Source organism: Chlamydotis macqueenii, chromosome 1 (genome assembly GCF_036417535.1).
Source record: "Chlamydotis macqueenii isolate bChlMac1 chromosome 1, bChlMac1.mat, whole genome shotgun sequence".
In the NCBI taxonomy this organism is placed as follows: Eukaryota; Metazoa; Chordata; class Aves; order Otidiformes; family Otididae; genus Chlamydotis; species Chlamydotis macqueenii.
Window position 1 is genome coordinate 179,756,907 of NC_141556.1, and position 144,179 is coordinate 179,901,085.

At 37.3% G+C, this 144,179-nt stretch overlaps 1 protein-coding gene across 2 annotated transcripts; it reads right to left on the reverse strand.

Moving 5' to 3' along the window:
* Positions 1–3,810: 3,810 nt before the first annotated feature.
* On the reverse strand, positions 3,811–95,252 carry PCDH17 (protocadherin 17). 2 transcript variants are annotated; one of them, XM_086771794.1, is made up of 6 exons: positions 94,765–95,252; positions 89,978–93,045; positions 65,054–65,112; positions 64,729–64,901; positions 16,105–16,179; positions 3,811–8,391 (listed from the first exon to the last, which is right to left on the reverse strand). In XM_086771794.1, the coding sequence occupies exons 2-6, from the start codon at positions 92,591–92,593 to the stop codon at positions 7,709–7,711; spliced, it is 3,606 nt and encodes a 1,201-aa protein (XP_086627920.1). In that variant the 5' UTR covers positions 92,594–93,045; positions 94,765–95,252; the 3' UTR covers positions 3,811–7,708. The 2 variants fall into 2 exon arrangements, with proteins under 2 accessions (XP_086627920.1, XP_086627921.1); XM_086771795.1 differs by having other exon boundaries at positions 8,084–8,391; positions 16,105–16,196.
* Between the last annotated feature and the right edge of the window lie 48,927 nt (positions 95,253–144,179).

The window sequence follows — 144,179 nt, forward strand, 5'->3', positions numbered from 1 at the left end:
TGTCCATGAACAAGGTTATATTTGCCTTTTTTTTTGTTTGTTTGTTTTTCTTTTGGATTCTGGAGACTACTTTTCAAACACTTACCTTTTCAAAAGCTAAGTATTCTTTTCCTTTTAAAGGATTGCTGTATCTTCTTTTGACATGTACAAAAAGATTAAATCAACTAAATAAATCCACTTTCTATCCATAGTGCATCCCTAAATGAGTCAACTAAACAGACTCTGCTAAGGTAGCACTGGAGTGCTGTGCCAGTGAGCTGGTATATACTAGGGAGCTTGGTTCACATACTTACACTGATACCGGAGTTGCATAAGTTATTATGGGAGCATAACTACCAATCTTTGGAGTCTCTTCCAGTAGAAGATAGCATGAAAGAAGCACAGAATCTGGACAGAACTTTTATTCTGGAGCTTTCCATCACTACAGACTTTGAACTAAGGCAAAGCCTCAATGTTTTTAAGCAGCTTATCTTGTGGTCAAAGATAAAAGCTTATTAACAGTTGTTAATCTCTATTCTAAATCTCATATAACACAATGCTACCATAACGTTATTAAAATAGTTTCACATGTATTATTTTCTGCTGTACTTACTATACTCACTTGGTGTTATACAAATCCTTATTAAATGGTATAGCAGTGGCTTATATTCATTTTTGTTCTCAGTTTAGAATGAGACACAAGGGAACAGAAAGTAATTCCTATAGCAAATATGGCTTTAAGTATAGAAACTCAAAGGGTATTCAGAATAAATACAATTACTCACCTGGTCTCAGACAGTCCCTAAACATGTAGTCATAATGAAATACATTGTTATGAATCACATTATAGTTAGAAGATATCAAATGCATTAGTTAATTGTCCAGAATATATATCTCAGATGATTTTTTCCCTCATAATTTCAGTAAAAAAAAAAAAAATCTAAAAATAAATAATTTTCACTAAAGATGAAATAGATGTATGTTTAGTTATCAAGGAAATATGCTGATTTAGAGCTGACTAGTTTACTAAATGTGACACTCCTCTTAAGAGGATCTCCCACTGAATTCACAATAATGAATGAAGAATTTGTTCTTGAAAAGATAAATGTTTTAATTGGAAAAGAAAAATATTGTTTTAGTATATTTTAGCAACTTTATTAGGATCACACTTTAAAACAGAGACATTTAAGAAATAAATTGAGGACTTATCTACAAATATTATTATTTTTTTTTAATTATATGGTATGAAGCGCAAAACATCTTTGAAGATAGATGAGGAATCTGCTCTAAATTCTCCACATGAGAATAAATCCACTGTCTAAAGTATTTTAGATGGACTCATGAAAAGGAAGGAGTAGTGACTAATAAAAGGGGCACTTACAGAAATCATTATATCATGTGGATCATAAAAGATGCCTGTTGTAAGGGTTAAAAAAAAGTAGATACATGGAACATTTTCCTAAAGACAGTAATAACAGAAATAGATAAATGTAATTTTCTTACGGTCAGACAGGTATCATGTTTCCATTTTAATGCCAGCACAGTGATCTATATTTTTTTTATTACTCTCAAATCAAACCACTGAAAAGAGTTCTGTATTTGATTGCCTCTAAAATGATGGAAAATGTGCAACTATTATAAAATGTAATAGTAAATTTGTTAAAAAGTATTTCTTCTTGCATAAAAACCAAGTTTTCTGTGCTGCACTAGGAATAAACTGATTTCCAGATGCAACTTCACTGTTGGTTTTAACTTGGAAAAAGTTGGGGAAAACTGACTGACCAATCCCCTAGTTCTCTGGCAGCAGTTCAGTAGGTGCACTTTAACAAGATTTCCATATAGCTAGTGTTCAAGGTAATAAATACAATATGTTTTCAGAAGCAGAATTTTAATTATTCCATGTCTCAGGAGGTTAAAATCTAAATCTTTTGTCCAATAATCTATGTTTCAAGCCATGTCTATACTCTTGCTTCTTATGGACATTTTGGAGTCTTGTCCGAATAAAAGTTATTATCTCTAGCCCAAAGAACCTAAAGTAGGAACTATGTCAGAAAACTATTTTCATTTTTAAAACTAACAAAGGGTCCACAATTTGACCAGCATATATTTAGGAAAAAAAAAATAAAAAACAAACTTAAAAAAATATTTAAAAAGAATTGGTCTTCCAATGAGAGAAAAATGTTTCCTCTAAACTTGAACTAAATGTTTTTTTGTGAGCCAGGCATTATCGGAAACCATCAGCAATAAATAAACAAAGATACTGTGCTCTCTTCCCTGAATCATAACATATGCATTATGGAATATACATCTCAGAAAACTCTTAGATGGCTCATTAATTCCCTGATCCATTTCTGCATGCACTACTGATACTAAGGTGACCTTTCACAAATCAGCTATACGTGCAGCAGAGAGCCATCCCTTCTTTCTGCTGGAGAAATTTCATTTTTAGGGAAACATTAGTAACTGAAGAAATAAGCTTTCAGCTGCTTTTATATCTTAGACTCAATAAAGGATAAGGATAGGGTATTTATCCCATGAGTGAACACCCTGGAGCATTTATATGTGGTTGGCTTAAAGGAGATCTAAGAATCTCTGACAGACTGGCCACTTTCCAAATGAGAAATCAATGACTCTGTATGCTGGGTAAAGAAAAGCCAGGATGGTTTATGACTTGTTCTACATATACTGTGGATCCAGCCAAGCTCTGAATTGCACATAGTTGAAGACAGTAAGACAGCAACATCCCATGTCCAGTGAGGCCTTCAGCAGCATAAGGTACATTCTGGCAGGGCTCTGCACAGACAATGGCTTGCTAGATTTTGGAATTCAGCCTGCAGAAAGACAAATATATGTAGCAAGAAAAAGGGAAGGGAAAAAAAGGGGATTTTCTGCGCCTAGGATAGCCAGCTAACTAGATGCAGGCAGTTTCGTTTCTGGCAAAGAGACTTGCAGAAATCACGCAATGGGTAAAAGATAATTCTGCCTGCAGGACTGGCGCATATCTTCATAATACCTGCAGTATCTGAACAAACTGAAATTCTATTTAACTGTCAAAAACCAATGCCTATTTACTTAATTATTGGTAAAAACCTCCAAATAAACAAACAAAAAAGCCCCAATCCAAACCCCCTAAGAAACAAAAAAAATCCAGCATGGAGGCTCTACACTATTTGGTATGTCATTGCTACAATCTCATAGGAGCAGACAGAAAGGGCCACATATTCTGAGGGATTTATCACGATACTGAAACAGAACAAAAAAAAAGCAAACAAAAAAAAAAGAGGTTAACGAAAATGTTAAATTGTAACAGCAAACTCAGACAACCAGGCATAGAACTTAGTCATATTTTTCCCAGCATTTTGCTATGTTGTTTAGAGCAACATGAATAAAATTATTTACCTCTATTACTCAGGCTCTTAAGAAAGACACGTTTTAAAAATCCCCAAAACCCCAACTTTGAGAACTTATACCCTCATTTATAACACTTTTGGTGAACTCATACCAGTGTACTAAACCAAACTATCCTTTCTTCAGCTCTATGTTTCTATAAGCAAATAACAGCCTGTACGGACTCAGCACATCAGCTGCTTAAAAGATAAACCTACCCAGCTTGATGAAAACTCTTCACCACCTTCCTGTTGAGAGAAAACAGTTATACATTTCTAATAAATGAAGCAGGAACTGTCATTTTTTTGGCAAACTGATAACTAGCTGTAACAGCCGCATTGCCACAAGTCGCTTTTCCAAAGTAATTACCATCAGGCTCCCTGTGGTATGCAGTGTTTAACACATTTCTACTGTGTTAATGAATGCAAAAGCAGGCAACACCACTATTAGTAATTGCTTTTTATTCGTAGTCCTCATTTTCCAGATAGGTCACATTAAACACAGCCATTAAACAATAGCGGTTGAGATAATCCATACAATGTATGCTGCTTTTATTTGTTTGTTGTGTCATTCACCAGTCATTGGTGCAACTTTGAGCCATATGGGGAGACAGGGGCTGATAAATGCGAATGCCAACCTGTATCACAATTGGGCCAGAGAAGTCAAAACCTTAATCAGGTTTCATTCAATCACACTTCAAATCAACAAATCTTGATAGCCAGAACTCCCATTTGAATTAATGCAATAATAATAATCACTGCCTGATGTCAAAAGAAAGTAATGAAGCAATAATGAGTATATTATGCTAGGCTTCAGACTCCTCCTTGACCTCAGCAATTTTCCTTCCATTGGACAGTAATAAGCAGCTTGAAAGTTTGTTTGAGTGGTGTATCCTGCTCCACTATGAGTAATGTTTGACTTCTAGGGGGTGACTTGAACTGGGAAACCTATATTTTCAAGCCTAAATCACAGTTCAGAAGAATTTCTTTCCTGACAAATATGTCAAGAAAAAAAAAAAAAAAAAGAAACAAAACAAAAAAGGTCTAATTTCTTAGTCCTGATTTGATTGGCCAGTTGTTCAAGGAACTCCCAGTTGCTGGCTTTCATTAATTAAAAAAAAGATATAGAATGCCTTATTCACTATTCACAGTGTACAGTACAATTTTATTAGTTACTTAACTTGCCTCCCTTAATTCAGCCATTCTCTTTATAAACATGTGGTAGATATTTTCTTTCAGTCTTATAAAACATGTATATAAGGAATGAGAGAAAACACTCATAAAGTTGATCTTTCATTGCTGCCTCTTTCTCCAGTGGTGACAGTAGGGATATCATGGAGAAAAAAAATACTTTTAAAATTCTTTTGTGTGTACTACTTCCTTCACAAACAATCATGTTAATTTTGACTGAACCAGCAAAACTCATATTGTTACAAGCTCTGCTGATTTAATGGTTTGTTATGTATCCATTTTAAATTTTGAAACAGATTCTTTTTTAACTGAGGAAATCCTTATTGGAAGCAGTATGCCAGAGATCTACAACACAAGGCAGTTGTCAGCCAAATTTAAAAAAAGCAAGATTTCCTAAACTGTTCTATAAAGCTATGAGTCATGAATTCTGAATTACCTCAGAGTGGTAAATAAATAATCACTACTAAATACAGATAATGTGTTAAACAGCTAAAGCTAGTAAATCACTAGTGACAGAGAGCCTTAAGGTAAATTCCTCTTACATTGGCACAGCCCTTTCTCAGAATGTTGTGGTTTTATGTCTTCAGAAACACACAATGAATTGTACAACTGGTTACTCAATGTTAAAATCATTTATAAAATACACAAATCTCCATCACTTGACTGCATTTACATACTGGCTTAGATTTTGCTGAATAATGGATCTCACTGGCAGAGCTAAAAACTTGGTGCACAGACACTGAAGTGATGGGCACCACAGAAATACGTATAAGAGACTGATCAAATAATAAGAAATCCTCTCCACTATGGAATTTGAAGCTATCAAGCTATCACGCAAAATCAGTCTTGGGTCTCCTGGCCAAAAAGAAAACAAAATTATATAACACAGACAACACCACATTTTAGATACATAAATTGTCCAAAACATGGAGAGTAGTTTGATAAAACATGTACAAGTTCCTTTTTTTTTGCATGTAATTGTAGACTTTTTTAATAGCAGGAGCTAAAAGCAAACTATAAGAATGGTTGTCTCCCAAATACAATTCACTGTAGGACTGATCAGCTAAAATCACCATTTAGCAGCAATCCCAACATCAAAATAGGGTGTTGGGGCAATTTTCTTTCTTGAACTGATGAAAACTATGGCTTTGTGGGATTAAAGATTGCCAGCCTCTTTTATATAAGTTTATATAGTACAGCTTAAACATAATAAACTAAACACACTGTTTTTAAACAAGCTGCCATAGTGGTATTTCCACCAGGGTATCTGAAGGGACAAGTCCTGAGCTAAACATTTTATTCTTCTGCTTCTTCTTGTTCTGTGCAAGTTCATTTTGAGTGTGGGTTGGTTTTCGATTTGCATCTGAAGACAATTTTGAATTTTTCAAGTGCAATAAAGACACCCTTAAAAAAAAATATAAAAGTAGAAACTATATCCCAAGTTATTCTGTAAATACTTTTCAGAACAAATGAAAATCAAACTAAAAACAATACCCCCAAATAAACAGTGTATATCTAAAACTGCAGTAAACAATTGCACATTCTCAAGAATCAAATAAAATATGGTCCATCCCACATTGGCACTGACATGTTTTTCAGCTCTATCAGCTTAACAGCAAAACTTTGAAAATGATGGCATTTCTTAAGAAGTGAATCAAATATCCTACATTAAACAGGCTGGCTGCTTGTGTTTGGAAAATAACCAAGAAGGTTCCAGATGTTGGTTCAAGTGTAATTTTTTGTTATTAAACATGGGTTTGCAATACAAGCTTCTACAAGGACTTGCACATAACCATGACTGATGGATGTATGTGTAGGCCGGTCAGTTAGCTCCATCAGCTCACTCAAACACATTTTGAACAGATTATGTACTGCAGTACTTTGTAGACCATACATTAAACAAGAGACTTTGCTCTGAGGCACTGCTTCCCACAATCCATGGGGAAAAGGAAGCAGGAAAAAACAAAACTCATAGAGTTCGACAGCTACCGAGGCAACACTTGCCATTTACAATATAAGCCCAAATATTTTTGCAACACAACTATATATTAATTTAATAAAATACACAATATAGCTCTTATACACTCAACAATTTGGCTCATATGCACTGAATCTGCAATAAATCAATAAAAATATGTCATTTGATGTAAACACACTGAATCTTCTTACATTTGCACATTTAAATGATCATGTGATTTGTGTGGATGCCTAAGACATTTTTCACTTTCCTGAGCTATTTTAGTGTCCACAAATGAATAAAAAAAAAGTGTTAATAATGTTAATTTCTTTTCTGTATTACCCTTAAAGGTAAGTATTTTTTTTTAACTTTCTTTTACTTCAGTTTTTTTTTAAACTTAGCACTAACTATTTATAGTTTTGTTGGACACTAAAATGCTAAATAGATATTAAAATCTTCTTTTCTTTTTTTTTTATCAAGTGAATTAGCTTATGTGTGTGCAGGACAAGATGGACTATATCATTTTACATTTAACCTTAATATGATATGAAGTGTTTTACTAATGATCAGGATATGTTTTGTTGAATAATGATCTGGAATGGTTATCTTTTTTTTGTTTTCTTGTTCTTTTTTTTTTTTTTTTTCGTATTTGTGGCAGATAGCTTTGTACATAAATGTTTACCACAAATGAATGTTAATGTTTGGTGTCGCTTGGACTACTACAAGAACTCTTTTTAGGATTTTCAGTAGAAGCCTGTGGTGACTGCTGGAAATCCACCACAGATCAGAATCTTTCAACCCTGTTTTTCTTGGGGTTTATACGTAAACAGTAAAGTCAGCATCAGCTATTGAGGACAGTCTTAAAGTATCAGACGTATTTCCATTCCACCTTTCTCACACCTTCCTATCAGATTGTCAAAATGGCACCGTCTTTCCTTCTTTCATTTTGTTCTTAGTGTACTTGACTCTGTCCTAATGAAAGTTTGGTCAAAATGAAACCAGTGTTATCTGTCAAAAAGAAAGAGCAGTGAAAAGAACATACTTGTGGGCACTTCAGATGTTCACTAAAAGCCTTAAAGCAGCATTGGTCTTCCTTCATTCATGTAAATCTGTTACAACCAGGGGATTTGTTTATTTATTTACTTTTAATCAGCAGAAGAGGAATGTAACTGCCAGCCTGTCCTTATTTTCCCCCTTACTTTCTGATAGCCACAGGGTCACTTCCCCGACAGTCCTGCAAGAGCTTGTCTATTTCTCTCACAACTTCCTCAGCATCCACCGACTCCCTGCCTAGATCCCGAGCTGAACGGTCTAACTGCTCCAGAACAGAGTCCATCTCACTCGAGTCTCGGCTCACTCGGGAATGCACATCTGCAAAGGCCCTAGCCATCTGATCTGATGCAATGAAGGGAGCGTCTTTTGACTGTTTACTAGGCGATAGATACTGACTGTCAGTTGACAAGTACTGGCTGCTTGGATCAGCCAAGGCTCCTGATTTCACTTCACAACCATCCAGTGGTCCTTTTGTTGAGGTGCAAGGCTCAATGCATGTCTTGGTTGGGCTGCTCGATGCTGAGGGAACCTCCTGAAGCAGAGGACTCAGGGCACGTTTGGCTTTTAAGTAAGGTTTAACATTGGCAATGAGAATAGTGTGCTCTCTCTTGTCTTTCCCAAATGTACAAAAAGTCTTTTTCCCAGTGGGATTCACAGTTTCATATGTCTCAGTCTCAACATTAGCTTCAACTGTGGGTACAAAGAGATTTGTGCGATAATCTGCATTCTCAGCCTGACTGGCTGCAGGGAACTGTGGCATCCAACACCTGTCAGAATGACCAAGCACTCTGCATTCATCTGTGCAGTTAACACATTCTTCTTGCTCTGTAAAACAAAGAAGAAAGAGAAAAAAATCTAATTATAAGTGGATTTCTTTAAACTAATGGATAGGCTATGATCGGCACGTGATGGGCTTACTTGACATCTGGTTTCTTAATTATGGAGAAAAAGAAGAAGCTATAATTAAAATCTTTCAGAAGGATTGCGTAAACCTGCTAGTTGAGAAAATAGATTTATTTAACTCTGTTCTCTAGGTATTAAAGCATTCACACAGCCCAATGGAAGTATATAGGGGTCATTAGAGAATCATTCTCAGTGGAACTGAGCTTCATCTGTAAACTAATCTGCTGTATAAATTCGTTAGGCTTTGTTCTGTAAAACTCATCCTAGAAAAGAGTGAACAGTACTTGAGGAATTAACTTTTCAAATCAAATAACTGAGCAATGACTGCCTTTCTGGAAATACAAACACTTCATAAAAACCAGAAAGCTGGCTTTTCATTTTTTTTGTCACCTCCATTTGGTTTATAATTGTTATGTTGTGTGACAGTACCAAAATAAGAAGGTTTTCTTAAAAACCCTGCTTTTCCTGCTGAGAACAGAGAACTAGAATTTTCCATCAATATGCATTAAATATCAGCTTTTTTAAAAAAAGCACATATTGCAATTTTATTAGACATAAGTATGGATTATGCAATCAGTTTTCCCCTTTTTTGTTTTGGTGCAAGTAACTGAAAATGGATTTGCTCAATACATACAATTTGGAACAATGACAAATGGTGACACACTATTTGAACTGATAACATTTCCAGATAGGATTTCTGTGTTCTTATTTCTTTCAAATTTCTTTCAAATAATATAGTTAAATAAGATCTTTTTATTCACTACATTTTTAGAACATAAATTTTGATACTTCCTGTTCTACAATTCAAAGACATAAAGAAAACATTCTGCTTTAAAAACTTAACTTGTCTGTCATTTTACATTAATAGAATATGTTTAGGCTAGCACTTTTTATTTTATAATTGTACACATTACTCTAACCCAATGTCAGGAATAAAGAAAATTCCAGAAATATCCCTTAAATCTCTTTTTTTTTTAGAAAAACACAACTCTGATCCAAGTTGCTTTCTTTTTTCGTAGTCTCAGTATTCTACAGTCAATACCGATAGACTGAATCCTTTTGTTGTTTCTAGGTTTCAGTCAGCTATGCACTGGTCTTTAGCTAGTAAGCATTTTCTTCCACAAAATGGGCATATGAGTTCAAATATTCTTTCTATTTGAGAATGTGGTATTTTAAAAATGCCTGGAATTTGAGATAGGCAAAAAAAAATATGAGTATACCTTTAAATGTAAGAATGAAACACACGCATACAGATACGCACAACAGGTTTTCAGAAAAGCAGAACAAACTTGTTGACTCAAAACCAGGGAAAATTTAAGTGATCATCATCTTTCTAAATTAGAAAATACATTCTTAGTAATCTTATAATACCACCACCAGACTCGTGGACAGTTGCACTGCATAAACAGAAAGAGGGTAGTTTTAGATTGTACATGAGGACGCAACTCTAATATGAGGGTGGTTAGAGACTGGAACAGGTTTTCCAGAGAAGTTGTGGATGGTCCATTATTGCAAGATGTCAGTCAGGTTCAACAGGGTTTTGAATAACCTGATCTAGTGAAATATGTCCCTGTCCATGGCAAAGGGATCTTTCAAGGTGCCTTCCAACCCACACCATTCTATGATTTTATGACTTCTAAGGAAAAGTAAGCTGCATGCTGGTTTTAGTGTACAACAAAACTATCATAATGAAAAGCAAAAACCCAACCCTGGGACTGTAACACAGTGACAGAACTGGGAAGAGTTTAAGCAAGAGATTTAAGTTTGTGGAGTTTCATTTTACTTCACTTGAAGAGACGGCATTGGGATGCATAACAGTAGACACAACATATGTGGTAACACTTGCTTAATGGAAAGGGAGTAATACAAGTAGAGGATGTTGCTATACATCTCATTCCCCTGATTAGTTCACCTCCACTATAGTTCTCTGTGTCTAGTTTTCCAGAGCTTCTACAGCATCAAACAGTTGCTGCTTAAAACAGCCAAGTGAAACTGCTACTCTCTCTCTCTCCCCCAAAAAAAAAAACAAAAAAAGGAAAACATAAAACTCCACAAACAAAACCAAATAAAAATATTTTAAAAGGCACATGGGGCAAGAGCATTGGAGAGGAATGTTCCAAGCTTCTGTGGGAAGGGCAATAGTTAATACTAGTCAGATTTGATTACGTTTTGTCACAGAAATTCAACAGAAATAAACAAACAAAAAAATGCCCCCCAGCACAACCATTTCAATGTTATTTCTAGAACTTTAGGTTTTGCACATGCTTGCTATTAATTATGTTTTTTCTTTTTCTCTTTCCCCTAATCCTACAGAGCAGATTTGTGGCAAGCTCAGCCTCTAGCTTTGGAAGTGGACCTATATAGTAAGGAGAAATAATAGGTGTTTTGTTTAGGATTTTTTTTAACCGTATCTAAAATGATTTTTCTCTTATATGGAATTTATGACAATGCTGAGTAAAAGTTTTCTGGCACTTTCAAAGGTTTCTCTAAGCAATTAATCAGCTTTCCAACTAACTGTTTTTTGTAAACTTAACTATCCTTTGTATGAATTTTTGAAAGCAGTTTTGATCCCTTTTTAACAAGAGATTAAAATAAAAACATGCTCCATGTTAGCTACCATAAAATGCTCAGAATTGCACAATTGATGGACCAACACTTATCTCTGCTGCTCTCTCTCTTTTCAATTATCCCATCAAAGCAGGACACTTCTTTGCTCCTTTCTTTCTCACAGAAAAAAAAGAAAAAAAAAGAAAAAAAGAAAAAAAGAAAGTAGCTCTTCCTGTAAAACTTTCTAACCATATTTAATGTGTAAAGAGCTCATAGTGTACCAGTTGGGAAGATCTCAATACATTACAGCCTATTTCATTAAACGACAGAAAAACCATCTGTAGAAGGGAAACTCTTCCTAACTTTCAGGTAGTGGTTTTGTGTCATGCTATCTTAAAATACATTAACTAAATGTTCATATATTTATATAAAATTGTCTGCTATCTACATTGACAACATATATATATGTATAGGAAATATACAACTGTGAAATTCTATTTTGACACTGTCTCTTATTCTAAAACTTGACTGAACGGTATTTTTTTTTTTTAAAAAAATAAAAATATTCCCTGAATGGAGATTGAAATTAACAAACTTTAAATGAAAAGTAAAGATCAGAGAAGTTCTCAGCCACTGGAAACTAGTGAACTACACTAGGTATTCAATACTGTGCCAAAAACTATATGTTGAGATTTTCAAGACTGATTGATTATGTTAATTTTCTTATAACCAAGTTACATTCTAAGATTTTAAATTCTTAGCTCCTATGAATGTGCATACACATACACTAGGTATGAGGATAACTCTTACACAGTACTTATATTATTCATTAATGTCAATAAAAATACAAAGTTTGCTGTCAATCTCTAAGTAAAAGAGATATATATTATATAGCATATATATGTTATATAGATTGCATGCCATATCTTCCTTCCACTTCTCATTTCCTGCATTTGCTAAAGCAGTTTTTATACTTGTATTCATACTCACAGTATCGACTAATTTTCCATTTCTGCTCCCTGGGCATCCTAGCAGTGACTGAATTAAATATGAAGCCGAAAAAGAAGAAGAAACAGATACTGAATGACCTTGAAGTGAAAACCACCTGCATTGCATGAGCTTTGGTGCGCTAGTCTTGAAAATCTGTGTCTTCTCACTTCACTCTTTTATGTCACATCATAGGAAACGGATTTTGAGTATTGATTATCATACATTATAAGCTGCTTGTCTCACCATTAGCCTGTAATTTTGACTGCTACAGCTAGCAGACAGTGAAGAAAATCGAACAGGCACTTTTGTACTAGCAGCAGAAACTGTAAACACAAAGTGAACTATCACCACTGAGGGCCAAGTTAGTATATATAAGAAAAGAGAATAAATTTAACCATAAATATATAAAAAATATATATGTAAAATAGCTCATATACTGTGCTGTACAGCAAGATGTGCTGGTAGAGTGATATGCACCATCAGTTTGTATCTCTATACTTGTCTCATTGTGGTTGAAAATAAACCCTTAACAGTGCAAGTGTGTACAATAAACAGAGGCAGCCTAGAGGTTTTCCTAACTCTCTGGAGCTTTAAGGGTAAACAGTTAGAAGTGTTTTATGCACTTAGGGGAAAACATACACTAAAATAGAACTGCTAAATTATCAGCCATACAAAGAAAAGGAAACAAGCTATCTGGAAATAACAGTCACCTAGATAGAAATGTATATTGGATAGAAATTTAGGATGGTGTAGGATGAAAGTTAGGTTGGCAACATATAAAATGCAATGCAAAGTATGTATTTTTGTGCACTGTAAGACATACCTTACTTATTTTATTCTATATTACCAGAGGAGCTAAATTTAACATCTGACTTCTGCAACAAGCTTAAGGCAAAAGATACTTTTATTGTGCTATCTTTAATTTCCTGTGCTTTTCTCATAAATATTGTGAACAGCATTAAATATGGGTACTGATTCCACTCTAAATATACAACACTATAAAGTTAATTAATTAATGCTTTAGATAGCAGGCTCCTTTCAATGGCCAAAACTGAGATATCTTATTTTGACTCACTAATTATATGAAATTTGCATAATGATAACAAAGAAGAAACTCAAGAATTCTTTTTTTAAGCAGCAACTTAATGTAGCCAAACTAAGTCAATAAATACAATATTTTTCTAATTTAATTAGACCTTAATTATTTAAATTACACATACATACATCAAGCAGAAAAGCAAATGAGAAGTAAACAGTCCATGTACATAAAACATCAGCATATAAACATTTTCAAGAAATAATTCATAGAGTAACTTTATAAGATTAAGAACACAAAACTCTGTATCAAAGTACTACATAGAACCATAGAATAGTTTGGGTTGGAAAGGTCCTTTAAAGGTCATCTAGTCCAACCCCCTGCAAGAAGCAGGGACATCTCCAACTAGATCAGGTTGCTCAGAGCCCCGTCCAACCTGGCCTTGAATGTTTCCAGGGATGGGGCATTTACCACCTCTCTGGACAACCTGTTCCCTCATTGTAAACAACTTCTTCCTTATATCTAGTCTAAATTTACCCTCCTTTACTTTAAAAAACATTAACCCTTTTCTTATCACAACAAGCCCTGCTAAAATATTTCTCCTCATCTTTCTTATAAGCCTCTTTTAAGTATTAAAAGGCTGCTATAAGGTCTCCCTGGAGCCTTCTGTTCTCAAGGCTGAGCAACCCCAACTCTCTCATATAATGTCACAGTAAATATATAGGCTTGTGTATAGGGGAAATCAGATTTAACTATAGTAGATATACACATATATATATATATATGCATTTATATATATGTGAGTATGTATATATTTATATATAAGTATATAAACATGTATTTAAAATCTTATTTCTCCTGTACACAAGTCTGGACATATAGCTAGACCTAGATCTAGACAATCATATTCCTCCCAAAACCTCTAAATGATGTTATAGAATTATATTTGAAGTTTAACAAGGCAAACAGAGTTCAGATCATTATAATTTATAAGATTTGACCTGGTAAATAGTCAAGTGCATTCTTTTCTAAGAACTTCCTACTTACAAAATGCAAAAAGAAGTGGCTTTATATTACCATATGCTCATAATATAGTTAGATTAGTAAGTGAATAACACTGAATATTTTAAAATATCAGTAGCTTTTGTTATTTTTTTTTATTGTCCCAGGAAATGCTGAACTATCTTTCAGATATCTTCGTTCTTTAGTCTTTTTTTTTTCTCTTTCCACAGGTGACATCTATTTTTTACTATCACATAAACACCTCAATCTAATTGACTTTTCTTTTTCTTCTTTTCTACAAATGTGGAAGCTAAGAAATAATCATTAATTGTCAGGGACGGCTCACTGGCTGACTCAGTTGCCTGCAATGGCTATCAAGTAACACCTCTAAATAAAAAATACCCTGGAGTACCCATTCCAAGTTGTGTATCTTCTTGTGGAAACATACAGTTTTGTACTGCTGATATGATCTACCTTCACTCTTGAAATGCTCTAGTCTTCATTGCCTTACAAAGTGAAGAGTAATGCACATGTTTTCTAACCCTTGTTTCACATTACAAAGAAAAAAATCTGCCTTTGAATGCATGCATGGAGTTCACACTGACTTCCCTAGGAAATAGATTCATTTCACCCTTGATGTTGTACATTTGTGTTCATTATTGAAAATATTTCCATTTAGAATTCACTCAATAATGAAACAAGGTGTGAAATCCTCTGTAGCTTGTATTTATCTGGTCTAACCACAAACACATTATGTAAAAAAAAAAAAAAAAACCAACAACAAACCACTGGTACTTGCTTTAGACTAATAAAATAAGCTATATTTTACATATTTTCATACCTTGAATAGATATGAAAGATCTGTATTTTCTGTACATATGTGTAAACAGGTGGACAATAACTGGTGTCTAATGTCTAATAAAGAATATAAATAACTCTTCCTTTCAGAACTTCAGTAATTCCTACAATGTGACCAGAAAATCTGCCAGAATTGATATGAAATGGTGTCTTAATTTTTTATTTGAGACAGGCAATTACCTTTACTAAAGAACTGAAAAGACAATAAGTAGGTATTTATTACAGGAGAAAAATAATGGGCTGCTTTGACATGTCCTAAACACTAGGGCTATATGACAATTCTGATGAGAACAATCAGCTGAAGTACTACTTCTCTGGTTGGATTCCTATTTAATTACCATTGATTTTGACATAAATGAGCAGAGGTAAACAAATACTTCTATATACATGCTTGCTGTTATTAAACAGAGCTGTCTCCAAGTATTGGAGTATTTATATTGGTTTGTCTGTTTAAAGGCTCCTTTCAGTTAGGCAAAACAATTACATAGCTCAGATTAGCAAAATGACTGGGAGTAAAATGAGAATGAACTGCCACTTTTTTAAAACCTCTTGGATCTTGTGGTCTTTTCCTGCTAAGAAGAGGTTTAGATTGGATATTAAGAAAAATTTCTTCTCCAAAAGAATTGTAAAGCATTGGAATAGGCTGCCCAGGGAGGTATTTGAATGGCTGAGTCACCATCCCTGGAGGTATTGAACAGATGTGTAGATATGGCACTTAAGGATATGGTTTAGTGGTGGACTTGGCAGTGCTAGGTTAATGGTTGCACTTGATGGTCTTAAAGGTCTTTTCGAACCTAAATGATTCTATGATTCTATGTTATAACTACAAACTTCTGAAGTCTCTAATCATTACACAGAGTGTCCCTCTTGTTGGTTGTTGGAGTTTTGTTTGGGTTTTTTTTTTGCTTTTTTGGTTGTTTTCTAGACACAGGATAAAGATAACATATCTTTTATATCGACATGGCAAAAAAAAAAACCCACTTCAAAAGCAACAAAAAGCTGGTAGGCTTAGAGATTTAATTCTAGTTCACCTTTGTCCCAAATCATAAGTATTGGAGGAATATTGCAGGATTACATGGAGCACTACAGAACATTTAACATTTTTCTTATGAAAGAAGGCTTTAAGTTCATGTTTTTGATTTAATGGCAAACACATATTTTTATTTAAAGACAGCATAAGAGCAAGAAAACATTTTTGTTACCTGAAAATTTTCCATCCTCACAGCGGGCTGGTCCACAAATCCCAACAATGGGTCTTTGGCCTCTGCCTTGCTGTTCTGGAGGCAAATCAGACCTGTGAGTCACAGACAGGGATAGGCTCTGCTTCCAAAATTCACAACACTGTCAAAACTTCCACAGCAGAAAAACAATTGCTATTTGTGGCCCAGGTACAGCTCATAGCTGTGTTTCTCAAATACTATACTATGTTTCTCAAATGTACAAACACAGAAGTTTATAGATGGCAGTGAACTGAAAATGTCTGACTAATAAAAAGACTGCCTCATTTCTTGCTATCAGAGGAGAAAGAGGAGAGGCTGAGAATGGACACTCAGTTTTGGTTTCCAGAGTTTGCCTGTAAGTCAGGCTGGCACTACTCTAATTTGCGGTAAAAAAGACCATATGACAGTCATGAAAAGCTATTTTGGCCTCTTCCCCATCCCACCATAAAAAACTCTTCCTAGCCCAGGGCTGCAGGCAGGAAATGTACAAGGGCTAGCTGTGTCAGCCCTCCATTTAGCTAAGAAGCTACAGGGAAACTTTAGTAGTCTGACATATTCATAGTTTAAAACAGTAAATCTTTGTTGTGCAGCCCAAAAGCTGTTTCCTAGAAAAGAAGAAAAACAAACCTGCAGTAATTAACAGAAGAGAACAGGCTTGTGGATCTGTTAGAAAGAACATTTTTAATATAACACATTTTCCTACTCTTGATCAAGGCAGTTCCACAAATTTTACAGTGGGATTGTTTCAATACTGGCACCTAAAAATGCAATGACTCTTAAATTTGAAGCATAACTGAATTTGCGTAATCATTTATAGAATTTGCATGATATTTACATTCTTTTTTACTGACTTTATTGTAAGCTAGTCATAATTATAATATCAATAATTTCCATATCTTAGTTGTAATATTTAGTAAATACTAACACTCCATTGCACTGGCAATGTTTAGAAATTCAGTCATTAACCAGGCCCATTGTGCAGCATCCTATACAAATATCAATAGATTTTACAGTTAGAGACAAGAGGTAAAAAGTGATTATGACTAACAAAAGTAATGAATGGGAAGGAAAGACAACATTAATGAAAATATAATCATGCTGTTGACATTTCTTGAAAATACCAATATAAAAGCTCCATAATTTAAAGAAGCTATCCCCATCTGTCACACCGTCAAGCCACCAACGATTAGCTATATATTACACCACTGAGCCTCCCTCACTGGTTGCCAATTATCACAGTATACAGATCTTTCATTAGAAGGAACCAAGCTTTTTGCTTTGTAATCTTGCCTCAAGTTTGAATATGCCAGCTTATTTACAGACATTGACTGATGAGGATGCCACTGAGGAGAGAGACATGACAAGCTTCTGAAGAAATCTGTTTTCTGTGTCCTTTTCATGTCTCTGTTTACATCCTGACTATATGTAGACTCTCTTGAATGGAAGTTTGTCAGGTTTTGTGAAGAACAATTTTGTCCAAACTAGAATCAAAGCAGTAAACCTTTTCAAATGTTATCTGTTTTCCTTTATAAAGTCTCACAAAAAATGTCTAAAGGCTATATGGATGATGAACCATTCAAAATCTGCCCACTTAGGTGAAAGAGAGTAGTTTCTTTCACATTCCTGCCAATGTGCCTGGATTTACATTCAAAATCTCCTTTACCAGATATAATGAGGCTGTGTCTGTTTTATACTGATAGATGGAAAAGCCCACCGGGTATCATTCTCTGCTTCAAAAGGTTGATGTTGTATATGGGTCATATACTTTGGACTTCATAGGAAGTACAATATGTCTGACAGAACAGAAGGAAGAATGCTTTTCATGATGCTGCTCTCAGAAAAACCCTTAAGTTGCCCAAGCATCTTAAGGAACTCTCACTTGGACATACAGATACAGAAATATCTTCTTAGGAAAAAAAGCCATTATTTAAGAGTTTCATATAGAGTCTTCCCTATGCTATAATAAGTAGCATATTCATTATTGTTTGATTACATGGTGCCCTAGACTATTGTTTAGTAGATTGGTGGTGATGTGTTTTATTACCACATTCAAAAGAGATTTGCAGAATGGGATTACCTTTATCCCAATTTATGAAGTACCCACATTCTCTTAGGAATTCAAGTTTCATAATGCTATCCTACTTAGCTTTCTCCCTGGATAATGCTCCAATTAGATCAGTCAGAAAGAATAATTAAGGATGCCTTTTAGTAACCTGACTCTTTAAATATAACTAGTTTGGCAAAAAAAAAAAAAAAAGAAAAGAAAAGAATTGTACATTTAAACAGGTTAAATACCATATTTTCAGGTTTTCCATGACCTGTAAATGAATTCTGAAAGACACTTACTGAAGATGACTTTGGAATATTCACATCTTCTTGTCCCCAGATCATTCATCAAGAACCTTAAGTTCCACATCACTTTCTTATATTTCAAGGATCAAGGAGATTATAGATATTAACAATACTAATACAGAAAAACTCTCCTGCTAGTTAGTTTCATTTGCAGCAGCTGAGTTGCTCAGCTGAGAGTCAGCTTTTTACTTGTCATCTTTGCATTTGTTATAGCTTCAACTCTTTCCTTGATGTCAGAGTACTGTGACAAAATATATCTCATAAGAAAAACTGGTCATTTGTGAACTATCTCCAAAGATTATGTCATTATGTGTTCATTGCTGCCACTAATATCTTCACTTTTTAAATTTCCTAACAGAAGCTATTTTTCTGATCTCTAGCAACCCCTCATCTGAGCCATGTTCTTACAAAAAAAAAAAAGTGTATTTTAATCCTGGAGAGAGACTTAAAGGCTAGTTACAATCATCACCACCAAGTAAGATACAGTCAGGTTAATTTCTCTTAGCTGTGCCCTCAGCTCACTTATCTGAGCACCCTGCAAAGGAAATCCAACAGTGAGGCATTAGATAAGTTAAACACTCTTCTGGTAAAGCAAGTAAAAGATGCAGCTGCTACCTTTAAAGCTGCTGACGGATTCAGAATATGTCAGTCAGTGTCAATCTGTTGAGTTCCTTTAAGAAAACCTTTACTCTGTAGAGATGATGAAGCTACTACACCCCTAGAAATGGGGCAGACATGCTATAAAATGCCATAAAACTTCTTCTAGGCATGGGTCATGATCAACTTTTTCAGGGTATTTAAGGAGACCTTTTCACTTACTGGAATTAATCAATATAATATTTACTTGATTTACAGTTTCATGTATGCTTTCAACCATTATTTGATTTTAATGGGTCTCTCTCCTCTCAGCTTTTTTTTTTGTTCTATTGGAAAGGAAAGGCAGGAGACCAGTACAGTTATTATTGGCTTGAATTGTTAGTATCACAGATAATGGGAAGCAGAGAAAACTGAGCCCCAATATCTACTGCATGTTTTTTTCAAAAACAGCCTCCGAGCTTCCTAATAAAAACGTTGCTGTTTTTCTTTGAAAAAAAAGAATTGCTTTAATTCCCAAAGAGACAGAAATTGTGTGTGAAGCACCATACCTGAAAGCAGTCTGACCTTGAGCAAATTCTGTAAAGAATTAAGGTAAGAAAAAATTGTCTTATGGAAAAGAAAAAAAAAAACAAACAACTTTTTTTTTTTTAATCCACTTGTTATGGCACATGCATGGTATGAATCTCACTCCTCAGGTATCTAAGAAGCAGTTTAGCACAGCTCTAAACTTATTTATAAGCTCTCAAGTGACTCTCTGCAGCTATAGCTGAAGATGGATACAAGGCAGCTAATTTGCTACCACCAAGGGAAAATGTTATAACATAAAAACATTCCCTCCCTTAGCTTCAAAACTGCCAAGTGCCTAGGGAGCCCGACTATTTGTCGAGTTGATACTACGCATATGCTTCCTCTGTAACTGTTACATGCGTACATCTGGCATCTGTCTCCATATTAAACAGACTTAATTGTCCCTAGTATTACTATGTAAAAACCCTCTAACCTAGATGGTTAATGCAAAAGAAATAAATGAAAGGATATATGTGATTTTGTAGAATTATTTTTGCATTATTGGCAAGATATGCAAAGAGCTCTGCACTACAGCTATTGGTGAAATATTTTTGCTCTGCCTTCTGAATAATTTTAAACAGAGATTTTACTCTTTTCTTAGCATGACAGTTGGTACTTTGTACAGACTCTTAATCAAATGGGGTTGTTTGAGCTGGAATTCCTTTTTCCATTTTTTCTCCTTTTTTTCCCCCGCCCCCCTCCTTTCTTGACTGTTGATCCTCTCTCTTTTGTCCACACCATACTTCAGAGATTTAATAATTTGCCAGATAGCTGGACCAATTCTGAAGATACGTAATTTCTTCTTTTTTTTAGGTGAAATTAGGAGGACTCTACATGTTAGTACATTATTCAGCTCACTGTTGCCAGCAAAGTTAAGATTCAGGCAAAGCACTGGATTTCAGATTTCAATATATTTTGAAAAGATCAAAGAGCATGGCAAATCCTGTTCTCTGATTAGGCAGACCACGCACAAAAGTAATACTCCAAAAGATGGAGGTAGCTGCATAGAACTAATACTAAACTGAAGGCCTTTTGAAGTTATTTTAACCTTTGTGTCAATGTTCATCTCAAAATACCCATCAAAGTAAAAAAAAAATCCTTCTAATTGGGAAAACATACAGAAATGAGTTCTTCCTGTAAAGTAAGATTACAAAATGCTGATGATTTGACATCTGACATAATTTATGACAGCAAAAATAAAATATGCTAAAGGTGCTTCTTTTACTAAGATTTATTTCTTTAAGCAAGACTATAAACCATATTCTTTCTTAAGGCAACTGTACCTGCCTAAGTCTGTTTAGGATTCAAGGAAAAGATATTCCTACAACTGAGGTCTTCTGAAAAGCCCAATTTCCTCCTAACATGTACACTAAATCCTAGTCAGCAGGAAGACAGGACATAGTTTTTTCACCTCTCCTGTTTAAGCTTTAGTATCATGTAACAGGGAAGCAAATCAGAGAGCGGTCTTCCATCTAATCTGCTATTTCAGGGAGAGTTCTTGTCAATCAAGGGACTGAAAAAAACCCACAGGAAGCAGACTCAGATGCTGAATATTAGTTTCATCAGATGCCTAACAGCAGCTTTAAGAGACAGAATAATCTCATTCAAGAAACAGGCACATAATCTAATTTCTGGCAATTAAAATTAGGCTAGAATTCTTATGCTGTCTCTAGAGGAAATGGAGAAGGATGGATCAAAGAGTCATTCAATACGCCAGTGATAGCCTCCAGACCTAAAACACTTCCCAGATAAGCCTGCCTATCTGTGCTGAATGTGCATGGAGTTGATGGCCTGAAGTTATCTACCTCTATTTTATTTATTTTATTTTATTTTATTTTATTTTATTTTATTTTATTTTATTTTATTTTATTTTATTTTTTTATTTCCAGAAATTTAGTAAGAGAAATCCAGATCAGCTGATCAACTATACTTTGTCTACAGAGCAAGTTGGCACATTAGGTATGACCAGGACATCCTCTCAACTCTTGCTGGAATTGAGAGTCAGAGGCAGATGAGAGACAACATTCTTCTCACTAACTCCTCTGTCCAGCCATACCTTGCTTTTGCAGCCCAGGCTCTGTTGGCTCACAGATCTAGCTGAATCCTAAACACAGCAGAGTACTGGACACCTTGCAAAGATGCTAAATTCAAATTTTCCCTTTTATCTACAGTTCACACCTATAGATCTTCTGGAAGTATTACCAAAGCATACATTTAGCTTTTGCTTAACTATGTAATTAAAAGGAAGGGAGCTTCACGAATCATAGCCCATACTTATACTTTCATGCCGACCTACCTGTCCTGAGAGTACAGAATTGCTAATCTTGGATTTTGGAGTTGGACTTTTAGTTATCTGAGATGCCCAAATGCAAATCATAGCATGTCACTTCTCTCCTTTCCAAGGACAAAATCAAATGTATCAGTATAGAGCAGCATACCTGGAATTCCCACCAGTCACAGATTCCATTCTCATAAATAATTCTAATCTCAATTTTTTTTTTAATTTAAAGGTTGAGGAGGACTAAGCTTTTCCATTCATTAAGTCTATGGCTTTCAAATATCAGATCAAATATTCCTTCTTTAAATAAATTCTCTATTTAAATTTGGCATGTGGTTTTTAATTCAATTATGTTGAATCAGTATTTCTCACAGAGTCAAACTGGGACAATAAACAAGGATCCTCATACTGTCAACAACTTTGTTCATAAAACATCAGTCACAATCCTCTGAAAAGCTGACACACTTATTTAGCATCTAATTTTTCTTTAAATGTGATTAAGTGGAAAACAAGTGATGGTAGTCCTGTAGAGTGCATTATCAAATGTTCCCATGATATTTATATCCCATGAACAGTTTGCCACATCCACATTTAGCCACTACAGCCTACTGGTCTGCATGATATACAAATAAATTCTGTCATAGACTGATGTTACAAACTTCTTCCAACATTTTAATCTGCAGTTCATTGCACCTGCGTAACTTCGAGAAGTATTTCAGAGCCATACTGGACAGAGTAGTAAGGCTAATATTCACAACACATATTGGGGTAGATATTTCCAGTTTGAGTATGCTTTTTGGTTTTTTTGGTAGAAAAAAAAGCTAAGGTCTATAAAAGGGAAAATGATCATAAGAAGAATTCTATTCAAAAATATAAAACTAGCACAGAAAAATAAAGGGCAATTCTTTAATAGGTTAACCACTCTGAATAAAAAAAAAAAAGTAAGTAATAATATAAGTCTGATTTCAAGTCAGAAAACAGAAGAAGAAATCATACATTAAATCTAAATGTTTACGTAAAAAAGTTTTCCCTAAAGTTTCCTAAGATTAACTAATTAGAAATTAATTTGTTTGCAATCTTTCTTTGAGAAAATCCGATCTAAAGTAATATATTTATTTTGCTTACTGTGAGAATCTGTTTTATAAAACAATCAGCACGTTATCCTTGAATATAATTGCCTATTTAATTTCAAACAGGAAATCAAAGTGGAGTAAAACTACAGAATAAAGCATTTCACACAGAGAGGGATTGGCATATTTCTGTCACTTTTAATTTTCTACCTTTGGAGAGGAAAATACAGCATTTTCTATAAGTTTTCAGTGTCACTATGATGACACATGCGTCCTTGACGACATGGATGAATACATCTAAAATTCAAATCTTCCTTCTAGCAAAATTGTAATCCTGTACAGAAGGTCAATGACAATCTGCCTATTAAGGCCAACTGTTTGTAAGTACTAAGCAGCATTTTCTTGTTAGGATTTTTCTCTCTACTTTGCTATCTGATTTCTGCAGGGACATGTTTAGTTATTTACCACACTAAATCCTGTTGTTCATCTTTTGCGTCTAACATATTCTTTGTTCATTTCCTAGAGGCAGACAAACAGAACTGGCATTATTGTTAGCATTCTCCAAAGACACAGTCAATGCAGATCTAGCTAATCCCCTCCTACTTATTATTCAGCAATCAGTGTCTGCCAATAGGACTTAGGAATCCCAAAAGAGAATGTGTAAAGGGAAGGGTTAAATTCAGCTTCTTTAATGACATTCTCTGTTCCTGGGATCATTCATCATATTAATCGAATCTGTTCCACGGAGGGACCTAAGGCTGCCAATTAAATTAAATTAAACTAGATGGACAGCCATCCAAGTGAATGAGATCGCTGTCATGATTCAAAGCGACTTTATTAATGGTGAGAAGCTATGTTGGTACAGATAGTTCTTTTAACTTGCTCTGAAGGCCCACACATTCCTTGCTGAAAGTTGTGTTTGGGAGGTATCACCTCTAGAGCTAAGCTCCCTGAGAAGTGATCATATTAAGGGAAACCTGCTGGGGTACTTGATTTAACATTAAAGTGAATTTATCAGCTACTCTCAACTTTTTGAGAGACTAATTGAATTATCAAAGGCTGCAATGTGAAATGTAAAGCCTTCTGAGAACAGATCTGTAATATAGATAAAATCCTTAACTTGTGCCATGTAGTTATCTTAAAATGTAGTAATAGCCTGGGTACTAAAACACACCTGAATTTAGGATTTCTTTTGCCTGTTTAAAGCCTCTCTCTACCCACCAAAATTACGGGAAATGGCCAGTGTTTAGGACAGGAAAAAGACAAAATTACTTTAAAACATCTTATTTATTCTGTGTCCTCCTTCAATGTCTTCAGGTGTGCTCGGTGCTCACTTGGTTAAGTTCTATCAAATTTGCTATTCAACTGTTTACAGTATATATTTTAATCTTTCACTTTCTGTAGTCCTTCAGAACGAATTCCTCTCATTTTCAGTGAGATCATATGTGATTAAAATCTGACAGGAATGCATTACCTTCCTCAACTAGGGCATATAACAGTGACACTTGGTTACACAGAAAAGCTGCTAGTAGTGCAGACATCAATTTCACCTGTGAAAAATTCAACCTTGCCCAAAATTTTACAAGATAATTATCTGATAATTTATTTTTACTTTTTTAATTATGTCTCTTTGATGTACATATAAGTTTGGCATTGTAGAACACATCCCAGCAAAAGAGATGAGTAGTTTGGGGATGGGTGAGTCTGGCAAGGTTACAGGACAAAGGCAATTGATTGTATCACACTGACACTTTGTCAGTGATCACGTTCATGTACATATATTAACACAAACATTCACAAGAATATTGTTGAATATATATTATAGAGACAAAAATGTGTCTACAAAACATCTTTTCATACATTTGTCTCACAAATGCATGAAAATTACATAATTGCCTTATTATTAATTATGAAAAGAATTATAAGAGTAAAAAAAAAGCCATGTTAAAATGCAAAGTATGAGAGTAAAGGTCGCAACATTCACATGACAGAAAAAAAAAGATACAAGACTAGCTTTGACCCTGTAAACCTCCTGTGCTTCAATGAAATGCAGTGACAACAGGCTGGAGGTGTTCACTGCAAGAAGAGGTGAAAAGAGGTGACTGTAAGAAGTGTGAAGACAAGTCTATGTCCATAATGCATTCATCCCAGAGTGCAAGAACATCTGTTAAAATGCTTTTTCTTAACAAGCAGCTTTAGAGATACTTGAGTAAAAGCAGGTAAAGAATCACAAATAGAGAATAATTTCACAAGATGCTACAAGATATTAGAAAGAACATAAACTGTTATCTTGTTCTATCATAGAAGTGCATCCTATCCCATGAATACAACTGGTGATAACTGTGAGTAATTAAGAATTCTACCAAGAACCACCTGCTTATCTCTCATGCACACAGCAAAATCCATAGCATTCTCAAAACATGCTGGTGGTGTTTGTATTTTCCTTTTTTTGTATGGAGACCTCCCAGAGCCATTCAGAATCCATTGCTCAGTGAAGTGAACCTGGGAGTAGATCAGGAGAAGCTGAGGAGCTACTAGTTTTCTCTAATTTATTCTTCTAAATAGAAATTATCTGCTTAAAGAATGGAAAGAAAAAGACAACTCCCCTTGCATTAAATGCATGTATACTCTTTCAGTATTTGCAAATCAAATGTCTTGCCAGTCTCAAGAGCCTTAGAAGCCAGATTGCTTCTCCCTGATTTTTGGAGTGTCATCTCAATGATAATTCCATCTTCTGACTTTCCATCTGCCACCAAAGGGAATTTAAACTTTTTCAAAACTCCAAATAGTTTTGCATGTCCACTGGCCTTCCATCATCTTTGTTCCACTAATATTCCTGGTCATGACAGTTTTGTCCTCGATCTTCTCCAAAGGGCTATTAGTCTCCCTATGCTTAATTCTGTTCACTAGACCTATTTCTGTTGTTCTGTCTACAAAGATAACATGCTGACAATAACACAGTTCCATGAATAGCTGAACTGACTTTTTTTCTACAATTTTTTTTTTGTATTACTATTAACTAATGTGTCTTGGAAGGCATAGTCTGCTTGAAGGGTTCTCAGTAACTGAGGCATTGTTAATGACTTTCTTCCATCAGGAGTCTTCAATGTCTAATAATCTGTGACCTCAGTTTTTCACTTACATTGGGTGCTTATGTGGTCTATCACAGCTATTTATATCCACAAAACTTGTGGAACCTTATTTCTGATGTCTATGTCCTTGGATTAGATACTAGTTCAGAAGTTACAGGCAATCAGGGAAACAGGCAGATATAGACTGCAATTTCCTGGAGAAAGAGAATTCTAAAAAAAAAAAAAAAAAGATTTTTTTTTTTCCATAACTGTTGTTGAAAGACTGATGTCCCTACGCAGGACTTTTTTTTTTCCTTGAATATCTGTAAAGCACCTAGGAGATCATGAATGCTACCATAAACTACTTTTTGGCTAGGTTGTTCAAATATCACTTTCTAGTCAAATTAATGTAAAATATGTCAAAATGGCTTCTCGTTGAGAGGCAAATCAATCTGATTAAAAAGACTCATTAATGTATCCGAACTGATCCTGATGCTGATCTAATTCAGACACTTCCACTCCGCATGCAGTACTACTTTGTGCAGGTCACACAGATAGGTATGTACTTTTACATCTAATTAAGGAATGTATGTGGGACATAGCCCCAGATTCTGACACTTGTGTGCCTCCAAGGAAGGAGTCCATATGGCAGTTAGACACCAGTTAGGTGTCTAACTTCCATTATAGTACATGGAGACCTACTTAAGAGAGTCAACAAAATGTGTACCCTAATGTAGATATTTACAGTTGAGCTGAATCCCATTGCTAATTAACTGTATGAATGTAGACCAAAATTGCACTCCAAATGTCTAAATATAGATGTAGGTTACCATCTTTAGGCAGAAATATTTGAAAATACTTGGTTGCCTACCCTAAATACAGCATTATTAGTCTTCTATAATGAGACACTTTGCACAGAATCTTGGCAGTGATTATGAGCAGAGCTGCAGAACTGACATCTAATTGGTTTCTTTTTTGTTTCCGTGTTAGGAAAGGACTATTTTGATTAATCAGTCTTGCTACAAAAAAAAAAAAAAGTGCTATTTCTTTCACAGCAGTTTTCAAAAAGCTGTTTTGAAATTTCTTGGAAGACAAGCTCCAGCTTGTTTTGCCCAGCTGTGTTACATCACACAACAACACACTCACACATGATTAATGAAAACCGTAACATCCTACACCAGTCAAGAAAAGAACTAATTTAAGTTAACTTGCTTCCTACTCCTTCCATAAGATCTCCTAGTGGTACTTTAAAATACTTAGCAGATTAGCTTCTTAAACTTTGAGCAAAGGACAAGAAAGGAGAATTTCAAGAGATAATAGAACAAAATTAACCATAGAAGGGCAACATACTTATATCAGATCAAAAATATAAATATTAGGGAGTGAAAAAAAAGCAAAAAGCTGAGGCAATACTTCTGCTGAGAACTGTTTCTCTAAATCATAATTATGAGTTTAGCATGCACTATATTGTAAACACTCAGCCCACAATAAATACCACTTACTTGTATACAGTTTGAAGTAGCATCCAAGATTAAGTCACACAAGAAAGGGAAGTTTATGAGTATAAACTTTCAGGTCAACAAACTTTAAACCTAGAAAGCTTAACCATGCCATTTTCTACAAGAGCAGAAAAAACCCCAAACCCTTTTAAAACCTAACACTCATCAATAGATCATTCTGAAGAATTTAACGCACAAACAAAACTTTACAAGTATTCATCTAACACATCTTGGCAAATATGCAGGGAATGTCTAACATATATCCGCTCTGTTTGAAGGCAAAATCCTATTAAAATCAAAATAAAATAAAAATAAAATCAGTGATTGTAAAAAAATCCAGTCTACCTTTTAAAATAGCTTCTTTTCTTCATTAAGTCACAAATCCCTTAAAACCTAACTTTTAGCTTTTTTTAGTGGTTGTGGTTAAGCTCAGCTGTATTAGATATGGCTTTGTTTTTTTTTTTCTTTGCTTTTTTTTTCCGCTTTAGCCCAGTATTAATCAAAATTGGAAAAAAAAAATGTTAGGTAACACAGAAGAAGCTTGGTGGGGTTTGTTTTTTTTTCCAGTAAGCTCTAAATCAGGATGCATTTCAGCACAACATTTTTACTTGAAGATTGTTTTACCAGTATTGCTTCTGTTATAAATTTGTAACAAAGATACGTAACTGTAGCCAGTTCCATAATCTAAAATTAACAGTTAATTTTTGCTATGAGGCAAAAAAGAAATGTAAGGAATTTTAAAAGATGTCCAGAACTGGACTGTAGCTAAGCTCTACCTTAAGTTGTTCCATGCCTCCAGAGTTTTATACAAAAAGAGGTGACCTGAAATGAAGAGTGGGACTTTTTATCCTACACATATCCAGCGGATCTCCATTTAGAAATATATATGTATATCTGTAGTGATGAACAGAAGAAGGACTTTCTGAAAAGTATATTTGCTTTCATGGAATATAAACTATTGCCAAATAAGTGAAAAGCAATATATTATTTAATTATTTTATTTTATTTTTTTAAATTTTTCAGTCTTTTGTTTCTTATCTTGTTTTTTTTTTGTTTATCTGTTCATGTTTCTTTTTCTCTGCTCCCCCTTCAAAACACTTAATACAATGCTCTTTTGATACTTGACATATGGTTTTCTGAAGTGTCCACAATTTTCCTTTTCCATTGAATAAAAATATCCAGAATTAAAAATAAGCCACAGAATTAATCTCCAAAGCTGAGAATGATTATCACCTTTGGTTATTTTAATTTGCATATTGTAATCAGTTCTATTTTTTCCTCGTGAAGTACAGATTTAACAAAGTCATAATTGTATAATGACTGCAGTTACATGACACCAAGTGAGACATGGAGTCAGTCACACGCACTCACCCAGGCAAAAAAAAAAAAAAGCAGAAATAGTATTACAAGCTTTGTATTTTTGGTCAGGTATAGAAATTCTAATAATATGGACAGGCAGATTGTAAATTAAAAACTTTTTCATTCTCAGCTGAAATTTGTGTCTTGCAGTGAAGCAGGTAATAATAAGACACAGTATTTAATGCTTTAGCAAAAACTGCCTTTTCAATAAATTTACACTTGGCAGTAATGAGCTATATTGTATGGTGTTTAATCTGCTCTAAAAAATTGGAAGAAATTCTTTTGCCCAGGTCTCAGGTATTAAGTCCGTACATTTTTTATGTTGACAGTTCAGCTTCAGGCTATAAAATAGAAGAACCTGTTCTACATCTACTGTTTAAAATAAGAGCAGAAAAACTAAACCTCCATCAATCTACTGTCTTCGTTTTATGGCTTATCTGTGGAAAAAAATGAATCGTAAGAAAGATTTGTTCTGATTCCACAGACAGCTTCATCAACCTGCTGGTACCCATGAACCATGCTTTCCTTAGACACTGGTGGTAACGGTGCAGTTGCAGTATTAAACTTACTAGAACATTGAGCTACTGCTATTCTCTTGCAATTATAGTAAGGATCCGTCATAACGTATTTGGAAAACGTGCATGCACACACTGCACATTCAAAGTGAATACAAGTTCATATGGTGGTTTTTTCACATCTTCCAAATGGCACACATTCTTTTAGAAGCTCTATCAGGACCAAAGCAAATAGAGTAAGACAGTGATATAATTTTGAATATTTTTTTCCAAAATTTTTGAAATTCCTGTCCAAATCCTTTGACTAAAAAATGCATACAAATATGCAGTTTCTTAAACAAATTACTCATAAGCTCTTCAAGAAATAGCACAGTCTAACAAGTTCTGAGCTGTGACTTTTTTAAGCTGCCACTTTTCAAAAAACAAATCCTACACAGCTTTATAATCTTACATGTAAATTTTGGATGACAAGAGAAGACAGCTAGCAGATGAAGTATTTGCTCACCTGAAAGAAGCAGTTCAACAGACTGAAGTCTACTTGTGATGGTATGTAGGGTGAGGATAGCAAAGGAAAGCAAAGTCGGGAATGCTTGAAAAATAAAATATTTTTAGTTAACAAGAAGACAATTAAAACGCTGGGGAAAGGATTCATTTCACATCTGAATCTCTCTCACAAATGGTCTCTGATTTTATCTTTACCTTGTGAATAGACATCTCTGAAAAAGTATGGTAGCAGTTGCATTAAAGTGCACGATTCTTTCAGTTAAGGACCATTGCAAGCATATTCAGGAATAACTCCCAGTCAGGTAAATATTCTGCTTAGCATAAAAGGGAGTATACAGCAGAGGGATGATGCACATGGTTTAACGTAGTAATTCTGCATGTAGTTTCAGCCCACGTTTTTAGATAGCTCTGTCCTGACAGCAATTTCATAATGCTTTCAAATCCAGTACCAGAAATTATGAACTAAGTGGAGAAAAAAAAATTGGGATATTCTTAAAAAATGGTAGTTCAGTTTGCTTTAAAGCATGATGCAAGTGCAACAAAAGCAGAGAGAAAAACACACAAGTATCATTTAGTGGCATTTATTCCATAAAGATTGTGAAAAATGTGTCTTCTATGGATTATTTGGATATTTGCAAAGCATGAAAAAACAGCTAATCACATAAGCTATCAACAGCTTCCCATGGAAGGAGCTTATAGGGTTTCTGACCTGATATCATATTCATTTAACCTAATTTATGAAACTGCTTGAGGAAACATTCAGCTGCTTTCTGAAAGACTGACTTGGGGATTATTGGAGTTGTATAATTGTTCAGCTGATTAGACTTAAAAAAAATATTTTGTTTTACATTAATCTTACAGAAATGGGCAATGAATTTGAGAAATAGATTGCCGTCTAAAAGTCTTGCCAAAAATATCTAGTTGAGAGCAAACACAACTACTTTTGTTTTAACAGTCTCATTTTCTTATTTTCAATCTTTATCCAATATCTTTTCTTTCCTCCCCCTCCTGTGTAACATAATTATGCAGAAATCCAGCATAAAACAGCTTGAGCAGTTTATAACAGGCAGCTTAAACATTTTCACACTGATGCCCTGCAGATGTTTCTTTCTTTTTCTTTTTTTTTTTTTTTTTCCTCTGGCTTCTCATTTAATTTGTATACATTTCTTTCTTGGTCTTGAAGTATGCTCTCACAACATATGGAAGCACCTGAAAATAAGTCTGGGAAATGCACATGTTTATAAGGCTCTTATTGTGATAGGTAGCACAGTCAAAGGGAGAGAGTGAAATTCAGTTTGTCCACTTAAAGCAGAAGGAATTCGATTGAGAGAAAGAGTCTCTCACCACACTCACTCCAGAAAGAATTCCAGACCCTTTGAAGACATTCTGTATAAAGGCTGACAGTCTTTCAGTATACGTCTATGTCTATGTTTTCTTTTCTCCAAAACAGGTTACCTTTGCTTCTTTATATTTGACATAAACTCACTACATGTCTCAAAAGTAATCATGACTCCACGATAAATACTCATTTTGCAATACTTCATTTCATTAATTAGCACTTGACATTTGGCCTAGAAGAGATGAAAAGATGTTATAATGACAGATGTTCAAAGGGTCCACTAAAATATAAGTGTTCCTCCATGCAGAAACGGTACAACGGTACATGGAAAAAAAATGTTTAAAGCAGTTTGGGTTAACAGAGAAAGAAGTACTAAAAGTCTAGTAAATCTTCACTTTAGTTCACACCAGGAAAAAAGGAAGATAAAAGTTACAAAAGACAATACTATGCAGAAATAGAATAGATTTTATTTTATGTGACACATGTAAACAAAAAAAAAGTGCAGTGAACGTAATTGAATGTACAACCTATTGTAATTAGAGGATTCTGTCTTCAGGTTTGCACAAACACCTCGACTGGAATTATTCCATGAATGTTGAATTGGTTTATAAAAGATGAAGCCAAACAAGCCTGATAAGGGTGAATGTTTTTCCCATGAGTTTAGTAATATGTAACTCCTCATGTCTGCATTCTGAGGATTGAATAACCTGGGATATTCTTCATGTTGTCACTGTTTTATTTTTATATTCTTGGTATTCGAGGCAACTATTGCATATTTTCCATGTTTTCTCGCAGACTTGTGTAAAAAATTTTGATTTTAATATTTTTTTCCAGCCTGCCTGCTACATTTATGTGGACTTTCACTCACATATTTATTATATTACAGTCAGGTGAGATACTACCCTTTATTAATGAGACACTACATAATCTGATGGTTTATGCTGGAGGAAAAATATTATCAGCTTTCATTTGTGTCTTAAGAGGTGACGAATAGTTAAAAATTAGCATAGAAGACACATGTAAATTCCCAGTTTATCTATGAAAATTTGTTCTTTAAGAGGGTCACAAAACTGCAGCTTCTAACCTGCAGTGTTTAAAGTAAAAGAAAAATTATGCCGTTGCAGTAGGTTTGACACAGAATAAAAGAAAGAATAAATTTGAATAAAAGAATGTTTCTTTACTAAACATGAATTTTAAAAAAAAATGTTAAAGATTAATATCTTTCTTTGGGCAAAATTACATATAGGATAGGTACAGATTATGAAATTATTTCATTTTAGTTTGTTCTTCTGAAAGATGCCTGGTTTTCCTCCCAGGCAGAAGGTTAAAAATAATTTTCAAATAAAAAAACCCACCAAAACCAAACTCCAATTTCAAATCCCTCTTTGTGATAAGGTAAGAAAAAGCATTTGATTTTTTGTTTTATTCAGTATCTAATGTTAAAAGCTGCTTTAATAATGAAAGATTACATGGATAGCTTTTTTTGTGTGCCCAGCCAAGTTAGCCATAAATATGTGCATAGAGAACAGAAAAATTATTTTGTAATGTAAAATATTACTTTCCAAAAAAATAATATTTCCATGAAGGAGTTTTTCAGCATATGGCTGAAAGGACTATCTTTATAGTTTCACTTTTAAATTATCAAAGTTGAAGAAAACTCTTTTTGTTCCACACCATCCTCACCTGCTACTAGCAAACGAATCAAAGCAGAAGAGGCAGTTTGGAAGCAGGCAGGAAATGCTGTAGAATGTGAGAAGAAACTGAAAAACACCCTGCATCTGGTATATCCTGAAATTGCCTTGGAATTCTGCTTAGAACTACCTGCCATGTAATGTGTTGCTACTTACTGTGCACTCATGTGTACCTAGAAAATTTGGATTCTTGGAACTGATCCAGCCAGACTGCAATTTAATGTGAAGTTTAGTAGATTATCAGTGTGAGGGGAAGGAAAAAAAGGGGGGCAGGGAAGGAAAAAAAAAACCAATAGAATACAACAGCTTCTTCAATACACATACAAAAATTCTCAATTATACAAGATTTATATAACTGTGCTATGGTTTATGGTAGAATTTTTCTGCATATCATCATAGTTTGTATGAACAAAAAAGTACTGCAATACTGTTTTGTTGCACTGCAAATTACAGCTTCCTCAGTCAGCTTCATATAACCTCTTCCAAGCATCATACAGCTTTCTTCAGATTCAGCATTTAATGATAGGAATTCTACTAAATACAGTACTATAGTAAGATACTACAATTATTTAATTTGCAGTTTCATTATATTGGGCCCACTGCTCACTATGCTGATCTGAAAAAGATACACAATTATATCTTCTTAAAATGACTGATATCACCAGAATCATGACTTCAAGATATAATGAGGACATAACTTCATGACATCAGGAGGAGCAATGCGCAATACTGCTACTGACAGCTGATATCAACATGTTAAACTTTACATACTCTTTGCATGTATGTTAGGGTAATTCTGGGGAATTAATATTATGCAAAACCAATTATTCTTAGATTTAAAGTACAAAAGCAGAGGACAATTATTTCTTGTTCTTAAACAATCACTTCTTACAATGAGAGTGGTAAGTCCCTTGCTGCGGTATAGGGATTGAACTAGGTGATCTTTAAAGGTCCCTTCCAACCCAAAACACTCTATGATTCAACAATTATATAAATCATGTATCTTAACTTTTGTGTTCTTTATTAGGATGAAGTTGTCACAAAACACAACCTGTAAATAGTATTTTCCCTTTTTTTGCTAGCTGGATACAAAACTGTCTCGGCCAAGCAGAAAGTGATCTGCCCTTGCTCAGGTCTTCACTTCTCAGATGAAATAGCGTATAATTTGATATGACATTTCATATTGGAATTCAACCAGAATTACAGATTTTAACCAGTAATGGAGTTCTTCAGGATGTTACCCTGGACATGGAGAAGGCTGAGGTACTCAACGAACTTTTTGCCTCAGTATTCACTGGCAAGGGTTCTAGCCACATCGCCCAAGTGACAAAAGGCAAAAGCAGGGACTGGGAGAACAAAGAACTGCCCACTGTAGCAGAAGAGCAGGTGAGGACCATCTAAGGAACCTGAAGGTGCACAAGTCCATGGAACAGGATGAGATGCATTCACGGGTCCTGAGGGAACTGGTGGATGAAGTTGACAAGCTGTTGCCCACTATATTTGAGAATTTGTGGTAGTCTGGTGAGGTTCCCACTGACTGAAAAAGGGGAAACATAAATCCCCATTTTTAAAAAGGGGAGCAAGGAAGACCTGGGGAACTACAGTCTCACCTCTCTGCCTGGCAAGGTCATGAAGCAGATTCTCCTGGAAACTATGCTAACACACATGGAAAATAAGGAGATGATTGGTGACAGTCAACATGGCTTCACTAAGAGCAAATCATGCCTGACCAGTTTGGTGGCCTTGTATGACAGGGTTACAGCATTGGTGGACAAGGAATGACCAACTGACATCATCTACCTGGACTTGTGAAAAGCATTTGACACTGTCTCACAGGACATCCTTGTCTTTAAACAAGAGAGACATGGATTTAATGGATGGATCACTTGGTGGATAAGGAATTGTCTGGATGGCTGCGCTCAGAGAATGGTGGTTAATGGCTCAATGTCCAAGTGGAGACCAGTGAAAAGTGGTGTTCCTCAGGGGTTCGTATTGGGACCGGTGCTGTTCAACATCTTTGTCGGCGACATGGACAGTGGAATAGAGTGCAAGTTCACCAACAACACCAAGTTGTGTGGTGCCATCAACACGTTGGAGGGAAGGGATGCCATGCAGAGGGATCTTGACAGTCTGGAGAGGTGGGCCTGTGCAAACCTCATGAAGTGCAAGGTCCTGCACATGGGTCAGGGCAATCCCAAGCACAAAGACAGACTGGGCAGAGAATGGATCAAGAGCAGCCCTGAGGAGAAGGGAGTGCTAGTGGACAAGAATCACAGAATCATAGAATGTTTAAGATTGGAAAAGTCCAACCGTCAACCTAACACCACCATGCCTACTAAACCATGTCTGGAAGTGCCACGTCTACACATTCCTTGAACACCTCCAGGGACGGTGACTCTACCATTTCCTTTGTCAGCCTGTTCCAATGCCTGATCACTCTTTCAGTAAAGAAGTGTTTCCTAATAACCAATCTAAACCTCTCCTGCTGCAACTTGAGGCCATTTCCTCTTGTCCTATCACAAGTTATTAAGGAGAAGAGACCAACATCTGCTTCGCTACAACCTCCTTTCAGGTAGTTGTAGAGAGCAATGAGGTCTCCCCTCAACCTCCTCTTCTCTAGACTAAACCATCCCAGTTCCCTCAGCTAGTCCTCATAAGACTTGTTCTCCAGACCCCTCACCAGCATCGTTGCTTCATTGAGAAGCTCAACATAAGCCAGCAATGTATGCCTGCAGTCCAGAAAGCCAACTGCATCCTGGGCTGCATCAAAAGAAGTGTGGCCAGCAGGTCAAGGGAAGTGATTCTGTCCCTCTACTCTGCTCTTGTGAGACCCCATCTGGAGTACTGCGTCCAGCTCTGGAGCCCCCAACGTAAGAAGGACAGGACACGTTGGAGCGGGTCCAGAGGAGGGCCATGAAGATGATCATAGGGCTGGAGTACCTCTGCTATGAGGACAGGCTGAGAGAATTGGGGCTGTTCAGCCTGGAGAAGAGAAGGCTCCAGGGAGACCTTACAGCAGCCTTCCAGTACCTAAAGGCCTTATAAGAAAGACGGGTAGAAATTGTTTAGCAGAGCCTGTTGTGATAAGACAAGGGGTAACAGTTTTAAAATAGGGAGAGGTAGATTCATACTTGATATAAGGAAAAAAAAAATTACAGTAAGGGTGGTGAAATGTTGGAACAGGCTGCCCAGAGAGGTGGTAGATGCTCCATCCCTGGAAACATTCAAGGCCAAGTTGACTGGGGCTCTGAGCAATCTCATCTAGCTGGCAATGTCCCTGCTCCTTGCAGGGTTTTGGACTAGATGACCTTTAAAGGTCCCTTCTAACGCAAACTATTATGTGATTCTATGATTCTATGAATTTAAAGTTGAGGTACTCAGCTGTTTTCTCCTTCTGGAGAAAAACTGAGAGATCTTAAGTCAAGAGCTTAATACACCACTGGGAGGTACTCAAATACTGCTGTGATGAGTATCAACAGAATGAATAGGAATATCTAATACATAATAAAAACAATGTGGAAAAGGGTTGACTTTCAGAGAACTACCTGCTGTTTTCATGAAAACTTGGCAGCATATGTGCAAGGCGTGCATATGTATTTATAATCTTTTTTTTTTCCTACTACACAGTGATGATAGCGATCTCCTCTTTTGCACTGTGGCCTTTTGAGAAGCCTAATTTCTTCAGAAAGAGATACATGCTTTTCACTTCCAAACTGAAAACATGGCTGAAAGGCCTGGACACTTTTAAGTTACTACATTTTGCCTGAACATACAAGAATACTAATCGTAAGCATGAAATAACTAACATGAGCAAAACTAGCAACAAAACATCCTGCTGGATAGTAGCACACTGGATTGAGTGCAGCATAAAGATTAATATACAAAAGATAAACAGTCAGGTGGATCACAGAGTGCAGTTACTATTACACTTTTTTTCCTGTTGGACTCTTGCTTTGAAGAGTAAATTTAAAAAATAATCTGAAAAAAAACCCCACAATAAAATATATTTAGAGCAGGAAGGATTTGGGACCATTAACCTTGAGAGAGCTCTCTTTGCCCTAAGCATTCTTTGTGCTTTCATAACATGAGCCAACAATGTTCATTTGGAGACTGAGATGAAAATACTGTATTTTACTCATGGACTAGTACTCATGTTTTGTTAAATGTACCCACTTAGTCACTGACATAGACTCACATTTTAAGAGAAAGTGCAATTGTTCAAACTTGAAAACTCCATATAATTTTGGTTTTGTGCTTATGTATTCCAGCAATTTAGGCTGGATGTCCAGGACGATTGTGGAATCACCTTTAAATGTATTACCCTAACCTATAGAGAACAGCCAGGAAGTTGCAAACTTAGACTTTAAAAAAAAAAAAATGCATAGCTTTTATCAAGGATAAAACAGTATACAAAATTCTTACTAGAAATGAAAAATAAGATTAGAAGAAGTATTTCTGATCAGAGGGACACTAACTAATAGAATGAGATTAGCCAGAAAAAAAAAGAACAAGAAAGGAAAAGCTGTGTATGGAAAAGTAGTGAAAAGATTAAAAAGACATGCTTTACATAAAATAGGAAAAAAGGTGATCAAAAGGTAAAAAGCTAATTATAAGATCAGAGATATAAGCAACATACCATAATTAAGAGGTAAAGAGAGGAAAAATCAAATAGCAAGTTGAAAACCAGTATGTGACTAGCAGAAATGATGTAAAATACTAAATAAAAAAAAAAATAGAAAAGGTGATAGTGCAAGAAAAAATATAGAAGAACACAAACACACATGAAACAGAAGAAATGTTAAAAGTGAAATGCTGGGAGAGAAATGTAATGTAATTATTGGATCAAAGGAGTATGGTAGAAGTCACACAACTGTTACTAAGAATGATTAAGAATATTAATATTAAGGATGAAGATGATGATTGAACTGATTTGTTTTTAAAAGAAAAGTCAGGAACTAAGAACCTTTATGACAAAGTGAGATAAAATTCACAAAGAGTACAATGAGTCACTTGAAAATATCACTAATATCTCTGCAGTCTGACTAAATGTATACTTTCTAATGCATATTTTAGTGCCCATCAACAGTACATAAAGTATTACACAGAAATGCATGCATAATAATAATACAAGCCTAAACCATTCAGCTGTATCACAAATAATAATTATCTGGGACACTAAAAGATCATGGCAAAAGCTAATCTAATAAGTCTTCCATTATCCTTTAATACTTTAAAACTGTGCCGTGAGCTAAACAGTTGTCAAAACTGAGTTCTGTTTACACCAAGCTGAGTATCAGTGAAATAAACAGAGATCAGTGCTGAACTCTAATTATAAAAACAAATTGTTCTTTCTGTAATTGAGCTGAAAAGGTTAGTCTCCTTCTTCTCCTGCCCCCACCCCGACACCGTCAGACTTTATGCTTATTGGAGGCACAAAGGCGGATGAAAGATCATATGTCATTTGTTGAGCAGATAGGAATTGTAAGAGAGGGGACATAATAGAAAGACCCCACCAGATAACGTTGATTAGCTGCTGCCTTGCAGGGATGAGGTCACAGAGAGTACAGTGACTACTTTATACCAGATATTGTATTTCATTTTAACTCGGCTAATGGCATACTCCCTTCTCTCCAAAGTGCAGTGGCTAAAGTGTGGTCTAGCAGATAAGTGCAATCCATAGCTATCCTTCTGAAGGGAGGTACAGACTGCTGAGGTAATGCAGACAGGCACAGAGGATCTGTTCTCTACTCAAGACTGAAGATCATATGGACTACCATTCCCCATATCGCGGATGTAAAATTTGCAGTTATATACACTCCACCTTACGCAAATATGATCTAGCATAAATATTTGTGGAAAGTTGATTGCATATGGATTCAGGGACTATACTATTAATAATCTTGCATCAGAAGACTGAGTTCAGATTTCATATCATGAAATACTCCCCATACGAATGTCCAACACGAATGGAAATAGAATAGCTCACTCCTTATCATGTCTTCTAAGTTCTTATTCATTCCTCCTGGGGAATGATCATGTGTTATTCATTTTGAAGCAATAAAGTCTTATGCTGATAGGCACTTTGATGTCCAGCTCCCCACTTCCCAGTCCTCTTGCCAATAGTTTTCTTCTATCACAATCACAGATTAGCTAGTGTCTGGCACCCATATAGATGTTCATGTTTGAATATAAAATGCCAACTGCATACTAGCAGCCGTGGTTGCCTGTACCATCACTTCTGTACAGATATGTAATTCATTTCCTGCAAGAAATGGTATTACAATGCAACTAAATGTAACACAGCTCCTCAGCAGGTATCACTGTGGTGAGAATAGCCCATCACAGTCAGACTGTGAAAATTTATTTTACACAAGCCAGTCTCTGCTTGTTCACTGTCAGAGACAATACATTTTGCATCATCACTTACGTTGTTTTCCTTATCCAGCATGATAGTTACAATCTATATTTCTCAGCTCTGTGCCCCAGGGACTAAAACTATCAAAGTACAAGGAAAGCAAATACGCTAATAAGAATGCGCTACCAACCCATCTCATGAACAGAACCAGAGTCACCTTTGATTCCCCATGTGCTTACAGCCCTATCCAAGACAGCTGCTAAATTACTACTTTAAAACACTGAAAGTCAGCATGAGAAAAGCTCTTATTTTATGCATAACTGGTACTTAATACACACAGCCTAGCTCGGGTAAGAATACTGATTCACTATAACTAGTACATAGTCTAGCATCTAGAACTCAAATTAAAGAAAAGAATACTGAGAAACTTTATTATAATGGCAAAGCATACTGTTCCTTCGAATGATGAATTACAAAAACAAAAACAAAAACAAAACCTGAAAAAAGGGCAATTAAATCTACTTAATTACCACTTCCTACAAAAATCACACCAGATCTAAAAATTTAAGGCTCATTTAAAGCAAATGGAGTGGATCATTAACAGCTTATTGAAGATGTCAATCAACTGGAGATGTGGGAAGAATTTAAACACATGTAAGTACTGGCAGTCCTCATGCCTGTTTTTTTTTCTTCTTGTGCTACTAAGGGGAAAATTTTGGTCTTGCACTCCTATTGGAACAAGAAATTCTTTCTAGTCTAGATTTCTTTTTATAATTCCTTCATAAAATATCTCCTCTCATACTAGAGATGTTAAGAAACCTCATGTTCTAGAAGTAGACTATATAGCTTCTTTATCTAGACTAATCAAATAAAAAAAATTTTAAAGTTTGCTATTAGCACTTTGGGATTTTCAACACATTTAACTAGGTGCATTGTATCTGCACTTATATTACATTTGCAAAATCTGACTGCTATAGATGTTGAAATCTTTAAATTTGTTTTTAAATTTGTTTTTCTGTAGTACAAGTCTGAACTTTCTTCTGGAAAAGGAATTATTTCACAGTAGCCACCCATGGTTTGCAAGAAAAAGACATTATTCTTTGATATCCTTCTTACAATTATGCAATTTAAGATGGGAAAACATAAAGTCCTTACTCTAAGCAGGACTAAAAACTGAACAGAAATCTGCACCATTTACTCAGTCCAGAATGATGAAAGCACACATTTGCTTGGGTAGTTACCAGCAAAATGGGACTTGTAATCTGATTAGGCCTGTAATAGAAACATAAAATAATAAAAAATGAATAATAGTAGAATTTTTAAGCTCCAGTTAAACTTTTAAGATTTCTTCTTTAAAGTTTGATGTAATATGAATGCATTCAGTTTAAGAGTTTGATGTCCCATACTTCACACAATGATAGTTTCCATCTTGCTCCAACTCTAGTTGGTAGTTTGAAAAGCTAAACTACTCCTTAAACTTTGAGACTTACCTTTTTTGCATACTCAGAACAGGCATTCATTTATGTTGCATGCAAAACAAGTAGCATACATTAAAAACACAAAATAAAATAGGACAAAATTGTAGGAACAGATACTTTAAATAGATTGAGACTATCATGCAACATCTTGGTTATATCTAGCAGGAACTCTTATTCAAAGGATGTGATTTTTTTTTAGAAGATTAATAAAGACCTTTTTTTTTTCTTCAGTTGCAGCATCTGTGAAAATATACATTAAAAAAATCATGTCCTAGGATGTGCCTAATTCCAGAAAACTGTATAAACTGCAACAGGCTAAAGTAACTGTCCACTTCTTAATTTGGTAAAAAATGAGATTTTTTAGCCAGAGGTGTAAAAAAAAACCGATGGCAGTTGCCATATTTTTGTTGTGCTTTAAGCAACTTTACAGTGGGAATTCCTGACCTTTTATGCTAGCAAACATCATTGGAAAAGCTCCTGTTGTGACAGAAACAAGCTTCTCCTTTCTTTAGGCTATGGTTCCACAGTATGTAAACCTAAACCAGATCAGTCCTGCCTGGCACCCACTCTGGATGTATTTCTACCTTGTTTTAATATTATGGTGAGTAGGTTCAAGTGCCTAAAAGAATAGCGGGGGGGGTGGGGCCGGCGGGGAGGGATGGCGCGGAGCAAACAGTTTTGGCAGTTCACTTCCTTCCTGAACTGGCTTGCTGCAGTATCATGTGAGCCCTCTCTTCTTGAAAATCTCCAGCTGGAGAAAGGGGAACATAACAAGTTGATGGAACCAGGACTATTTAACTGATTTAGACCAGTTAAAACCCAGTTAAAACCATGAAACTGTGCCTTCACAGAAAGTAACTTTTTAACATTGGAGAGACCATGGTGGACCACATGCTCATCAGGAGCTAACACTTCTTATGGACAATTGCTTACATTTTTATTCCTCCCTTTAACATTAAAAGTTTCCTTCTAATATTAAACACATTCCTAGGACATTCCTAGGAATTGTCCTTCCTGGGTGTCACCTGCTTCCACTGCCAAAGAAGGCTGGTCACAGAAGACATTTCTAGGATGTGAATTCTTCACAGTGGGGACACAAGGCTCCCCACGCAACCTGGGACCACAAGTTACATGCTTGCCACACGCATTACAAGGATGTATAGCTGCTGTGAGCCACAGACTGATGGATCCTACCCTTCCATCTGCTTCTGAAGCAATGTCATCACAAGGGTGTCACAAAATATAAAGGGTAAAAAAAAGCTGATTCAAGGTCAGTCCGCTAAAGAACGATGTGATGGTGGAAGAAAAAAGAACACTCAATGTCGAGATGTTTGCAGCGTCTTCTGTTTCTTTAAATTAGATATTGTATGCTTACTCAAGTAGTACAAAGTCTCAAGATCTCATTAGAATCATAGAATCTTAAGGTTGGAAGAGACTTCCAAGATCATCAAGTGCATAGACATACAGAGAAAGGAACAGGAATTCCTTGGTTTTACCTTAATAAATAGTTTTGTTTGGTTGGTTGGGTTTTTTTAAGTTGGATTTGGTAGCAACCATTAACGTGATAATCTCTTACTGTTCATACTATTGTAATTAGCATTATGTAGAAATGAGAGTTGAGGATATGTGCACATTATGCACAGAATAAGAAAAAAAATAATTGTTTAAAAGGAGAAGCTACCTCAACATATCATATCAATAATTCATATTTTCCACTGGTTCTCAGTTTACTTTCAATGCCAGTTCAAGAACCTGGCCATAATATTTAAGGCTTTTGCTGAGCAGGATGATCTGAGAATAATTCCCTGTTCACTGCACAATGAGACAGCTGTGTCCCTCTAGGCCACTCTTGCAAGTGTGAAGCTCTCAAGACTAGAAATAAAATGTTCTCAGTTGATGGCTGTCATTTGATGGAAAAGACACATCACAAGAAATAAACAGGGGCCCCAGTTAGATTCTCCTACACAGAGGAAGTAATCAAAGTCAAGAATAATAATGAAAGTAAACAAAACCAGAAGCTAAGCAGCAGTAAATAAAAACTGCCATATCTGTAAGCTAAGGGTTAGACAGCTGAGACTGTCATTAACAGCTCCATGGCGACATCAAACTTCCATGGTCTGGATCTACTGGGAGGTACATATTGCCTCTAGCTCCCCATCCACATATCTAATTCCCATTCTTCTAATGGAAACCAGGATGTAATAAGATATAAATGAATTCAACAGAGGTATGAGGTCCTATCCTTGATTTTGTCCCAGTAAGCAGTTGAGGACAAGCAGGTCTCTGAATGATTGAGGTTGTTGGTTCTCACAAGCTGTGGTGAGAGGCACCTGGAAATGTAATTAAAGGTATGTAAGATCTGAATCCTATGGACTTTAGTATACTGTATTTAAGAAAATGAATGTGCTCTCTCTTTCTTTGTCTTTTGCCTAGAAATATGACTTTAATATATTTAACATGTTTTACAGGGAAATGGGAGTAATTTTGTTTCCCTTCATGTAACACTATGTCCTGGTTTTGGCAGGGATGGAGTTAATTTTTCCTCTCAGTAGCTGGTATGTTTTGGATTTTGTGTGTGAAGAATGTTGATAAACACCCTGATGATACCAGTTGTTGTGAATGAGACCAAGGACACCGTCCTGCTTTCCAAGTCTCGGTAATTTGCAGATGCAGGAAGCTGGGAGAAAGACAGACAGAATAATTGACCCAAACTGGCCAAAGAGAGCATTCCATGCCATAAACGTCATGCTCAGTATATAAGTGGGGGCAGGCGAGGGTGGGTATCTGCCTTCCTGGCATCCATCCTTCCTGCTTGTTTTTGCTGGCATCGTTCCCCCTACCTTGCTGGCTCCCTTTTGCTCCTTTGCTTGCTGCTTGGGTTTGTTTCCGTGATCGCTGCTCGGGACGGGCTGTATCGGTCATTGGGACATCGGGTGGTGAGAAAACACATATTGTTCACTTTGTATATTTTTTAATATCCTTATATTCTGTTATTATTGTAGTTTTCCCTTTTATTTTAGTAAATTGTCTTCATCTCAACCCACGAGTTCTCCTTCCTTCCCAATTCTCTCCCCCATCCCCCTGGGGAGGGGGAGAGTGAGCGAGAAGCTGTGTGGTGATTTGGGCTAAACCATCACACACTACTGTCATTTTTTTTTTTTCCCCAAACTCACTCTCCTTGCACACTATTCCTATGAAATAGCTGTAAGAGCTACTTTGGAATCAAAACTATTTTTGCTGGATAGAACAAATGGCAGGATATGCTTGAAGAGTTATACGGCTGGCAGTCACCACTGATAATAAAGCATGCAATGCTAATTCTCAGCATGTATCAGGGTGGAATTCAACCTCAGCTGAACAGAGTTGCAGGTATCCTTGTCTACCTTTGAGCTGTTCAGTGTGACAGTGTAGTGAACTACAGCTTTACATTCAGAGCTGTTTTGTTCTTTTCAGTAAGGAAATCCTGAATATAGGATTGATGGTACAGTTTGTTTGAATCAGCAAGCAAGCTATTAGAAGGACATGACTGGGTCAAATACTCCACACGTTTTAGGTTTTATTGTAACTTCTTTTGAAAACAGAAATGGAAAGAAGTTTGCTTTTCCTAAGGTTCCAGATGAAGGAATTTAAAATAAATATATATTGTAATTGAATGAGAATCTAAGAAAAAAAATGTAAAACCTCTCAGATAAATTGGGAGACTCGTATCCTTGTCTAAGAAGATGCAAGCAACACTCTGTGGAACTCAAAATGTTGACTCTTTCTCTACAGATTCTTAGCTGGATCTGGGTTAGTAAATGTAAAAGTGCCACAACAGGAAAATGTATATACCAAGCAACTACTCTACCTTTAATGTCCATATGGCTGGAATGATACCTGGCATACCTTTGGCCTGAGCCAGCTATCATTCTGCCAGGCTGTTTCAGACATAATTCAGAATTCAGCATTGTCAAGAATCATGGGTGTGTGATCCTTCTTCTTAGTGTAATGCTCTTCTTGGCTTTTACCCTGGAGCTTCACAAAAATTCTGTGTGAAAAAAGAGCTTCAGTAATTACAAAAACAGGTGAATTTTCTGTGCTGGAGGGTAAAAAAGACTGCAAGTATGCCTGTGGCGAGACCATGGAGTCCAGTTTCCAGGTCAAAGAACCCTTGCAGTCAGAGTGCCTATGGTTTATTTGCACAAAGTAAGGTTATGAGGGTGTTATCTGACAGGATCTAAGCAGCAGTGAATAAAGATGTATTGCCAGTGTGCTTCTTTCACGTCTTCTGACTCTCCCTTTCCAGACCTAGCCATGAAGTTGCAGCAAACCTCATGAGTATATGGCAGCCTAGTTAGGAGACACAGCAACCCAAATGGATCCCACTGCAGTCCATAAAGCAGGAGTGGACATTGGGTGGACAAGCAGTCTAAGGTATTGCTTTGATGAAAGACTTCCACAGCACACTGGTGAACACCAGAACACGTAAGAGCGCATGTACTTCTGTCTGAGGCTACACTGAAACACTATGGAAAATTAATCCTTATCAATTAAACAGGCAAATTTAAAGAAGATTTGTTCAATCACATTAAACCACTATGTGGATATTCTTATATTCTTATTGCTATGCTCTTACTCTTCTCATTATTTTTATTCTTATTCCTATTCAGAACTAAAATGCTCTTGATTGACCTTACTCTCATCCACTTTGGAACTGATTTAAGCTCAGCCAAGGTAACTGTATTTTAAGCTCAAATAAAGATAACTATATAGAGATTTAAAGTAATTTGACTAATCCACCTGTAATGCTAATATAGACAAATTTTTCACAACTGCTTCAGTGTAGAAAAAGACAAAAAAAAACCATCAAGACTTTTGCTAGAATGACAAAAATAGTAATAATAACAGATGTTTTCATTCCTGAGTGGAATTCTGTAACAATAACTTGTGAAAGATCTCTGCAAGTATTTTTCCAAGGGTGAGGAAAGTCAAAATGACAAGTCTAAAATAGGGGTTTGGCAAATTGTGTAATAAGACAACAATAAAAATATCATTAAAATATTATTTGATCTGCATTATTACTAATACACCAAACAAAAATGGACACTGCCACTACATGTACTAAAATGTTACTCATATTTGCCAAAACTCCCAGGATGTGTGAAAATACAAATCAGAAGGAGCTGAAAATAGGAAATTAGTGGCAGTCAATGTCATATCAATATAATGTGGTTTTTCTTTCCAGAAAGAAGAAGAAGGAAAACATTGCATTTGCACTTGAACATTAGTAACATGTACAACTACCAAGTCACTCCTTCATAAAAATTCATTGTAGAGAGACAGAGTCAATTGAATCACAAGTGAAAGATAAAATTCAAGATGAAAATGAAAAAGCTATGGATCTCTCATAATTGATTAGGAATAAATGTGTGTCTCTTTTTTTTTTTTTCTGCCTTTGTGGCATGGCCTAAGAAATAATTGAAAATGACATCACAGTTCTGTAATATTTTCACATTTCTGCAGAGATTCTGTTTCTACTTTCTGATTTTAGATGCTAAAGTTCTTATACTTTTTAGGGTTGAAAATTGACTTAGGTAACAGGAGGGTAAATTTTAATTAGTAACCAAGTAAATGTTCGTAATGGATGGAACACAGCCAAGAAGGGTAGGTATCACGCAAGCCAGAACAGAAAAAAAGACTGGTGACATTTGAATCAGTTATAAGAAAGCATTTTTAAATTAAAGACAAGTGACAGGCATAGAAGAGCATGTAATCTCAGATAACATGTCATCTAGAGTGAAGTTACACACTGTACACTCCAAAAGGGGGGGGGGTGGGGAAGGCTGCAGTAAAAGTTAACCATATTTGGAGAGGGAATAGCCAAGGAAAATCTTCAGCAAATAAACTCCTAATTGAACATGGCATACAAAAATTGGTAACCAGAACAAAACCAAGTATTTACATGATTCTATACATTTTTAAAGTAAAAAAAAAAATAAGAACAGCAGCAGTTGGTTCTAAGTGAGGAATGGGATATAACAGATACCTCACATAAGCAGCAGAAAGAAAATATGCAGCAGAACCCAGTGTAATTATGATGCCAAGATACAAATTCTATAGGAATTATGAAGTACATTGCACTTAAGACAACTAGTAGAAGAGTTCATAAGAGGATAAACATCACTTACTTGATTTACTTTTTAGCATTCAACAGGCCAAGTTGAAAATATAATTATCTATGTGCTACATGGAAATGCTAGCCATAAAGCAGTCAAATTCAATGTCTTCGTAGAAAGAAAAAAGGAGAAAAAAAAAGGACTAAAAAGACTATAGTAACATTTAATTTAAAAATTCGTAACTACTTGAACATGCAAAGCTTTATAAAAAGAAATTGAAAAGGACAACTAAAAGACTAAATGCTTGCAGATAGCATGACAGACTATTTAAGGATACTATATTGGGAGTCCAGAGTAACTGTATATCACTTATCAAAAACACTTTTAAAGGACAAAAAAAAAAACCCAGCCAGCATGGTGAAACAGCAGAGTAAAGGAGGCCACTAGAAGCAAAAAAAAAAAGATACTAATATAACAGTGAAAGAAGACAAGATCACAAGTACCCACCTCTCAAAAAAAAAAAAAAACAGGAAAAGGAAAAGAACAAAAGGAAAGCAAATAAGGAAAAAAGGTTTGAAAAGTAGGAGCCTAGGGAAATTCCCACAATGCAGTTATTTTGGGGATGGAAATGAGTCACATAAACTGCCTGCAACTGAGAGATTAATAGACTAAATTGTAGAGAAAATGGGTAAAATGATTTCTAACAAATCAGCCGACCATATGGAACCCAAATATGAAACTGGAGCGTTGTAACACTATCACTTAAATTAGCTTTGGTACCAAACAAATGTGAGTAGTAAAATCTGAGAGTTATTATGAAGAGCTGTAGCTAGATGTCATGCTACTGAATGATTACAATAAAATAGCACATGAGATTCAGTGTCAACAAATGCACGTAATGTACATGATTAAAAACAGTTTCTAGTCTTAATACACAAACTATGGACTCTAAAACAGTTCTTCATATTATTTTGGACAGCTAAATGAAGATGTCAGCTCACAGCTCATCAAGAAATCATTCTGAAAAAGAAGAAATCTTGGAAGAGAAATAGAGATTAAAACACAGAACATTACTCTGTTTAAATCCACAGCTGCAGTGTCTAGAATTCCATATGCAGTTCTGCTCATGCCATGTTCAAAAGAATATAATAGAACTGAAATGATGAAATACGGCAGCAAAGATGATCAAAGTTATGAAAAGGCTTTTGTAAGAGAAGAGATTAAATAGACTAAGATTTTTTTTTAGGTTGGAGAAAACATAACAAAAGGGAAATATGAAAAGATTTTTGAATCGTGATTGTCACTGAGAATACTAATAGGAAACAATTATTTACTGTTTCTCTTAAAGCAGGAACTAGGCACTGCCAATGAAATTATCAGGTGGCAGGTTTCAATCAACAGCAGTATGTTTGTACACACACACACAAGTAAGTTGTGGAAATCATTGTGCAGAACATTGTGGATGCCAAGGGTCCTTAACACAACCCTACAAATTCATGGAACAAAAATCCACCCAGGTTTGATTGAAAAACGTCCCTTCTTTTTTAATTTTCTTGCATTCTTTTCTTTATAACCTTAATTGCACAGAGGTACAATTGTCCTAAAGCCTTTGTGCAATTACTGGAGAGTGACAGGAAATTCCACAAGGTGACTCAGGTGTTATATCTAGGTGGAGGATTGAATTACCTTCAGCTGGTATAAGTGAAGGGCATATATACAGGACAGTTGCCCTAGATTGCATGATGAGCTGTAGTTTGTCACCTCATAGTAACTTCCACCTCTCCGCCCTTACTAGACAGGGTTGTTTTCATACGTTTTATATCTTACATACTAAAGAAAATGTTTAAATCAGTGTGGTAGTCGCTGAATCAGTGCTTGCACTGCACCTTCCCAGCAATTTTTATTACACTTGCTTTCATATCCATTATTCTGAATGTCAGGGAGCTATTTTTAAGTGTTAGCTTAACTCAGTTTAATAAAAGACATTAAAATACCTGCACCAGAAAAATTAAAATAATTCCTTATTAAGAACTTAGTTTCATTAAATCAAACGTGTATGTCGCTAACTGCATGGCTGCTCCAGACAAGCTACATTATACAGGAGTAACATTTTACAGTCTACGCTAGAATAGTAATATAGAGAAAAAAAACAGATGGAAGTAGTATCATGAAAAGTTACAGAACGTATACAGTTAATTTTGAATGTACAATAGAAAATTTGGCCGACCTTTCAGTAGATTTTTAAGTATGATCATTATTATTACTATATTATTATTTTAAGCTGAACTTCCCTCCTTTTCAAGATCTGATTTGTTCTATTGTTTTCAGCAATAAAATAATAACAGTATTTAATTCATACATTTCTTATAATTTTCTATAGGAAGGAAATAAAAAACTTAATTAACTTTCAAAAAGCTGAAGGGTCTAAACCCCAAATCAGAAACAGTATTAAGGGACTAAATTGGTCATTATTGATGCTACTGATGTATAATGGTACAAGTCAACATACAGAGATATGAAAACTATATAAAGCTGTAAATTAAAGAAAGTTTGACACTACTTCCAGTAATGCACACTTTTGCCTTCCCATTCTGTAAACTAGACAAACTTTGAATGCTTTGTGAACTATAAATTTAACTGTGAATAGCAAAGCATACATTAGTATAATAGGATCTTAATCTGAATTACATTTCCCATAATTTCTGAAACAAAAATTTATAGTCATTAAAAATTGTCTACTTAAGCATTTCACAAAAATCTTGGAGTTTTCAAGTATAAAATGGGTAGAGTCTGTTTGTTTGTTTTTATTATAAATGTATTCTCCATCTTCTCTTTCTCTGTACAAGTAATTAAATATTTTATTTTTTTCTAAATTAAATGTTGTGTTGTGGATAAGAAAAAAATAAACTAAACTATCAGAAGAGAGTAGTCAAATTTCCCAAAGTAAATTCACTACCTTGAGAGAAAAAAAAAATTATCCAGATGAACTGTTTACTCCATTACTTATTTATTAGTTAACAAAGTTGCAAGATTAAACACAAAAGCAAAAGACAGTCAAAGGTAAGATTTACTCTCTGAGATAGTTCTGAGGGGCATATACAGAGTTAAATAGCTGTTATTAGGGTTACTCTGAACATGTAACACATTATTGACAATCCTGTTCAATTTGCCGAAAATGCAGTTCAATCTTAATCTGTGTGAGCCTTGTAAGAAAGCAGTTTATATTCACTATTAATAACACTGATGCTGAATAGCAACTTGTGAGACCAGATGTATATTGTGAAGTATTGCTGGCAAAGTGATGTCATCTAGAAGTGTGAAAAAAAAATTACAAGCCCAGTTCACACAGCAATTTGGCAGAAAACTCTGACATTCACATAGCTGTATGAATATATATTTAGTTTATCTCTTTCAGGGACAAAGTGCAGAAAGGTTAGAAGGAGACCTCTTTACCAGCATGTGCAACGTCTACAGCAGCTGACTGTGATGATGGACTTGAGGTGAGAGTGGCAGATGTACTCCTGCAGGTAAACCTCACCTTACCACCAGTAATGACACATATTACAGTGGGTGTGATACAACAGGGTAGACCTCAAGTATCTTAAATTAATATTTACTTAGATTTAATAGGACTGTTACTGTATGTTTATGAAATACCAGTTGATTCTTAAATGTATTTGCCAGGGATTAACAGCTATTCCAGAATCCACTGCTATTTAATGAACATACAAGAACTGCCTTAGATATAATAAGAAGTTACGTTTAATAAGATCATGAATTACTTTGACTCATCAAATTATAAAAATTTACTGAAGATTAACACTGTGTAAGGTACAGATATCTTATATAGAGGTTAATCCTTAAATTAATAAGTTTTTATTCATCTGTTGGTATTTAATTAACTTTAATTATAATAGTCCTAGTAGTCAGATAAATATGTTAATTTATTTTGATTTTAAGTAGAGGTCCAAATAATTTAAGACTCCTTTTCTGAGTCATTTCAGTAAAGCACTTCAGCATATAGGGCTTTTTAGAAGCCAAAGTATAGGTTGATCTAAGATTCTAATTTTAAACTCCAGCACACAACTGTATTGCTTCTGGTGCCAGCAATTTGACCGTAAGAAATCAAAAGAAAAGCCAAATAGATGACTATTTAAGCAAAGCATCAAAACCTACAAACCTTACACATACACTCAATTTTGTGAGTGAATAAACAGCTCCCAACTGCAAACACATGGAAGAGGAAACAACGGCTGTGCAAACAGAAATCATATTTCTTACACAGAAGACAGATTCACCACCTCCACATCATCACTTTGATGAACTGGGAAATATTTGCTGAATAAATTAATGATGATGATTCCTTTGGAAATAAATAAATAAATAAATAAATAAATTTCTTCCTCTGGAATAAATTTGGTCTGGAACCATTAACACCTATAACATAAGAGACATGGAAGCCAAAAAGTTGGGATAAACTATGATCAGTGTGCAAAAAGCTGGTTCATGAAGAAACACCAAATTGCAATTCATCTTTCATAATTTTAAATATCTACAATTATTGAACTACATCTGAGTTAGTCATCTTTTCCTGACAGTAGAGAGGAATTATCATTTTAGGGTGTGATTCATCTAAAAGAGGTCAAATTAATCACGCTCCAGAAGTACCTATCGCTCCTTGTTAATTCAAAAGTGCTTGTCAACTAATTAACTATAAAGAATCAGGGTAACTAGCTTAAAGGTGAGTAGGATGGTGGGTGAAATAGTAGGGGCAAGGTTTTTAAGAACTTGTGGATTGTTTTTTTTCCCTTCAACATGGTTGAAAATTCAGAGATTTGGGCTATTATATTTCTTTTTCTTTTCTTAAATAACAAAACCTTGAGGTCTAGGTTTTCAGTTTCCTTGTACTATAAAGGGCTAAATTGCTAGGAGAAAATCTGAGTCTTAGTTTCGAATCTCTTTTGGAAAGGTAAGATTCACTTTAAATTAAGATGCCATAAACTTGTATTTCCTGGATTTCATTAAGATTGTGAAAAGTATTTTTAACTGTCTTGAGCTTAACAAGCTTTCACTTTTGTTTCATTTTCCAGAGTACTCTGTTCCCAAATCTTGCCAGTAAACTGAACAAAGGCACTAAAACCCTAAGTAAAAATATCATCATCTATATCTTGAGGAATTATTTTATTTTTATTCAGCTATAAAAGCTTATGCAAAAGAACAATGTTACCTGGCATTGGATTAAAAATAAAAAGTTATGTTGTGTTGACTTATAACAATAAATAAATATCATACTGTGTTGGTTCAGAACAGGTAAGGTAGTACAACTGTGATGAACCTCTGCTGCAAGACTGCAAGCACCTGTCCAATAAAGAATGTATTCCAGTTTAGGATTATGTACTTGCAGCACATATCTAGGAAAAACAAAAATTTTGATCACTTTTAGCAGAGAATTAATTTTTTAAAAAGTACACTATCTCTAACAGTAGGGCAGCTTCTTGTTTCTTAAGAAATCTCAATGTGTTTTGATTACTTGTTTTTTTTTTCTCTTCTGTGTTGCATGTTATCTTCCCACATGTTACACTTCTAATTTTTTTTTCCTCTTTCTTCTGCCTGTGACTCTTTCTCTCACTGTCTTTCCATACTTCTGCAAATCAGAAAAAGAATGTATTTTAATAATAATAAGTTATAATAAGGAAAGGAGCTTTATGGTACTTATCTTTCAAATGTGCTAGTAAAAAGTTAAAATGAGTCTTCTTTTTAATAAGCGATGACCCAGCTACTGTTGTCATGTATACCTGTGAAAAGCTGCAGAAATTTAATAAATTAACTATGCTCTGTAATTCTATTGACATCTGAAGCTATGTCTTTAAAGAATTTAAAGAAATCTTTAAGTAAGTTCAACATAGTAAATAAATGTTTAGGCTTTAAGTAGTAGCTTATTTTGTCTTATTTAAAGAGGTTACACATCTCCTGAGATCACTGTAAAATAATAGTGAATTAGTGATAGGATAAGACTTCTTAAAAAACAAGGTTAGGATGGGTTCCAAACTTTCATTGAACATCTATCTTGTCTTTAAGAGACTCTTTTTTTCTTGTGTCAAAATTCTAGCAACATATATATTAATTATATTCTCCATATACAAAGAAAATATGTGAATGTACACAAAATTAAACATAAAATGAAAAATAAATGAATAAAATTAAACATCAAGATTAATGAAATAAAGAATTAATAAACAGACTATGAAAGTAACAAAAATATGGATATTATACATAGTTGTGTATAAAGAAAAGGTATCCATAAGCAAATTCAAAACTTTTATAGCTATATATCAAGAACTAGGCTTCAACATCTGATAGAATTTCATTTTCACAATAAATATCATGAAGCCAGAGAATTTTAAGATTTGTTTTTATAGTGTTTGAAAATTGTAATAAATGTTAATTGTAAGTGTCCTGAGTTAATATAATAGTGCTTCCTTTGGGGACAGTTATATATTTAGGGACTGTAACATATTTTACGATACTGTGGACTTGCCACTGTGATTTCATCCAAGTATACATTTTGAAGATATCCTTATTTGTTTATTATAAGCCTGAATGCCAAACAAAAAATACCACACTGGCAAGTTAAGCTGAGTTTAAAGCTTTCCTCACAGTAGCAGCTGTAGTGTTCAATGACAGTTTCTTTCTCCTTCCCTCTCTACTCAGTGCACTTTTCATCAAAAATGCCTGCCTGTCCTGTGCACCCAGATATTATAGAATCATTGAATGGTTAGAGTTGGAAGGGACCTTCAAAGGTCATCAAGTCCAACCCCCCTGCAAGGAGCAGGGACATCCCCGACTAGATCAGGTTGCTCAGAGCCTCATCCAGCCTGCCCTTTTAATATTCCTACCTGGGTATCAACTGTTGGGTCATAAAACTTTGAAGCACAAAAAGAGTGTTACCTGACATAACTTAGGGTCAACTTTCTGTGTGCTATAATATAGACACAAATTTTACAAATATTTTAGTCAAACTATTTCAATTTGCCTTTTTATATATATATATATATTATTTGCCTATGGGCAAATACTAAGTCTTTAAAAGAAATCAGGTTAAGAATTTGACAGAAATAATTTCATAAACTATTTTGCAGTTGGTTGTTTTTTTAATAGAGAAAAAATATTGATCATTTTTAGGAGTAGCCACCCATATTTGTTAGGGCCACATAATGTTATTTCCCACAATACATGTGCAAAATTTCTGCACTAAATAAAATATTCCTGTAAAAGAGATGAGAGGTTGATACTTTCTGAATTTGTTATAAAAGTGCAGTATGAATATTGTATACTTCAGGGAAGAAAAAAAAAAAAGAAAAAATAAAAGTTATGTCTTCTTGAAATTAAAAGTAATTTTGGATAAATACAGACCTACATTGTCTTTATATGAACTTTTTTTACAATAACAAAATACAACAGGGATAACGGACAGAATCCTCACTTCAAATCAAAGTGGTAAAGTAGAAAAGAAATACTACATGCTAAAACTAATCACACACACGAAGTGTAGAACTACACATATTCAGTAGTGCACATAGACCCAATCTCTGCTTCCCTAGGCCATGCACATTACAGATGTGCTGCAAAAAAAGCCTCTTCACAGTAGCAGAACAGACAAAATTCCAGTTGTGTTTCTGTTGTTTGAAGTCTGTAAGTTTGACTCAGAGCTTGGAAGGTTGTTTGGACTACTTAATTGCCTAGAGATCGTGTCCAATGTGCAACCTAAATTGCATTTTTTTAATGTAAGAACTATATATTCATTTGTTCAAACAGAAGTTGAATTAGATAATAAAATTCACTATGAAGAATTTAATTCAAAACTGAGAAACAGTTGATAGACTACCCTCTAAAAAAAGCCAAGAGGCACATCCCTATAATACTTGAACAGACTTTGAAAATCTATTATTAAATATATAATGCTATACATGTATATACACAAATATATGTACATTAATGTACACTACAATAAATTATTAATGATATATAAAAAACTTCATTTTCAAATACTCTGTTTTCAACTGTATACTCTATTTTAGATTGAGAGCTTTCACTTCAGTATTATACTTTCCCAAAACAAGATTTATTAAGAAAATACAATGTTTTATGTAAAAAATTTGTGATTTTTTTTTTCCTTCACATTTGCAGTTTTAAAATAAGCATGCTGTGTTTTAAAGCTTTCCATTTTCCCTACTGTTAAGGTTTATATAGATTACAAAATTTTCAGGGGTATCAGTTAACAATGTTTTGTTTCTGTATTTGTGCATAGGTATGTGTACTTACATATACTACATATAAACTACTAAGAGATTAAGGATTTTTCACACATAGCCACATGAACACTGATTTATATGAGACTGTTTATGTTTAAAAAGTTCGAATAATATGGTCCTAAATTTTAAAAAAAGCATTTACTTGTCTTAAAGGGTGTTTTTCTGTGCCACAGTATGACTTGGTTATACTGGGCATATGCTCCTCTCCATTTCATGCTGCAGAAGGGAGCAGATGGAATTAAATATAGCTTGGCGTGCAGCACAGGGGCAGCCATGGAACAGTGTTTTTTAGTACCACACAAGCGCTACCAGTTCCATATACATTAGAAATGAAACACAAAAAAAGGGCATGTCACCTTCAGGAAAGGGTAGTAGTCAGGGAACATCTGTTATACATGCAGTATTCCCTGTAGAAAGAACTGAAACATAATGAAATATGCATCAAAAGTTCCCTATGCACTGAGGAACATTAAGTCCCTTTCAAACCATATGAAGCCCACTTGGGGAAGGGAGGTTATTTGAGTACAGCAGCTGGAATAGGAGAAAGCAGCAGCAGGCAATGGAAACCAACTGTTCTCCCTTTCTGGAAATTGGGATGGTCAGTAGATGCACAGAGGCTGATACACAGCCTGCGTGTGTCACTGATGTACAGAGACCAGACAAAGTTTCACTAGGCAGCTATTAGTTAACCATACTGCAGCTCTGTCTCTGAGCAAAGTCCATGTTAAATGCTTAGTACTATTACATCAGGCACTCTTATTGTGAAACACATTCCCTACAATTCTCTGACACTGGGAGCTCATCCCATAATCTAATATGTTCAGAGGAAAGTCTGCAGAACAGGTCAGTGCAAGTATTCCTTTTCAGTACATTTTACTCAGGACTAGACAATATATCACATCCTCATGTTTAATCATGGCATCATAAAAAGCAGGGCTAGAGTGGATTCTCTGGCCCTGGGTAGATTAAAATAAATTTAGATCATCGCTGACAAATGTGTGTTTAACTAGTTTTAAAAACCACCAGGAAGGGGATTCTTTAACTTAGGTGGGCAACCTGCTTCGGTGTCTAGTTACCTTTATAGCAAAGTTCTCCCTCACATGTAACCTAAATAGCTCTCCCAGCAAATGAAACAAAAATAAAAGGCAATCACCATCCCATTTATAAAAACTTTATATGTACAAATACTTTTATTACGTTTCACCCCACAAGTTGTTCATTTAAACAAATACAAATTCTAAACAAACACTACTTTCAAACTTCATCCACCATGTTTCATAAACTTCTGTCTTCTGCTGTTATTCTGCCTCTTTGTTGATACTGAATTTGTCCAGATCTTCCTTAAACATATGCCTACAAACTGAGTATGGTGGCTCTGTCACTAATTAGAGTGTGCTGCAACCCTGCTCCAAATTAAATGATACCACTTTTCTCCCTTTGGAAAACAGGGCATAGGAGAAGAGTAGCATGTACACAGAAAAAAAAAAAAAGGGCTAGGAAGAGGACAGACCCAATTACTGTATACAGAAATCGGGAGATACTCTTTATTCCAGAAGAACAACAACAACAAAAAAAGCATTATTCCAACTGAGACATTACTGAATGGAATAATTCCTATCTCTTATTTAAGACACTTATGTTATGTCTTCCTCAGCTGGACATAAAACTATTGATAACTACAGTCCAAGTTCAGGTTTCCAATTAATACGCATTAGCTTTACAGTAAGTCCATCTGCAGAATATTCCTTCTTTTTTTGCTAACAACAATGTGGCTGGAATACACAGCGGCATTGTGTCAAAACTTTACTGTTATCACTGTATATTATATCTGTATTTTCTGCTAACTTAATAAAAGGAGACACAATCATACAGTGATGATTTAAAATGAGAAAGAGAAGAGATGTATTTATTTTAAGTCTCCTTTCTATAACTGAGTAAACACACATACACGTGCACACGCACACTCTCACGTATGTTTTTTTAAACTATAATTCTGTACAAGCTTAATGAAAAGAAAACTGTAAATATACCATACAAGGATGTTTTCAGACACAGATTAAGAGGCAGCAATAGACTTTCTAGTCACGTTACAATAGTTTCCATCATATTAAGTATCCATCCAACATACGAATTTATGCCCTAAAATTTTCATTAACAAAAGTAAGCACAGGCAGAGAACATCCATTTACCACCCAGGGAAATGCATAAAGCCTGAAACAATGAAAACTACCTATTTTCCGGTTACCTTGTTTCAAAAGTTGTTGATCTTTCTATGCCCCCACTTTTCTTTCAATTTATAAAAAGAATGTGAAAAGAAGAAATGTTAGAGGAAGATAATGATTTTGACATAGAAGGGCCTCATATTACTGAGAACTGCAAATTCTTCTCTTGCTCTTCTAGTGGGAATAAAACAAAAAGATAACTTATGGCTTCTAAGCTTTCCAAGCAGTACAATGACTGTGCTCAGTCCTGGAAAAGGTGGTGTCAAAAAAGAAAGTATATAAAGGAAGTCATGAGATTTACACTAGTGACAGAGGAGGGATATTCTGCTTTGTTGTCTCTAAAGTAAAACACAAAGAAATGCGCACCAACAGTTACAGCACCCAAAAGTTAGAATTTGCACTCACATCTCAAACATGAGACTTATGGAAGCAGACTTGTGATCTTAAAGTGCATGTTATGCATTAATTTGCAAATAAACTCACCAAAGAAAACTTTTAAAATATATTAATGTTTTTATTGGAACAATCTCAACCTTTTAAGGTGTTAGCAATGATATATCTAAATCGACTCAGTGGTGAAGCTTCCAATGAAAACAAAATATAGGGAAAAAATATAGATAACTTTCAACCACTGAATTAATTTGTAGTTATAAAATAAGTAGAAAGAATGAGGGGGAAGATTAAATTTCCTGAAAAATGTAGCATAATATACCAAATGGTGTATAGATGAAGCTGTGCTGGATGACTATCATCTCTTTGTGTGACAAAACGTCCAGCAACACATTTTGTGTGTGTACAGATGCAGAAAGTTCTTTCTGCATGTTTTGAAAGTCGGTTATAGAAATTCCCCTCCCTGATTTGTGGCCATATATATTAATTAAATGTGGGATACACTAGTAACAAAACTTCACTGCTATTAGATACATGATGATAATAATCTGCCAGATGCTGAAACATGCACCTGATTAAAAACCTGGTTTGGCAGAACTCAACTCCAGTTGAAAAGCAGGATAACAGGCAATAATAGATGGCAATAATAGGCTAAGATACTCTGATGCAAAGTGTATTCCCTGTCACTTCAGCTGCCAGACTGTTTGCACTGCTTTTCTATTTTGTAACAATGAAGGCAGATAAGTAAGTAGGCGAAGTATTAAGGTAATCCATCCCTTCTCCATTAGGATGCCACTTCACTTTCTTTTCTGACTTCTTTTAGGACAAACAACTACTTCCTCAGACTCATTCTTTACTTGGATAGTTTTGCCTGAAATTCAAAGCTGCTCATATATTGACAAGAAGAGCACACTACAGAGAGAAGCTCTATGCCTGGAAACACTCCCATCTCTAACGAGGAAACACCAAACAAACTGGACTGTGCTTAAACAGGTTGAACGACCTGATTATCATTCAACCTGATGTCACATCACTCACAAATCTAGACTCAGTATTGAAATAACTGAAATGTAAAAAATTAACTGAAATTTACTGGTAGACTAGTAGATGGTCTAAAAATAAATCCTAAAACCAGAAAGACATTCAACACAACTGCAAATGAGGGAAAGAAATCTTTAATACTCTGAGAAAATTTAAGTTGGTAGATACAAGATATTTGTATTTATTTTGCCCAAATCCATCATATAATTTGCTCATTACATAATACAACAACAGATATGTCATAGATTACTGGGTATTAACATGAAAATGGTTATGACAATCATCTGTACAGCAAAGTCAACCCACCTATATTCCTCTTTCTAGTACATTAACTTAAGTTCAAAGGGAGAATATTATTCTGATCTCACAAAAAAAAGGGCATTGGAGAACATTTGCATAGTCTAGACCAACCTAGGTAAGGAAGTCTTGGAAAAGTGGTACCTAGATCATCTTTGAACAAGTGTTTGAGGTAAGGCATTTAGAACATTTGAATCTTTTACGAGTACTCCTCTGACTAATTAATTTTAAAGTCTAATACCAACAGAAATTTCAATATTAACATTCAACAAGGACTTCATAAGAAGGATGAGACCAATAATGATGCTGCTGATTCTCTTAAATTTAGAAGTACCGTTCCACTGAACAAGGTACTCACAGTACAAAAGTAGGAAGAAACTACTGGCAGTGGCTTAAATGACATAATGAATTTGTTAAACACATTGGAGTGGATATCAAACAAATATAAATATGGTTTTATTCATCATAGAAGTCTGTAATTCTACATACATTTTTTAATCTTAAATAAAATATCCCACTATTAGAATGAGACCAAAATAAAGTATCTCCAAGGTGTTGATAACCAATTTGGTCAATTAGAAGCAGTTACAGAATAGATAGTTTAGTCTTTGACTTACACTAGTCTTCATCTAGGTTTACACATGTGCTTGCATAAAGCACAGAAGCCAAAAAAAAAGGAGAGATAAAAATATGTGGAAAAGAACAAATGAAAGGGAAAAAAAATTTAATTTTGTGTGGGTTTCACCTAACTGTTTCCAGAATTTACAGTTCTAGAAATAGATACTACTAAGTCATACTAAGAAAAGGAGAGAGACTTTCAATACAATTAAGTTGCTCTTGTAGCTTGTCTGGATAACAATTAATCAGATGAAAGAGAAGAACAGTTATTACGTGCAAGTCCTGATATACAACAGCACCTTACCTAACCATGTTAGAGGTAAGTGAGTGGGAAGGGACGACAGTCCTAGACATAAAGACTCTTAGATGGCATCAGAAAGAGTAGTGTAGTCTGACAGCTATTCACATTCTGAGCACAGACAGAATGTGACAGAAGATGTTCTGTCCAGGGGAAAGAAAACTACAGGATGAAGCAATGTTGAACAAAATATTTCACAGGTTGTGTCAGCTCTGAGGGGACTCCCAGCCTCCATAAGTTTCTCAGAAGAGGCCATTACAAGCTCTGAGAACTTTGAAAGTAAGTATTTCTCCACAATTTTCTTTTTTCCATTATCTCATTAAGCTGATGTACTCATAAAAGAACCCATCATACCCAATGGCATGGAAAGCATGGGTGATGATGTCAGTCAGTAGAAATTTGCTTGTTGAACTTTCTGCACTTATCAGTCTAGACTGATTCTCACTTAGTTAAACAGAATGGATTTTCATTATTCTACAGACTCAAACAAGACTACGGCAAGAAAATCAATGGATAGTCCAGAAAAAATGTTGGTAAAAATTCTGATAATTTCGGCTCTGCTGCAGATGGGTAATGCAGGATACTAATTTTCAGGGATCACTCTTGTTTAGAAATTGAGAATATAAATGTACAAGTTACTACAGACTCATTCTGTGAATGTGTTCTGTGAACAAACTCAAGAGTTAACAGTATTCATAAAGATTCTATAACACTGGTATAGGTTTTATTCCTAAAACTGTTGCATGTAGGACTGTATCAGTTGTGATGCAAAGGTATTTTTGTTGTGCTGATGAAGAAAGAAGTATTATATCTTTATGTTTTATTTAACAGATTTTTTGTTGTTGTTGTTCTGAAGATACATTTATACTAGTCATCTAGCACTCTTCTACAGAGAAACCTGCTGAGCAATACAGGTCCTCAGACACCAATGCTGAAGAGTTTCCTTTTACCGTTTCTCCAAGGAGGTGCCTCGGGATTTCGTTTATTCTCAGGATCCGTGCTACTGTTAACGAGGCAACAGCACATGAAGAAATGCCCCCTCTATGGGGTGCAGGTGTGAACGGCAAGCAAACGTGTTGAAAGATGCAATGCACAGTGATAAAGCAAAAATTCAGCAACAAAGCTATCGAATTTGGAGATACTTAATCCTTTAGATATTTTTTTTGACAATGACATGAAAAATGTAGATTTATGTTAAAGCAAGAAAATACAGACAGTAAAAACTGAAATAAGAAGGAAGGAAAATTCCTAGGAAAATCTAACAAAATTATTTACGAGCAACTACAGAAAAGTCCATAACTCTATACTGTTTTACTGATTATAAGGTAAATATACCCAGGATTAATTAAGAAAAGTATAAAATGTACATTGTGCTGTTGTACTGCTTCCTTGTAGATATAATTTATGGTTTATGATATAATTTTCAGCTTTGAGTAACTTTTAAAGAAATGCAGATTATTGCTGTTATGCTTAAACCGCACCAAACAAAATTATTATTCTGTTATTTAAATATAAAATGTGAATAATACATGCTGCTTCAAGCGAAATAAACAGGTAACTTGACAAATGTATTCAAAACTATTAATTCCTGTAAGGCTTCTAAGTAAGGTGATCTCAAACTGTCCAAACTAATGATAAGGTTTAAAGTCTCAGCAACAGAAGTGAAAAAAGAAAAGTAAACAAAACAAATCTATCTAAAACCATTCTATTGAAAGAGTAGCAGGCATATGGAACAAGCTGCTTAGTAAGACAGCTGATTTAGAAAGCATAAGTAAGCTTAAGAGATAGCTAGATATTTTTATGCAGAAAGTGGCTTGGAATTCACAGCAAGAGGATATATGATTGAGATTACTAAAATGAGACATGCTTATTTTAACACAAAAGTTTTACTGTTCTGATAACTTTCATAGGGTTGGGGGGTTTTTCCCCCTTTTTTTCCATTAAGGCCAAGCCGTGAGCTTTCATAAGCACTTCATAAAAATATCTAATTTGCAATATATTTCTCATTTGTGTGAATGTTTACAATCACCACCAGACAAAACCTGCAGTCTAGAAATATTTTTTGTGAAATAAAGCATTTTTATAGTAAACTTACTGAGGCTTTACAATTCACTCTTTTCACTATTTTAATGCAAATGTAATGTAAGCTTGATTGCTTCCTCTCCCATGCTGAAATCAGATGTCTTGACTACAAAAAATATTTTTTCATAAAATTTCCTATTTCTCTGTTACTGATAGAAGTGCAATTGCGCAGTGCTACTGACACAATTTTTGTCTCAATATGACCATTTAATTTTCAAACTGTCTAGGCTAGAGTTGCTCAAAATCGTAGTTAAATTACTAGTACCACTAGCATTCTTACTACTGTCATGGGTAGAATTGGACCCTTGACAATAGTGTTTGGAATTACATACAGAGGGTGTCAAGATCAAACTTAATTCATTTAAAATTAGGAATTTCAAGTCAAGGTCTTGAACTCACAGTTAATACTGATATTTTTTAAAAAATGTCAGAAGATCTAATAATTAGCACTGTTCTAATAGCAGAAATTAAGCTATTTTAAGTATCTTTAAACAAAAAAAAAAAATCAAGTCTGAACCTTTGTTACAAAGTATTGAATTCCCATCCTTGCGTACAACCCAGAATGATGACAGAACCACAACTTCTGATACTGCTTCAGGTGCTGCTGAAGACAGTTGTTTCTAGCAAGCTGTCCATCTCCATTCCCCAGAAAAGAACTTTTCTCTAAAGAAAATGCAGTCCTTTTTTTTTTTTTTTTCTATTGTAAACACATATATTTTATTAATCACTCTCCTTCAACTTGGCTTATGATCAGAGGAAGTAATTTTGTTTACCTTCTTACAAAAGGGAAAAGTTACTTTGGATTAAGAACCCTAATTGTGCTAAGCTCAATGACAAGTGATCATTGATTTCATTGGAAACACCACTTTGTAACACATTTGTTACTGCAATGATCTGTAACCCCATAAGGTGTTCACTTGCAGGTTCAGTTTTCATCATATGCAAATGATTTTATTACATTACACTTGAGATGGAAGAATTCGTACAAGTAAACAAATTGATATCATTACCATCTCTAGGAAAAAAAAAAAAGAAAAAGAAGTAGAAAAAAAAAATAGTAGTGTAACTTTGTGAACTCTAGCCATACAGTCCTTTTCTAAAAACTCACACATTTTTAATTTGAGTAGTAAATCCTTTCCTAATGAAACTTTTAAAATTTTAGAACTCTTTCATGGCTGTATTTGATAGATAGAAATCCAGCTATTTTCTCTTTTTCTTACACAAAACTGAGAAAATTAGACAAACACTCAGCTTCTTAAAAAAAATCAAGTCCAGTACTTCATCTTTATACAGATCAATGTCCAATTATAAGTAAAGAGTTGTTGTGGCAAAAGGTCAGGAAAAAAATAATCTTTCTGGAATTTATTACTTGGAAAATAAGGTCATATATGAGGTCAACATTGAAATACATACAGAATAAATTATACTGCAGCATTCTAAATATTCTACACAGCAAAAATTATATTGGAATCGCAACATAATAAAAAAAAATGAAGTTAAACATGTATTTTCTGATGACTGTACTACTGATGAGACCAGGATAAGAGGTAAAAACCCCCTAGGTCTAATTAATCAGCTTTTAATAAAAAGCTTATAATATATTTCTGCTTAATTATAAATACAGATTCTTATTAAGGCTGACTTATTTAACTGTCTTTAACAGTGAATCATCTTCCCTACAACAAACTAAAATAATAGCAAACATACAAAACATTTTAAAATAATTCAGTGGTGCACTTCCTTATTGCTTATAGCCTAGAAGCAAAATACAAACACATACAATGCTGCAGTACTCAGTCTATCTGGTGCTTTTGAAAAAAAAAAAAAAAATGTTTCTTTTGCAATAAAAGACCTCATAATTAGATAAAACACATCTGGAAAAAATGAATTTGACACAGAGTTTGAGGAAATAAACATGCTTATTCGTCAGAACGAATGCATGCAGAGAGCACTGTCATTGTCCTGATAGAAATCATTTTAGCTGCTTCACAGACACTCATCTTTGGTACCTTCACAGGATACCAATGAAATTATACTGAAAATCAGATTATATTAATATTTGACACTTCTCACACTACTATTAATTGTGAAATCAAAATTACAAACAGGAAAATACATCCATGAAATGAAAACATCTTCTGATCCATTTTTATTCTTGTCTGATATCCCAAGCCTCTTTTCTTCTTCTCCAAACTACGTGAGGAATGTAAATGACTGGTGTTCTTTTATCTGTTGCAGTCATGTCTAGTCTGATTTTCCAAATTGCATTTTGGTAGAAGGACTGTATGTAATATATCACAGGCCATGCCAGTGGAGATAAAGTATATTCTAATCATTTTTTAAAAGTACTGATTTTTTTTCTTTTAATCTACTTTGGATACATGTGGTTTCATTTCATGTTCATTCTGAAAGACACTGAGCATTCTTTGCTCTGGGCTAGCTACAAGATTTATTGTTTTCTCTGATAGTATTATCAGTAGGGTATTCCACCCTGATAAACCGCAACTGCAATACTAATAGGTTTATAATGACAGCTTAAACTTTACGCTTTTGTAAGCATTGGAGGCTTTACTCACCTTGTTCAAGTGGCTGGCTTTTAGTTGAAGTAGTTTTCATCTTGAGTGCCTCCCTAACAGACATGTCACAGCAGGAGCCTTTGTTAGTGTCTTGGTCGCTGTCAGCCTGATCACTGTCCCCATGCCCGCTGTCCCTCAAGCTGGCTCTTTCTGGATCCTTGAACGTGGAGCTACTGAAATACATATTTAAAAAAAAAAAAGAAAGAAAGAAAAAAGAGAGATAGAGTTATATTTACTTGTTCTAAGTTTAACTGTACTCTCTGGCAAAGCAATTTTGACAAGAATGCAAATGGGTAAGCCGAGAAAGTTATTTAATAGGCCTTACCTTTGAACAAACTGCTGCCTGCTGCCCATGTAATTGGGCTCTGCGGGAAAATTGTCTGTCTGTGAAAGAGAAGGAAAAAAATACGTATAGTTGTACACTGGACAAATCTCCTGCAGAGCAACAAGATTTCCTAGAGGAGAAATGATTAATAATTCAAAAATTCCCTTAATCTTCAGATTTGTACATTTTAATTAAATTGGAAAATGCTGGCGTGTAATTATGTGCTCAGAACAATTAAATGATTCCGGTCCACAAATTACCTGCTAAAGTAAACAATGAGGCTCCAATAAGTGGCATTCTCTGTTAGTAACCTGACAGATGACACTGTTTATGTTTTTTCATTAGTTAGATATTAAGACTGATGGTTATTGAAAATGAGAGAAAAAAAATTACTTTTGCATATTACAAAAGTGAATTATTCAATAATACTAATTTTTAATCATAATTACACCATCTACTGGGATTCTGAAGTCCTTACTGCTGTAATACAATTTCATATATTGCTATATTACTCTTGAATTTAAAAAAAATAAACCAACAAAATCAAGAAAATTTGCAGCTGATTAGCTGTGGGGTTTATTAAATGCTACCGGAAAAGTGCAAATATGAAAATATTTGGATTTTCTCTCTTTAATTTTCATCAGTATTAATAGCTACATCATAATAATGAGAACCACACATGCAAACAAGAATATTAAATGATTGTTGTAGACAAGTAGTTTTAAAAGAAGGTACTTTCATTAAGTCTGTCATGAGTATATTTTTAGCAGCATGAGCTAAGTAACTGTAGAAGCAGAAGTATTTACAACATCCAGATCAACATGGAGTCCTGCCAAAGGGAACTGAATTCCCCTTGTATCATCAGCTGAAGTTCTTTGGGAGAAAGAGAGACTGCATCTTTCACAAAACTCCATATACTGTACATTCACACACGTCACTTCTTCTTGCAGCTGACCTGGTGACAGAGCTTCTACTGTTTTCGGCATCACTTCATATCACACCACTATGCTTCACAGCAGCTATGAGTTTTGCAACAACATCTAGTATATCAGTATGGGTAACACAGGCAGTGCTCAATTAATGGAGCAGAAGGCCTAAGGTAAGGTTTAGTGTCACACAACAAGTGTTTACACCAGTGACTGGTCTCTTATTACTTGAGTTTCCCCACCACTCCCCAACTCAATTATTTTAGCTCTGGTTTGATTTTATAGGTAGGTGGTAATTAGAAATATTTGCTACTTCTTAACAGTCACTGCTGTTTGCAACAGAAAATAGGTAGCCTCTTGCCACTTTCAAGGTACACATGAAATACATGTGCTTATGTACCATGGATATCTAATGTGATTTAGAGAGGGATGGAAGATGAAGATTTATCTTGTGTTCAGTGTGTATTAAGTCAATTTACAATGTACTTTCTTCTTGTTTCTAGTTAAATCCTTTGGTTTAAAAATTAGGATTATAACATACATTGTGTTCACACTTTGAAGTTGTTTCTAATTTAAGTTATGGCGTACATCATATTGTAAATATCATTACAAAAATAATTTGATGTTTTATCAGTGAATTGTCTTTTTTTTATAAACTATATGACATAATCAGTTTTACTCATCTGTTTTCAAAATATAGCATAAAGCACCTATACTTATAATTCTAAATGAAAAAATTCTTAATTTTTATCATATCAAAATTGCACATAATTTGGAAATCTGAGTGTTTATGTCCAACTAGAGGCTTGTTCTTCAGCAGCATCACTAAAAGACGGGCTTATGAAAGTTCTTAAATACTGCCTAAGAAATGCAAACAAGTAGGGAAGGAGAATTCTGAAGATCTGGGACATCAAACAGTGTTGTGCCACTGCTTTTACAAGTCATCGTTTCAGAAGCTGATTATTTCAGCTACAGGAATTCAAACTTTTTAAAATCTGGCCATTTCAGTTAGGGGACAGTTTAGTGCTCTGCACAACATCTTGGTTTTAATACATGCAATTAGAATAAGAGCTTGTCTTAATTTTTAACATGTTTTAAGTTATAAAAGCAAATACTGAAAACCAAAAAAAAAAAAAGAGAAAGAAATGAAGGGGTGAAGATAAGTATTTCAGCATTCTTATATGTAGTCTCTCAAATGTATCACATCATATTTTGGATGCAGCCTTAATTCTGCCAGTTTTCTTTTCTTGACACAAATTGTAAGCGAGTATCTCTCTGTGTGCCTCAAATCTACCTCATTTTATATATATATATATAGACATGTAATCATTATGACACTTACATTGCCCAATACTTCTCAACTCAAATAAACTTTTACAATTGCAGAACTCATGTTTACTTTCTAGATCTAGTATCTCAACTATAGATGCATAGGAAAACTGGCCTTATGCATTTACTTACGTAAGTGGGATGGTTTTGTGTAGCGGGATAGCGGGGGGGCAGGCTACTATGGCAGCTTGTGCAAGAAGCTGCTAGAAGTTTCCCCCGGTGGACTCAGCCAGGCCTTGGGCGGACCTGCTGCTGGCCAGGACTGAGCTCATTGGCAACAGTGATAACACCTCAGTATTAACATATTTAAGAAGGGGAAAATAAAACAGAAGCAGGGGCAGAGGGAGGGACGCATGAGCTTTGTGGGCCTTGCAGCCCTCATCCTCTGGCCTCCCGCAGGGTGGCCATCTAGGCCCGACTCGACCCGGCCCAGACGAGAGAAGAGAAGAGAGGAGGTGTGAAGAGAACCTGAGAGGCGTCTGCCTGAGCCTAATTGTAAAGAATTTATTGTGAGAGGAATGGCTGCAGATGCCAAGGTCAGTGAAGAAGGAGGGGAAGGAGTAATGTTGCCCCTGACAAGATTCCCCTGCAGCCCATGCTGCAGCCCATAGATGCCCAGGGAGGAGCAGAGATCCACCTGCAGCCCGTGGAGGACCCCATACTGGGCCAGGCAGATGCCTGAAGAAGGCTGTGGCCCATGGAGGGCCTGCGCTGGGGCAGCCAGTTCCTGAGGGACTGCACCCTTTAGAAAAGGACCCCATGCTGGAGCAGTTCATGAAGGACTGTAGCCCGTCGGAAGGATCTCACACTGGAGCAAGGGAAGAATGCAAGGAGTTCTTCCCCCGAGGAGGAAGGAGCAGTGGAAAATGACATGCAATGAACTGATCATAACCCCCATTCCCTATTCTTCCTGTGCCAGTCGGGGAGGGGAGGAGGTAGAAATAATCTGAAATGAAGTTAAGCCTGGGAAGAGGGGAGGGGGAGTTGCTTTTGTTCTCTCTTATTATCCTGCTTTGGTTTTATTATTAATAAACTGAAATAGTTTTCCCTAAGTTGAATCTGTTTTGCCCACAACAGTAACTTGAATGATCTCTCCCTGTCCTTATCTCAAAGCTCGAGCTTTTTGTTTTATTATCTGTCCCCCATTCCCTTGGATGGTGGGGAGAGTGAGTGAGAGACTGCATACCTTGGTCCCAAGCAGGGCTAAACTACGACAGTAAGACATCTACCTCCTCCTAAATACAGCAGCTACTAGAATCAATATTTCTATTTTTTTTGTGTCATTGTCAGGCAAAATGTTTTCTGTAAACTGCTTTTTCATCAATTCTTTGCCATTAGAAAAATCAGACCTTTGCCCTGACATTAATTATAGCACCTCCTTAAGGATGGTGCTAAGAACTTACCTATAAGCTGAACCACAGTAAGAACTGGCCATACTTTTTATTTCTGCTTTTTCATAGCAAAAAAAAAAAGCATTTCACACACCCTGGACTAGCCAAGATACAAATTTTATAATAGAATTTATGACCACAACTTAACTGCCATCCTAAAAATGGGAACTGCTTCTGATAAATTCTGTATTTATGGTAATCATTAATGACCTTTAACTCTATAATAATTTAACTTATTTCCTTCATGTTGTATTTTGCAGCAATACAAACACTTGGGTAGCATCTTACAGTGAGTTCATTACTGCAAAAGAACAAATGTAAATGCTTGATAACCATATACAGCCACTGAACTCAGAACTGAATTATTTTCCTTCTGCTCTAAAAGCATTAGACCTTCTCCTACGAACTATGAAAGTATGATGCTTGTGTTAAGCATACAAGATACAGGCAGTAAAGAGAGAATTGCTTCATATATGATAATATCTATACAAAAACTGAGATAACAAACAAACATTTAATTTTAAGGCTACGCAGTTTAGAGGAATCTTAGAAAGGTAAGCATTTGCTTCACTATGGATTACAAAGAGATACGGATGTCTAATGCTCATAGACACTTTTTTTTTTAATCCCAGTTGAAGTGAGAGGACATATACTTAAAATTTTTACACTTTAGCATGGAAGTGCTATTATACATTTCAGCTCATGCATTAAGCATACCTCTTTACAGTGCATAGCTGTAACTCTAAGAAATGAGTGCTACTTTGAAAAATCTATCAACAGCAAATAAACTCTTTGTTCTTCTCTGGATATATAGCCCTTTCTAGGAAATCAGAACCACGTGCCTCTCTGTTTGCCTCCATTTTCAGTTCATCTGCAGATAACCATCTAAACCAGATAACCACGGTCACCTACTCTAAGCTAATTAGCTAAGATCTGTCTACAAGCATTAGAGACATACAAGATAATTCATCCCATTTTGGGCATCTAGCTTTAGGTATGTACTGCTCCTGGAAATTACTGTCACCAGTAACTATAGAGGAATCTAGATGACCAGCAAGATGTTCAGTGCAATAGCTACAGCTAAGTTAGATGCATTGTATCAGAAGTTAATTACATGGAATTACAGTCTCCTGATAAATAAACAAAAATTACTCAAATGCCAGCACTGTTAACCTCCTGAAGAACAAAATAAAACAAGCTCCACCCTCATCCTTCTCCAAAAAAATCCCCAGAAACAATCCATCTCTAAAAGTTACCAGAGCTAAATAGAAAAGAAATGTTTTCTGTCTCTATGATTCAAGGTTGAGGGTTGGAGTATCAGTTAGGTCACCAACTACTAAGACACAAGTTCTCCAGTAGGAAGAAAACATACTGGGTCAAATGGTCTCTAAAACAAGAGCAAAAGCAGAACTATGCACTGTCCTGGTTAAATACTGGAGAATGAAAGTCTATGATGTCAGCCTGTCTATAGCTCCCCTAGAGAAGAGATGCTGTTTTTATGGCTCATTTTCACAGATTATGGAACTAGTTAATTTCCAAATGAGAGTATGCCATTCAGCAATTATACTTTTTCACAGTTTCTACAATGACCCCTTAAAAATACTTTCTTCTGTCTATCTGACCTAATATGTGATCCTAGAGTAAATTTGAAATTTTAGGAACACTGCCACTCCTGCAATGTTGCAGAAAAATTCCTTGAGGATTTCTGTACGTACGCTTAATACAGCTTTCTCAAAAGGCTCATAAAAATTGTCATTTTGAAAGAGATCAGAATGCATATAAACCTTTGAAAAGCTGTTAAAATAAAATAAAAAAAAGAGTTACTATGTTTCAGAAAATATCTTACAGTTTGATTATGTTACCTTTTTCATTGAGGAGTTGAGGAGGAGGAAAGTGAAAGAACAGGTACATTAAACCTTTGCAAAATATACCTTTACTGGTATGGAGTTTCAGATGTGACAATATAATTGCCACAGACTAATAGCATGACTTGAAGAATTACTTACTGGCCAGTGTTCGCATGAAGACCACATAGAGCATCCTTCAAGTGCTATCATCAACTGCCTATAAAATGATTTGTTCTGTTGTGCATGTTAGTGCTTGCTTATTAAGAACACACAGGAGCCTAGATAAACAATATTGTTGCCAAGTATTATTCTCATATGGTGAATTTGGAATACTGAATTTTATAAATTCAAAATAAAACCATTCAGAAGTTTGAAAGTGCACTGTTAGGGTTTTACTAATTAATTTTAGAATGGCTATTATTTCCAAAAGTATCATTTAGAGAAAGGAAAATGAAAAATTATGGCCAAGAACAGAGTATCAGAAACCTATTCCTCATAGGATCCATTAACCTTAAATAGTCTTATAAGGAGAAAAAAAAAAAAGAAAAAAAGTGAAAGCTTCATCACTGGAAACAGTTTGAATCAGCCTGGACAAAGCATTACACAATTAATTACAGGAAATATTTTTAGCAATGGGATACATTAATCTCTTTTATTTTTTTTTTCATATATTCATGTTCACAACGTATATGTGTTTAGTCCTGTTGAAATATTTTGATATTATTATAAATAAAAAGGAGGTCCACTGTGGCTCTGTACGCAGATATATTTTTCAAAAAAAAAGTCAAGATTAAAATTACAGCCCCATATTAATTGATCAGATCTCACAGATTCTACTATTCCTCAGTAAAACAACAGTAGAGGACATCACAAGGCTTCTGCTTTCAAGAATTCCTATAAAAAGCAGGTTATCTATTAAAAATTAGGTTATATATTAAATATTATTTTTTTCTTTTTTAATAAAAATATTTGTTACACCACAGTTCTGAAGATTCTAGCAATCTTTTCTGTATTCCATACTGGTTGAATAAAATCAGATAAGAATAAAATAAAACGTTTTCTGTTCGACAGGTCTCTCTCCTAAAAAAAAAAAAATCTTAAAATCAACATGAGTACAAAGAAAAAGACGGAGAAATTGAAAGAGATGAAGAAGGGACAAGGGAGAGAAATGCAATATTTAAGTATTCTTGGCAAATTATGCCCAGAAATAATTGTCATATTAGGGAAAGATGTATTCTAAAATGTAAAAAAAAAGGACTTAAACATTAATCAGATTTATGAATATTAGACTACTAGAATATTCATAATTTTTTTCTCAGAATTACAAGAACAAGTATCACATTTTCAGAAATGATTCAATGCAGCTGCATTTTATGTAGGTGTTCATACCTGGAACTATAATAAAGCAAAATGTCTTTGCTGACTCTAACTTCTTTTTAAACATTAAAAGCTAAAATGAAATGAAACATCTCTCCCCTTTATCAGACTGCCACTTAATATCTAACTCAAGCATCTTCTGTGTCTTTTCTTGAAAAGCTTAATTCCAAGTATTCCCCCTACCCTCATAAAACAAAGATCTTCTTATATAATGGCAGTTGCTTTTGAAGACAAAGGAGTGGTATTCTGCCAAATCAAGTATTGAAAGAGCAGACAATTGTCTTCATTTTGTTAGGAACAGTTTGGGTTCAACCCAGTACAGTTTTTTCACAAAGACGCCTCAGTATATGACTGCCAGTGAGTGTATATACTTAGCCTGAAGTAGCAGTTTTTGATTTCACAAAGCTTACTTTATTAAGAAAACATATTAGCCCAATTAAAAAAAAAAAATTAAAAAATGAACTGGGCCTAAACTTCTGATAAGTTATTATACTTTTTTGAAGGATAAAATTAAATACACTGTTTTAACAAACCTTGTCCTAACATGTGCTCTTCACTCTCTTTCTTTTGAAAATGTTTTTGAGACATAATTTATATGACATGTACATATTTGGGAAGTTTCACACTTGGTGCAGAATGTGTATTTTGGTGTTAAAAGACCTATAGTGTGTTTATGTGAATTTCTGACATATGCAACATTCTGCAGAAGCACATTAAATACATAGGGCAACAGAAACAGTCAGATGCACAAGGCAATATTGTTCACCAGGCTGCTGTACTCTTTATTAAAGAGTCTGGGTGGCTTGTGTTTTCTCTTTCTCTTGAATGAGAAAAGCAAAACTGTGAGGGAAACACGGCCTGAGCTATTCAGTCAAATGCAGAGTGACTTCTGAAACATCAAAGTCTGGGGACAGACACTAACATCCTTTCCTGTTAGTCAATAAATGCAGATTCTCCCCATATAATTGCCTAGTCCATGTACTATTTTCGCTTAGCAAGTACTATATTTGTTACAAAAAAAAAAAAAATTCCTCTTGGTTTATTGCTTAAGCTTTCGTATTAAAGTATCATGGGTATTTCAGTTCTATTTTTATGACTGACTTAATGAAAACAATTATTTCTTAAATTTTTACAAGACTTAACTCTGCAATGCACAGGACACAAAAGAAGACAGAAGCCTAGACTGTAGGGATTTAAGACAGTGCAAAGATTAGAAGTTACAAGGCCCAATCAAGCTTCCTCTCACCTCATTGATGGCTGCACTGAGCCTGAAGACTGAAGAAGCTAAAAAGGTCACTACAGAGAGACATATTTTAAAGTGACCCTGCTAAAAAAGTAGACTTGAAAGACACTTAAAAGATGGGGTAAGACCAGACTCAGATCAGATTTTTTGATGTGAAATAAAACATTGAAACCTTTCAGGAACAAGCGGGGAAGTCAGCTTAACAAAAGCCTTCAACTCCTCTGTCAGAGCAGATACAGGATATATGTTTAAGGGCAGATTTCTCTCCTTAACAAAGATGAGACTAGGAAAAAGTGTGGAAGTTGAACACAAAACCTCCTTCTATTGCAAAGGGAATCAAGAAGATTTTATGGACCAAACTCAAATTGCTGTTTGTTTCACAATGGTTTGAGGTTTTGGAGACTCATTTTATTTTGCACTGGAGAAATATGAAATTTAAGCATCTGATGAAATTAGCAAGGTCTGGGAAGAGAATGTGGAAAGTTGTCAAATGGGAAAAAGTAATTATAATATGAGGTCTTAAGATTAACTACTTTTTGGAGAAGGTGCAAGAGCAGAATGTAGGAACATCACAACACATACAGAGCTCAAGCTGAAAGTACAATAGCTCTGCTTCTGCTATCACAGCGTCAATAAATAAGTATAATGAAATTCATGACACATTATTGCATTGCTCTGTATTGCTTCTATTAATTTAAAAATGATGAACACATTTAAAATTATTTACAACTTGTCAAATGCCTGTGAGCAGTGCAGTTAGAATGGCGCTTTAAGAGGCATTTGTGAAGATCTTATGAGAGAGCTTGATACGAGTTATATCAAAGAAAAGGTGGACGTATGGGAAAACAGAACAATAACTACTTCACCTGAATCTGCTAGTACAGTTGCATCCAATATATTTACACTGTTCACCAATGATACATACTTACTGAAGATACTCTGTCAATAAAAATCACATTAAGACCCTTTTGAAAGAGCTTCCCTGTCAATTAGGCTGCAGATACATTCTATTGCTCCAGTTTTCCTGTCAATTTAATATACTGGATCATATTAACAGTACTGGCTTGTCAATAAGGCAAATCCGAATCCTATTAATGGAGTTATACTGCCAATATAATCGGCTTCCTGTTTATCGAGCTCCTCAGTATTTGGGAAAGCTGTGAAATGGGATTATAAGGTTAGGTTACATACATCTGTCTCTATATTACATAAATATTTCAGGAATTGTACCCTGTTGTGTAAAGAAAGACGTATAATCGCTTTTTTCCGTTACATAAACTTCAGATAACAGAATAGTATAATTGTTTACCATTGCTGAGAAAACATTAAATCATCCTCATTTATCACATTAAGTTTCCTGCTTGCTCTTAATAATGTTGTTACTTTATAAGACAGTCTACTTGTGTGGCACATATATAGAGCTGCTAAGAGATGTATGCAGTCCACCCCACTCGCACAAGATGCTATCTGCTCCAGAAAATAAAAGCAAGGAGATAAAACACATTCTAGAATAAAATATGAAGCACTCTACAATTTCAATGCTTATTTAGCCTTTGTACTGTGCTGTATAATATTGGTGGAACGGAAGCTTGTAAGTATAATTCTAGTGTAACAGAAACCCCTGGAAGGAATTAATAAGAGGTAGTAGTTCGTGCATAAAAAACCAGTAGAAGTTCAGTAAGCCTTCTATTTAATATAAGCCTTAATGAAGTTGAACATTAGTTGCTTTTAACCGCATTCAATATTAAATAACTACTTTGACTGGATTAGCAGAATATACAACAGACCATTAAACTTGATTATATTAAAAAAAAAATCTTTTGCTTAAAAAAAAAGAAAAAAGAAAAAAGTAATTGCATTAAAATGTACTGAGCATTCTCTTATCAGATTAACTCCTTAGGTCTAGCTTGAAAATACGGATTTAAAAAAACCTGGTCCAAAATGACAGTTAAAGGTCAATGAATCAAGTTGCCAATTATATTTTCTGGTAGCAGATGGGTGCAATGAAACCTAATGATTGAATTTGAAACGCTTTAATGCACCTTTTATCTATGGCTCCCACCATGTTGAGTCTACCTTAGTATTCCTAACAGATACTATGTTTACTGCATACCAGACTCAACTACAATTAGTTAACTAGAATGAAATCTGCACCTATCACGATATCCATCTTATTCTAAGAATATCATACCACAAACTCAAAATAACAATACATTTGGGAGTGTGTCTTTGACAGCATTTGTTTTTTTTTTTTACTAACAATCTACGTGTTAAATATGAAGTCTAGAAATGAAGACATTAAAATAGAAAGGAAACTTTAAAAAAAATAGTGCCTTGAAATTTATGGAGACCAAAGTATTTTTTAATAAGTTAAAAAAAATATTTTTCTGTCCTTGTGTTTAAAACCTTTTTTTTCTGTATGAAAACAACCTTATCTTTTCTTTATTTCTTTCACGCACACAGATTTTACAGGGCAATTGAGAGCTCCTGGCATTTTATTTTTAATTTTGAGACATATCTGAACGCTTTTACTCAGCAGGAACTCCCAGTGAAGCCAGTAAGTGTTGTAGAATTTGTCCTATTCTTACCACTGCTGTTTTCCTGTTTCTAAGAGCAACATATCACAAATGTTTTCTGAACAGATAAAAGCTTATAAACACTGCAGTACTATATGGTGAAGAAGGAGATCAAATTATGGCCTTTTAACACTGACAAACTGTTTTGTACTCATAATATTTAGCAAGGGGAAACAGAGACACTGGATATTTTAAATCTGTTAAGTTTGTGTTAACATCTATCCGCTATGTTTACCTTCTTCTGTCCAACTCCTACTCTCACTAAAGGCAACAATAAAACTCCCACAAGCCATGACCTGAGGTCCACTGAAATCAATGGATGTTTTCAAATTGGTTTCAATAGCCCTTGGATCAGTCTGCTTACTTCAATTATGGGATAAGCAAGTCTTTACATAGTGTGCTACATTCCCACAGATACATATGTTGTATGCTGAAGAAAGCTACAAAGGAACAGGAAGAAGATTACAATAGTGATAGAAAATGAGAAGAAACTCTTAAACGTAATATTCCTTTATCCCAGCATATGGTCTTCTCTGTGGACGGCATTTAAACAGATTTGTAATGACAGTGACAGGGAAAGGTGATTAGCCAGGCAGCAAACACTATAGGTGGCACAAGACTCCAGTTTTATGTTTCTTCCCTACACAGTGAAAAAAAAATTAGCAATGGAGATAAAGCAGGACTTGGTTCTGAAGCCACACTGCCTGGACAGAAAACACACATAAAGTGGAACACTGAAACTTTCTTGCTAGGTGATGGTCAGAAGAACCGGGGTAAATCTAGATCGCCTCCTTTCCTTTAAGTCTGCAACCTTGTCCCCTTTCTCTTCCTAAAATCCTTCCCCATAAAAGCAATTATTTCCTTAAATTCCTTAGTAATTAGGAAGAAAATAACAGATGTTAAAACTTACGTTATTACCTTCTGTCTAATTTCTTATTTAGGTCATGCAACTCTGTTTCAATGTTTTGTTAAAAATCCCCAACAAAGTACTCTATAAACATTTTCTAATGGGATACAAAGCCCTACTTTCACACAAATACTTTGGCATAATTATTTCCTCTTAGGACTAGAAAAAGACACACCACTAAATATGCTGTCAAAATAATAGCTGAATTTATGACAGAATAGTAGATTATCAAACTTTACAGCCTCACATACCAGTGCAAGGAGATTTTCAACTGTAAAATGGCGATGAGTTGATTTATTGTTTTTGACATAACAAATAATTTAGGCTTGCACAAATTTAGCAAGAGGTTCTGTCCCTAAATATATTTTGCAGACGTAACAGTTGAGTGCCTATGAAGTTTGATCGAACACACCATGAATATAGTAGCAGTGGTCAAGTAGGCTTGGACAGAAAATATAAGACCTTTTGACTGTAGGGCTTTGTATAACCATCCACAACTGTCATTTCAACATTAACCTACTTCAATGTCTTCATGCAGGACTCTATATAAAGTTGATTCTGAAAAAGCAAAAAAAAATATTTTTCTTGATAGAATCACCTCATCTAGAATACAACAGTCGGCTATGTAGGGATTGCCACAGATAATCTATAAATTCATAAGTATTTAAGGGGTGACTTTGATCTGTAAGTTTTTAACAGCCTGGGAAAAAAAAAATGTTCTGGGTTACCCCTTTCATTACAGCTTGCTGTATCAAGACTCTGAAATCTTGCTGCTAAAATAAAGAAGATCCAGATAATAAATGTTCTCTATAAACACTCCAGGATTAGGAAAAGTCTTCTTTCTGTTCCAAACCAGTGTTGGTTTGTCAACATCTAGGACACTGCTCCAAGTTTCACCAGGGGTAAAGAGACTGAACATGAATGCTAATATTTGACTGAGGGGCTAGTTAGAATACAGTTATTAAATTACAGATTTGCCTCTGTATCTAATTAGTAGGATGCTCACACAGCATGTGAGCACTTTTTTCAAAAGAGAATGCATGCAACAGCAATTGAAGGATGCATGTAAATTTTTTCTTTTTTTTTCAGTCATGAACTTTCAAAGAAGATAGTTGATGCAAATAATGTCCGCATCACGAAAGTCCCCAAGCCAACATTCAAAAGAAGTGTGTGTGGGAAATCTCTTTCAAAATGGGAAAAGAAATTAAAATATGACAGGTACAGCACAAGAAATTCCAATCAGAAACTCATGAAAAGGGGGAAAAAATAACTTAAGATTGCTCATACCGTTCTTCCTGAATATTCAAAATGGATAATGTGTAAAACAGACTAATGCTGCTCCCTGCAGGTGGATCATGAGCCCACATGAAGCCACACCAACTTCTGACCTCACTGGAATTCAACATGGAATTAGATGCTTAGCTGCAGAGAGTGATCTCCAGGAGCAGAGCCTTTGCATGCAATTCTTCTACACATATGCCCTCAAAACCTGCTTTCAGGTAGAAAAGCTCATTAGGCGATGAATTAGATTATTTCCACGGAAAGTTATTAATTTACTTTTTTAGAGCCATCTTAACTTACTGGTGCTTCTTTCTAAATAAACATGCCATTGTGCCATTGGGAATAAAACAAAAGGTATACAATACTAAGTGAGTACTATATGGTCTTCATTTCATGTGCAACTTTATTAACTTCACTGTAAATTCCTGAGAATTAGTAAATTTGGGCTTGTTGGTTGTTTTTGTTTAAATTTTCTCAGGCATAAAGTCGTAAAATACAAAATGCCCTTCTGAAATATGCTAGGATCAAGAGCAAACTCATTCAGTTTCCATTAAAACAGAATTAAGATCTTACTCCTAGGACTTTGTCTATCAACTTCAGCATAGAGACTTTCCAAGGTAATGGTATAGGACCGTATTCCTAAAGATTTATAATAGGATTGCTGCTTTAACCTTAACCACAGCATAACAAACAGCACCAATATAATGATAATCCAAGCTACCAGCAACCTTAAGAATGTGCAAGGAATAGACAGATACTGGCAGAAATTAATCTGCCATTTTCACACATCTGCCCAAGGGAGGTATTGTAATTGCAAAAATTTACTCTTAGACTGCTGAGACTCATAGTAATTATGTTTCTTTTTTAATAGAAATAGCCACAGGTAGTAATAAATTGGGTTTTGAGATGGGGAACTGGGCATGCATTCTAACCCAAATTACTACGTAATTGTCTTTATTATAAAATACTATAGAAAATCTATGACTCAAAATTTAAATCAGAACAAAATATTTCCTTCAAATAAACCCTTGTCCTCCCACAGCTACTCAACATGTATGTCATTTACCAGTATCAGCAAGACCAGTATGACTGCAAGCTATTCATTTTTATCTAGAGATCTTTGTCAATACTAACCAAAATTCCTGGAGCTTACATTTGCTTAATAGAAACATCTTTCTCTTGCTTTATTTTCATGTAAGTAAAGTAGACTAACAAGTAGGTCAAAATCTGGAAATCTAGCTACTCGTTCCTAAGGTTCCTTTGGTAGTATCAGGGGATGAAGAACAGCGCATGTGTGTGTGGTCTACATATATTTTAAATGAACTGAAATGAAAGTTCTCTTTAAAATTCTCAAAGCCTCTTGGAAAAAAAATGAGCACAGAAAAGTACTTAAAATGAGTTCTTTCACACTTGAAGGAATTATTATTTAAGTATTGTCATATTATTGTGATAATGAGGCATATATGGTTGGGAGAGATTATATATATGGTGGCCAATTAATAAATAATAAAATTAATTCAGCCAGTTACTTTTGCCCCTTACAATATTATACCTTGTTAGGCCTGAAAAGAAGCTACATGTGGTTTAAACAGACAAAATACATTTAAAGATTTAGACAATATGAAGACTATGCATTGAAAGAATAACATAAGTCATTCTGTTTTCTCCTCTTTTTTCACCTGATGGCTACTAGAGCTGAGACGTTTCTTGCCTCAGAGCTACAAGATGCAAATTATCATGTGACTTTAAGACCTAACACAAATGATGGAAGCAATTGAGTGCTGATTATTCTCACATGTCACATGACTTATGCCTCCTTTTCATCGTAACTCTCAAGCTCGAAGTCTGATGGCAGGACATACAGTTTTAAGCAAGATGTATAACTGCCACCACTAAGTGGAAAATGAGGTCTTTCCTTATTTATACTCTTGCCTCAGGAAAAAAAATGACAACAGCATTTGTCTCTAAACTTGATGCTGTCTTGTTTGCAGCAAAAGGTGAGGATTGACAGCATCTTCCAAAACACTGTTACTCAGCTATGTACAGATCATGCACAGTATTAAAAAAAATAATAATAACAATTTATGCACATTGGTCATTAATAATGCCTTTTATCCAGCTAGATAGTTCTTTTGAATTCATGCTGGTCTTACATCTATGTATCTCTACATATGCATTCATACACATATTATCTGACCTATAGTCTAGAAATTTGAATAGTTTCTAAGGTTTTGTGACTGCCATTTTTAAAAGGCTTTTAAATTCATTATTTCCCAAAGACTCTAAATTCCACTATATTCTTATTGTCATTTGATCCACTGAAATGATTAAGAGATCAGAGAAGAACACACTTGGTACTTTACAGCTGTGGCTGCATAATCTTGCTCATGATCATCAAAGCAAGATTGTTTTTATGATCTTCAAATCTGCATATCAAATTACGCAAGTCTATGCGAAAAAGCAAAAATATCAAATATTCAGACATTGGGACTATCTCAATAGAGTACTAGAGAATGCAGTTGGAGGCTAAGTGAAACAAATAGCTTTTGCAGCTTTGCAATGTTTTTAAAGCAAAGGAGAGAAGCAACAGGGAGCAGCTCAGCTAAGGCAGATTCACACATTCTGGGCTGAATTCTGCAGATGCTTGCGCACACCAGCAACTCCATTCCTGTAAGTGATCTCTTTAGTTCAATGGTTCTATTGACCTAAATTAAAATATTCACTGAACAAGGGTTTTAAGGATCATGTCTTGAAAGACGTAATACTAATGTAATTATACATATATAAGTTAGTTTTCATAGGCCTCAAGATTACATATGCACTGATTAAGGACGTGATCCTGCTCTTTCTAGATTTGTGGAAAAACAATGTTTTCCTCAATACTAGTAGGAACAAAGCCCAAGTGCTGAATCTGAGGTGCGCTATTGAAACAATGTTATTTTCTTTGTTACCTTTAAAATTTTATAGAATTTAAATATTTTCATTAAGAATTAATGAAAATTTGTGTAGCCCACTTTAGCTCACCTTTTTTTTTAAACTGAGTTGTAGTGAAACAGTCTTAACCATAAGTGGTTGCTTAGCAATCAGAAAGAACGAGACAGAAATATAGTAAGTAAAGAAACTGACTGACATGTTCTGTGTTTGAATCGTGGCATTTATTAAAAACAACAGAACAACAACAACGGAAGTTTAAAACAAAATTCTATTAATAAAAGAATACATATATTTTCTTTAGTTATGCACTTAAAAGCTACAAATTGTGATTCACATGTCTGTTCTATAAAAAAAAAAATCCTTTAGCGATTATTAAAAATACATTAAAATCCTTCAAATGTTGATGAAGCCATTATTTACCTTTTGTTTTTAATTCAATTGTCAAGTGTGCTTCCAATGATTTTAAAAACAGTATATATCTCCAAAGCAAGGAAGAGTTTATAGCTTTGAAGACTTGAAATTGATTTTTAATGCAGTGGCTTTCAAACACTACAAAGGCTGCTCTCTGCTGATAAAGACAGTAAACAAGAAATTGTCCTTTAAGTGTTCTCTTTAATGTTTTTCTTTAATTAAAAATCAATCAAAAAAAACATTGCAACATTAAAAATTTTAAAATTAAGGCATTAAAAAAATGTTTCAGGTTTTTGACACCCAACGCATTCAAACTAGAATGAAAACTTGTGATGTTACTTTTGTTTACTTATGTTAGTTTAGACTTTCCTTGCACTGTAAACATTGTTTATCAAGAAATAAAAATACATAAAAGTAGTTTATCACTGAACAGTTATTTTTATTGAGTAGAAATGTTAAAAATATGATGAAATAAAACTAGATGTTATAAAAGTACTGAAGCAAAATGCTGTTTAAATACCTTTAGATTGTTGTAATATATTCCTTTCCTCTAATCAGAACAAAGCCTATTTATGTAGATTAGTTACATCTAGAGTCTCATTTATTCAACCTGTATTTATCCTTTGATCACAAAGCTTGTTAACTTAAATGGTCTTTTATTGTTATGATTCGTTTTCCCATAATTATGCAGTTTAACTGCCTGATTTTTTTTTTTTAATAAATATATGCAAACGCGCCAATCATATTCAGCAGTGTTATGCTGGATGCTCAATGAACTGTAAGAGCCATTTCAATACAATAAAACTGCCTGGAAGTGTTCCAGGGCAAGGACTGCAAATACCAGTAATCATAGTGTCACTAGAACTAGTACAGGCAAATACAAGCGTGTCACACATATATCAATAGATGGTCTGAAACACTGCCTGAAACTCATTTTGCATGTCTGTCACTGCAAGAACTTACAATGCATCGATCAGAGGTCCCACCCACACAGCTGAAATCATGCACTTGTGTCTTGTAACAAGACTTTTCCTTTCCCCTTTGGAGTCCTCCTTTAGCATGCCATGGAGACTGCGGCACGCAACCACCCAGCAGGGAACAGGATGTGATTAGAAACTTTTCTATTATGGGTAAAAGTATCCTGTGAACTAGAGGAACTCTGATCTGATACATACATCACAAAGCCAGTAGAAAGGTCTGTGACTAATACTGTTCATTTGAAGGATTTTACTTGCCTAGATTGCTTACAGAGTACTAAATTGAAAATAGACCAGCATGGGACTGATGATCTTGAGGGCTGAAAGAGGAGATATCCCCTCACTGCACAAAAGTGAGATGCAAATTGATCTTTATGCTGTCCCTTTGTACATGTAACACTAATAACTAGCTGAAACTATGGAGTTACATCTTTATATGGAGAGGGACTCCTCAGTTTTGAGGACGCATAACCAGATGAAAAAAAAGGCGCTGTCTTCTCATCTCAAGCAAGCGAGATGATCTTATTTTCTGCTATACTTTCTGTACAGGTAACACCACTAACTAGTGGAAGCAATTCAGTAGAAGAAAGAGATGGTTCTCGCATGATGTTAATAAGCAGGAATTTTATCAGCAGCCTTTGGGATTCAGCTAGAAAATATACAACTGCTCAAGGAGGTTATTTAAAGCTCTGCCTAATATCCTAATTAACAGGGACATTCATATGAATTTGCTTGTTCTTGAATGTACTACTTAATACTGAGTATTTTATCTAAAATGCTTAACAATTTATCTTTTTTTTTTCTTTGTTTCTCATAGGATATATAGTAATTAATCCGGAATCTTCTTCTGTTTAAAAAAAAATAAATTTCTACAGCAGACTGAAAAACAAGGGTTGCACTAAAAAGACTATGACAAATATATTACTAGGCCTTAGAACACATCCTGGCTAAGATTTATGGCAGGCTGTACACTATTCCGTTTCATCTCATGATATCAGGAAAAGCAGCACGTAGTTAATCTCCATGTTACCCCTTTAAAAACATAACAAATGAAACACTTACTTAAACTCAAGGAACTTTTTTCCACAATCATTTTGCCATTCTCTTCCTAGTACTTTTTTTCTTTTTTTTTTTTTTTATTCTGTTTAGGTAAGAGCCTGTAGTCCCCTGAGAGTTTCACTTGTTTCCTATATTCTTGAACCCTTTAGTATTAATTTCACCACTTCTCTTCTTACAGCTGAAGTAGAGATACAATTGAAAGTATAAAGCTCTCAGGCTATCTACTACAAAAATTTGTCCCAACTGCTCTACTCTGACCTCTTGACATCAAAGGATTGCTCCTATGCTTTTAAAGATAAGAACAGAGCTGCGTTCCTGCTCTGGTCAACAAATCATTGTTTAAGTTCTTTTCACAGAAAAATCTGATCTGTTGGAAAATACTAGCACCAGTGTCAAAATGTCTTTTCTTTATACGTGCAGGTACTCCTCAGTCTTGAAGAGGTGTCTCCAGACCTCTGCCATGTGTCCTATATGTTTTCTTCAGAAATAAAACAACAACACATATATATACCCTTTTTATAAGTAGAATGAGTGTCTTGCATAGTGAAACCTAAAACTAATTTGACGAGGCATTTTAACTTTTGTAGAAACAAAGAAAAAGAAATCCAAATGTCTGTGTAAATATTACCCAGTGTGGTAATGTCTCCTAGAGAGGAAAATAGTGAAAAGGAAGAAAAAATGCTGATGGAAAAAAAAAAAAAACAACTTTTTTTTTTTTATTTAAAAACAAAACTCAGCTGGTTTACAGCCAAATGTAACTCAGGAATAAATTTTTTTTTAATTAGATTTTTTGCCTTATTGGAGAAGCCAGGTTGCATCTATGCTCTCTTAATACCAAGTGATATTTGCAAATATTTTATATGTATCTAATGATAATTTTTCCATGAAACAATACTTGCTGAATTTTAAGAATAAGGCTATATTATGCACACTTTCAAAAATACATGAAAACATATAAAAATGTCTGTTCAGCAATATTTTCAATGGAGTCTAATTTCTTCTTTCAGCTGCACACCTGATTATGTTACAGTTCACATCATCGTTACAAAATCTTCTAAATTTCAGTTTCCTTAATTATTTGTAAAGAAGCTATAAGAAAAATACCACAAAAGGAAAAAATCTAAAAATAAAGAGTCCAATCATACTATTCTTAGCTGCACTCTGTAAGGCTCTTAGTCACAATTTACTCTTGAACCACTGAAATCATTGATGAAAATTACACTATTGACTGAAATATGAATAAGAGCAAGCCTTTTCATCAATGTGGGTAAGGATAATAGAAACCTGACCAAACCTATTGTTAAAAAGTAACTCTCCAAAGGATCAGTCATCAAGATTGCACTGGTAATCACAATTTTTTTCTGGATTTTCCCGTTTAAGATTAGGCAGTGACAATAAGCACCAAGATGAGGAAAGCTCAGACAACTTTAAGAGCCATTCATAGCTGTTATCCAGTAAATCCTGTGTGATTTGCTTCACGTATTTTATTTTAACTGCACTAACTTTCTTCAACTCTTACACTTCATAAAACAGCAAGTTCTGCAGATATAATATTATTCTTAATTTATTGATTAATAAAAACTTCTGTTCTGGCAATGTAATTTTCTTTCTCATTATATCAATATTCTACTTCGGACGCTTAAATTGTCTTTTTCTCTATTACTTTAATTGTTCTATATTATAGCATTTCCTATTGTAAAGTTCTTTAGACTGCATATGGACCTATGTATCAAGAACGATCCTTTTGAAATTACCGGTAAGGAGCTCAAGATCAAGACCAGAGCAGATGTAACACAAAACAGGAGCCCAATTCTATTCTGCTTCCTCTGCCTATTTCAGCAGCCAGGGCAGATGCCATAGTAAGCAGTATGTTGCCAGATCTGGCTCTAAAATATATGTTCTTTGTGTTACAGTGCTACACAGTGTATCTTAATGAAAAAAAAAATAATGCTCCATGAAAATATATAAAAGATCCTGTCTTGAAATTGTTACACAGTCGACGCTGGTATTGACTTCATAGAATAAGTAGGTACTACTAGACACCTGGCGATGAAGCCGCACTGGGACTTGACAGTAATCTATTGACACAACATAAACATCAGGTGCCTGAAGTATTAAGAATGATCCATACTTTATCTTAAAATGCTACAGGACTTCCTAGTACTGCAGCTATGGTGATTCCCAGCTTGACAGCTTCTTGCAATGCTGTCATTCTTTTTTAGCTGTTGTTTAGTAAAAGCTGTGACCACCATTTTCTTTATTCACGCCTGTCTCATTCCTGATATATTTACAACCTTTTCAAGTTGCACCACAAGTATAACAATAAATAATCTCTAGGATAATCAATGCTACTTGCATATGTAGATAATTTTCTACACTACCATTACGTCACTGAGGAACCTATTTGTTTAAAGAAACTATTTGTTTCCTTTTATCCATCCACTCTTTTACACATTGGAAACCTGCAAGAAGAAATTGCAACTTGTTGACCCAGGGAAAGGTAAACTGATTTACTCAGAACTTTTTGGTAGGAGGGATATAGATATATAAGTGTATCTTTGTACATGATATTTCTTTTTCTGATGTCTGCTCTTCAAAGTAAAGAAAAATTCTGTTTCTCTTAGTCAAGTGAGTACGTCAGCTTGATTTACTCACTAGAACAAGACAAACAGAATTTGCCCAGTAGTCTTTAAGGTCTAGAGTGAACACAAATCTTCTTTCAGTCATACAGACCTTCCATTTTCTCCTGCTTTCCTCTCTTTTCTTTCCCATAAAAATGAATAGTTTGCACCTTAGGCGATTCAAAAGTTGCATGGAACTCTGAATCTGGCAATAAGAATTGTATAGCACTGGCCTATATTTAAATATTATTAGCAGACTTGTGTTTAAAAGCACTATTTTTAAAGTGTGTTTAGAATATGAGTACTGAAATTAAAAGCAATGGAACATGCCAAAGTGCAGCTGCTTTAACTTCCCAGGATGTTACTAAACACTGTTCTTCACACACATGAACTTCACATTTTCAGAGGCCCTAACCACTTGCAAGTCTCTGAACTGAAGGCACACAGCATCCTTGGCTGTCCATCCAAATTTTTATACATACGTGCATGTATGCACGTTTAAATTATTAAATTTTATGATAGTGAAAAAGTTCATTGATTCATATAAGTAACCCATGTAACCATGGCACATAGCTGGATACGACAAAGTAGTGAGTAAACACAAGTTGTTAAACCCTGTGACTAATATATAACAGAAGTCACTTACAGAGAGGCAAGATTACGCCGCTCTTGCACATATAAGGCAGTATTTTATTTAACTGCTGGTCATTTTGGGTCAGTCTGAAACCCGTAGTCGCTAAGTAACACTCTACTCCACAAGTATTCAATGACACAAATTGGACTATCTGTAGAATAAAATACTATTCATGAGAAATAAGGGAATCATAAAGCCTACTGACTTTACTAGCTCTTACTAGTAAGCAAAGCAAAAAATGTTTATGTACTCCTAATGAGTAAGAAAATTTTGATCTTACTAAGAAAGAAATTATTTATTTGATTTTAAATATTTATAGAGTCATTTGGATGTACCAAGTAATAATATAATATTTATCGTGTGTATGTATATCCATAGATATATAAGCATGTACATATATATACAGATAGATAGATAAAAAAATATAAAGTTTCAATAACAGGCTCCTGCTAGAGAATTCTGTCATTAAACACTTGCCAAGAAAATGAGAGTGAAGAAAAGCAGTTCCATTGTATAAATTACATAGTGTGAGATTATCGTGACTCAGTAATGTATCTGGAAAAACTAAAGTGAATAGTCACTAGAAAACATGTACACAATTTTTATCTTTCCCTTACTGAGGTAATAAAGAAAACTGTTTTTCTGACTTGACTAATGAAAGGAGTTGATAAAGCACCTGTTTGGATTCTGTATTTTTTTTCCACTGGATATGCCTTTGATTCCTAACTGTGCAATTTACTTTTCCAGACACAGGTTTCCTGGGGTGATTAAGGATATAGTAGACCCAGAGAGAGGGATGATCCTTTACTATTTCTCCCTAGGTTTGCATTTTGAATTTTACATGAGGCAGAAGTACAAAACAGACACAAAGTAGTGTCTGCATTCTAAATGCAAATTTTATATAAAATTTACTCCAGGGATGTGGAGATAGAGAATACAAAATATATTTTCGTAATGTAAAAATACAGTGAAGAGGATCAGATTTTCTGATCTAGCTACTTTAATTCTGGGCCTTTCCTAGATAGAAGCCAACTCCTCTGTTTCATTCTGTGTAATTGTTTTGTCAAAAAACCTACAAAATACAGTATCAATAAGTATGTTTAAGCAGGTTGTTTACTAGGGAAATGTGAATGTTTCCTAATCTACTGGCTGGACCATTTAAGCATCCAAAGCACTCTGTGTAGATATTCAGGGAAAATTAAAACTACATTAGATATACCAGTACGTCCTATGAGGAGTTACGCTTAACATTTCCCATTTGTCGTAACGAAAACTCTTACAGAAACCACAGCACACCTTTTTAAGGGAGGAAATTCCTCTTTCAGCTTTATATAGATCTCAGGAAAAGAAAAAAAAAAATCATTACTAATGTTATACAGTGAACACTGTAAAAAAAAAGGAATCATATTTTCCATAGGGATTTTACACTACAGTTGAATCTTTACTACTCAGTAGCATCAATACATGAATTAATTGCTTTATATAGACATTACATGGTTGTAGGAAAGTATAATTTTCTGTCTTTCAGTAACTATTACACTTGTCAGTAGGAAAAAAAAAAGAAGTGTTTTTTTTAGCATTCTGATAACTCCATTTTACAGTAAAAAAAAGTTTACATTACTTAAACAAGTGTCATTGAAAGTTATTTGTTTTTTAAAGCATGGATTATAAATCACATTATCTCCGGTTATGCTCTAACCTAAACTCTTTCCTGAAGTGTCACTTTTTGTTAAAATCAATTTCAGATTTTAAGTATTGCTCCACTCGTTTAATTGATAGCAACACAAATTCATGATAGGCATAAAATGAAATTGTTTCTGTGACACAACTCAATAGTGGGTTGAGGATTAGTTCACAGTGACCTTGTACAGACAGCTTCTTTTCTTTTCTTTTCTTTTTTTTATTCCAGTTTTAAGTATTCAATTTACAGGCCATCGGTTACTGGAATTTTGGTTACTTAACCTGCCAATTACCGATGGCCACTTCTATTTATTTTAAAACATTAGATGCAGCTGGCAACTAGAACATTCGGTGTTCACAGATGGCAGGGTATGATAACTTGAAGGTATTATGAATTTTCTTTTGATACACCAAGTGTCTGCAGTGCAACTTCTTTCCCACTAGCTGCAGACACAAAATGAGTCTGTGTCACTTCTGATACACTCAGCTCATTCCCCTATGACTCAGAACAGCATATTAGGAGAACCACAGGATAAAACAGATATGACATTTCAAATATATTTAATAGTCATTATCCAGAGCCTGCTTTCAATCCAAAAGTTAAAAATCACTTTGGAACATACCTGTAGTATTTGAACATTAAGCTGCATTAATCATGAAGTAATACTTGAAATGAAAGCAACTGGAGCCAAATTCTGCCCTCACCTTCCTCTGCGAGTTCACTGCTCTGGAATATATCTTCTGAGTTTGGACTTTAAACTACCTGCTAAAAATTAAGTCATTCTTTGATTAGCACCCTACATGCAATCGTCCAAATTCTGCCATTTCTCACATTCACAAAAGTCAGTAGAGGACAGTGTGGGTATAACTGGCAGGAGAATGCAGCCCAGCTGTAATTTCTAAATAAGCTTTGGTAGAAGACAGAGCATGTAAGTCTTTTGCTATAAAGCAATCATCAATATTGACTCAGGCTACTGGAAATCTGACTAGTTGTTTTGCTGCTTTATGACAGGATGTGAGTTTTGTTAACATTTAGGGGTAGGAGGGAATCACCACATACATTTTCTTTCTATTTGACTAAGCAGATTTTTCAACACTGAGGGTTTGGTTGTTTATGGGGAGAGGAGGAGGCAATGGGGCCCCAATGATACTGTTCTGCATTAAAAAAAAAAATATCTTTATGTATATATACTCTAAAGAAGGAAATTTTAAAAATTAAAAACACACGTCTTGGAAAGATAACTCATATTTACATAGAGGATTGGAGGGCTATAACACACTGTTGCAATAGATGTCCTCAGTGTGTAGAGTTTCTCCCACGTTCTGTTAGTTACTGAAGACGATTTGACTGCTTCCCCCTTCCCCACTCTGAGCCAAAGCAAAGTGAAACCCATGGAAATGCCCACCTCTGTCTGGCAATCTTCTGGAGAAATACCCCAGCGTGCCCCAAACGTACTAACTGCCTGCCTGCACTCTCAGATGCACCTCTTCTGCACTGCCATAACTCTGTTTCAGCAGGCATTTACTTTCGAATCAAAGGGGAAACACCAGTGTGACAGCAGGACCAGACCCACCAGATGCGGTCTGGTTCCACTTTCATTAAGTCCACCTCTCTTTAGTGACTTGGGTTGGTCCCTTCAGTGGTTCCTTACAGTAGATTTCACTGCAGACAAAAGGTAAAGTTAAACCAGCGTCTAAAGTGAGGTCCAGGGTATTCTAAAAGTCTCCTACCTGAATTATGGACATCCGGCTCGGGGGAGCCTCGCTGGCGTTAGTCCCTTGCCCTGTGAAGCTGGTGTGGCAGCCCACATGTCCCTGGGGTACAGTCAGGTTGTTGGAGGCGGGCTTCAGGTACATTACCTCTGATCTGGGAGAGCTGAGGGGTAGGCGGGTCTGGTAGTCAAAGTACATGGGTGAGGTGGCCAGGGATGGGCTGCTCACCACGTTCATGACATTGAGGGGGCCTCGGCTGTCCTCGCCCTCACTGGGCACCAGCATAATGTCATTCTTGCTGATCTTCTTCTTCTTGCCCTTGCCCCCTCCACTGCCATTGCCTCCTCCTCCCCCGCCACCGCCTCCCCCTCCTCCCAGCTGAGGGTGGCTATACTCGGCAATGCGACAATTATAGGTGCGAATCTCCTTGTTCTCTCGCTTGCACTTCACGGCAATAGTGATCATGGCAGCCAGCAAGATGATGGAGACAGTGCTCAGTGTCACGATCAAGGGCAGCGACAAGTCCCAGTGTGGTCGCCGATGCTGCTCACCATTCACCTGTGGCTCGCCAGCCTCGGGCAACGGCCCCGCCAAGGCCCTGACAATGAGCTTGGCCACTGCGGAGAGGCTGGGCTTGCCATGGTCACTGACTTTTACTACCAGTTCAGCCACAGGGCTGAGCTCCTCCCAGTATGGATGCAAGGTGCGTATCTCACCGCTAGTGGGGTCCATCTCAAAGAGGTGCTCCTCATTGCCTTCCACAATCTCATACGTGAGGCGCCCACTCTCCCCAAAGTCACTGTCCAGGGCGCGGACGGTGCCCACAGGGTAGCCCACCCCAGCATTGCGTGGCACCTGCAGCTCGGCTGTGTCATTGATGAGGGCGGGCAGGACAATGAGGGGTGCGTTGTCGTTGACATCGAGCACAGTGACGCGCACTGTGGCATTGCTTTCGCGGTGGGGTGAACCTGAGTCTTTGGCCAGCACGCGAAACTCAAAGTGCTTTGTCTGCTCATAGTTGAAGCTTCTCAGGGCGTAGATAGCACCATTGGTTGGGTTAACGGAGACATAGGTGTAGATGGAGACATCACCCACGTGTCCAGGCAGAATGGAGTAAGAGACTGTCCCATTTTGGCCCAGGTCAGGGTCCTGGGCCAAGACAGAGCCCAGGTACTCTCCAGGGATGTTGTTCTCGGGCACCTGTAACACATAGAGATTCTTGCTGAAGCGGGGCGGGTTGTCATTCTCATCGAGGATCCGGACAGAAAATGATTTGGTGGAGTTGAGTGGAGGGTTGCCCCCATCACGTGCCACAATGGTCACATTGTACTCATCCTGTGCCTCGCGGTCCAGGGGCCGGTCAGTGACCACAGTGTAGAAGTTGTCATAGTTCTCCTCCAGGGTGAAAGGGATGGCTCCAGGCCCACCGCCACCACCCAGCACCCGGCACTGCAGCTGCCCGTTCTTGCCTGAGTCACGGTCGGTAACCCGCACCAGGGCAATGACGGTGCCTGGTGGGGCAGCTTCACTCAGTGCTCCCTGGCGAACGGAGACAAAGCCAATGGTGGGAGCATTGTCATTGCGGTCGATGAGGCGAACAGTGACCTTGCAGTGAGCCGGGATGGGATTGGGCCCCAGGTCCCGAGCCTGGACATCGATCTCAATGAGGCCACTCTCCTCATAGTCCAGGTTGCCCTTGACACGGATGAGGCCACTCTGCGGGTCGATGCTGAACAAGTCACGGACGCGCTCGGGTGCGTAGCCACTGAAGGAGTAGAGCACCTCTCCATTAGTACCCTCGTCGGCATCAGTGGCATTAAGGTCGATGACGGCAGTGCCCAGTGGTGCATTCTCTGGCAGCTCTACCACGTAGGAGGCCGCCTCAAAGACAGGGCTGTTGTCATTGGAGTCAATGAGGCGCACGTTGATCTGCACTGTGCCTGAGCGTGGCGGGTCACCACCGTCCAGTGCTGTCAGCACCAGCGTGTGGTGACTCTGCTCCTCACGGTCTAACGGCTTCTGGATGACCAGCTCCGGAAACTTCGTGCCATCACCGCGGGACTTCACATCGAGGGAGAAGAGGCCGTAGTCATCACGGGTGAGCAGGTAGGTGCGCAGCCCGTTGTCCCCAGCGTCCGGGTCGTGGGCGCTGGTGAGGGGGAAGCGGGTGCCCGGTGCAGCATTTTCCGAGATGTCCATGTCCACCTGGTCAGAGGGGAACGCTGGTGCGTTGTCGTTCAGGTCCTGGATCTCCACTTTGATCATGCAGATCTCCTGGTCGTTGGCGAACACCTCGAGGGACAGCTGGCACTTGGCGCTGCGCCGGCACAGCGCTTCACGGTCAATGCGCTGCTTGGTGTAGAGCAGCCCGCTTTCCCCATCCACGTCCAGGAGGTGCGGGGCCGAGTTCTCCAGCACCCGGAAAGTGGACTTGGGGCCACGGCCACCGCCAGGAGCTCCGCGCTCCGCGGGCAGCATTCCGCCCCCCGCCGCCCCCGCCGCCAGCCGCGCATCGCGGCCGATGTTCCCGATGACCGTGCCCGCTCCCTGCTCCTCCGGCACTGAGTAATTCAGGTTCTTCAGCGACAGGGCGGGAGCCCAGCAGAGGAAGAAGCAACAAATGGGAAGGTACATCCCCGGGCAGGGGTGGGGGCGGCAGCAGCTGCAGCGGCGACCAGGGTTGTCCCCGTCTTCTCTGCCTCTTGCGCTGGGTTTGATCTTCCTCCTCCTCCTCCCTCGGCTCGCTCTCTTATTTTCTTTTTTTTTTTTTTTCCTTCTCTCTCCCCACCCCTATATTTTAAGTTCCTGAACCTGTTGCTCTAAAACATCTGCAGAGACACAGGATGAGAGGCAGCAAATGAACCATGTAGCTCAGAGGGAGGGAGCGATCGCGGGGCGGGGGGGAGTTGGAGGAGGAGAGGTGGTGGGGGGAGCAGCTTCGGCAGCGTTTCAGCAAGCGCTTGCCGTGCTTGCAGTCCCCTTCGCAGTTACTTCGGCTGTCCAAGTTCGGCAGCGGGAGGATTTTAAAAAAAATCAGAACATTTGCAAAGGGTCTTCTCCTCCGGGCAGGCGAAGCGTTCCCGATCCTTGATTCCCCGCAGATGTACAAAGGATAATAAAAATAACAACAATAATAAAAAATCGGCGGCAGTGGTTGTTTTTCTAAAAACGATCAAAAAGATTTTTTTTTAATATATATTTATATATACATAGGAAAGGAGGGTGGCCACAGGTCTGTAAGTAGGGGTAGAAAAGCTTATTTGCTACTCATCGCTTGTGATGCGACTGATGGAGTGGAGTGGAGGGGTGGGAGCGAGACTGAAGGAAAAAAAAAAAAAAGTCTCAGCTTGTTGTTGGAGCCCTCTTCGTGTGCAGTGAGAGGCAGTGAAATGTCTGATCGCACCGCGGGGTTGTTGGTTTTCAGGGAGTGTTTTGCTGCATTTAGAGATCTAATCTTGCATTGCTTGCGGCGGAGAGCTGCATCTCGCTGCCATCGGTATTTCCCCCCCTCCTCTGTCTCGTACACACCCTCACTCTTTCCTTCCCGAATCAGAAGGCGAGCGAATGGGGATTGCAGGGCAAGAGGGGAAAACAAAACACACACACACACAAAAAAAAACCCCACTGGCAAAAACTACTGTCCGGATTTGTAGTTTCCTTTCTCTCCCTCTACCAGCCTCCCACTCGTCCTTTTGGCGGGGGGGGGGGAATTAAGAAACCCACCAGCTGACCTTCATCATTAGCAGCAAATATATATATATATATATTTACAGAGAAATCACAGGCTGTGCTCAATTAGATGCACACTTGGGTTTCTTTAAGACAGGCCAGTAGCCGCCGCCACCACCACATCCTTTCTCTCCGTCTATATCTATGCCTGTGTGCGTATGCGTGTCTGAGGAGCTGCACTTTTCTCGATGCAGTTTAATTCCAGTTTGCTTTTCTTGCCAGCCGAGGGGAAATCAACAGGCAACCCGTGGCTGGACGCATAGATTTAAAAAAAAAAAAAAAAAAAAAAAAAAAAAAAGGGCAGAAAAAGAGAGAGCGAGAGAGAGAGAAAGGAAAGCGGAGGGGAGGGGGGGCAGAAAGAAAAGCCACCACACACACACACTCTCTCTCTCTCTCTCTTAGTCTCTCACTAAAAGGGAAACAGTCTCTGTATTCACAGAGCTGTGCTGTCAAGTGCCTCTCTTTTCTTTCTATTCAGCGTCTCCTTCCAATGACACTGCCGCCTCGTCCTCTTCATTTAGGGGAGGGGAGAAGAAGAGGAAAAACAATCCTGGCGACGAACAAAGTGGGGGACCTTTTAATCGACTAATTCGCTTATATTAAAATCTATGCAGTTCCGCGATTGGTGCGATGCATTTTTTTTGCAGCCCTTTCAAGCTGTAACAGCCTCTCTGAACATCTTGGCACAGGGGAGAAAAGCGGCGGCAACGCCAGATGCTCCCCCCGTCTCTGATACACCTTTCTCAGCAATACGGTGTACAGGTCAATATCGGCAAAGGGGGACCAAATTTTATTTCAGGTTATTTTAACAACCAGAAATAAAAGAATGGCACATCCAGAAATGCAGGTGTTTCAATCTGCTGGATGAGTCAGATCCAGTGGAACAAATCACATTCACTATAGCCTCATGTTCCTCCCTTCACAGACATTAGTTGCAGCTTCTTCCTAACGCTTCTCTGACTCACTCTAGAGACAGGAAAAATAAATTAATCAGATTTATATTTTGGAGAAGAGGGGGAAGAAAAATAAAAAAAAGAGAAGGGGGGGTGTTGGATTCAGCTACACTTTTACTATACCTCTTTCTCCGGGAGACTGAGGATCAGGAAAACAAGGCTGTTATCCACTCACTGGCACAGAGGCGCGTCTGTCTCCTGCTTTGCTGAGTGTTTTTAACCACCTTTCCTCAGTGTAATGTGTGAAATAAGTCAGAAATCTTTCATATTAAAAGAAAAAAAAAAAAACACGACAAAAACATAGGTTCCCAATACATAGCTCACAGATCTAGTTCCGAGTCTCAGTTCTGCACTGTTTTTTTCTCCTTTATTTGAGTCCAGACCCAAAGTACACAGTTAATTCGGCAACGTGTGGTAGAGAGGCTTTCAAAAGAAAAAGAAGAAGAAGAAAAAAAATATATATATTCTTCTCTGCCTCATTGATGGGTGGTCCCTTTCAAACAGACGGTCGCCAGTCTTAGCCAGACAGCAGGCGAAGGGAACGCCGATCCCCGATAAACCAGATCCATTCCACCAGCCGCCCGCGGGTGAGTGGAGAATTCAGCGAAAAATTCAACAGTTGGAGCCGCTCTCTCTGTCTCTCCCGCTCTCCTTCCCCTCCACCCCCCGCTCCTCCTCCTCGCCTCCCTCACTGCAGCACCGGCGGGGCCGCCGCGCCGCGCTCGCCCAGCGCCGCTCGCCGACTGCCTCGATTCACCTCACGCCGCGGCTTAAACATTGATACGGATTCCCCGCCGGCCAATCGGAGGCGGCGGAGGCGACCGGCCCCGGAGCCGACCCGCCAATGGGAAGGGGCGAGGGGGGGCGGCGGGGGGCGGGGCCGCGCCGGGCGCTGGGTGTCATTGATGAGAGCGGTTCGGTGGGAGACGCGCAACGTGCGAGGGGCTCGGCCGGGCGGGTTGCGGTGTCTGGGCGCCCCGCACCGCAGCGCCGCGGCCCCGGCTGCTCCCGGCTTCGCCTTATTTATTTATTTACGCCCCCCATCCCCTTATTTATTTATTTTTAAGATGTATTAGCAAATTTTCCGCGATGACGGGGGTTGGTGGGGGGAGGAGAAGGGGACGCGACACCCCCGCGCTCCCCCAAAGCACTTGCGAGGACTGGACTCCGTGGCACGGCCCCCGAGTCCCCCACCACCACCCTGCACCGCCCCGGGAATCGAGTGGATGGTGGGGACACACACCCCCCTCCCCGCGGGAGCCGCCCCGAGCGGGTCTCACCCTCCCTGCGGAGCATCCCCTCTGCCCGCGGTGCGGGGGAGCGGGAGTCGGGGCCGCCGCAGAGCCCTCCCCTCCCTTCGCTGCCACCGCCCCCGCCGCGGCGGGAGGCCCTGGGCCGGGGGCGTTTGGCACGGGGAGGGGAGGTAGGGGAGGACCCAGGCTGGAGAGGCGAGCCTTGGGATTGCCGGAGCGCCGGTCTCGACCCGGCGCGTACCGACATGAAGCTGCCATTTGTGAGCTGTGAGTGACGAGCGTGTAAGTAGCATGAATCATTTAGGGGGAAAAGAGGAAAAAAAAATTAAAAGAAAAAAAAAATTAAAACGGAAAAACAGCTCTGGAGCAGTTATAAGACGCTCCTGACAGTTATTTTAGGAGCGGCTCTTAAAATATTCAGCTAAGGAAGCTGCTCTTTCGCCTTGCTCGGTAGGATAACCTTCAGCCCTTTCCGAGTTATTACGCCCGTAAGTATCATTTGACTTGGAGAAAGTCTTACAAATTTATCAGTTCAAATAAGTGTTCTTGCTAGACCCATCTTCCCGTCCTGAGGACCGCTTTGTAGCTTTGAAACAGATAGTTTGTCGTGCAGAACGGGTCTGTTAGCAACCATTATAAACCATACGCTGTGTTAAAACGGGGTATATAAATAAACTATATATACATCAGTGGCAGCATAAGATCGCTGCTCCCAGCCGTGCCAACTTTCTGTGCGAGAGCGACAGACAGACGAAATAAAGGACGTGTTTACAAAATGGGCTTTGCTTTCTGAATGAGGGCTTCAGATTGGCTGAGGGAAATCGGCGTATTCGGCTAAGTCACTTGTTTGCAGAAGTCCCCTATAAAAGCAGCGCAGTTTTTTAAAATGGAACAAACGCCCGACGAAGCCCCTGAGCTACTGGGAGACCTTATTTCATTGTAACTTGAGTCCTGTGCTATCTTCTCCTTATTCCACAGCCTGTGCCAAACCTGCAGTATGTCTCAGGATGTCCGGAGATTTTCTATGCAAGTTCTGCTAATTGGGGAAAATAAATAAATAAATAAAAAAAATAAAAGGGCCATAGCAATTATGTAATGGCTCCCTCTAGCGTGCTAGAGATCCTGCTGCATTTGGGGCATATACTGTGTGTGCCTAAGTGTGTATACACGGGGTAACTCTAGTTTCCTTTCTGAGTAAAAAGGAGAGCACCAGCAGAATAAGAAAATAATTTCACTATTAAGGTGGTATATACTATGTAACATATTTCTGCCAATGTTCCTCATGGTTTACTTATGTTAAGAAAAACTCCACAAAACCCATTTGATTTCTTTTTTGCAGGAGGCTAGCGTCTCCATCACTTTTTTCCTCCAGCCTGGTGAATGCCTTTCTTTCTTTTTTATGTGACTCAGCATTACACAATAAATACTCTGACTCCATAATGAAGTCAATACATTTGAGGGCACTCTGCAGTTTGTAAAACAAGTACTTGGGAGTCTGAATTAAGGGGAAAACTATATAACCCTTTATCCAAGTAACTGGAGTCTTTGCTTGTAAAATCTGCCTTTTTTTTTTTTATTAAACATCTTACAGCTTACAACATCCCATTGATATCAATGACATGCATGGAATACTTACAGGAAAAATAAAATCTGAATCCCTAGCACTAGATCCTCAAACCTACGACTGAGTACCAGGTGGTGGCCATAAATGAAATGCTTGCCCCTTGCCCTACAAGTCACTGTGGTTTTTAGTGTTAACTTCCACAGAGCTACTTTTTAACACTCATTTTCAGGTGTGGCTGATTATTAGTAATTTCTAATGATTTATTGGAAATCGTATCATCTTGACATCTTTAAAAATGGTGGCTCTTGAAGCCAGTAGAGACTTAAGTGGAAAAAGCTAGATAAAAAATTATACCTGCATATGAATATATGCCTCTGCTAGGCTGATGTTTGTTACATCAGACAGTTTATAACAACAAAATGGCATTTATTGATTTTAATCCACCTGTGCAAATAATGAATATTTTATTTGTTTGATGATTTTACAGTATATCCAAAATGCTTTTTCTGTCAAATTTGTAGCACACACTACATATTTGATAGCTTGGATTGGCGTCATAACTTTCTATACATTCATCGGGAAATTGCTGTATTTTTTTACATAGAAAATCATAAATAAAATGTATGAAGGTAATGCCAATGAGTGCCAATAATACTTATATGATGTGCCATGTCACTGTGTATTTAATATGTAGTGTGTATTTATTGGGGAAAAAAAAAAGCAACTTTTAAAAAAAATTAAAAATGCTTATTAACAGCTTGGTGAAGAAAGCTGCTCTGTGGAGAAGCTAATAAACAGACAAAATGCAAATCCTTAATGATAGGAATACACATACAGAAGGCTTACACCATCTGACAGATCAAGAAAAACACATTAAGTGCACTGTATAGGAGAAGCTCAACAAAGAAGGCAACTCCAGTAAAACAACCCTAACAATAAACTATGTACAGAGGGGTTAAATCAATGTTTGTTTATTGGAAGCTGTAGACTGACATCAACCAAAATAACAGATAGTAGCAGGACACATCTCAAACCCAACTTTTAAAAAAAATGCTGATTAATCATGAACGTAACACAACAGTATTCAGACTTTTTTTGGGGAAATATTCATAAAAAGATCTAGTAGTTTATTATTCTGTCCTCAGCAAAGACAGGTAAACCTTTCTACTTTCAAAAGAAGGAAATAAATAAGAAATAGCCTCAATCAGAAGTGTTGAAATGAAAATCTTTAGTCTCAGTGTGGAGGGTACTTAAGCATAGCACAAAAGTCTCAGAACAAATATCCCTAAACAAATAAAAGAAAATAGGAAGGCAAGGAAAAGATCAATATAGTTAAATGTCAAGGTTCAATATTTAAGTTATTTGAGCCTAAAATGTATCATTGGGAAAGCCCAAATCCAATCATCTTGAAAGCAATAGAAAGAAGTAAAATTAGAAAGGCCAAGGAGGGAATTTGAAGAACAAAGAATCCATATATAAGAGAATGAATTACCTGCTAACAAACATATGCTTTATCAATACGAGGAAGCTGTGATAGAACTGGTGGGCCTATTAGTTGGGTGGCTATAAAAGAAAAAGTATTGCAGAGAAATTAAATTTCTGTTCTCTGGTACTCATAACAAATGAAGACATTTCCTCAGGTCATCTTTTTTAGTAACAAAGATGAGATGTGGGTGTGTACTGAGGTGTCAGCAGAGAGATTCTTAAAGAGCAAAAAGCATCTAACTAAATGGTAGCCATCAAGCATTCTTATATAATCTGAAAATGAAGTAAATGAACTGTTAAAAATATGCAGTCATTAAGATCAGTTACTACGTGTAAGGATTAAAAGGTACAAAATCTGTTTGTCTTTTAAAAGGATGATCAATGAATTATGGTGTGGCAAGCTTTACTTTTAGTAAAGGAAAATTAGTTAAAATGACCATTAAAAATATAAATCTTATAGCATCTGGAGAAATGTAAGAGAAGTGCTGTCCAGAAACTCAGTGAAATCAATAGAAACCTTTCCACTGATTTGATTGATCCCATGACAGCAAAGTAGCACAACTTACATAGATTAAAAGGACATTTCTTCCATTAATTTGTATTGCTTCAAAGTAGTAACAGAACAATAGATAAAATTACTTTTGTCACTCTGTTTGCAAGCAGTCTTATGTAAATTTAAATGTGAGTCCACATCAGCAAGACATGAGGAAGAGAGGATAGTTGCTGAGAAAGGGAACAAGAAATGACAGTTTGGTAGGCAAAGGCAAGAGAAGGGAAGTGTCTGCAAATGATGTTAATGGACTAACGGTGGGACAGGAGCTGAGAAGAGAAAGAAATAGGAAAAGGATGCTGAAGGGGGCCATAGGGCTTTTTAAAAAGACTTCAGGCAAAGGGAATTAGCAAGTAGGAGATAAGTCTGAGATTGTCACTGAAACAGTTGAGACCTACTTCTTCTACCTGGCTGGGAAGTATTGCATTTACAGGTGTACTGGTGTCATTTTGGAAACAAACAAAAACCAAACAAACAAACAAACAAACAAACACAAAGATTCATTAGGCTTACAGAAAGGATGACTTGTTAGGCCACAGATAAGTGGATTCTCATGCCACTTTTCAGGTGTGTTATCTAATGACTGTTCAGCACAGAATACAGAAACTTTTTTCTTTTTCTTTTTTTTTTTTTTTTTAATTCCAGTGAAAACAGGACACACTTTGAGATCAAATCCGGTGTGTTTCAAACAGATTAAGTAGAAGTTTCCTTAATGATTTTTAAAAAATAGAGCAATCTGTTCAAGAGCAATTGAGCTAATGAAAAACAGTTTCCTACAGGTGTGTGTTTTAATTTTCCCACTACCACTACTACCAGCTCCTTCCTTTGTCTTTAGCGATGGTTGCCCTGCAGATGTGAGTGGCTGACTGAGAGGGACGTGCTGCTGGGCTAGCCAGCAGCTGCCTGGAAAGGTAAAACGGCTACTTTTCTTTCTTTCAGGGATAGCATCAATTTATCTCCCATGCATACCCACCAAATGAAACAAAATTTAAACTTTGATGGCCTTTGAAATGTCTATCCCACTTGCAAATTTGACAGAAATTGGTGAGTAGGTCACAAAGTTACTGGGCAGAATGACACTCAGGTAATGGTTAAGTGGGCTGTTTGTTTCCTTACATAGCCTCCTTTAAAAACCCTAGAACATTAAAAATTAAAGCATTTTAGCCAGTTTATTATAATGTGATGCTAATCCTGGGGGTACGATATGGCACAGTAATATGACCAATATGATATGACTTGGCATGTTGTCATAATACATGCACTGATACTACCAGTGAGTTAGGAATATACTGTGTAAATATAGACACTAGATTTTTGTAATATACAATAGAAAATTTGCATTTTCAAATAGAAGATATGCTCTGAAGCATTTAGAAACTTTTCTGAAGCACATATTTTAGGGATTTTTCTTAAACCTGGCAAGTTTTGTTTTCATGGTAAGTTGCATTAAGACCTATGGAGTTCAGCAATTTATTTTGTTTCACTGAATAATGAAGTACTTTACAGATTAAAATCTATTTTGTGAATTATTTGTGACAAGTTTGTTGAGATTGAGTACATACACCCTTTATTATTATAATAATTTTTGTTTAGTAATTTATAAACATCACTAAAATTTATTGAGTACTTGGTTTACTAGAGGGTGTTTAGTTTATCTGCGGTTATTGTAGGTAAATGTCTCCTGCGTCATTTAAAGATTACATGGCACGACAGGGCAGATGTTTGTCTTGTTCCCAACTGGGTTAGGCTGCGCTCTGGAAAGGGGGAAGATTGTGCCTTCCCTGCGATTGCACAAGTGGAGAAACTGGTGGAAGCACAGATTAAAAAAGGAGAAGGAGGAAGAAAAAAAAAAAAAAGACAAGAGTGAGCAGAAACTGCAGAAAGTGCTGAGAAAAGCAGGGAACAGAACTGCTATTCCAGTCTCAAAGGGGAAGGAATAAAATGTTCTCTTTGGGCTTGGGGAGGGGATGGTGCATAATCTTCTACAAACCTGCAGAGCTGCTATACTGAGACCGTCTACGGACGAGCGGACCTGCCGTGACACAGAACCGAGCGGACGACAGGATGTTCATCTACACCTTTTCTATTCTGTCTCACTTTGGATGTTTTACAAAGCTTTGCTTTGGAATAAAATCTGATCTTTGGGATTTTAAGCTTTTCTGGGAGCGCTAGTAGTTCTCACTTTATAGAAAAGGTAGAAGCCTATCCAGCTCAAAGTGGCTAAGTGACATACGTTGTGCAGATAGAAGTACTGGTAGAGTACTGATAGAGGACAAAGCTGGACAAGCCAAAATTAAAGTAACATTTCAAGAAGAACATATTTGATGATACGAAAGGTCAGGAAAGTCAAATAAAATGGGAATGCAGTTTGGGCCCTGATGAAAGTCTTGACAAATGTATTTCATGAGAGGAGTCTAAGGGTAAAACAGTGTGCTGCATGGAACTGTAAGAAAGTTGCTCTACCAAGTAGACTTTATGGTCAGTGGGGCTAGGTATGGAACAAATCTTTTTTCCTTCTCTAAATTGAAGACACAACCAAACAAAAAAACTAAACAAACAACATTTCTGACCCAACAGAGTCTGAGGAAGCTGCTGGATAGTTCTCATGTTTCTTACGCAGGAGTGTCCCTAATTATATTAATATATTAATAATATTGCTAGTAACAATAACAATGCAAGTTATCATTTGGAACTCACTGAAATTTCGGTATAGTGTGTCACTACACTTCCTTTTAAGAAGAAAATAACTGCACCTTCTAAGTTACAATATTATTGAGAGCAAGCTGATGTTGTTGAGTCAAGCTGAATCTCTGGCTAGTACAGCAGAGCCAGTAAGTTTCTCAACTTGAACATCACAGGCTTCCCACCTTTCACACCTTAAAGCTACAGGAGATTTGAGTAACTTACTCAAAACATTTTCCCAAATTTTAGGCATCAGAGTATTGCTTCTTATGGAAAGGTAAGTTTTTATTCTTCACTCTCTTTTAGTATTTCAGTATCATAGTTGCTTCAGAGCTAAGGTTTACTGGCAGTAGCCAAGGAATTGTGGTAGAGTTCTGTCCTGGTTTCAGCAGGGATGGAGTTAATTTTCTTCTCAGTAGCTGGTGTGTTTTGGATTTTGTGTGTGAAGAATGTTGATAAAAACATTCTGATGATACGAGTTGTTGTGAATGAGACCAAGGACACTGTCTGGCTTTCCAAGTCTCGTTAAGGTCTCGTTAACGTGCAGATGCAGGAAGCTGGGCAAAAGACAGACAGAATAATTGATCCAAACTGGCCAAAGAGAGTATTCCATGCCATAAACGTCATGCTCAGTATATAAGTGGGGGTTGCCCATGGGAGGGGGCATCATTTTTCAGTTATTCCTTTTCTTGTCGGGTATCCGTTTGGGCACCCTTGGCATTCTTTTCTTCTCTCTTGCTTGCTGGCATCGTTCCCTCTACCTTGCTAGCTTGCTCTCCCCCTTTGCTTGCTGCTCAGTGTTGTTCCTGTGATCACTGCTCAGGACGGGCTGCGTCGGTCATTCGGACATCGGGTGGTGAGAAATTGTACATTGTTCATTTTGTATATTTTGTATATATTTATATCCTTATATCCTGTTAGCTTTGTAGTTTTTAGTATTTTTAGTAAACTGTTTTTATCTCAACCCACGAGTTTTCCTTTCTTCCCAATTTCTCTCCCCTGTCCCACTAGGTAGGGGCAGGGTGAATAAGAAACTGTGTGGTGATCCGGGCTAAACCACCACAGTCTTTTTGGCGCCCAACGTGGGGCTGGAAGGGGCCTCACTAGATCAGTCGTGAGATCATCGGACCTTAGTCTGAGGATCCAAGGTTCAAGCCCCGGTCAGTCCCGAAGGGTTGAGATAAGGACAGGTTTGAACACAGTGTGTTGAAAACAGATTTGTTACAAGTGTTCATTAAGCCGGTTTGGTCATCACTGGGCACAATGTTATTTTATTTGTTCTCGCAGTTGTTTTTAGAGCTGTACTGGATAGCACCCTACTTGCCGTATTTTCTGTTTGTCGGTGTTTGTGCACGCTTTATCAATGATGTGTGTTGGATCAAAGGTATCGTTCTGCTGTGCTATGCGGCACTGATTTGTCTAGTGAGATTGCTGGTAACGGGACCATTTTCATATCTGTACTCAATGGCGGCGGGCAGTGTGCAGAGCGAGGAGGCAGAGGCAGCTCCACCCGGGTATTTCGGGAGCCATCTTGTGGGTGTTGTTTGGAACTATACCTGTTGTTTTGTTCCGGGAAGCCAGGCCGTGGGGGGAACATCTGTTTACAGCTTTCCCCACCTCACCAAGCTAATTTCAACAGCTTTTGAGAATTTTGAATACCCTTTTTATACCCCTACCACCATGTTCATGGTGACAAGTCTCTTGCAGCTATCTCAGATCTTGATATTGATGAAGTTTAAACAGTTTTTTAAAAGTATTATGGCTCCTCCAATCCCTGCAACAGACACTGTGGCTACTCAAACTGCTGCTACAAATACTGCAGCTACTTCAGCCGCTACGGCAGGTGCTGCAGCTACCCCAGCCCCTGCTACGGGCACTGCGATTGCTTCAGACCCCACGCCAGACACTGTGGCTACTCAAACCTCAGCAAGCAGTACCAAAGAGAAACCGAAAAACCAATCATCTACACCAGTATCAGTTGCCCCTGTACATAAGAAATACACCAAAAAATCAGTTCGCATAGTGAAAGATGATGATGAACCAGGCCCATCACATGATCAGGGAGACACAGAAGGGGAGGTGGTCACCCGATCCCTATCCCTGAGTGAGCTGCGAGATATGCGAAAAGATTTCAGCCGTAATCAAGGTGAGCAACTTGTCACCTGGTTGCTCCGATGCTGGGACAGAGGGGCCAGTAGCCTGGAATTAGAAGGCAGGGAAGCCAGGCAGCTGGGATCTCTGTCTAGGGAAGCAGCCATTGACAGGGCAATTGGAAGAGAGTCAGCAGCCTGCAGCCTCTGGAGGCGACTCCTGTCAGGTGTGAGGGACAGGTATTTCTTTAAGGAAGATATTGTATGCCACCCAAGCAAGTGGACCACCATGGAGAGAGGTATCCAGTTTCTGAGAGAATTAGCTGTTCGGGAGCTGATTTATCATAACCTGGATGACCCACGGACATCCGTAGATCCAGATGAAATTGAATGTACCCGACCCATGTGGCGGAAATTCGTACAGAGTGCACCATCATCGTATGCCAACTCATTGGCAGCAATGAGTTGGAAAGATGATGAGATGCCACCAGTACGTGCAGTAGCTAACCAGCTCCGACAATATGAAGACAATCTCTCTTCCCCGATGCGGGCCTGTGTCTCAGCTATAGAAAGACTGACTGAGAAATCTGAAAGCCAGTTTGAAAAACTGTTCGAAAAACTATCTGAGGTGTGTGAGAAACTTGAAGATTCTTGCTCCCCACCTGCACGGACTAATATCTCAGCTATTAGAAGAAGACCTCATCCTCCTCCTGCTCAAGGGAGACGGTACACCCGACGAGATGACCTATGGTTTACCTTGCGTGACCAAGGAGAGGATATGAGGAAGTGGGATGGAAAGCCTACCTCGGCCCTAGAGGCACGTGTACGTGAGTTGCGAGGTAAAACAATCACAAAGGGAGGTTCTTCCAGGCAATTTGCTGCTCCAGTCTCCAGTGGGCAGTTCCCCAGACAGCGTAGAAGGGCTGATCTTACTTCTGATCCTATGGAAGGAACTTCTGATTCATATTCACAGAAAGTGAATAGAAAATATTACAAACAGGACTAGAGGGGCCCTGCCTCCAGCCAGGCGGAGGAGAGGGACAACAGAGTTTATTGGACTGTATGGATTAAATGGCCTGGCACATCAGACCCACAAAGGTATAAAGCTCTAGTAGACACTGGTGCACAGTGTACCCTAATGCCATCAAGCTATAAAGGGGCACAACCCATTTGTATTTCTGGAGTGACAGGAGGATCCCAAGAGCTGACTGTATTGGAGGCTGAAGTAAGTTTGACTGGGAATGAGTGGCAAAAGCACCCCATAGTGACTGGCCCAGATGCTCCATGCATTCTTGGCATAGATTACCTCAGGAGTGGGTATTTCAAAGACCCAAAAGGGTACCGGTGGGCTTTTGGTATAGCCACCGTGGAGACAAATAAACAGCTGTCCATCTTGCCCAGACTTTCAAAGGACCCTTCCGTTGTGGGAAAGCTGAAGGTTGAAGAACAAAAGGTACCAATTGCTACTACCACGGTGCACCGGCGGCAATATCGCACCAACCGAGACTCCATAATCCCCATCCTCAAGCTGATTCGTCGACTGGAGAGCCAGGGAGTGATCAGCAAGTCCCACTCACCCTTTAACAGTCCCATATGGCCAGTGAGAAAATCTAATGGAGAATGGAGACTAACAGTGGACTATCGTGGCCTAAATGAGGTTACACCACCAATGAGTGCTGCCGTGCCAGACATGCTAGAACTTCAGTATGAACTGGAGTCAAAAGCAGCCAAGTGGTATGCCACCATCGATATTGCCAATGCGTTCTTCTCCATTCCTCTGGCACCAGAATGCAGGCCACAGTTTGCTTTCACTTGGAGGGGTGTCCAGTACACCTGGAATCGACTGCCCCAGGGGTGGAAACACAGCCCCACCATTTGCCATGGACTGATCCAGACTGTATTAGAAAAGGGTGGAGCTCCAGAACATCTGCAATACATTGATGACATCATTGTATGGGGCAACACAGCAGAAGAAGTTTTTGAGAAAGGGGAGAAAATAATCCAAATCCTTCTGAAAGCCGGTTTTGCAATAAAACAAAGCAAAGTCAAGGGGCCTGCACAAGAGATCCAGTTTTTAGGAGTAAAGTGGCAAGATGGACGTCGTCACATTCCAATGGATGTGGTCAACAAAATAACAGCTATGGCTCCACCAGCTAACAAAAAGGAAACACAAGCCTTTTTAGGTGTTGTGGGTTTCTGGAGAATGCATATTCCAAATTACAGTATGATTGTAAGCCCTCTCTATGAAGTGACTCGAAAGAAGAATGATTTTAAATGGGGCCCTGAACAACGACAAGCCTTTGAACAAATTAAACAGGAGATTGTTCATGCAGTAGCCCTTGGGCCAGTCCGGACAGGACAAGATGTGAAAAACATCCTCTACACCGCAGCTGGGGAGAATGGCCCTACCTGGAGTCTTTGGCAGAGAACATCAGGAGAGACTCGAGGTCGACCCCTAGGCTTTTGGAGCCGGGGATATAGAGGATCTGAGGCTCGCTATACTCCAACTGAAAAAGAGATACTGGCAGCATACGAAGGAGTTCGAGCTGCTTCAGAAGTGATTGGTACTGAAGCACAGCTCCTCCTGGCACCCCGATTGCCAGTGCTGGGCTGGATGTTCAAAGGGAAGGTCCCCTCTACACATCATGCAACTGATGCCACGTGGAGTAAATGGGTCGCACTGATCACACAGCGAGCCCGAATAGGAAACCCCAATCGCCCAGGAATCTTAGAAGTGATCACAGATTGGCCAGAAGGCAAAGATTTTGGAATGCCGCCAGAGGAAGAGGTGACACGTGCTGAAGAAGCCCCACCATACAACAACCTCCCAGAAAATGAGAGGCGATATGCTTTGTTCACTGATGGATCCTGTCGTATTGTAGGAAAACATCGAAAGTGGAAAGCTGCTGTGTGGAGTCCTACACGACGAGTGGCAGAAGCCACTGAAGGCCAAGGTGAATCAAGTCAGTTTGCAGAGGTGAAAGCCATCCAGCTGGCTTTAGACATTGCTGAACGGGAAAAATGGCCAAAGCTCTATCTCTACACTGACTCATGGATGGTGGCAAATGCCCTGTGGGGGTGGTTAAAGCAATGGAAACAGAGCAACTGGCAGCGCAGAGGCAAACCCATCTGGGCTGCCGCACTGTGGCAAGATATTGCTGCCCGGTTAGAGAAGCTTGTTGTAAAAGTACGTCACGTAGATGCTCACATACCCAAGAGTCGAGCCACTGAAGAACATCAAAACAACCAGCAAGTGGATCAGGCTGCTAAGATTAAAGTTTCCCAAGTGGACTTAGACTGGCAACACAGAGGTGAACTATTTTTAGCTCGGTGGGCCCATGACACCTCAGGTCATCAAGGAAGAGACGCAACATACAAATGGGCTCGTGATCGAGGGGTGGATTTAACCATGGACACTATTGCACAGGTTATCCACGACTGTGAGACATGCGCTGCAATTAAGCAAGCCAAGCGGCTAAAGCCTCTTTGGTATGGAGGACGATGGCTGAAATACAAATATGGAGAGGCCTGGCAGATTGATTACATCACACTCCCACAAACTCGCCAAGGCAAGCGCTATGTGCTTACAATGGTAGAAGCAACCACTGGGTGGCTAGAGACATATTCTGTACCCCATGCCACCGCCCGAAACACCATCTTGGGCCTTGAGAAGCAAGTTCTCTGGCGACATGGCACTCCAGACAGAATAGAGTCAGACAATGGGACTCATTTCCGAAACAACCTCATAGATACCTGGGCCAAAGAGCATGGCATTGAGTGGGTATATCACATCCCCTATCATGCACCAGCCTCTGGAAAGATTGAACGGTACAATGGACTGCTGAAAACTACACTGAAAGCAATGGGTGGTGGAACCTTCAAAAACTGGGACAAACATTTAGCAAAAGCCACTTGGTTAGTCAACACTCGGGGATCCATCAATCGAGCTGGCCCTGCCCAATCTGAACTTTTACATACTGTAGATGGTGATAAAGTTCCTGTGGTGCATGTAAGGAATATGTTGGGGAAAACAGTCTGGGTTATTCCTCCTCTGGGCAAAGGCAAACCCATTCGTGGGATTGCTTTCGCTCAAGGACCTGGATGTACTTGGTGGGTGATGCGGGAGGATGGGGAAGTCCGATGTGTACCTCAAGGAGATTTGATTCTAGGTGAAAACAGCCAATAATTTGAACTGTATATAATCATGTCTGTAGTTCTTTTATGTTCTATCAGAGGTAGTGCAGCAAGAATCACACTCAACAGTGAAGAACAAGCTTTGATGAAACCGAGCGATGTGCAGCAGTGATGGAGTCAGAACTGGTGACCAACAACTTCCTCGAGATCAACATCTTCAACTCGCAGACCATGGACGTGATACACCAGCCGCGCCAGAGGTACCAGCTACGAGTTCCAGATGCAGTATGTAACAACTTCACACTACATACCATCTCTCCTGCCCTGAGAGACTGCTATCACAGATGGGGCCCAAAGTCATGGACTAAATTAACTCAACAGACTTTGGAGGGATAGCTCATAGATTGAGATAGTGATATCTGTGTGTATATCTATAAGCATGACGTAAATGGTATGGAATAAGGGGTGGATACTGTCCTGGTTTCAGCAGGGATGGAGTTAATTTTCTTCTCAGTAGCTGGTGTGTTTTGGATTTTGTGTGTGAAGAATGTTGATAAAAACATTCTGATGATACGAGTTGTTGTGAATGAGACCAAGGACACTGTCTGGCTTTCCAAGTCTCGTTAAGGTCTCGTTAACGTGCAGATGCAGGAAGCTGGGCAAAAGACAGACAGAATAATTGATCCAAACTGGCCAAAGAGAGTATTCCATGCCATAAACGTCATGCTCAGTATATAAGTGGGGGTTGCCCATGGGAGGGGGCATCATTTTTCAGTTATTCCTTTTCTTGTCGGGTATCCGTTTGGGCACCCTTGGCATTCTTTTCTTCTCTCTTGCTTGCTGGCATCGTTCCCTCTACCTTGCTAGCTTGCTCTCCCCCTTTGCTTGCTGCTCAGTGTTGTTCCTGTGATCACTGCTCAGGACGGGCTGCGTCGGTCATTCGGACATCGGGTGGTGAGAAATTGTACATTGTTCATTTTGTATATTTTGTATATATTTATATCCTTATATCCTGTTAGCTTTGTAGTTTTTAGTATTTTTAGTAAACTGTTTTTATCTCAACCCACGAGTTTTCCTTTCTTCCCAATTTCTCTCCCCTGTCCCACTAGGTAGGGGCAGGGTGAATAAGAAACTGTGTGGTGATCCGGGCTAAACCACCACAAGTTCAATGCATCAGTTTTTCCTCTCAAAGCACTAGTTAGAGTTTGAAGGCTGTAACATCAGTCAGACAGGACACCGATTTGCTTGTGAAGGCAACATCAGTGTCTTTGTGAAAATTCAGAGCTGGTGCTGCCATCGCCAAGTAGTGGCAGGAAGCAGAGGATTGAGGAAGACTCTGAAATTATTTAGATGTAAAATACTAGGTATTCCTGAGCCACAAAAATTAACTTCTGCCAGCATTCTTACATTTACACCCCAGGTGGGATGTAGATACCATGGTCTTTTGGGACTTCTGGTTTCCAACTGCAGTGCTTAATTTCCTGAAGAGAATAAGCCTGAACAGTAAGTGCAAAGTGTATATAAATTTGAAGGAGATAAAGTTCCTACTGGAAACAAAAAATAACAAATAAAGTAATTAAGACAGGTTTTTGATTGTCAGTTATTTCCATATTTTTGTCATTTTCGTTTTTCTAAGTTAACATTTTGCACCCACTGATAAAACTGCAAACTCTCCCTAGGGTTTATGAAATTTCTTATACATTGCATACTAAAGATTCTACAAGCTAAATTTGCTTGTTATGCAACCCTTTTGTTTCCAAAGTGTTCCCTTATTCAGTTATGCAGTTAGTAGCTCTACTTTAAACATGACTGATTGCAACACTGTAAACAATTCTGTTGCTAAATCTCGCAGAGAAATGGAATCCCATTTCCCTCTCCTAGCTGCAATTTTATGAGATTAGAAACAAAGAAAGAAAAAACAAACCAAACCAAACCTCCCCACTCCCCCCCCCAAAAAAAAACCAATCCGGGTAATTAAACTGTCTTTACTTTCCACCCCAAAAGTCCAGGGACAAAACTAGGAATAACTAATGATAATAAAAAAAAAAATCTGTTGAGTCAAATCCCATATTTATATGGTTGAATTTTAAAAGGGAGAAACATCTTTAGACTTTCTGTGGGTGAAAACCATTCTTCTCTAGTTTACACATCTATTTGAAGCCAACCATTCAGTTTTGTTCTTGCTAACTCTTTTCATTTGTATACTCCTCTGTGGGCTCCAACATAAACAAGACCTGTAAACAGCAGACTGCAGAGAAGCTTTCAAAATGTTATCTGGCATTTTACCCACATATCTGTCAAGTAAAAGGTTAGAATCTTCACTTTTTAAAGGAAAACATAGCAATTAGCAGCAATGCAAGGCTATCTAGAGCACGAGGTTTTCAAAGTTTGACACGTCTGTAGATGCAATGCAACCCATTTATTCATATGAAGCTCCCTTCCGTTTTCCGATGGCGAGTGAGGATCCAGGGAGGGCCTCACCTCCATTGAATTTGCAAGTGCTCCCAGGAATTACAAGGTGAGGTTCTTTGCCTGATGTGTCCACTATAGCTACAACTGGACAATGGGGCAGGAGATGATTGCTTTGCCTTCTTTGCCTACCAAACCGAGGCCTCAATACTGGTTTCAGCGGTGTGATCACCAAACACAGTGGTCAAACAATCTTAGCCCCAGCGTGCAGGAAAATAAGGGAGACTTGAGGGCTTGCTTCCTGGCGTGGGCTAGTGGGTCTGCAGGTCATAGTAAAAGCTGGGGAGTGATGACAGCAGCCTGTGTGGGGCCACCCGCACCCGTTTCTGTCCTGACAGAGCATTGGCAGTTGACGCTTGGGGACATGCAGGGCTTTGGCTTCATCCCCTCAACACATCAGCCCTCTGAGATGAGCTGACCTGACAGTTGGCTGCCAACACAAAGCAGTGGGAGTTTGTTCTCTCTTAGAGCCAGGGGCAAGCAAGAGAGGAAATTATGCTTCTAAAAGTTGTAATTCTTTTCTCTGTTTGCTCCTGGGATGGTGCTGCTATGCATACCTCTTTCTGCAGGCAAACTGTCATCTTACAGTCTTGTCATAAGTGATTAGTCAGAATCCAGCACTATAAAAAAACCCAGAACCAAATGCAATAACCAAGGTGCAAAACAAACATTTAAAAAATCCTATAACCTGCTGCAAAAACAGATCTTAAAATTAAAATAGCAAATACTTTATCCTTGAGACCACAAAAATGGTTAGTGAATTTATCTTTCTTTATGAAAGACATTTTAAAGAGGCTTGATTTTTTTTTTTTTTTTAATGTTGTGAAGTGTCCATGTCCTGGAAATTAGATACTTTAAGGGATCTTATTGATGAGTATATAAAATCACTTGTTACTCTGAAAGTTTTGCTTTTTTTTTAAAAGCACATGTTGTTGGATTACCTATGTAAAAAATAGAGAAAGAAAAACAGAAAAAAAAAATCCATGCTAATATAAATCCTAGTTAGTATTTCTGTTGTTAAGTTTTATCTGTCAGGTATGAAAATAGTTTTCAGTTTTATTTAGGAAAGTATGTTCATAGCGGCTACCCTGAGGAATTTATAGTATCAACACATTAACATAAATGAATTGCTACAATTTTCTGTTTTATTACAATATTTTAAATTGTTAGCAGACTTAATGGCTTTAAATACATCTAGAAATAACTTCTGAATTGCAAATAAATCACTACAAAATATAAGTTGCAGACAGTTTTTATTTAATATGTACAATCATTAAGTTTTTTTTAAACGACTAACTTCCGCCATTTACGTGTTCCACTAAATGTGTCCACCGTAATGTGTAAAGGGGGGGTGTACTACATTAGGATGGGTAATATTTTAAATTCAGATTCGGTTTACGCTACAGGTGTTTAATGTGGATTGAATGAGTCAGTTACATTACTAAAACAAGATAGTTATTTGAAATATATTTATTCAGATGTAGAGTCTATATACTTGATTTTAATCCTTTTTTTTTTACTTCTATCTCTTAATAACTAGTTCCTCTTCAAGATGTAGTAACTCCTATTAAACCTAAATTAAATACTTTTTTTTTTGAAAGATTGCTATTTAAAGTTTTACTGAAGAAGTAAAATTTACTTTTTAATTAACTCCTTAATTTACATGCCAAATTAAGGATATATAAACACCTCTGGGGCACAAGAGCATGCCATTTTGTAACTGTGAATGATGACCCGGCATCAGTTATATCCTCGTTTCCACAGTGGCGAGGCCATACACTCTCATGGCATGAGAAACTTCAGCTGACAGAGTGCTGCACTGCAACTCCTCCGTAGCACTGTTTGCTGCCTAATATGTGAGAGCATGAAGCCTGTCTCAGGGTGTATCAGTCAAATTCAACATCTCACGCTTATTTGAAGGTACATAATGATTCAGGGTATTGAAAAGATTGAGTTCTTAGTGAAGACTGTCATTGACAATTTTGCTTTTTTTTTTTTTCCTGCCCTAGTAGAACAGTCTACTATAAATATAATTTATCTGGAGAAGGACCTGATACCTTTGGTGGACAGACCCAATACAGTGACATGAAATCCCACAAGAACAATGACCATTTTATACCTCAGCAATTTTCTGCTTTAGGCGCAAGGCATTTCTCTCCACTTAACTTGCTTTAATGGAAATATATAGGAAAATTTATATGTAGGTAACTTTAATTTATTAAAACAAAACAACTCACACTTTTATCTTTGAAACACGGATGGCAGAACAAAATTGAAGTATATTAATTTGGACTGCTTGGTACACTAAGATTAGATTAGAAGGACATTACAGTGATGAATGTCTTTCAAAAATCTGTATATTGGAGAAGGGAAGACCATATATGACCAAAAGAAAAGTAAAATCTCTGCTAATAGGTGGTGTCAGGGACTTAAGCTGTATGAAATATATTAGGTCACCAAAATGTCAGAATTTAGACATTACTGAGCTCTTATTACAAGACGTAATCATATAGAAAATTGCTGAAGAAGTGCATTTTAAATTGCTTTCCTGTTCTCTTCACTAAGAGAAAGTGGCATTCCTGATCATTGTCTTTGATCTTTAAAGGCTGTAGTCGTGTTAGTATAGCATTCACTTTTTCAGTAGACATAAACTGTCTCTACAATATTACTACTGTAATCCCGATACTACTTGCAGAACTTTACAAAGTAACTACTTGCTGAGTTTTCCTACTAAGGGCTCATCAAAGCACAGTCAGATTTAAGCCTTCACCTACATGATCATCTTTGGCCTGTGTGATGCAAAAATCAAATAAGTTCCCAATCAACTGAAGTTATTCAGAAACACATTTAATTAATTAATGAACTTTGAATCACAACTTCTTTCATTTTTTTTTTTTTGTGTCTGGTTTTTAACCAATGAGTGAAAAGAATTCTAAATTTTAGCTTTTTACTATACTTAAGTGTTTCATATAGCAAGCTCTTTCATTTACAGACTTTATGGGAAAGAGTTCACAAACAAGGATGATTGTTTATTGTTTTGTAGTAAACAGCAACTTTCTCAGACAACTAGCTACAGTACTCTGGGAATTGGGCCCAAACCTTTGAAAAGTCACTTATCATACAGTAAGTGCATAAAAGAAAAACTGTAAAAAGTATAGATTTGCAGGACGATTTTGAAAGACCTCAAAGAGACCAAATTGTTGTCTATGCTGTCGAGCTCAAAGAATCTAAAATAAGAAATAATAAAAAGTTACAGCTGACAGACCTAAGCAATACATCGCTAAATGTCCACATGCACAAAGAATATAGCCTCTGCTAAGAAACTAAAGTTAATTTGCAGATTAATATTTAATCTCTTTATTCTGTTTGGTGAAAGTATTAATTTTCAGTATGCTCATTTAGTGTTGAAGCTGTGGATACTCTCTGGCAGATAATAATACATGTGTTCTCTTTGCAGTCAGTGGACCAAAAAAAAAGAGAAACAATAATACTTAATGTTCACATCTGATCACATAAAGGGAACAAAGATCGCTAATAAACAGAGTTAGGCAAATACTAATACTTTGAGGGATTTTTTTGTTGTGTATGACTGTCATGAATTTAAAATTATTAAATCACTTCATAATTGGCTATAGTATAACTGAGGCCTAATTCTTACCCTACTGAATAGAAGAACAAGTTCTCATCAGGTTTAACAGGCCTTTTCTGACATTAAGCATATTTATGCAGTTAATTAGGAAGAAAAAGATGATAAAAATACGTGTCAAGTGTCAAGTCTAACAGTAATGCAGCTAACTTTTCTAATGTATCAGAGCAATTATTTGGAATATTGACCTGCAGAATAAACAAGTATCGAGATGTTTGTCATCCTTTCTAAATGCCAGAGCACTTAAAATCACGCAGGGATAAAATTGCAATTTTAAATGAAAAGATGCTGTGTTCTATAACAATAAGGAAATTGAGACCCATGAGCTAAAAAGCAGTGATGACTATTCACAGATCCAAAGTAAATGTGTATACCTTTTTTGGGTATATAATTGGTTCTGTCCATACAACACTTTGCAAAAGCATAAATGAAAATTAACTTCCAATTATACGTTGCTTACTTGAAGTCAAATAAACATCTTTGAGTAATTTGCATTGAATAAAGGTGTTCGATTCACTAGAAAGGAAAGCCTAGGAGACATGATTTAAACATGGAGAATCATCTTTATCCTTCTGAAGTCAGATAGAATTTTGCCATTGATTACCATGGTAGCAAAAGTACACACTGTGATACTGAAAATAGGGTTTTTAATCTTAGTACAGATGAGCACAACAATGATTCTGCTGGCTATCAATCAATAATTTGTAAGATTTCTACCATACCAACCAGAGTAAAACTATCCCAGTAACAGATAATGCAAATTATTTAAAATTAAGTATGTAAATACGCTAGGCTGCCACACTGAAATATTGCTTTAATTTGTTTCAGAGATATGCTGAGAAAGAAAAAGTAGTCTGTTCCAGTGGATTTTGTTGTTTGCTTTTTTTTTTTTTTTAAATAAGATAATTTCAATTAAAATATTTTGACTGACTCATTATCAACACTGACTCACTAGCACCACAAAGTGGAGAGTAGAGTCTCTGGTACATTTTTACTAGGACGAGTGCAAACACCTGACATTAACAGATGTGGTTGAATTTAACAAGATGTGTTTTAATTATAGACATCAATGTTTCTAGCATTGTTGCTCTATTTCAAAGAAAGAATAATAAGTAAACCTCTACCAATGTTGTTAGAGCAGATAGATGAAGAGTTGGTATGCATTATAGTCTGTATCTCCAGATGTGTGGAGTATATGTCACAAATAATGTTAACGCATGTTTGAATTCAGACAGTTAGTGATCAGCGTAACATGTTGAGCTCTCTAGCAGATTAATTTCTATATCACTTTGTGATGATACATTTTTGTCTCTTTTGTTGTTTCAATTACTTCAATAAATTAGGGAAGGGGATTGCTTTCCCACAGTAGCATCAGATACAGAAATTTCTAGTGGATTTTTTTTTTCTCACTTAACTCATCTACATTTTATGGCTTAAGAAGCATACTGCTAAGTAATCAAGTTAATTACATATCAAGATGCAAATTTTGTGTGGCCAGGCTTTTTTTTTTTCCTTGCTTCTATTAGTTCTTTTCATAGCTAAGCTAAAAGAAATGGATCACACACACCACAATTGCTTTAGAAAGAGTTGCTGATTTGCTGCTGCAAGTTTTTGCTTCCAATTCCCACTGCTTCTGTCAATAAAACTGAAAGCAATTGGCCTTAGATGCTTCTGATATTATAATATCATCAGCAGTAAAGATTTACAGATATTAATTTGACTGACAATAGATTACAGAATCTCCTTGCCTAATAACTGAATTATGGGAAAGATTTGTATGATAAACAAGCTGAAATGCCCCTTGCCTGAGGGAACTCCTGGGAATAAAAGGTTCTGTTGTATCTGTGGCTTTTTTTTTCTTTCCCAACTTTTCTTTTCTTTTTTTTTTTTTTTTTTGAGAGAGAGAATAGAGATCAAATTGCTTCCATAAACTTTCTCCCAACATTTTTAATTGACATAAGCCTTGACTATTATATATTTCCACAATCCACTTTCCTCTTATACTGTTTTGCAGATTTAGGTGTACCTGCCTTTTTGCAGTGGGAGCTGTTTAATGGAAAAGCAGTATATTTATTTCAGAATTAGCTATGGCTCGAGCCTTTTTTTTTGAGAAAGTCGCAGAACTCATAGCATGCTGTCAGGGTTATTGTTTTAATGAGAAGTAAAAGTATGCTTTCATTCATGATAAAGTCTAAGCTGTGGTTTAAATATGTATCAGCTGATTGTGGCCAGCCCTCAAAGGAAGGGAAATCTCGTGAGTGAATAAAATTTGTCAAGTATATCTGACTCATGCATAGTAACTACTATTCCTTTTCCTTTGCTTGAGTATAGATCTGGAGTAAAAGAGAATTGGAGATATTCCTGTAGTTTACTTAGTCTGAATACATTTAAATGGTACTTTCTATGTTTATTTACAGTATAGTGCAAGATAACAAAGTAAATTTCATAATTATTATTTCCTCAACATCATTGTTATACCTGTAACTTCACAAATGACTCATATTTTCAAAAGCAAGACTGTTGCCCAAAGCACTTGTAATCAAATTTACACAGAATGTGTAAAGAGACTTGAAAGAGGAAAATTAGGTTGGTTAGCACAATAGAGCAGATAGGATATTTTAGGCCCTGAAAAAAGTTTTGGGAATAGAAATCATAGAATCATAGAATCATAGAATGGTTAGGGTTGGAAGGGACCTTCAAAGGTCATCTAGTCCAACCCCCCTGCAAGGAGCAGGGACACCCCCAACTAGATCAGGTTGCTCGGAGCCTCATCCAGCCTGGCCTTGAACGTTGCCAGGGATGGGGCCTCCACCACCTTTCTGGGCAACCTGTTCCAGTGTTCCAGTGTTTACTCGCATCGTAAAAAATTTTTTCCTAATTTCTAATCTAAATCTACCCCCCTCTATTTTAAAACCATTACCTCTCGTCCTATCGCAACAGGCCCTACTAAACAGCCTTTCCCCATCTTTCTTGTAGGCCCCCTTGAGGTACTGGAAGACCGCTATCAGGTCTCCTCGGAGCCTCCTCTTCTCCAGGCTGAACAGCCCCAACTCTCTCAGCCTGTCCTCATAAGAGAGGTGCTCCAGCCCTTTTATCATCTTCGTGGCCCTCCTCTGGACCTTCTCCAACTGGTCCATGTCCTTCTTGTGTTGGGGGCTCCAGAACTGGACACAGTACTCCAGGTGGGGTCTCACCAGGGCAGAGTAGAGGGGCAGAATCACCTCCCTCGACCTGCTGGCCACGCTGCTCTTGATGCAGCCCAGGATGCTGTTGGCCTTCTGGGCCGCAAGGGCGCATTGCCTGCTCATGTTAAGCTTCTCATCCACCAGCACTCCCAAGTCCTTCTCCTCAGAGCTGCTCTCAATCCATTCCCCGCCCAGCCTGTATTTGTGCCTGGGATTGCCGTGACCCAGGTGCAGGACCTTGCACTTGGCCTGGTTGAACTTCATGAGCTTGGCATAGGCCCACCTCTCCAGCCTGTCAAGGTCCCTCTGGATGGTATCCCTCCCTTCCAGCGTGTCGACGGCACCACACAACTTGGTGTCGTCGGCGAACTTGCTGAAGGTGCACTCTATCCCACTGTCCATGTCGCCAACAAAGATGTTGAACAGGGTCGGGCCCAGCACGGACCCCTGAGGGACGCCACTCCTGACTGGTCTCCACATGGACATTGAGCCGTTAACCACCACTCTCTGAGTGCGGCCATCCAGCCAACTCCTTATCCACCGAGTGGTCCGTCCATCAAACCCATGTCTCTCCAGACAGAAGGATGTCATGCAGGACAGTGTCAAAAGCTTTGCACAAGTCCAGGTAGATGATGTCAGTTGCTCGTCCCTTGTCCACCCATGCCGTCACCCCGTCATAGAAGGCCACCAAATTGGTCAGGCACGATCTGCCCTTGGTGAAGCCATGTTGGCTGTCACCAACCACCTCCTTGCTCTCCATGTGCCTTAGCATGCTTTCCAGGAGAATCTGCTCCATGACCTTGCCAGGCACAGAGGTGAGGCTGACTGGCCTGTAGTTAGCCGGGTCTTCCTTATTCCCCTTTTTAAAAATTGGGGTTATGTTCCCTTTCTTCCAGTCATCGGGGACCTCACCAGACTGCCACGACTTCTCAAATACGATAGCCAGTGGCTTGGCAGCTTCATCCAATAGGAAGTAATGCATGAGATATGGATATGGATTCACCCAGGAGGCAGGACTGTATCTGAGCCAGGAAAGAGTAAGGACTTAGTCCAGTTGTAGGCTAAGACAGACTCTTGCAATGTCTTGAAACTGCAGAGGAGAAATTAGACCTTGTACTGTAGTGAGACGGAAAACCACCTGAGGGACTGAGACATAACTTGACATGATCAGAGTGGTGAACAAGAAAGATAACTTCGGATGCAGTATTTGGAGTGGACTGGAAGAGGGAGATTAGAGGGAAGAAAGTTACAGTGGCTAAAAGATCACAGCAAGTGAGAGATAATGAAGGCATGGAGCAGGGAGGAAAAAAAAGATTAATAACTGAAGATACGGTAGGTGGAGAAAAGATATGATTTGGTCAAGGAGCCCAAATTTGGGGATTTGCAAGTCAATGGTTATGTGAAAAAAAAATGTATTCTAGGCTTCTACTGTGTTTGTTTACTATTCTATTGGCGTGCTGTAGTAAAAGTCACAACGGTATCTAGATCATCTATATCTTTGTCTCTACAAATTCACATGTATTGATAGATAGCTATTTTTATATTTTGATTGTAGAGCAGTAATATGGAAATCAGGTGACACAGGTTTATTTTGCTGTCTCTACCACTGATGTGCCTTGTGATCTGTTATTTCTGCTGTGCTACTATTCTTCAGCTGTAAAACAGTGAAAGCAGCTCTTTACTTTTTTTTTTGTGTGTGGGTGTTTATGAACAAAAAAGGTTAGATACTGTTCCTTGGACTTTTAGAATTCTCTGTAGAGCTCAGTTAGAAGATGCCCCTGATGTCACTCCGCAGGGACACCTTCACAACAACCACTGGGAGGAGATGGTCCCTTTATAGTGGCAGCATACCAATTCCAGATACTGGGGTAGGTCCAGATGTGTTTGAGGTTGCAAGAAAGTTGAAAATTACTGTGCCTGACTAGGTAGTTTTGACTGGAGGTGTGAGAGCTCAGCTGTGTCTGAAGCCATAATAACCAAAAAATATTTGAAGACACACTTCAGCTACCATTTGTTTTGGGGGATTATGTGTGGCTATGAAACATGTTCTATCAAAAGACAGTGGTGGTATTCTTCCCTGGGAATGTTTCATTCAACATATCAGAGGACTTTTCAAAATATTGTTAAAATAAGACATAAAGCAGAAAAAATACTTGTTGGGAATTTCAGCACTTGAAGTGTTAGAATTCTAGTTCAGAAAAACTGTGAACAAGAAATAATCATACCATAGAAGACAGTAAAAAAAAAAATCTAACTGGTAGGTTAATCATAAGCCTAGGAAGCAAGAGCACCTCAGCAGTAAACATAGATGTAATAGTGACCATAATTTTTGCTAAATCACAGAGTTAGACTCTGCACTGATGATTAAAAAAAATAAAAGAGTGGAAGCTGGTAAAGGATATTCTTTCCTCTGAGGCACTCTTTCCTTAATAGTCTTCTGTGTACTGCTAGTGCTGAAGCTAAGATCCCAAGAGGATGAGGAAGAGGAGGGTGGTTCTTCACCATAGCACTGAAGGTGCTTATAACTGCCAGTTCTTCCCTGGCTGAATTAGTCTGAATTCCTGTGGAGGTAATTTCTACGACTCATTCCTCCTGGTTTTCTTCCTGTAAGCTATAGGTATAGAAACCTTTTTGCAATGGCTGCTGTGCAGATTAGTCAATATTCAGAAAAATAAAAAATGAGAGATGAATAGTAGCATTTAAGAGATTAACTGCACATTAAAAGAATGGACCAATAAATCATATGTTTTGTATTTACTATAGGAAAGCATGTTGCTGAAAAACAACGGAATAATTTTATTAGAGAGCAGAAAATTCTTACAGTGATAAATTCAGGAAGAGATCTTCCTTCCGTAGTAAAGGAATACATAATACAGAAAAAAAACCCCTGTTGAATAGTTAAGATACACTTTTTAACTTTCTAAATTAGATTGTTGCCATTTGCTGCTGAGACAATTAGCAGGTGTCAGTTAGAAGACATAATAGATTATGTACCCAATTACTTTCTCTTTTCAGACAACAGTTTTCAGTCACAAGAACGTGTGAGGAGGTTTAATCAAAGATTAGAACTTTTTAATTAAATAGGGCTGTATGTGACTAGTCATTTGACATTAATTACTGTTTTAGTTGGATTCCTTTTGATTTGTAAAAGGCCCTGAGCACTACAAAAATTATGTCACATCATAGAAACTGCTGATTATTAAAACAAAAAGTTTTCTTCATCAGCCCATCACTTTCCTGCAAAAGAAACATAATTTCAAAAGTGAAACGGCTGCCTCAGAGAGGGAGACCAGTGAGTTTTAAGCAAAAGAGCAGATGGGACTTCAACAGACTTCCCTTAGAAGGGGAAAGCACTTAGTCTGAAAGCACTTAATTGTAATGATTTATAAGGTCTTCTATCAAGGCTCAGCAAAACTTTCAAGGGGCTAAACAGCTGGCATAAGGTTCATTTGGAGTTTTAACTAGTTGACTACCCTTTGGGGTGTCTTAAAGCTAACTAGCATCACTGATATTAATAGAGGACATCAATCAAAACGAAATGCTGGAGCAGAAACTGATCAGAGACTTCAAGTCATATTTTAATTTGTCAGCCTACAGAGATGAGGATTAATGTTAACAAGGTCCTTGTGTGATAGCTTTAAATTCAAGTCCAACGGTGGCATCAGTGTTTGTGAGTCATTCTTTTGTGAGTTTTGCTTTTTTTTTTCATACACTTCACTTATTCAGAATAAAGTGGGAACAGTGACAATGAAAATCCTTATCTGAATAGCCTGCAGAAAGGAAAAAAACGAGAAGGATATAAAGGGAGCAGGAATAATTCTTTGTTCATGTAAAGATTAGGAGTGAACTTTACACGAACACACACTTGGAGTCAGTGCCTTTTGTGATGAACTTTTAGAGAGATTTGAGCTGGGGGGGGGATATGTCTGTCTGAAGGTGAGTTAAGAAAGAAAATTCTGTCCCTAACCTCCAGCGCTACAGTACAGTTTTTGCACATGGAGCTTGGATACATGTACCTGCAGCTCCCTTCTTATCCTGCTGAAATAATGCTCCATGCCAAGTGACTGGATCTGTCTGCCGCAGAGCTTGTTCTTGGGGATCAGGGGGTGCCCGACACTCAGAGTGGACAATGACTATATCATGGAGAAAGTCTGGAAATGTTTGAACTAGTGACAGTCAGATTGCCAGCAATGCTAAGTCCAAATCTGGACCCTATATGTCTCTGTTTTACCACAGTCTAATCATACTAGAAAGTTTTAAATCTGCAAAGCAATTAAAAACCTGTTTCGCACCCCCAAATTGTACTGAGAGTCTTTTGTGGGCAGAAGTATTGACATGGTAGAAAGAAATAATATTGCTTGGAATTAGCTACTCTCCACAAATTGATACCTGATTTACATACAAGTCAGCTGCTTTGGGCCACCAGCACAGGAGATTAATCTGCAGTTTGAATGATAAAGGGAGTAAAGTTACTTCATGGAAAACTGAAGTCCGGTTTACAACCTGAACTGAAACTCAACAGGCCTGGGTTCATTTCTGTGACAGTCTTCCTATATGACTGTGAAAAAAAAACGCATTCAATTTTTTTTTTCTGTAATTTAGTTTCCTGACTATAGAAAGGTGGCAGTACCTTTCTACTTCACTTAGTAGACAGTAAGACTTTGAAAATAAAAGATATCTGTAACCGGCACTGGTACAGTGCCTGGGACAAACAGGTGCTTCTAAATACTGCTGTTATTTCTAGCATAAATTATATTTATGCTTATTTTTCCAGTTTAGCCCCCAGCCTGCTAAAGTCTGAAAATCACTATGGAAACAGTGGTAGTAAATGTGGTATTTAGCAACCAGTCTTCATCCCATGTCTAGGTTAAATCTTTTCCTAAAAAGATCTAAGTGACAGTATATTTCCTATAGCACTGCAGCCTCTCCTCAAATGGACAGAAGTGCTCACTCCATTCAGATAAAAAAGTTTTCATTTAAAGTGAAAAACATTATCAAGTGTGTATGAAGACAAGTATTGTAGGAAAATTTAGTTCTAGAATGAATGGAAAAAAATGTATGCTTTATTATTAAAGAGATATTGTTTTTCAAGGAAAAAAAAAACACTGAGGAGAAACACAAAATTATCATAGCATTTTGTATTCACTGCACCAGTTATTTCCCAAAGAAAGCCTATCAGTTAAAATGATGAATTTTAACCTTTACCGATTCTTCTAGAGAACATTCAATTTATATTCTTCAGGCACTTTGCTACTTGTTCACCATACTGATGCAAAATTATTGTTTTTGTAATATTTATAAAGATCTAGTTACAAGTTTTCAAGGACATATTTCACTTTTTTTTTCAAATCTAAACTCTCTAGTATAAGTTAGGATGGAAATGGAACAAAAAGGTAACATATAGTACAGTTATATACTTTAACACATTAATATTTAAATACAGTATTATATTGAATACAAGTCTAGTGGTCAATAGAAAATACAAAGGTCACGTTATCACAGAGTACAGAAAGCTTTAAGAGATGAATACCAATGGATGAACAGTTCTGCACAGAATCTTTTCTTTTTTTTTCATTGCTCCTATGAGATGCAATAATGCCCATATGAAATCAATGACTTGAAACTCCCTTTATGAAACCAATCCTGTAAATGCTGTTGGCAGTATTAAATTTGGAAAAACAAACAAAAAAGCAAACAACCCAAAACTGTTTGAATATAGGTTCAAATTTGAGCTTTGCTTAATTTGTATCTCAAACAATTTCTGTAGCCATTGTATCAGTTTTTCTTTAGGCACTGTAAGATTCTGTGCATCATTCTTAAGATAGCAGCAGTGTTACAAATTAATATTGCAGACCTTGACTGCTGCTGCAGTGACACAGAGTTCGATGCTATCCTTGTTCTCCAGTATAAGAGTGTATTGGGCTGATAGGCCTGGGATCCAAAACTACCAGCACACTGAATAAGGAGGTGGTGAATAAGAGTGCCATGATGAAATAGGATGACCTTGATGTTTACTTGCCTACTACAAGGATCACTTTCTTAGATTAAAATTCACAATTTTAAGTCCTTCAGAGAACTTCCTTTTACTTTGTGGTTTTTTTTTTTTTAAATCTGTTTTAATTCACTGTTGAAAATTATATTTATATTCCTTCAAAATGAGTGGGCTGTGTGGATTCCCTCTGTAGGGGAATTTGGACCTTTTATCGAGACCATCCGAGCAAGAACAGAGATGAGGAGTTCTAAGTATTGCCAAGGGTGAGAGAAAGGAAGTAGGAGGCAGTGACAGGTGCAGCAATGAAGTGGAATCCTACAGGTCTTGGGCTAACTGAGAACCTTGTTAGGGTCTTGAGGGATGACAGAAGTAAGGTCCCTACTAACTGCAGAGTACTGTGCTATTTCCTCCAGCTGAGAAGCTGCTAGATTGCCTGAAAAAAAAGTGTAGACGAAATGACCTACCTTTAAGATCATGGAGAAACGGTAGTAGGAGAAGATAGTTTATAAATTAATTAATGAATTGTGCATTTATTTATCTGTCCTAGTCAATTTGAGTTTTTCTGTCTAAAAAAAAAAATTAACTAGTTGAAAGACTGTTAAAGCCTGGATTTTCTGTGTTTTCAGTCTCCTTTATAGAGGTCAATCTAGGGAAAAGATCTAGACTGGTTCATCTCGAAGATTTGGTTGATTTAAAGTCCTGCCAAAGCTCTTATAGATATTCCAGTATAGCTGAAATATTCAAAATATGTTTCAGGCTTTGCTATGGAATACACTGAGTAGCATCTATTTTATGAATTTTAAATCTAATGATCTAGACACCTACCAATTTAATGTTGTCAGAAGTTCAGTGTTAATATGCGTGGCCTTTGGCAATAGCTTAGTTTTAGTGGGAATATTACCAGTGGAAATGTTAGTCACTTCCTAAGTGATGTCAGAAATTTGCAAATGTCACTGGTACAAAACCTTCAGATGTAGATACCTAAAGCAATAGCTGTAGCCTAAGGACCAGCTCCAAAGGAAAGCTTATGTGCTAGTGTAGGTTATTTGCTCTATCCCAGGAACTGAATTTTGCTGAAATAGGCACCTAAGAACAGAATATACAAATGCTGGAGTACTGAGCAGGGTGATTTCAAGATCAGATAACTAGAAATTGTAAAAATATGTGTCTAAACACCCTTTCCCTTCCAATTTGAGAACCTAGCTCTGAGACACAGTTAGCTGTGTGGATGGGGCTGGGCCTCATTTAGGAGTTTGCCTTTCACACGGTAGCATGGGGGTTAGACCAATTGCCACAGAAGATGGAAATTTGGAATAAAACCTATTTCTCCTATCTCATAAGGGGCTGAACTGAGTAGAGAGGAGGCAGATTTGCATTCTTGTCCATACTCTTGCCATCACCATAAATTTTTTATCTAATGGCAGTTTAATATAAACTGGGTAGGGAAGCCAGTGCCCAGTTCCCCTTGCTGTTGAGTACTTCAAGCACTGTGCTGTATTGTTCTGCAGCAGTTTTATGTGAATGTAGAATTCCAAGTTGGCACTCACCTTTTGAATTCACTCCAAGCTCTTCTGAAGCAAAAGTTTGATTTAAGTATGTGCTTAGTTCTTTCCTAAAGATAGTCTGTATTAAGTTTGAGAATCTGACTTAGAACAAGCAGCAGTTGATTTGACTATCAATCATTATTTTTTTTTTCCTTTTTTTAAAGTTAATGTGTATTTTTTTCCTACATTTCATTATTGTGCAGTGAGGAAAAACCCAACTATGTATGACAATGACAGAAGTGCACAGATCCATTTTAAGCTTGGCTAACTGACACAGGAAATATTCTATATTTCTAAGTAGATAGCTAGCAACTTATTAACCACATTAGGAATGAACAAGCAAATGAAATAAAAATACCCCTGGAGAATTAAAAAAAAAAAGTTCTCAGTTTGACAGAAGGGATGAAACTATAAGACAGTAACATTGAACATAGTGATTTTCTACTGCATTTACCTCAGGCAATAGCACAGTGATATTTAAACAAGATAGTAATTATATGAAAGATGTCAAATAAAAAACATTCAGAATTCAAATTTATATAAGACTCTGTGAAAAGAAAGAGCTATGTTAGTTCTCCTGACTTATATAAGTAGCTAACACAAATCCAAAGACAATTCTTTTCCAGGATGTTATAAGAGTTGTGGGTGTAACTGGTATATCTTAGGTAAAAATGGAGAGTTCTTAGATGTAGATTTACTTTGATATCTCTCGTTACATGTCAAAGTCGGTATACAATAAGTCACTTTATCTCCAGAGAGATTTTTCACCCTGTATTTTTACCAGTCTTTGTAATTATTGAAGGGATGGCTGAAGAATACCTTTTAATGCCTTATATGTCCTACATGGAATATAGGCGAAGAATTGTGCCACAGAAATACACTCCATGCACTTCCACATAAGACAAGACTGCAGCTTTTCTAAAGTACCCCATCTAAAATGCTTATGCTGCAGAGGACAGATTGCTTGAATTAATGGTTTCACTTCACAGATTCACCCCTATTGCAATATAATGCTTCCTAATGTAGACATACCTTCTAATCCCTAAGTTTTCCATCAAACTATTCTAAAGTCACTAGATTTTCAAGTATTGTTCATGGACTGCTACTGGTTTTGGATCTTTTCTTTAAAAAAAAAGAAAAAAAAAAGGTGACATTTTCTTCCTTTCTTAAGCTGATAAATTGGTGTCAGGTACAACTGAATAAACAGGATATCTCAGTAACATCCAGGCAGTGGCCTAGCAGAGTTGCCACCTGTTTGCATGTCTGAAAAGGGTTTTTGTTTTTTTTTTTCCTCAAGACAATTTCTACTGCAATTTGGATCATTGTCTGATAACATCTGAAAATACATCTTTGAATAAAAACAACAGGGGTTAATTCTTTAGAGAAATGGGTTTGTGTTAGAAGGAAAAATATTAAGTTCCAGGAACATCATTGATGGGAATTTAGTGATATTCCATTGATGAACTTGGCATAAATGTTATGAACTACAGAAAATTAGGAGGGATCACTCGTTCAATGGAAGATCATAATATGAGAAAAAATGAATGACATGGATGACTGTAGTGTAGAAGGAGAATGAAACATACTTATGTTGAGTGCAGTAACATTATCTTAGAGAGCAATAAACTGGGAGCTAAATCAGATAGGAGTGAAAAACGAAGTAAGATCCAGCTGTAATGGTCTATCAGGAAGCAACACTCCCTCATGAAGTAGCTTCCTCAAAAGGCAATTACAACCCTAGTATGTATCAGGTAAAATTACTTCAGCAGAAACAATAGAAACAAAGAAATAATAAAGTCTCTGTACAAGGAACTCTAACTTTGAAATTTTAATTTATATTGAAACCTTCCAAACTGCTGAAAATAATCCTCTATTCTAAGGCATGCACATTTTGTAGGGTTCCTTTTTCAGAGAAGCAGATCACATTGAGTCTTGGGAGATTTGTCAGACAAAACTTTTCAGGTCTGGTTCATTTCTATCCCTTTACTTCTAAGTTTTTTGACACTATTAGACATTCTCTCCTTCAAAGCTTCTGCTGATCTGAAAAAGACAGGAATTCTTGCTGAGTAAGTGAGACTTTATATGAAGAAGGTGATGCCTTACAATAGATAACCAGTAAACTTGAAAGCACATATGTAAACCTTCTACAGTGTTGAAACAGAAATATCAACATTCACATTTAAATTAATTTGAAGGCAACAGCACTGAGTTTAATTTGGTGACATTATTCATTTACACCATCTGAGAGAAAAGGTATTTGGAGAGATTGTGGGGGAGAAGGTGTTAACAGATGAGAAGTTTTAAGATCATACATTCTGTCATTGGGATAATGAAAACTTTTATCTTCTATTCCTTTTGGAGAAGTAGAATTTCCCATGGAAATACCAATGGCCTTCCTCCATCAGGATGAGAGAACTAGGAGGAAAAATATTTGATCAGTATATTGTTGAAGATAAATAAAACTCACAGAGCTTGTGCTACAATCAAAGGGATGACAAGAGAACTACTGATATAAATTATCAGTCTCGTCCTTTATAACTGCTGGCCCAAATAATTTAAAACTGTAATAGAAAATAAACATACATATGCTGGTTACATGTAGGAAACAGGCACCAAAAATGAACATAAATAGTGGTTAGGTCTTATGTCATTGTTTGCTTATCTCTTTGTCTCTTTGCCCTTAGACCAGAAAACCCCTGCATGACAGCTACAAGTAAACAAAAAACAGAGTAAAAAATACCTGGTGTGAGAATTAATTATCAAATTAGAGACTCCATTTTTCACTTGTAAACAAAAATCTAGGAGTCAAAAAGAGCTAGTCTAGGAATTTCATTAATGAAGATGCATATAGCAGGAGCGACATCTTCTGCCTACATGACCTCGTCCGCCTTGGTGCATTTAGAACATAGCGTTATTCAGAGCTCTATAATAACATTTTTCTCCAATAGATCTCTAGTCTGTCTAGCACCTAGCCAGTATCAAGAGGTTAGGAGGTACTGTGGTGCATGAGATGAGTCATTTGCCACTGAGATCTTGGAAGCAAGACTAGTCATTAACACACATGTTGTTGGCAGTCTAAACTGTTCCTGTATCACAACCCAGAGCTCTAGGAAATGGGAACTCTCACTTTGCCTAGCAGAAACTTCTCTGCTCCCTGCGTACTCACTGTGGCATTCCTCACAAGACAGAACAAATTTTGCTTACTTGACAGAGCAAAGCCTTCAGGCAAGCATACATTTTCTGTGTCTCAGAGAAACTTTTGGAATCATCTTGCCAAGAACGTTTTGTCTTTTTTTAGAGATAGGGACTTTCCCTCAGGTCTTATTGTTTCCTGATTTTGGCCAACAAGGTTCATGAAAGAAATGTGTTGCAAAAAGCTGCAGCTTGTAGGTAAGTGAACAAGCAATAAAACTTTGCTTATTCCCATGCCAACAGCTGTTAACACTAGTAGACGTTAGCCAGACTCCTGCCCTACGTGATTTTTTTGGACTGAGTATTATGTTTCATGCATAAGAGAGACCATTGCTACAAAAGTTGGAAATAATTTTCACTGCTAACATTATTAATAGATGATGTATTGCTCCTATTCAATTTGTAAAAAAAATTGCCCTTTTACATCTCTCTCCTTTTTTATTTCTTTCCCTTTCATCTCTTTTCTTTATTACAGTTTTTTTTTTGTGGACTTGTTTTGCCCTTCTTCCCAGAATTAAAACTTCAAAAAGTAGTCCAGAGGAGGCTAGGTTAAGTGAGCATTAGAAACACTGTAAAGAGATACTTTTAATCCAAGCAAGTAGACATTTTTCCATCTTTGAAATTATACGAACATGTGTCTACTAACAATACATGGAATCGAGTAAAAAAATTTGAATAAAAGAAACAATTTTTTGGGTCTCAAAAAATTGTGATTTTTAAACTTTTTTTAAAGACATTCCACAGTTTAATTTATTTTATATTGTTCTAAAATTGTCTGATACATTATTGCACAAATATTTACATAAAATTGTTATCGGAAGCTACTACTTTATTCTGATAACCACATGGGGCCTTAATTAAAAGTTGTAATCCATTGCAAAATGTACATGCATATAATGAAAACACAATTCAAATATGTTGTCAGATAACTGGATTTTATTATTTAAGCTAGAGGAAATAGATACATTTTCTAAAAAAAATGCTCAGAAAGCATGACATTTCTCGATGCTGCAGTTGTTCTCTGCTATCCAGCAGTGAAAACAATAATTATTATCAGTTCTTCATGTTCTTAGAGTTGGCATTGGCATGCAACCATGCAAAAGCACAGTAACACTTTAGAGGAAGAGAGGCTGCCAAAGTCTCTGCTGAGGCTTGCCAAAAAACCAATCACAGTAGGGTGTCTCTACTAGCTATCAGAGAGTGTGTGTGTGTGTGTGTGGGTGGGTGGGTCCTGCTATTAAGGATAATCACCTGCTACTTAATAGAACTATTCATTGAGACTGAGGGAGTGACTAAAGCACAGTCTGAAGCCTTTCAAAAATTGCAAAGTTGCCAATACTCTCATTTTCTCAGGAGTCTCCTGATGCTTGGTTAACTTGCTCTTAGTGACATGTTAATACTACCAGTCAGCCTTGGAACTGGAGTCCGCTTGTAGCTGGCCAGCTGAAATTTGGCTTAGGTTGCCATACGAATGTTTACATGGAGACATGGATCCATGTCCTCAGTCTTTCAATGTATCTAAAAAAAAAAATATTCATGGAAAATTCATGATGATAGCTCATGCCATCATCCATCTTTTTCATTTTACTTGAGACAAGGTTGATTGAGCCCAAGAATGAAAATAGTATGGTGAACTCAGACATATGTCACTCAGATGAGAGTAGGTAGCTAGTTCCCATGAATAAATTCTTGCTCTGATGTGAAAGAATTCAGATGAAAAGAGTGAGATGCTGATTTTGAAAGCCTACACACCTTGGGGGAATAGGCACCAAAGTGAATGAGTTTCAAAAGTGGTGATAAATTGCACTCCCTGTCTTTTGAACTGTAGGCTGGCAGTTAAACATCCAGTAATCAGATTTTCAAATCTTGAAGCAATTATTGCCTCCTGTTCCCCCATACAGCAGTGGCTTAATTGCCAAGCTCTGTGACCTCCTGAGACATGAGCAGCAAGTTGGTGAGGAAAGCTGCAGATAAATGTTTGCCTTTGCTCTTGCAATTAAGCCATTATATCCAGAAAAATCAAGTGGCTATAGAAAGGGTTCTCCAACTGTCCTTTGAGTGGGACAGAAATTATATTCTTTCTGTATCTCAGAACAGAGATGTACTTCCTATGCCATTTGTTTACAAGGACAATAGTCCTGGGAGTAAAGACCTGAATATCAGATTTGCTTCTTTCCTACTAAATGCTGTAACAACTAGGAGAGAATCACCCATAAACTTGCTGTCTCTTCTAATACCATGACTCTTGTTTCATAGAGCTCGCATCTCAGCAGGTGGGTGGAAGGTGCCCTTTCCTGTGGCTGCTGTTTAGGTTATGGCCAATGCTGGCTCATGGCTGGTAATGGGCTTCCAGCTTCTGTGAAGAAGAGCTCTGAGCATTAAGCAGATGTGAAAAAAGAAAAAGACATAGCAGTATTTTCAGATTTTTTTTTCTGGAGAAGTAGGTAGCTCATTGACTTACTATCCTCTGATTAAACCTGGAATTTATCTGAGCAATTGGCATATATCTTCAGTAGCCAGGTCTGAACAAGTCTGGCCAATTTCAGCAGTAGCAAACTTTAAGACACACAGGAAAGCATTTTATAGGCTTAGATATTGTAAAGATTAGACAATGCTGAAAACAGATGACCTAGATAATGGTCTGGGCTCCAGTCAAGTTTGGGCTTCTAAATCCCAATTTAGACTGATGTTAAGTGATCCCTAAATTCTCTTAGTTACATTTCAGGCCTATATCTTATATTGAATTTGGCCCATGAAGTTTTTCTTGGATCTGATTTGTGATGTTAGGCCTTCAAAAAAGACTTTCCTTTGAGTTTCAAATAGATATTTTTTTGTAATAAAGTGTTTCTGCGTGAAAAAAATCTGTGATAATTTATATATTTTTGTAGTAATCACATAGTTTATTAGTAGTAGCATCTGCATTCAGAGGTTTACTATGTAAATATTATTCTATTGTTATTATTATAATAATTATTATAATATATAATTATTATATTAATTATAGTATTATATATTATAATATTATTATTATTATTATTTCCTAAATCTAGGAAAGTTAAATTTTAAAAGGGACACACACTTTGGTCTTTAGAAGCATTTTTATTTGTAATAAAATAAAATAAAAATGTTTCCAGCTGTGGTAAATAAAGGTCTGAATTGCAGTGGAAAATGTAGAATTTGGGACCCTGATCCTTCACTGAGTTCCAAGTGGGCAGGAGGTTTGTTGACACATAGTTCAGTGTAGGATCAGGGCCCTCAAATCTAAACTTACAAGGGCTGACTCTTTTTTAGCAGTGTTCAAATGGACTGCTTAAAAAACCCCCCTATAAATGCTTCATCTAGACAGCAGGGCACCATTTCAGGAACTGATTGCCCATTATAGTACTGACAATAAACTAGGAAAATACCCCAAGGGAGAAGGAGCAGGGTCTTTTGACTTTCCCATTGAACTCAATGTGAAAGTTATAATTTCCTGCCCCTACTTTGCAGGATGCATTAGTTTTCAATGGCCATTGCATTATGGTCCTAAGCCTCTTTCAAGAAAATCTGAAATGAGGGGGCTTATTACAGTGGAAAACCAGAGAAAATCATGTCAGAAATGTGAGTTCCACTACAATGAAGATTTCTTTCATACGTACAAAAGAATATATATTTTTCTTTTATATTGGCTTCCCTCTCCCCTAAAATTAATCAGCTAGAAGTAATACTCCTTAGATTTACATTTTCTGTGCTAGATTGTGAAAATGTGCTTACCATAAATAGAAGTGAGCACATCCGTTTAGGATATCTTCTAAGATATTTTTTCTTTTTTTCAGAGATATTTTTAAAGGATCTCTGAAACAATACTCAGGGAGAACAAATCAGACTCATATACAGACTCACACATTCTCCTTTCCTGCATCAGAGCCAAGAATCAACATACACCCTCCTCCTCCCGACACTGAATCTCCTTCATGAAACTTCCAGCAGTCTGTGGTAGCAGAGAGCACCTGTCTGGATAATGGGAAAGGATAAGGGAGTATGTTAAACAAGGGCAGAGGGAATTGGGGAGGGATGCAGGAGACACAGAGCTAATTGAAGCAAAGCATTTTATTAATCTAGAGTGCTGTCTCCAGGCATGCCTGAAATCTAAATAATGATATTGAACTTCAAAGGCCTTATTCTCCATTGCTTGTGCACTCACCACTCCTATTTAAGTCACTGGAACTTCTAAGCATATAAAAATGCAGAATCATATATTGAGTAAGCTGTAAGAAAAAAAATAGCAATAAAATCTTACACTGTTTACAAAAATAAACAAACAAACAAACCAACAACAAAAAAAACCCCAAACCTCCAAACCAAAACCCCCTTGTTTTTATCTAGTAAATTATTTCCTGTCTATTAGTAGCATGAGTAGCTTGAACATCAAGGTATGTGATTTTGACCCCTCTGGAGAGCCATCTAAAAGCCTGTATCTCCTTTGAGACTTTCTTGTTTTCCAAGTGATTTATTCTGCTGATCTATTCTGCCGCCGTTGGACACCGTGCATACATTGCACATCAAGGATTGTGTAGAACCTGACTACAAAGTTGTTCAGCTTCTCAGGTTGGCTCCAGGATTTGGCTTGTGCAGTTTAAAACTCTTCTGTTGTTTCAGCACCTTTGCATATTGAATTATGTTAATTTCATTAAGTAAACATTAATTACTTGGTGGTTTCATAGTTCTTTGAAGCTGTAAGCTATTCTGAAAATGATAATTATTAATTATAATATACACTATTGTTATTCCATCTTTATTTTTCTAAAGGTAGAGAACTGGTTATCCTCCTTAAAAGAGTCCACTTACATAGAGGCACAGAACCCAGTTTTTCATCTGCCTTTTCAAGGCGTGCTCATAAGGGTGTCATTTGCTGAGACAAGGGACACAGTGGGAAATACTGTTGCATGAAAAGCCCAGTTATTGTTACCTTCAGAACCCCAAATCCAGGTAATTTCTCATTTTTTGCTTTCCTCCAGCAATGTTATCAAGATGGACATCCTAGGACTCACCTCTCTGAACTGTGCAGAAAATATTCTAATCTATTTTCACATGTAATTTCATGTATTAGGTAGGGTATAATTACTAAATATGCTGTGGAAGAGACAAAAGTATGAAGCTGCTAAGAATCTTTCTCAATTGCATTTAAATATTCAAATTCACATGAAATTTTTGGGGTTGATTTGAATTTTAATCTTTCTGTGGCAGATTGTTTTCTAAATCTTTTCTGTTATTAAAGAAGCTGAGTAAGCCTGCTGAGGTTGGCTTAAAACATTAATAATAACTGTTTGGTTGATATTTTTTTAATGAGAAAGGTATTTCGTGGAGAAATAAGAGTACATCCAAATAAAGAGAATTTGTGAGGAAATGTCTGTTTTAATTAAATTAATTGGAATCCGTGATCGCAGCATACAGCAGGAGAAAGCTAGTTGTAAGCTTTATTTGCTTAATTTTATAATTAAACTAAATTAAAACCAAATTGTTTTCTATATGAATTCATTTATCGAGTGTCCATGGCAAGGTGTTGGTAGTGGGGGGGGTGGATGGGTGGAGAGGCAGGGGCTGAATGATGCGAGATACAGAAGGTTCCAGCTGGCTCCAAATGATCCACCACAGGGCATGGCTGAGCCCCTCAGGGGAAGCGTATTTAAGAAAGTGTAAAAATCACTGCACAGCAACTTTGTGAGACAAGACTGAGAAAAATGTGAGAAAAAAAACCCCTGCAGATACCACGGTCTTTGAAGAAGGAGGGGCAGGAGGTGCTCCAAGTGCCGGACTAGATTCCCTTCAACCTGCGGTGCAGGCCATGGTGAAGCAGGCTGTCCCCCTGCAGCCCATGGAGGCCCGCAGAGGAGCAGAGATACACCTACAGCCTGTGGAGGACTCCATGTCAGAACAGGTGGATGTGCTCCAGAGGAAGCTGCAGCTGGTGGAGAGCCCATGCTAGAGCAGGAGAAAAGCGTGAGGAGGAAGTAGTAGCAGAGAGGAGCTGTTACAGGCTTACCCCAACCCTTCATTCCCCATCCTCCTGCAGCGCTCAGCATGGGCAGGAGGTAGAGGAGTCAGGAACAAAGCAGCAAAGTTGAGCCTTGGAAGAAAGGGGGATAGTGGGAAGGGGTTTTAGTTTAGCTTTTGTTTCTGACTATCCTGCTCTGTTTTTAATTAGCAATAAATTAATCTTCTCCAATTTAGTCTATTTTGTCTGTGATGGTAATCAGTGAGTGATCTCCCTATCCTCATCTTGATCCACGAACTTTTTAATCTTATTTTCTCTCCTGTCCTCCTGAGAACGACGAGTGAGAGAGCGGCCAGGTGGGCACCTCACAGCCAGCCAAGGTCAACCTACCACGATGAAGCTTTGTCTAAAAAAATGTTTGGGTATTTGTACCATGAAATTTTCTGGAGAAATTTTCATGAGGGCTAATCAAACCTGAGGTTTTTTTTCTTTACTTAAAAAAAATATTTTCTTTAAATGTTGTCATAGAAGGTAAAAGTTAAATCAGCCTCTTCTTTTTCTGAATGTCTTTTCTGCAATGTTCTCCAAACAGCTTATTATGCAATTACCCATGCACCTGCACTTGGGGATTTCAGACTTCCATTGACTCCTTCAAGTCAGATGGCAGAGAATCACAACTCCAATCTAATTTCAGTGGTCTTTCCACCTGACATTGCAAAGTTTGAAAATTTAGGAAAAAAAATATATTTTCTCTTTGCTCTCTATCTTCAGAGATAAAAGAGAAGCTATTATTTCACCAGCTTGACTCTCCTTAGTGTAAAACACACTGGAAAGATATTGGAAACTACTTCTTTACCAAGTGCTCTTCTCTGCACTTCTTTCTCAAGGGATATGAGAGAAGTAAAGAATATGAAGCTGCTGATGCTAAGTTTCTGAAAAATTTCTGTAAGTAAAACTTCTAAGAGTAGTAAAGCAGTATTTGTTAGCTGGAAAAGGAATGTGGAAGGGAGAGACTATAACAGTCCCCCAAACTGGATATATTATTTTACAAGTGCTGTTCTCATTGGTATGATTGATGCTTTTGGGGTACTACCTACCTGACCAACCATTCTTAAGTAGTAATTAATATAATTTGCACATAAATAATCTTGTGAAACTAATGAATCTGTTTCAATGGATGAAGTTAGACATGCTTAGGTCTCTGCTCCAACTGAGGCTTATTTAATAAAAAAGATACCTCGTCTTTATCCGAAAGTTAATTTCAGCTCCGTTAATGTATACATTGTTATCAGGTGGAGGAAAAATGGTAAAGAGGAAGGGAACAAATTATCATTACGGGATAATTTACACAGAAAACAGAAGGAGTACCAGCAGGGGTGAGATGGAGTTAATGCCGCACATGGAAGCAGCCAGTGCATCCAAAACATCTTGGCAACACTGATGTATTCCCAGGCTACGGGAAGATTGCAATACAGAAAGAAGTTCCTATGAGAGAAAATTGGAGAAGATTGTATACTGGGAAAGAAGCTCCATCAGGGAAAAGTTGCCTGTGATAGGAGAAATGCATGAGGAGAAGGTGGTGTACTGAAGAGATGTAGTTAAGCAGTAGTGGGATTTTTCTGAAAAGGTATTTGAAGTTCTTGTCGTGCAGCAATGGGTCATCAAAATTGAGGGCAAGTATACTGAGATATGGTGCTAGGGGATAAAGTGGTGTGAGATTTCTCACCAGGCTGGAAAATTCTTGTGACATCTTTCATGACCAGTGGGAATTTGAGGTACATTAAATGCTGTTATTGGGCTGAAAGATACACTGCAGAAAAAAATAATAGTCAGCGTATAACACTGTTCCATTCCATGAAATTTGTCTGGTTTTGCTAATGTTTGCTTAATGTGTACTAGCACAGTAGATGCATTGTAGAGTAACTATTACTTCAATTATGAGACATAATAGAAAGTCACTAAAATATTTTTTTTAGTGCTATTTTTATGTCAGTTCTTAAATATATGAAGAAGCAATGTTTTTACAGTTACTTTTTGCACATCAGAAAAAATTACAATAAGAAGATAATTAATTAAGACTGTCTGTTGATTTTGCCATGCATTTTCCTATTAGTCTTCCTCATTGAGTTCTCACCAAGATCTTTTTTTTTTTTCACAGATTACCAGTTGGAAACAATGATCTGCTTGGGGAGAGCAGGAAGAAGCTAGATAGCAAAAAGGAGAAGGGGATTTAACTGCATTCAGTGATACGTAGGTGCCTTAGTCCATACTCACAATTCTTTAAATCCCCACAAAGTTGCTTCTCAGGTTCTTTGAGTAGCTGGAGATGTGTATACTGTGGTTGACCAGCACTGAACATTTTGACACTGTGGTCGGGGCTGAACTTGCTTGTGATTGTGGTTTTGATACAGAAGCAAGTTCTTTATACAAAATCCTTACAATATCTCGGTCAAGAAGAGAGAAAATTACATTATAACCTACTAACAGCCTGGGTAAATTGACACTTATATACTGGTATTCTCCAGTTATTGTCCAATTAATGCTGAATATGAGATACAGATACTGTGTCTGAAACTTTCTGGGGCTTCTCAACTCATAGCCGAACATCCTAGATACTTGGATACAGAACCATATTCTGGTCCAAAATATTTTATACTCTACATTATATGGAAAAATGAAGAACACATCTTTCCAGAAAGTGTATTAAAGAACCCATATTAGAAAATTTTGTTCTATTTTTCTCAGTTCCAGTTTCTGAATTGAGAAATATTTAATCTAATATTCAGTTTTTGTGGCATGTCTTTTTTTTTTAATTACTTCCAAGTTACACAAAATTCCTGAGATGAGGAGTGTTACAGAAAACATTTATTTACACATTTTCCTAACTCAAGCTCTGAGACAGAGGAGCTTGGGATTTCTCTAGAACATTCTGAAACAGTGTATAACCAAAAGAGAAGTTGAAAACCTGGAGCTTCCATGAATCATTTTAACAGTTTGCTCAGTCAGGTGTTTGAGTAAAAAGCCAGTTTCCCCAGATTTATTAGAGTTCTTTGCTGTAGAATCTATATACTATTACAGATGGAGTAACACGTTCCTTAATCTTTTTACAGTACATAAGTAGCTCTTTTTTAGAAAGATAAAATTTTAATAGCTTAATCTTTTCACAGGTTGATTGAATTTACTATGTTAACTAGCAGCAAACACTTGAGTTTAAATTATTGGGATTTCTACAACTGGAGGTAATGGCAAGATCAGTCATGATAGTTGAACATGAGAATTTATGAGATATGTTTGAAGTCCTAAACATAAACATTGTGCACTGAAAAATACTATCCCTAAACAGAAACTACACAAATTACATAAAGTAGTCATTAAAGAACGATCTTTCAATTATTTTCTTTTGTGACACCAAACATAAAAAATTACCCCCTTTAGGTACTGGAAGACCACTATAAGGTCTCTTCAGAGCCTCCTCTTCTCCAGGCTGAACAGCCCCAATTCTCTCAGCCTTTCCTCATAGGAGAGGTGCTCCAGCCCTCTTATCATCTTTGTGGCCCTCCTCTGGACTTGCTCCAACAGGTCCGTGTCCTTCTTATGTTGGGGGCTTAGAGCCGGATGCAGTACTCCAGGTGGGGTCTCATGAGAGCAGAGTAGAGGAGGAGAATAACCTCCCTCAACCTGCTGGCCACGCTTCTTTTGATTTAGCCCAGGAAGCAGTTGGCTTTCTGGCCTGCAAGGGCGCATTGCCGGCTCATGTTGAGCTTTTTGTCCACCAGCACTCCCGTGTCTTTCTCCTCAGGGCTGCTCTCGATCCATTCTCTGCTCAGCCTGTATTTGTGCTTGGGATTGTCCTGACCCATGTGCAGGACCCTGCACTTGGCCTGGTTGAACTTCATGAGGTTTGCAGAGGCCCACCTCTCCAGCCTGTCAAGGTCCCACTGGATGACTATGGATATCTGAATATCTGGATATGACATGTTGTGTATCAAATCCTGTATATTATCTAACACAACCAAGATATTATTGCAAATGTAGAGACAAATAACTTTCCAAAAGAACTTGGCATTACTGGCAAGTCATAATAATAATCTAGATGTTCATGTGTGAATTTTCCCATAAAACATGTTTTCAAACTGATGTTGAGAATTACTGCATATTGAGACATCAATTAGTGTGAATTTTATTTTTCTTAGTAATTAAGTGTTGTATAACAGGTTTTTTCTCTAGGCAGAGTTTGTATAGGACAATTTGTTTTCTATTGCCACACAAGTATGGAGTATGTACTTTCAGTTATAATCCCTGCAAATAATCCACTGTCTGAATTTATTGTAGTGGAAAAGTAATAATCTGAGCCATATAAGCTAAAGAAAATAGTAAATAGGGATGATTCTTTTAATTTACCTTTACATCTGTATTAAGTAAACACCGACAACTGAGCTCTTTGCACAGGCTTCTTTTATTATTAGTGGGTACAGGCACTCAGTCTGTGATTCCTATAATCCTAAAGTAGATGTCTATAGTTGGTCACATAAATTCTATCCTCTACTGCCTATTGATATCCATTGGACATTAAAAAAAAAAAAAAGTTACTTGTAAATATGTAGATGTCATGTATACCTCTAAAGTTAGGTGAGATCTCTCCTGATCACTTACTTAAATGCTATGGTATAAATATATTACGTTACTGTTTTTTTTTATTGTTAGTTATTTTCAGCTATTGCAGTATTTACATTCTGTACAAAATGTATCTCTGTTATACTCTCTAGATCATAAGGCTACATGGCAGAACTATTTGGTCTTTCCACTAAAATGGTTATTTTTATAGCTCAATCATATTAGTTTGGAAAATATAGTAGTTTAAATTTTTCATAGTTTGCATTGCTTTATGTAACAAAACACAAACTATACAAATATTTTAAAATATAAAATACTTTTATCAATTCAGTGAATACTAAGAAAACATTAATTTTATATAAAAGTAAATCACTTACTAAAAGCTGGATGAAGAGCAACTGAAGATTTAAGAAACTGCTTATTAATTGAAAATTATTAGAAAAAAAATTGTATTTTTTTATATAATTTATTTTCGACAGAGATTGCAACATTATGAGATCTGTTTATTAATGAGTGCCTAGAAAAAGAACAAACTCACTTTGAAAACATTGAAACAAAAGGAAAAAAAAAATTTTCAGAAGGCTTCTGGCATATGATAGTATATTTGTTTTTTCAGTAGCCTGCTGTCATCACTTTCTTTTTAAGACTTTGTTCTCTTTAGAATTGCATTTACTTTTTTTTTTCCCTATAGCTCTCTTTTTTATTGTTTCCCAGCTTCTCTAAGTTTCCCTGAGTTGCAAAATCAGAGTGAACAAGAAGAACTACGATGTTCTGTCTCAGCTGGGACAGTGTCTGCAATTGGCATTACAAACATGAGAGCGAAGCTTGTAAAGAGAAATTGTTTCTATTTCCTTTATAAATAACAAGTAAGCTTACCAGTAGAACTAAAACCTTTAAGAGGAAAGTACAGTTTTCACCCAAGCTCATTCAATTGCAATAGACTTTTCTGTGCATCTCTATTGTATCTGTGCCAATATCTAAACTCACAAATCTTGACAGCTGCTGTTATTTAAATACAAATCCTTCAACAGGAAATTAATATAAATTATGTAAAAGAAGAAAGGGAAAACAACTGTACAACATTAACTAAATTCTAACTAAAGAGTATTTTCTCTGAAAACCTTTTTTTTTACATAGACTTTCAAATTTCCAGGTAGAAAAAAAAATAAGCCTTAGGTGTTTGTTTGACATTCGTGAAATTTATTATGGACATTTAATTCAAGAAACCTCTGTATTGCCAACACATATTCTAATCATCATATTTATTGTTTGTAAAGAAAAAAAAGATACGATTTTTAAGCACATATGTCAGTGCTGCTTGCTAATTATTAACCAGAGTCCAAAAATGTAATAGAATCATAGAAACATAGAATGGTTTGGGTTGGAAGTGACCTTAAAATCATCTAGTTCCAACCCTCCTGATATGGGCAGGGACACCTTCTACTAGATCAGGCTTCTCAAGCAAGGTTGCTGGCCTTGAACATTTCCGGGGATGGGGCATCCACAACTTCTCTAGGCAACCTCTTCCAGGGCCTCATCACCCTTATATCTAATCTAAATCTACCCTCTTCCAATATAAAGCCATTATCCCTTGTACTATCACTACACGCCCTTTTCAAAAGTCTCTCTCCAACTTTCTTGTAAGCACCCTTCAGGTACTGGAAGGCAACTATCAGGTTTCTCGGAGCCTTCTCTTCTCCAGGCTGAACAGCCCCAGCTCTCTCATAGGAAAGGTGCTCCAGCCCTTCTTCGTGGCCCTCCTTTGGACTTGCTCTAACAGGTCCATGTCCTTCTTATGTTGGGGGCTCCAGAGTTGGACACAGTACTCCAGGTGGGGTCTCATGAGAGCAGAGCAGAGGGGAAGAATCTCCTCTCTCAACCTACTGGCCATGCTTCTTTTGATTTAGCCCCGGACGCAGTTGGCTTTCTGGGCTGCAAGCATACATTGCCGGCTCATGTCCAGCTACTCATCAACCAACACCCCCAAGTACTTCTCCTCAGGGCTGTTCTCGATCCATTCTCTGCCCAGCCTGTATTTGTGCCTGGAATTGCCCCGATCCATGTGCAGGACCTTGCACTTGGCCTAGTTGAACTTCATGAGGTTTGCACAAGCCCACCTCTCCAGCCTGTTAAGGTCCCTCTGGATGCCATTCTTTCCCTTCCAGCGTGTCGACCGCACCTCACAGCTTGGTGACATCAGCAAACTTGCTGAGGGTGCACTCTATGCCATTGTCCACGTCACCAATAAAGATGTTAAACAGCACAGGTCCCAGTACCGACCCCTGAGGAACGCTACTCGTCACGGGTCTCCACTTGGATATCGGACTGTTGACTGCAACAGTTTGAGTGTGGCCATCCAGCCAATTCCTTATCCACCAAGTGGTTCATCCATCAAATCCATGTCTCTCCATTTTTGAGACAAGGATGTCGTGTGGGACAGTGTCATATGCTTTGCACAAGTCCAGGTAGATGACATCAGTTGCTCATCCCTTGTCCACTGATGCTGTAACCCCATCATAGAAGGCCACCAAACTAGTTAGGCATTATTTTCCCTTAGTGAAGTCACATTGGCTGTCACCAATCACTTCCTTATTTTCCATGTGCCTTAGCATGGTTTCCAGGAGGACCTGCTCCATTATCTCGCTAGGCACGGAAGTGAGACTGACTGGCATGTAGTTCCACAGGTCTTCCTTGTTTCCCTTTTTAAAAATTATGATTATGTTACCCTTTTTCCAGTCAGTGGGAACTTCACCCAACTGCCACGACTTCTCAGCTATGAAAGACAGTGGTTTAGCAACTTCATCTGCCAGTTCCCTCAGGACCCACAGACACATCTCATCAGTTCCCATGGGTTTGTGCACCTTCAGGTTCCCTAGATGGTCTCAAATCTGATCTCCTACAGTGGGCAGTTCTTCATTCTCCCAGTTTCTGCTTTTGCCTTCTGCTACTTGGGCGATGTGGCTAGAGCCCTCACCAGTGAAGACTGATACAAAAAAGTCATTGAGTACCTCATCCTTCTCCGTATGTAGGGTAATCAGTTCTCCTGTTTCCTTCTGGAGAGGGTCCACATTTTCTGTACTCTTCCTTTTATCCCTGATGTACCGATAGAAGCTTTTCTTATTGCCCTTGGCGTCCCTGGCCAGATTTAATCTTATCAGGGCTTTAGCTTTCCTAATGTGATCCCTGGCTGCTCAGACAATTTCTCTGTATTCCTCCCAGGCTACCTGTCCTTGCTTCCACCCTCTGTAGGCTTCCTTGTTTTGTCCAGGACCTCCTTGTTCATTGATGCAGGCCTTCTGGTGTTTTTTTCTTACTTTGTCTTTGTTGGAATGCATTGCTGCTGAGCTTGGAGGAGGTGATCCTTGAATATTAACCAGCTTTCTTGGGCCCCTCTTCTCTCCAGGGCTTTAGCCCATGGTGCTTTGCCCAGTAGATCCCTGAAGAGGCCAAAGACTGCTCTCCTGAAGTTAAGGGTAGTGAGCTTGTTTTGCACCCTCCTCACTGCCCTAAGGATCTTGAACTCTACCATTTCGTGGTCACTGCAGCCAAATCTGCCCTTGAGCTTTACATTCCCCACCAGCCTCTCCTTGTCAGTGACAAGGTCCAGCACAGCCCCTCTTCTTGTTGGTTCCTCTATCACCCGGAGAAGGAAGTTACCATCAATGTATTCCAGGAACCTCCTGGACTGAATACACCTTTCTATGTTGTCCCTCCAACAGGTATCTGAGTGGTTGAAGTTCCCCATGAGGACCAGGGCTTGTGACCATGAGGCTGCTTCTTTCTGTCTATAGAGGGCCTCATCCGCTCTGTCTTCCTGGTCAGGCGGCCTGCAGCAGACCCCTACTATAATGTCACCTGTCCCTACCCTCCCTTTAATCCTAACCATCACATCCCATCCCACTGTACTTGAAGAGCAGGTTCAGGAACATCTGAGGAACCTGAAGATGCACAAGTCCATGGGAGCTGATGAGATCCATCCATGGGTCCTGAGCGAACTGGTGGATGAAGTTGCCAAGCCAGAGGGCAGAGAGGGGGAGGTGCGAGCCTCATGGGCCTTGCAGGCCTCACCCTCTGGCCTCCCGCCGGGCAGCCGACTGGGCCCAACTCGGCCCGGCCCGGCTGCAAGAAGTGGAGAGGAGATGAGAAGTGAACAAGATGTAAAAAGGATCCTGAGAGACGTCTGCCAGCCTGTTGTGAGGAACGGCTGCAGACGCCAAGGTCAGTTCAGAAGGAAGGGGAGGAGTAACATGGCTCCTGGCCAAGATTCCTCTGCAACTCGTGGTGAAGACCATGGTGGAGCAAGTTGTCCCCCTGCAGCCCATGGAGGTCCACGGAGGGGCAGAGATTCACCTGCAGCCTGTGGAGGACCCCACGCCAGAGCAGGTGGAGGCCTGAAGGAGGCTGTGGCCTGTGGAGGGCCCGCTGGGCCAGCTGTTCTAGAGGGACTGCAGTCCGTGGAAGAGATGACCCACGCCGGAGCAGTTTCACAGAGGACTGTGGCCTGTGGGAGGGACCCCACGCTGGAGCAGAGGAGGAATGCGAGGAGTTCTTCCCCTGACGATGATACAGCGGCGTAAAACAACGCGTGATGAACTGACCGCGACCCCCATTCCCTTTTCCCCCCCCGTGCCGCTCGGGAGGGGAAGGTAGTATAGATAATGTTAAGCCTGGGAAGAGGGAGGGGTGGGGGGAGGTTATCTTGTTCCCTGTCTCATTCTCCTGCTAATTTTAGAAATAAATGAATAGTTTTCCCCAAGTCGAGTCTGTTTTGCCCGTGACGGTAACTTTAAGGATTTCTCCCTGTCCTTATCTCAAACCTTGAGCTGTTTTTTCTTATATCATCTCCTCCTATTCTCTCGGAGGGTGGGGGGAGCGAGAGACGGACTGCGTAGTCTGGTCCTGATCAGGGCTGAACTATGACAGTGGTGGATGCCCCATCCCTGGAAACATTAAAGGCCAGGCTGGATGAGACTCTGAGCAACCTGATCTAGTTGGGGATGTCCCTGCTTCTTGCAGGGGGGTTGGACTAGATGACCTTTGAGGGTCCCTTCCAACTCTAACCATTCTATGATTCTATGATCTCTGTGATGCCAATAAGATCATAGCCCTGGAGGCATGCATGTGTCTAACTCATCTTGTTTGTTTCCGATGCTACCTGTTTCTG

Bases quoted from the DNA above. Each gene is read 5' to 3' on its own strand.
- PCDH17 (XM_086771794.1), bottom strand. From the start codon at position 92,593: ATGTACCTTCCCATTTGTTGCTTCTTCCTCTGCTGGGCTCCCGCCCTG. The intron at 64,902-65,053 runs GTAAGGCCTATT...TATGTATTTCAG, and splicing joins AGGCAGCAGTTTGTTCAAAG to TAGCTCCACGTTCAAGGATC. The intron at 16,180-64,728 runs GTGAGTAAAGCC...ATTTGCCTCCAG, and splicing joins AAGCCAGCCACTTGAACAAG to AACAGCAAGGCAGAGGCCAA.